General features: G+C 43.5%; 4 protein-coding genes across 7 annotated transcripts; all 4 read left to right on the top strand.

Moving 5' to 3' along the window:
• Positions 1-3,643: 3,643 nt before the first annotated feature.
• Positions 3,644-10,874, top strand: AHSG (alpha 2-HS glycoprotein). Its single transcript, XM_043594651.1, has 7 exons — positions 3,644-3,941; positions 6,228-6,338; positions 6,713-6,797; positions 7,169-7,332; positions 8,185-8,286; positions 9,418-9,501; positions 10,154-10,874. Exons 1-7 carry the CDS (start codon positions 3,729-3,731, stop codon positions 10,478-10,480), a joined length of 1,086 nt encoding a protein of 361 aa, XP_043450586.1. The 5' UTR covers positions 3,644-3,728; the 3' UTR covers positions 10,481-10,874.
• Positions 10,875-32,482: 21,608 nt separating this feature from the next.
• Positions 32,483-52,639, top strand: FETUB (fetuin B). 2 transcript variants are annotated; one of them, XM_043594650.1, is made up of 8 exons: positions 32,483-32,603; positions 41,273-41,498; positions 41,833-41,946; positions 43,729-43,816; positions 45,977-46,140; positions 46,867-46,968; positions 50,929-51,012; positions 52,160-52,639. In XM_043594650.1, the coding sequence occupies exons 2-8, from the start codon at positions 41,274-41,276 to the stop codon at positions 52,538-52,540; spliced, it is 1,158 nt and encodes a 385-aa protein (XP_043450585.1). In that variant the 5' UTR covers positions 32,483-32,603; position 41,273; the 3' UTR covers positions 52,541-52,639. The 2 variants fall into 2 exon arrangements, with proteins under 2 accessions (XP_043450585.1, XP_043450584.1); XM_043594649.1 differs by lacking the exons at positions 32,483-32,603; positions 50,929-51,012 and having other exon boundaries at positions 41,196-41,498.
• Positions 52,640-55,936: 3,297 nt separating this feature from the next.
• On the top strand, positions 55,937-65,407 carry HRG (histidine rich glycoprotein). The gene is made up of 7 exons (XM_043594648.1): positions 55,937-56,208; positions 58,120-58,236; positions 59,084-59,171; positions 59,374-59,540; positions 60,712-60,795; positions 62,803-62,904; positions 64,478-65,407. The coding sequence occupies exons 1-7, from the start codon at positions 56,017-56,019 to the stop codon at positions 65,369-65,371; spliced, it is 1,644 nt and encodes a 547-aa protein (XP_043450583.1). The 5' UTR covers positions 55,937-56,016; the 3' UTR covers positions 65,372-65,407.
• A 2,734-nt stretch (positions 65,408-68,141) lies between these two features.
• On the top strand, positions 68,142-96,462 carry KNG1 (kininogen 1). Of its 3 annotated transcripts, none has more exons than XM_043594645.1 (11): positions 68,143-68,556; positions 73,481-73,591; positions 74,617-74,701; positions 78,374-78,546; positions 79,429-79,536; positions 86,440-86,524; positions 87,390-87,562; positions 92,346-92,453; positions 92,571-92,657; positions 94,095-94,172; positions 96,020-96,217. In XM_043594645.1, the coding sequence occupies exons 1-11, from the start codon at positions 68,362-68,364 to the stop codon at positions 96,038-96,040; spliced, it is 1,224 nt and encodes a 407-aa protein (XP_043450580.1). In that variant the 5' UTR covers positions 68,143-68,361; the 3' UTR covers positions 96,041-96,217. The 3 variants fall into 3 exon arrangements, with proteins under 3 accessions (XP_043450581.1, XP_043450580.1, XP_043450579.1); XM_043594644.1 differs by lacking the exon at positions 96,020-96,217 and adding an exon at positions 96,232-96,462 and having other exon boundaries at positions 68,145-68,556; XM_043594646.1 differs by lacking the exons at positions 94,095-94,172; positions 96,020-96,217 and adding an exon at positions 96,232-96,462 and having other exon boundaries at positions 68,142-68,556.
• The last annotated feature ends 6,056 nt before the right edge of the window (positions 96,463-102,518 follow it).

Raw genomic sequence — 102,518 nt, 5'->3', positions numbered from 1 at the left:
TGAAATTTGTGCCATCAGACACAGTGAATACCTGTAGCCCTCCCTTTGACACCCTTGGCTACAAATTTCTTAGAAAACATACCAAGATATCATCTATTTTCACTTTCATTTTCATTGTCAGTAGGTAAATGGCAACACTTCTATCTAAGGAAATTGAAAAAAAAATTCAGGGACCATTTTATTCGGCTTGACTCTGAAGTATTTCAGTTTGTAAGCATTGGGGCGCCTGGGGGCCTCAGTTGGTTGAGCATCCAACTTCGGCTCAGGTCATGATCTCACAGTTCGTGGGTTCGAGCCCTGCATCAAGCTCTGTCCTGACAGCTAGGGGCCTGGAGCCTGTTTCAGATTCTGTGTCTCCCTCTCTCTCTGCCCCTCCCCCACTCACGCTCTGTCTCCCTCTGTCTCAAAAATAAATAAACGTTAAAAAAAAAAATTAAAGTATTTCAGTGTGTAAGTATTAGACATATGGAGTAGCTGCGATAAAACTAAAGATACTCATAAAACACGTTTAAAAAGGGTTCTGATGATTTTTCCCATTGCTGAGTTCCTGTAAAAGTCAGCATGGAAACAGTAGCCGAGGAAACGAGACAACACCCGCCCTGACCAAATGCTGGAGATATAAATCGGCATGGTCTTTCTAATAGGCAATTTGGGCAGAAAAACCGAGAGCTTTAAAATTGTCCAAATTATTTGAACCAGTGATTTCACTGGTTAAGAATCCATCCTGCAAAAAGAACTCGAAAGCCAAAGATTCCTAAATAAAATGTTCATTGCAGCTTTCTCTGCGATAGTAATCAACTGAGAACAAAGTAAATAAATACCCAACAATAAGCGAATGGTTACACTGTGATACACACGATAGAATCACAGGCACTCATTATGTTTTCTAAGTGTGTTTAATGACGTGGGAATATATTCAAATTGTGATGTTAAATGAAAAAATGAAGATAAAGTTTCATATGCACTATGATCTATATTGTATTATTATATATAAAATAATTACATCTAATTCTTGGCATAGAACAAAAGAGACAAGATGGAAATGCCCCGAAACATTGCCACTGTTAAAAAAGAAAGAAAGAAAAAGAAACATTGAGCTATGTATCTCTGGATGATGAGATTATGGATGAGTTTTGATAGGATTGATAGGGTGCTAGGTGAGATATTAATTGCTCTTTATTACATGCTTTCTTTTTCTACCATCAGTGAACTGAACCCATCCGTAGTGCTTTCGAAATTGTCACCCATGGAAGATCTGAGAACCAAGATACCAAAAGAAGTGCTCCTAATGCAAGAAAAAATGGTCAAACTGAACATTTTTTTTTCTCCCTCCTCCCCACCCTCAGGTTGGGATGAGAGCTGAACCACCCCCGAACAGCATGGAAATCCCAAATCAGAGACCCTGAACCTCACTTCAGGGGTGGGAGGCAGGGAAGGGGTGCATGGAGACATCACAGCATGGAAGGAGTCTCCTGCCTAGCAGGATGGCACCAGAGCAGTTGATGGGGCCATGACTGCAGTATCTAGATGGATGGGCTTAAAGGAAGCCTCGGGAAGCCCGCTACACCCTGGGTGGCCTCAATAGCCAAATTTTCCAAAGCTTAAAGAAGGCGCTAGTACTTAGCTGAAAAAAGGCCTCTGGTTTAGGAAGGGTCCCAGGGCTGAGACAAAGGGACGCCTGATCACAGGATGCAGGAGGGACATCTTGCTAAGGACGAGATGAAGCCAGCAGGACATTAGCTAGCTCGTGGGTGGACAGGCCAGCTGGCTGTGCCTGAGGACCAGATGAGATGGGTCACCTGGCCGAAGGGGCCAGCGCAGACCCTTACAGCACAGGCAAAGGCGGACACCCCTCTCTGCCCTTAACTAAAGGATATTGCCTAAGTCTCCCTCTCCCCACTCAGGCTTCCTTCTAACCCCGGGGGGCCAGAAGCAGCATAAGGGGCAAACCTAAATGGGACTGGGCTGCAACTAAGCAGCCGAGAAATAAGGCCACCTATAACTCATCAGGTTAAATTTCACGAAAGGGGGCTCAGACTCAGAAATTCCAGTGTGTGTGTGTGTGTGGGGGGGGGATACATTTAGATTTTATACACTCAAGCTTCTGACATACGAACTACGTACTCACTGCATATATTTTTCTGACTTCCCAGTTTTTAGTGATGGCCGCATTTTGTATCTTAAAAGATTATTTAAAAGAAAAGCACTGAGCCCACACAGAGGTGCTCATGAGTCAAAGCCCTGAAGGAAATAGGGCAGAAGGTGGATGAAAGGTCACCCTTGGTCCTGAGGATCAACTTGCCAGATGACCAGAGCTTGTGTTGTGTCTCTAAGAGCCAGGACGCCGCTCTTGGAGAGAACGTGGAGTCCCGACCACAGCTTCTGAGCGTTTGTCATGAAGATTCTACAGGATGGTGTGAGCACTTGGGAGGGAGTGTGCCAACAGTCCTTACGGTTGCCTTCTTGGCCATGTCATATATCCCCCTTACTTACCTCCAAGCTCCCAGAAAATTGATATGGATAAGCTTCCTTGTAGAAGGTCTCCTTCCCCCCCCTACCCCCAAGAAAATGAAGTGTTGTCCTCTGAAACACTACTCAGACAACTGGGTAAATCTGTCTACCACATAATGGTGACCTCTAAATATGTGAAGAACAGGTAGGTCTTCATGTTAGGGCTTCTTTGCTCCAGGCTAAACCCAGCCAGGTCTCTCTGTGATATTTTCCAAGCCTCTCACTGCCGTGCCCACCCTCCACTGGGATTGGCAAGGGCCACTTACGAGCAGGGCCTGGAACCCACACTGTGGCCCTGGGCTCTGGCCGTCAGGACCTTAATTCGGCTAAGGCTGTGAAGGGCATCATGGAAGTGTTTGTATTCTTAGCTGCCCCCAAAGCAGCTCAGCCTGCAGCGTGGGACTCAAGCCCAGAGCTTGGCCAAGGGAGTTTCTGTTAGACGAGGGCTCCCCTCCGCGCACTTGTGAACTGGCCGAGGCGCCAATGGCATCCAGCTACCCAGGGCCCAGGCCGTGCATTCTGAAAGGGCAGCCCACCCCGCCCTGATACAGGGAACCCTCCTCTCACCCCTGTTCCACACTTCAGGCAGAAATCTTTCCCTTCCTCCCTTCTTTTCTTCAAGGACCTTACCCAAGGTCTCAGCATCTCTCAACGCTCTCCCTGCTCACTCTGGATCACCTGTATCTTTGCTACATCTGTGGGCCTCGTTCTCCCTCCAGGAGGAGATAAGTCTCTTTCATATTAGACGACTTTATCACTTTGCTGCCAGGCCCTACTTTCCCCTCACGGGCCCCATGCCGTGCTCAGATCTCAGTAGAGGGCACTTCCTCTGCTGAACCCACAGTACTCCAGGGCTGGCTGTGCCGGCCCCTCCTCACCTTGCCTTGGTACACACCTCCTCCCCTCTGTGTTCCAAGCTGACTCTGGAGCATCTCCCCACCCCCTTCCACCTGCCCCCAGCAGCATTGACTTTGGCAGATTTCTTGGGGACCAGAAATGTCCTAACCTGTTTGCTTTTCCGGGGCTGATGTTTGCAAGGGTTTACTTGGAACCAGAACAGAAATCATCCCACGTCCTTATGCAATTTCCCCGGCAGGTTCTGACAGATAAATAAAGCCTTTGGCCCTCCATTGGTCTACTTTTCAGAGCAGAGCCCCTGGGTTGGTCCTGAGGCTTCCAGCCATCTGCCCACCTGCTAGGGTCCCTCTGGAGCAGCCATGAAGTCCCTCGCCCTGCTCCTTTGCCTTGCTCAGCTCTGGGGCTGCCATGCTGCCCCGCATATACCAGGTCTGGTTTATAGGGAACTGGACTGTGATGACCCAGAAACAGAGCAAGCAGCCCTGGTGGCCGTGGACTACATAAATAACCACGTTCTTCAGGGCTACAAGCACACCTTGAACCAGATTGACAAAGTGAAGGTGTGGCCTCGGGTAAGTAAGCCTTCCGTGTCTGAGCCGAAAGATCCCCTGTGTGGAGCTCAGCTGGGTGTCTCAAAGATCACATCTCCCAACACAATGAAACTGCAGAGGGTCAAACTCTCTGATTTCTTCTCAGGAGTGAGGGAGGGGGAAAGTGGGGGGACGAGACATTCTGAGCTGTGGTCATGGGTCTCAAGAGGGTGCTGGATGGGGGTGAGGAGGTGTGTGGGACAAGAAGGGCTTCGAGGAATATTTTGAACAGCACAGGTAGAAAGTGCGGCTTGCTAGAAAACTCTATGCACAAGATGCAGGATTCTGGCCGATTGGATTTCACTTCTCTTTCTTTGCTTCCGTTTCTCTGGATGAAGACTGAGAATGAATGAAACTAGCATTTGACAGCCATCTACTGTGCGCCAGGCCCCTTCCCATACACGATCTCCTTACTCCCTCCCAGCCCCCAGTCCTGTGTGGTAGGTATTGTCCTTGTCCTACATGAGAGAACCCCGAGCCTCTGACATTAGGGCATTTTGTTGTTGTTCAGGATCATATAACTTGTAAACATTGGGCTGGGATTTGATTCTGAACCCATGTTCCTTCCTCTACACGAGTTACCTCCCAAAGAGAGGTGCCCACCTCTCAGAAAGAAATCTTGGCACGAATGGCGTTTACCTCTTCACAAGCTAGACAAGTAATCGATGCAGTCTGAAGCCAGTGACAATAAAGATTAAGCTGGAAAATATGGCTTGTGGAACAGTCGAGAGATTTGGGGCAATGGGGAAAAGGTATATGTCTACTGCCTATTTTGAATTAGATTTTATATCTGATGAAGGGTGATTCTTGAAGCAAACAATTGAATACAAGCCTTTCACCGGCAGGAACCAGTGTCACGTGCCATGAGAGATATTAAGCTGAACCATAAGAAATTTCTACTTTTGTATATTAAAACCAGTCAAATATTGGCATTTTAATGGTTCAACCTAACATAAAAGTGAGAAAGTTTTTCTTTTGAGCTCAAACGCCAAAGATATTTACAAGATATTTACAACCCAAGATATTTACAAGGTATTTACAACCTACAAGATATTTACAACCCAAAGGAGGGAATAAGGTAAGTATCTGGATGTGGGGACTAACCTCTGATCTCACAGTGGGACAAATATTAGACATCAGGATGGATTTTAGGAGGGCTGCAACTGTACTGACGCCCAGTGGTGGTTCAGAGGAAACACCCATGAGGTCAGGGGAAATAACACACAACATAAGCATTTGAGGGAAAAGTAAGGAACGGAGGTTGCAATCTTCACTAAAGGCAGAGCTTGACAGGTGCTTTCCTAGAGAAACCCAGGAGTACCTGCTTCTATTCCTGCAGCTGTGTCTCCAGGACGTTTAATTTGGGCACATCTGCACATCATAAAACACAGCTTCTCCTTGGCAAAGAGATCCCTAGGTTTCAGGTAGTAGCGAGTCAGGCAGAACTAAATGAGAGGCAATCAGAGCTGGGCTAAAAGAAAAAAAAAAAACATACTTGTATATTCTGGATTTTCCAGCCTTTGCAGAAAGGATACAGAAACAGATGAACTGGCAAGAATAACCACAAGGAGTTTCAGGGCTCCCCTATCTGCCTTCCTTGCTATTCCTTCTAGACGGTACCAGCAACTCACAGCTTCCGCAGTCTCAGAGAGAGGCTCGCGCTTCCCCTTCGTCTCCAGCAGGGGGCAGTAGAGGGCAGCAACTAGGCAAGCCCAATGACAAACCGCCAAGGACAATTTTTCCTTTAGGAAGGAAAAGAAAATGGAGAAGGAGGGAAATTAGATGATGAGAGGGAAAGCAGAAAGAAGCAGAGGGAGGGATGGAGCAGATACAGGAGAGACCATTAAGGTAAGATATTATCCTACACCACCTTACTTTGCCACTTGATTGAGAAAAAACGAAAGCTGATTTTTTTCAAAGCGCCGATCGAAGCGTGAAATTTTCAAAGCGAAGTATCAGTGCTCACGTTAGCTTCCAAGTAGAGCTCAGGGTGATGACTGTGGTTCCATCAACCCGTCCAAGGCCACGGTCCCTTCTTCCTTGCAAACACCGTCTGAGCTCGCGCAGCCGACAGAAGTAGACCTGAGAAACCCTGGTCCCTGTCCTGCCCACAGGCCAGGTCAGAGCTCGGTGGAGGTGCAGACTAACAGTAGCAATGACCTGTCCCTCGCCTCTCCAACAGGCGTTACTTCCAGCCCGCTGGGTGCTCACGCTCTCGCCCGCGCAACGGGATCAGGCCGCTCACTGCTTCATTCTGTGTCTCCACAGCGGCCAATGGGGGAGGTGTTTGAGCTCGAAATAGACACGCTGGAAACCACGTGCTACATACGGGACCCCACCCCCGTGGCAAACTGCACCGTGAGACAACTGATGGAGCATGTGAGTGCCCCGTTTAGAGTGACTGCAGGTGGTGCCCCAGCCAGGTCCCTGGTGGTTCTGCAAAGTGCAGGCCCCGTGTTGCCCAGCTCCCCAGCCTGCCTTCATGGCTAGCCAGCGTGCAGTCGCTAAAATTACCATTGGATGCTGCCTTCCCTGGGGCTGATTTTTACAACAGTTGAGCCCTCTTGTTGTAGCCCTTGCCCCACACCAGTGAACACCGTATGTCAGTGTCACCCGGTGAAGGTGATTTCATGAGGCTCATCTTTGACAACCACGTCTGAGGGAGCGCCCCACACACCCCAGCCCCGGGATCCCAGTGGAAAATGAAAGGCCAGCCCTCCTTCTGAGGCTTCACTGTGGGTTTATTTCTCCAGGCTGTGGAAGGGGACTGTGATTTCCAGGTGCTGAAACAGGATGGCCAGTTTACCGTGTTGTTTGCAAAATGTGATTCCAGTCCAGGTAGAGATGATGATGATGATTATTGTTCTTATTTTTACCTTGTGGAGTGAGGAAAGGACCTGCGTTGTTTTCAGTGTAACTAGTTTGGGCTTCCTTGTTGGTGAGGAAAAGAAGGGGCCAAATCTCCCGGGATCTGGAATTGTAAAACTGTTTTTTTAAGGAGCTGTTGTCACTGGAGGTGGAAATTGCCCCTTGGCGAGAGGGGCTCCTGCCGAAATGTCAGCATGACAGGAGCCACCTGAAGGTTTAGTAAGAAGCAGAGAAAACACCTGAAGCCATTTGGAGCATGTCCTAGGCCTTGCAAAATAAGCAGAGCTGGGGTGAACGCTGTGGAGAATTACAACCCAGACTCGATTTCTCTCTGGGGGTAGACTCTGCGGAGGACGTGCGCAAGGTGTGCCCACAGTGCCCCCTGCTGGCCCCGCTGAACGACACCAAGGTAGTGCACGCAGTAGAGGTTGCCCTGACCGCGTTCAACACTCAGAGCAATGGCTCCTATTTTCAGCTTGTGGAAGTCTCCCGGGCTCAACTTGTGGTAAGACTGAGGCCCTCGGACAGACGGGGCGGTTTGGTGGCACTTGGGGAATGTAGGTGGTGAAACAGCGGGGAGGGACGGAGCAGGTGCAGAGGCAGTGACAGGAAGGCAAGGTGGGTGGTGAGAAAAAGGGAAGAAAGTATCCTTAGGAGTATGAGCGATATGAGGACGCCGGGTGTCCCGAGGACCCAAAGAACCCTCGGTACGTCACCCCTGCTGAGTCACTCTGACAGCCGCTGTCTGCCCTGGCTTCCTCAGTACTAGCTATAACACCAGGGCTCGCTGTGCAGCGAGTGGGAGTTTCGACATTATCCAGAAGCGCTCGCTCTAAATTCCCAGGGCGCCACGTCTTTATCACGCCTCGCCACCCATCAGCCACGGCCCTCTCCTAGTTGAGGCTTAGAAAGGTGGGCATGCAGTGGCAGGATCCCACAATGCCCTTTGAATCACTGAAACACACCGAACCGCACGGTGGACCGTTCAGCACACCGGAGCGCCACAGAATTCTGGTATTTGAGAAATGTGGCCTCCCGGCTGCCAGCGGCGGCATCCTTGGCAATACATGACAGGTATAGGTGGGGAGGCTAATTAACCGGGATCCGTGGTTCTCCCAACACCCCCACCCCAGACTACACCAAATAGCGTTATTTTAGCAGTGTGAGCGTCCCACGGTAACCGCCCTGGGTAAGCCACGGGGGCCATGTTTCCCGGCCACGCGGTGGGGTCCACGCGAATGTTGTTCCCGGGAGTGTGCAACCACACAGCCCCGGCTGCTTCCCTCCGGCCTCTGCTTCCCTGCCTTTTCCGGTTGAGTCACGTGGCCTCACATGCATTTTCATTTGTTCCCATCAGCCTCTTCCGCCTTCCACGTACGTGGAGTTTGCGGTGGCTGCCACTGACTGTGTTGCTGCAGAGGTCACGGATCCAGCTAAGTGCAACCTGCTGGCAGAAAAGGTGAGCAGGCTGGGGGCCCGGGGATGGACGAACTGGTTGTAGCACAGAGGATCCTCGGAGCAATTGGTGTTGGGGGGCTGGGGAGAAAGAGGTCACAGTGAAGAATACCCGCTCCCTGGGGGGCTGGGTCATGCCAGGCCCTCCTCTGTAACGTGGCCTTCCCCCTCACGAGCTGTCACCAAGTCATCTCACCCACTGGAGGTCCCTGAAGGTAGGAGAAAGGCAGAGGCTGTTTCCTAATGAGGCTGGGTCATGCCCTGCTGCCAGGAGTGTGTTGTAGATTTTCTAGATACACCTCTGATATGAAACCTTTCAAGTCCACAGTGCGGTAATGTCCACGTCTAGGAATTTATCCTAAAGAGATCACCAGAGATGTTCGCCAGGAATAGACCTAATAAGATGATTCATCACGGATTCAAAATGACCCCCAAAAGACTCAAATGTGCAACAGGAGGGGATCATGGAACAACATGTAAATAGAAAATTATACAGATCTTAAAAAAATACGTTTTAAAAGAATAATGAATGATAGAAGAAAATGTTATTATAGTGAGTGAAAAACGGGAGACAAAATGGCGTAGTCACAATGATCCTAATTTTTTTAAGTTTATTTATTTATTTTGAGAGAGAAAGAGAGAGAGAGTGGAGGAAGGACAGAGAGAGAGAGAGAGAGAGAGGGAGAGAGAATCCCAAGCGTTGACTGTGCAGGGCCTGACGCAGGGCTCAGTCCCAACGAACTGTGAGATCATGACCTGGGCGGAAATCAAGAGTCAGATGCTTAACCGACCGAGCCATTCAGGCGTTTCAAAATGATCCTAATTTTTAAATATATTTAAAAATAAGAAGGGAATACATATATGTTAACAGAAGTTCTCCTGGGTCACCACTCCTTCTGGGATTACGGGAGATCTCTTACAATCTCAGAGCATACCTGTATTTCCAACCTTCTGCTTAGAGTTACATACTGCCTATCTTCTAGAGACAGAAACTAGAATACTTCAGGGGAAAAAATGTTAAAGGATTAAGCATTTAGCTTTTTCCCCTCTGACTTGTTGGAGTGTCAGTGAAACTTGGGGGGAGAAAATCCGCTTTTTAAACCAATTCCAATAGCTTCTCTCTTTCTGTGGGCAGCAATATGGCTTCTGTAAGGCAACACTCACTGAGAAGGTGGGTGGGGAAGATGTTGCAGTGACCTGCACCATGTTCCAGACACAGGTAAGGGCATCATGGATGTACCTGCCCTCATCTTCAGAATACAGTGATGCCTTAACAGTTACGCAGTGTGTTAGTAATTACGGGGCATTTGCTGCCCTGCCCTTCTGAGCCCCACAGTATAAGTAGCTGTGGGGTATATGTAATCATCAACAAATGAAAGCGTGTTTTAGCCACGCCTCCCCCTCCCAGGAGCTAGCGGCTGCAGGGTAGAGCCCATCCTAGGGAGCGGTTGACAAGTGAGCCTTTCTTTTGCAGGGGGTGGGGGTGGTATTCTGAGCGGCACAGAACAGGTGGCCAGATATGCCTGGAAGCTCCCAGTGGCTGCAGGTGTAGATGATAAGGAGGGGGACACTGCTGGGAAAAGCTATAAGGCAGGATGCTTTTGCTTGTGGGGTGGATGTGTGAGTCCACCGATCCCAAGATAATTGGTGAGAAAGGGGCTACCAGAGGCCAGTTACCCCTCCCTTGTGGCTCTGATGACAATCCTTTGCACCTAGGTAGTTCTTTTTTTTTTTTTTTTTTTTTTTGCCAGATTCCTTGCAAATGAAAATTATTACTTTGAGAGAATTGGGTGGGATTCCATCCAGAAGCGTGGGGGGCCTTGCTTGGGAGGAGAAAGGTAGCTAACATGTAGAAATGGTCCTCTCTCCAGCCTGTGCTCCCGCAACCCCAACCAGATGGCACTGAAGCGTCCCCCGTGGCAGACTCAGCTGTACCTGCACCTCCTCCGGCTGACCCGCCTGCAGCTGCCCTGGTGGTGGGACCTGTGGTGGTGGCAGCCCCCCAGGCACCCCTGCCGGGACACCGGGCCCATTACGACTTGCGCCATGCCTTCATGGGTGTGGCCTCAGTGGAGTCAGCCTCAGGAGAAGCAGTCCACGTGGGCAAAGTACCCAATGTGGCGCAGCCTAGCGTTCCTGTCGCTGCTGGTCCAGTGGTCCGTCCTTGCCCAGGGAGAATCAGACACTTCAAGATCTAGATGTCAGAGATGAAAAGATTTGGCCCAGGAACATAGCCACCATTATTGTCCAAGTCTGGGTATGGGTGGGGCCTCGTTTGCTATCAAAGCAGGTGCTACACTGGTCTAGATGAATATCACGTCTTCAATCCCAACTCCTCTTCATTTTTCAGAGGATGGAAGCGGGGGCGGGGGAGGGGGTGGTGGCAGTTCTGTGTCATGGAAGGTATAAGGCTGGCAACTTGATCGTCATTGTTTTGACGCTCGGCCGCTACCATTGTGTTCTCTGTCTTCTTTGACCTCACAAAAATGATTGGAACTGTGACTTTGAGAGGTGCTCTTGTCAGCCTAATATTAGCTTATAAATAAAAGTGACTGAAGGACCTTCCTTATTAGAGAAGGTTCTAAGCTGAAATGTGGTCATAATTATTGCCTATTCCCTCCAGGCTCACATGTGTGGTCTGTCTTCAAAACAAACACATCACGAATGTCCCTAAGCAAAATCAAAATGAAAACAGAAATAAAATGGAACAAAAATCAGCCGTATTACTATGCACAAGAAAAATGGTGAGACCAGGATCTGCTCACAGGTCATAGAACATGCTCATTTCCTTATGAGAAAATCATTCTTTTCATTTCATAAGGGTCAGAAAACGTTGCTAAAGGAGGACCCAGGGCCTGAACTTTGTACAAACCAACTATTGGTTTTCCCCAATATCCAGGTAAGGGGTGATCTGCAATTAACACAGGAGCCTCACTTTAAACATATCTCTTCATTATTATTTTTTTTTGAGAGAGAGAGAGAGAGAGAGAGAGAGAGAGAGAAGGAGAAAGCACACGCAAGCAGGAGGAAGGACAGGGAGACAGAGAATCTTAAGCAGGCTCCATGCTGAGCACAGAGCTTGACATGAGGCTCAATCTCATGACTGTGAGATCATGACCTGACCCGAAATCAAGAGTCAGACGCTTAACCAACTGAGCCACCCAGGCTCCCCTATCTCTTCATTTATGTTTAAAATAACTGTTGTTGGTACTGTATCCACTTCATTCTGTGATAGAGGACTGGTCTTTCGAGCCAATCCATTCTAAGACTTCAAGTTAAAGCTCTGGTTTATAGTATGAATACAGGAGGGATACCTGGACAGGTAAATCCAGTGAATGTTTGTAGATACTATCCAAGTGCTCAGATTACATAAAGGAATTAACAGTGCGTATAATAGAATGGTGTCTAGACAATTTCAACGTTTTGTCTACCACCATTAGGTGGTTCTGCGCCACCTAAATAATCGGCCCATCCAGACAGAATTTTATTTTTTTATTTTTTTTATTTTTTATTTTTTTTTCAACGTTTATTTATTTTTGGGACAGAGAGAGACAGAGCATGAACGGGGGAGGGGCAGAGAGAGAGGGAGACACAGAATCGGAAACAGGCTCCAGGCTCTGAGCCATCAGCCCAGAGCCTGATGTGGGGCTCGAACTCACGGACCGCAAGATCGTGACCTGGCTGAAGTCGGACGCTTAACCGACTGCGCCACCCAGGCGCCCCCAGACAGAATTTTAAAGGGGAGATTATACTTCAATAAAAGGTGCTAAGGACAAAAAACCAAACAGTTGAGTTGCTTCCCTTGAACCAGGAGACTGGATCAAGGGCTGATACCGTATTACTCTTGCCTAGAGGTTTTGCTAATATTCCAGTAACCAGAAGGAATGGCCAGGAAGGCAGGAAAACCACTACGTATTTCAGAAGCCTGGGAAGATGAGGAAGGTATGGTCAACTGGGCTGAATGCTGCAGAAAGAGCAACAAGAATGAGGACTGAGAAAAATCCACAGGTTAGTTGATGATTTGGAGGTCATGGTGACCCCTGGCAGATGTGGTTTCATTAGGAGAATGAGTGTCAAAGCCTGCCTGCAGAGGGTTGACTGGTGGGATATGATCAGGAAATAGAGGGGCACGTGCATTCTCCTCTTTCAAGCAGTTTGATGGTGAAGAGTGGGAGAGATAGGATGTAATCCAAAAATATAACTGGGTCGAGGGAAGATTTCCTTTTCAGGAATGAGGATTTTTAAGCATATTTAGGGCACACTATGGGAAGACAGGGAAGAAGAAAGACAGAGGAGATGATGGGGCAGGGTGCCAGGAGAGAGATTTAGTAGAGAGCTGGGAACAGGAGGGTTTGAACAAGTCTGCCAAGGAGTCTGGTCCTTCCTTAAGGGAGCTTGCAAGAGGATCCTGAAAAGGCACCTTTCACTCAGTACCAAAAGAGACTCATGCGCTTTCCACCCTTGCTACACAGGTATTGCTCTGAGGGAGCACACAGAGAACTAGCGTTTTCCAGGGCAGGTGGTTGATACCCAACCCAGCGTAAGTGAAAGGGGAATGTTACTGTGCTGGGTGCTAGGAATTCAGATGGATGAGTCCTACCTAAGGCACGGCCGGGTCCAGTGGTTCAGAAGGTAACATCTCTCCCCCGCCTCCATGACGCTTTCAGTCATAGCTGGGATGGCCCCTGTCAGCCTCACATCTACAACAGCATCAGTGCCTAAGCCTGAAGAAAGAGGGCTAAAGGAGGAACTCTTCGGGGGAATAGTAGGCACAAAGGCCTAGAGGCAGGAAATAGGTCGATGTGGCCCTGGATGAGAAAGGAGGCTGGACTGAAGCAGTTAAGAGGAGGAAGAGGGCTTTAGAAGATGAGGGTGAAGAAGTGGATGGGGCCAGATCATGAACAGCTTTGAAGTCCCCAGAAGGAGTTGGGGTGTTGTTGTCAGTGCAGTGGGAAACCACTTAAGGTTTGAAGTAAGGCAGTGACATAATCTGATTTATGTTAAAAGATCCCCAGGCTCTGTGGACCTCAACTCGGAGATGGGTGAGGCGGAGCTGAGGGGTGTCACCTTTCCCCCAGAGGGACATTTGGAAGTCAGTGGAGGCATTCACCTGGGGTGCTACCTGACAGAGGCCAAGGATGCTACACATTCTGAAATGGACAGGTCAGCCCCAATAATGAATCATGTTGTTAGATGCTGTAGGGAAAAATAGATCATAGCTGGGACAGGGCAGCCATAGGATAGGGAAGGACTGGAGCTTTCCAGGGCAGAAATAAGTGTGTACCTTAATGTAAGGTGGTGGACAGGAGAGGTGAAACTAGGATATAATTTTCAGGTAGAAATCCTTGGAGCGCCTCATGGATTTGATGTGGGGGTAAGAAAGGGGGTGTGTGAAAGATAACTCCTGGATCTGTGGCTTTGCAAACTGGGTAGGTGGTGGTGCCATTCACTGAGGCAGAGGGAACTGGTTCATTTCATGTGAGTTACCTCCTCTCTATGCTTTCCTCTCTGTCTTGAAATTGTGCCCTTGATTTTTCTGTGTCAGGCTAATAATGCCTCAGTCTCATGGCTCTCAAGGAAGCAGTGAATCTGACAGACCTGAGTGACCTGGGCCAAGCTGCCTTACCTTTCACCCATCATTGTCCTCATCCTACAACCAGGTGTATACAGCAGCCTGGCAGGGTGCTAGGATTCAATGAGATGCTAGAAGTATATGCTTAGAGGGGCGCCTGGGTGGCGCAGTCGGTTAAGCGTCCGACTTCAGCCAGGTCACGATCTCACGGTCCGTGAGTTCGAGCCCCGTGTCAGGCTCTGGGCTGATGGCTCGGAGCCTGGAGCCTGTTTCCGATTCTGTGTCTCCCTCTCTCTCTGCCCCTCCCCCGTTCATGCTCTCTCTGTCCCCAAAATAAATAAACGTTGAAAAAAAATTTAAATAATAAAAAAAGAAGCATATGCTTAGAGCCTTCTTGACATGTTCTAGGTTCTCAGTAAGTGTCCTCCCTCTCTACTTCCTCTTGCCCGTCCTCTGAATTTGGTGGCTTCAGAAGACTATGTTCTTGACCTTCTCTTAAATGTGTACTCTCCCCTTGGCAAGTCTCATGATTTTAAACTCTCAGTCTTGCATAGGTAACATCTCACTTTACAGCTCCAGTACAGGTCTCTTTTTTGAATTCCAACATTGCACTTCCAAATGTCTCCAGGATTTCCTCACTTGAATTTATCAGGAACAATTTCCTATGTGATTTATTTTATCTAACGGATGCATACCTGAAGATTCAGCGTTACTGAAAACGTGCATATTCCAGAAAAAATTTCTTCGCAAAAATAAACATACTTTAGAGAGGATGAGTTATGGAGCTGTTAAGTCTCCTGCCCTGATAGCACATTTCTTGCATTAATGATGCTGTCTATAGTCTCTCTTTATATATCATCTTTAATAAGTTGCAGAGTGCTCACTTCTAAATTAATAGCACTACATGTGTCTCCCTTCCTTGCCTTCTTGGTGGCTTTTTAATCACATCTAACTCATGTTCCAAGGTTACTGAATTTCAGGTATACTTTTCAGTACTGTGCCACTACCACCAACTGACAATATTTGGCGAGGGTTAGGATGATAGTAAGATTGAGAGCCATAATAATGGCAAACATTAGAATAATTGACTAGCAGTCATCAAAATCACCCATCAAGGTATTGAGGAGGACACCTTTTGGGATGAGCACTGGGTGTTATATGGAAACCAATTTGACAATAAATTTCATATATTGAAAAAAAAATCACCCATCAAAATTTTGCTGCTCATGAAAAATAGGGTGCGTCCCATGATATTGACAAAGGGTGCTAGGTATCTCTTCCATGGGGCAGTCATAGGGCAATGTCATAAACAAGGTTTACCGGTACTTACTTTAAAAATACTCAATCTTTGGCTAATTTTTAAAATTTGAGGAATTCAATTTTTTCCAATTATGTGTATAAGGTGAGGCTTTATTGCTAATATCCCACTCTTTAAAATTTGCATGACTTGGGGTGCCTGGGTTACGCATCCAACTTCAGCTCAGGTCATGATCTTACAGTTCGTGGGTTCGAGCCCCGCGTCAGGCTCTGTGCTGACAGCTCAGAGCCAGGAGCCTGTTTCGGATTCTGTGTCTCCCTCTCTCTCTGCCCCTCCCCTGCTCATGCTCTGTCTCTCTCTCTCAAAAATAAATAAACATTAAAAAATTTTTTTTATTTGCATGGCTCAAGATCATACAACATGACTATCATAAAATATAACTATTTTGTATGTGCAAACCTCAACTGGCCTATTTATCTTCCAAACTGACTCCCATCCCTGAATCTTTCCCTTTTTGGTTCATAATACCTGGTCACCCAACATTTAAAATTTTATTCATCACAGGGTAAATTCTATTGTTTTAGTCTCTAAGACTTAATGCAAGAATATGTAGCCTATATAATATAGCATTTTTCCATTGCTTCTCAGTTAATTGTTTGTATAAAATATTGCTGGTACCAGCATATACTGCCCTTCCAGCCTCTAGCCCTTTCCCTACCCCCCGACCCAGGTCCCCAAACCCCCAAGCACCACTAGGAAAATGTGAAATACATGCTGATGTACTAGCATTCCTGTCACTAGAGACAGAGAGAAAACATGAAATGTCCGTTCAGTAGGTGGTGACCCTGACCCTCCTTTCATGGCCTTCCAGAGTTGAGAGTGTTTGCAGCGTTTATCACAGCATTATTTGAAAGAGCAAAAATTGGGGCGCCTGGGTGGCGCAGTCGGTTAAGCGTCCGATTTCAGCCAGGTCACGATCTCGCGGTCCGTGAGTTCCAGCCCCGCGTCAGGCTCTGGGCTGATGGCTCGGAGCCTGGAGCCTGTTTCCGATTCTGTGTCTCCCTCTCTCTCTGACCCTCCCCCGTTCATGCTCTGTCTCTCTCTGTCCCAAAAATAAATAAACGTTGAAAAAAAAAAAAAGAAAGAGCAAAAATTGTAAACAACATAAATTTTGGGGAGTGACGACTGACTAAATTTCGTTACATCCACTCCGTGGACTGCTACACAGAAATTTAAAATCACGTTACAGAAATGTAGCAATTCATATAGGAAAATATTCAGAATATATTTTCAAATGACAAGGTCCTAACTTTGTATAAGCATATTCATACACACACACACACACCCAGGCATGAAAACTACACTGCACAGAAAGGAAAATACTAAAATATTGATAGTGATTTATATCTGAGTTGTGAAATAATGAGGAGTTGTTTGTCTTTATTGTATTAATAATTTTCTGTATTTCCTAAACTTTCTATAATGCTCATGTATTAGTTTTTTATGGAAAAAGATTTTTATTTTGTTTGCTTAGAATGGGGGTTATTGGGGCGCCTGGGTGGCGCAGTCGGTTAAGCGTCCGACTTCAGCCGGGTCACGATCTTGCGGTCCGTGAGTTCGAGCCCCGCGTCGGGCTCTGGGCTGATGGCTCAGAGCCTGGAGCCTGTTTCCGATTCTGTGTTCTTCCTCTCTCTCTGCCCCTCCCCCGTTCATGCTCTGTCTCTCTCTGTCCCAAAAATAAATAAACGTTGAAAAAAAAAAAAAAAAGAATGGGGGTTATTAACAAACTTCTTCTATGGTCAGATAGTAAATGTTTTAGGCTTCGTGAGCCCATATGGTGTCTCCCTCACCTCCTTGACTCCGCTGTTGTAGCAAGAAGTAGCCATGGATGATACATAAACGCATGGGTAGGACTGTGTCCCAGTAAAGCTTTATTTACAAAGTTAACAGTGAGCTGCATCTGGCCTTCAGGTAGTAGTTTGTCAAAGTGTCCTAGAACAGTGGAAATAAGGAGAAATGGAGTTGGGAGGAAAATGGTGGTCATAGAGCAAGGTGGTTCCGTGTGGAGTTGGATACTGGTCTCTGGAGTAAGAGTGGTCAAGTAAGAAAGAAGCTAGAGTGTTGCCATAGGGATGATGCATTTGTCTGAACAACTGCAGAGGGAGGGTGGAGGGCAGATGTGTAAGCCTGGAGCGAAACACTTTACAGCTGAGAGGGAGTGACCAGAAGGTCAGAAGAGGGCAGTGACTGGAAGGGGAGGCTGATACAACCGTGTGTCATGACCCTCAAAGAAACAGGTTTTATGCAAGCATGGAGGCCTAAACGTCTTGGAAATAACACTGGCAAATGGGGAGGGAGCCAGTGTTACTAGGCGTCAGCATCTAGTCAAAAGTTCTTAGGGAGAAGTTGTATCTTGGGGGAAAGCCAAGCTTGGGTTGAGCCCAGGAAATGACTAGGTTAATAAGATGGGCAGGTTTATTAACTAGGGAAAGGGGTTTCAGAAGGCACAGCGGAAAGAAAGATTTGGGCAAAAGAGGGATGCTTGGTGGTATATCAGTTTGCAGGTGAGGACAAAGAGAACACGAAGAAGAGGAAGGACGCTGGTGAGAGAGGACAGAGCAAAAGGGGTTTTGCTGGAAGCATGTGCGGCCTGCAGGGATTTATGTAGAGAATGAGTAGGCAGAAGGCTGTGTGGATAGTAGTTTGGTGATTCAAGGGCAGCCAATGGGGTTAATTCATTCCCGGGCCCTCAATACAGGAAACAACAGTAACCTCTGCAGGATGCGAGGCCTTTTCCTAACTAGGTCTCATCACCCCCCCTTCCCCCAGTGTCACCTTACCCAAAGTCATTCAAGATGACATTGCCATTGACGTGGCGTTGGTCCCCACTTAGAAGAGCCCAGATGTAACTGCACTGGGCAGTAATGTTTTTCTCATCTCTAGCGCATCCTCCATTGTATTCCTTTTTATGTTTTTCACCTCCTCTTGGTGCATTGCCTGGAGGAAGAGTGCAATGAGTAAATAAAAAAAGAATGACTTCCTCCTAACTGATCTCTCCAGCTCTTCTCCTTCCAGCTCCCTCCTACTGGGCTGCCAGATGCACAAGGCCCAGATCATGGTACTATCCTACAAAGGGAGGATTCATACGATCACAGGTCTCCTAAGTAGGGGGTCGAACCCAGGGAGTGCACAAGATAAATCACTGGCTTGTGGGGGGAAAGCACCAGAAATCCATTTCTCCAGTTTTTAATATTTTACTATATTTGTTGGCTGCATACATCTGATCGTGTGACAATGAGTTTTCCTCTTAAAAAATAGCCTTTGGGTACCTGGGTGGCTTAGTCAGTTAAGTGTCTGACTTCGGCTCCAGTCATGAGCTCGTGGTTCATGGGTTCGAGCCCCATGTTGGACTTTATGCTGACAGCTCAGAGCCTGGAACCTGCTTCGGATTCTGTGTCTCCCTTTCTCTCTGCCCCACCCCTGCTTGTGCTCTGTCTCTGTCTGTCTCTCAAAAATGAACAAATGTTAAAAAAAATTTTTTTTAAATAAATAAATAAATAAATAAAAATAGCCTTTATGTTTTGGAGCAGTTTTAGGGTCACAGTAAGACAGAGCAGGAAGTACAGAAATTTTTCACATACCTCTGTCCTGCGCAGGCACATTATCAACACCCCTGACTAGACTGTTATGTTTGCTATCATCAATGAACCTACATCGGCACATTGGTATCACCCCAGTCCACAGTTCATAGTAGGGTTCACTCTTGGTGTCCTACATTCTGTAGGTTTGGACATATGTATAATGACAAGTGTCTACCATTATGGTATCATACAGAGAAGTCCTAAAAGTTCCTCTGTGCTCTGACTCTTCATCCCTCTCCCTACTCCATCCCCTAGCAACCACTGATCTTTTTACCATCTCCAAATGTCATATTATTGGAATCATACAGTATGTAGCCTTCTCGCATGGCCTTTCTTCACTTCATAATACGCAGGTACACTTCCTCCATGTTTTTTTTAGGCTTGGTGCCTCAGTTTCTTTTGGTGCTGAGTAACATTCCGTTTCTGGATGTATCACAGTTTATTTGTCCATTCACCAATGGAAGGACATCTTGGTTGCTTCCAAGTTCTGGAAATTGTGAAGAAAGCTGCTATAAAGATCCATGTGCAGGTTTTTGTGTGGACATAGGTTTTTCATTTCATTTGGGTAAATACCAAGGAACACAACTACTGGATTATTTGTACGGTAAGAGGATGTTGAGTTTTGTAAGAAACTGTGAAACTGTCTTCCAAAGTGACTGCCATTTTGCATTCCCACCAGGAATGAATGAACACTCCTTTTGCTCTACACTCTCACCAGCATTTGGAGTTGTCAATAGTTTGGATTTGGGCCATTCCCCGAGGGGTGTAGTAGAGTCTCATTGTTGGTTTAATTTGCTTTTCCCTGATGACATATGATGTGAAGCACCTTTTTATGTGCTTACTTGACATCTGTATCTCTTCTTTGTTGAGGTTCAGGTCTTTTATCCATTTTTAAAAAAAATTTTTTTTCAACGTTTATTTATTTTTGGGACAGAGAGAGACAGAGCATGAACGGGCGAGGGGCAGAGAGAGAGGGAGACACAGAATTGGAAATAGGCTCCAGGCTCTGAGCCATCAGCCCAGAGCCCGACACGGGGCTCGAACTCACGGACCTCGAGATCGTGACCTGGCTGAAGTCAGACGCTTAACCGGCTGCACCACCCAGGCGCCCCTTTTATCCATTTTTAAATCATGTTGCTTATTTGATTGTTGAGGGGTTTTTTTAACTTTATTTATTTTGAGAGAGAGAGAGAGAGTGGGGGAGGGGCAGAGAGAGGGAGGGAGAGAGAGAGAGGAACCCAAGCAGGCTCCACACTGTCAGTATAGAGCCTACTCGGGGCTCAATCTCATGCACCGTGAAATCATGACCTGCACCGAAACCAAGAGTCAGACACTTAACCCACTGAGCCATCCAGGCGCCCCAAAACGAAATCTATTTTTATTTTTACTTACAAAGAAAGAAATTAAGCTTTGCTAATATTTAACATATTAATTATTGATATAAACATATGTACTAAATAGTCATATGCATATTGGGGGTGCATATTCAAACCGTTTGTTACTAATAGGGTGCATGATTTAAAAATTACAAATCCCTACTACATGGAATAAAGTCTAGATTCCTTACCTTAGCATTCAAGTCCTTACAAAATCGGCTCCCACCCCTTCTATATCCTGTCTCCTATACAGACTATGCTCTAACCAGATTCAGCTACTAGATCTCGTCTGAACACGCCCTGGGATTTCTTGTTCATGTGCACCTCACGCTACTCCCTGTCTTCTCCCCAACGCCCCCAAACCATATGTGTAAGTGCTATTCCAAGACCCATCTCAAATACCCTCTTCTTCAAAAAGCCTTCCCTAAGCCCCAGCTGTAAAACCCCGCCCTTTTCTGGACCTGTTTTATGGCACAGAGCCCTTTCTATTCTATTTTGTGGCCATTCGTTTGCATGTCTCAGATTGTCTGGTTCATTTTAATTCACCCTCTTATTCTTTAGCCTGCATAGAACATTGCCTTGTTCTTAGAAAGGCTCAAATAAAATCTTTGTTGAGATGAGACATGGTAAGTGACATCACTTCCCTCCCACGTCTTGACCCTCAACACACTGAGACTCCCAGTTTCCAGATAAAATAAATGTTCCCAAGTGAAAGTTCCCTCCATTTCCCTCTGGTACATCTCCAGAGTTGCCTGTTCTTACCTCCTCTCTTGCTCAAAGTAAATGTCTTTCCCCTCTCTCAAGCTCCTCTGCCCACCCAATCCCCAGGTCCCCGTCCCTGATTACTGTCCTTCCTGGCATCTTTTCTCTCCCAACATCAGCCTCACCCTTTCCACTGACCACAAATACTTTCAGATAATCCCCATCCTAAAAACCTACTCCCTTCTCTCAAGCCACTTCCCTATCCCTCCCCTTCCCTTTTACCACCAAACCTCCTTTTAGCAAATGCTTACTTACATTTTTTTTTTTAATGTAGGGGTACCTGGGTGGCTCAGTCGGTTAAGCATCTGGCTTTGGCTCAGGTCATGATCTCACAGTGTGAGTTCGAGCCCTGTGTGGGGCTCTGTGCTGACAGCTCAGAGCCTGGAGCCTGCTTCAGATTCTATGTCTCCCTCTCTCTCTGCCCCTCCCCCACTCAAAAAAAAATATTTTTTTTCTCCCCCCCCCCAAAAAAAAATATTTAAAGTGTTACACGTTCACTAAAGAAAATTTGGAAAATACTGGGAAACTGAAAGGGTAAAAATAATGTCTCCTGTATATAGTCCTGTATCTCAGGTACAGATACTGTTAACATTTTCCTGTACTATGTTCATACTATCCACCCCACGCAGAGGTGCTTTATAAACACCATGTGATTACCCTGTAGTTGCAGTGGTCTAGCCAGTCTTTGTAATTTAACATTGTAACATAAACATTTTTCTTTGTTACCACGTTTTTTCTGTGTCATAGGGTTCACAGATGTAATTTGTAATAATAAGTCAGTAGTTCAGCAAATGGATTTACCATAATTTGCTTAATCCTTCTCTCTCCTTGAACACTTAGGTGGTTTCCACCCTTTCACAGTTATAAGCGGCCTGACAATAAACATTAGTATGCATAAGATCTTCCAATATTTATGAATCCTTTCTAAGGGTAGAGTTTTAGAAGTAGAATACTCCAAAATATGATTGTTTTAAAGTTACTGACATTTGGGGCGCCTGGGTGGCTCAGTCGGTTGAGCGGCCGACTTGGCTCAGGTCATGATCTCGCGGTCCGTGAGTTCGAGCCCCACGTCAGGCTCTGTGCCGACAGCTCGGAGCCTGGAGCCTGTTTCAGATTCTGTGTCTCCCTCTCTCTGACCCTCCCCCGTTCATGGTCTGTCTCTCTCTGTCTCAAAAATAAATAAACGTTAAAAAAAATTTAAATAAAAATAAAAATAAAGTTACTGACATTTGTTGCCGAGTTGTTTTCCAAATAAATTTTACCCATCTGCACCCCCAAGACACGAGAGCGCCCACTTACTGAACTTTTGCCATCACTCCCCATGATGGCTGTTTCTCCCACAAAGTGCTAACTTATATCTGCCTTAGTTAATAAAAGATAATTTATTATATTCCTATCAAGTCTCAATCCACTATACTTTGACTATACTATTGGTGTGAGCCAATAGAATGAAATTACTCTGGAAAAGAAGTTGCCAACATCCTCCTTATTTGCCAAAACCACTGATGCCCTGGTTTGCTTTTCCTTCTTTCACTGTTTAATCTGTGTGGGAGGTTGTCATCTGCCTCCCATTTAGAGTTTGTCTTCTGTCTCCATCTCCTCGAGCCATCTCCAAAGTGTTAGTATCCCTGGAACTTTTCTCTCAACTCTTCCTATCTTGTATGCTCTGCCTGACGAGTTCATCCACAGGGTCAAGTGACTGAGTGGCCTTATTCCAAGGTTTCCCACTTCTGCTCTCTTTCTAACCTCTCCTCTCTAATGGGCCTGTACCATCACAAACATACTCAAATCTTTCCCACTTTTTAAAAAGCTCATTCTCAATCCTGTATTCCTCTTTCTCATATGTTGCTTTTTTTTTTCTATGTACAGCCAAGCCTTTAAAGACAATGGTCCTGTCTCAACTTCTTGAACTCCCGTCTATTATTTTACTGAAAGGTGGCTTTCACCCCCATCACCCCACTGAAACTGCCATCAACAATGGGTGCCAGGGACCTCCTGGGTGCTGAATCCAGTGGACACATATTTAGCCCTTTATTTGGTTTAAGCTCTTAATGGCATCTGATCCTCTGACCCCCCTTTCTTTTCTGAATTTAATCCTCCCTTATTGATGGAATCCAGCTTTCCCCTCCGTGGCTTCTCAGTCTCAGACTTCTGTGTTATTTTTTTGTTTGTTTTGTTTTGTTTTCAGTTCATCTTCCTCTGCTCGTTCCCTAAATATTAGTGTTTCCAGAATTCCAACCCAATTCTTATCTTATTACCTTATCTGCCTTCCCAGAGTGAGCTCACCCACTCCCATGGTTTTACCTTCTATGGGGTTCTGATGATGGTACTGTTCATCCCCCACAAGCTGCAGGCACGTATCCAACACCTATTACAAATCTCTCTCTACTTAGAGACTTGTCAAGCCTTCCCAATTTAGCAGTCCCAAACGCAGGTCTCCAGTGCTCCCTCCCCAACCCCCCCCCCATCCAAAATCCCTCCACACAGTCACCTCACCTGAAACCTCTGGGCTCATTCCTGACCCCCTTCCCTCCTCCTCACTGCCATATTTGTTGGGTTGCCAACTCTTGATTTCCTACGTCTTTAATATAGCTTTGACCCATCCCTTCTCCTCTGTGTGCACTGTCACTTCTGTCTCTACAGCAGTGTCATCTCCAATAGATCTCTTTTTGTTCATGATTGTATCAGTCAGGGTTCAGCCAGAGGAGCAGAGCCAGTGGGAGGTATTACAGGGAATTGGTTTGTGCAATTATGTCCCCCCTTCTTATGGGGGCTGAATAAACAGTCCATGTAAGACTGTGTTCATATCTGCTCCTGGAGCCTGAAGTCCACAGGGCAGGTGTTCAAGAATAGATCAATTGTCAAATGGGGGGGGGGTGGAAAGCAGGATGGAACCCACAAGCATGAACCCCATTAGGATAGATGGACATCCAAGTCTATTCTTTTGCCTCTGATGGTGACACAGAAGGTGAAGAAGCTGGATCACTGCTACCTTGAATGATCTTTATGAGAACCAAGTTCTTAAAACCCTTTGAAATTAGGAAATGCCTTAATCCAGTAATTCCATTTCTAGGCATTTGTACTAAGAAAATAATTAAGGGTGTGAACAAAGATTTACTCACAAGAATGTTAATTGTAGCATGTATATAACAGCAGCAAATTGGAAACAATCTGCATATCCATCAAAGAGAATTGGTTTGAATAATAGAATCAACTGCCAATGTTAAAAATTAAGTTGTGCAAATGGGCTTATTTGTACGTTAAAATGTTCCTGATCTATTACTGGACTTCAAAAGCAAGCTACAATATAGTAACTCAGTGTTATATTATCTGTCTATAAAATGTGTATTCTATGTATATAGAAGAAAATCTAGAAAGATATCCATCAACTATTAGCATGCAATGGGATATTGTCATCTTTTTAACTTTTCGCTCTTTTGAATTCCTCTATAGCGCACATGAATTGCTTTGTTCATATTCTTTTGATGAGAAAAGGGTTTAAATAAGTTGTGAGTTCTCTAAGCCCTTGACTCAACTCCATTAAAAGGCATAAATGCATTTGGGCCAAAAAAAAAAAAAAAAAGGAAGAGGAGAAGGAGGAGGAGGAGGTGGAGGCAAAGGAGAAAGATGAGAAGGAGAGGAAAGAGAAGAAGAAGAAGAAGGAGAAGGAGAAGGAAGAGAAGGAAGAGAAGAACCAAGTATTAAGACTTAAAATTGGCAGAGCATGCATCCACATGCATGATCTCATTTAGTCTTGGAAAATGTACATGTTGTCCCCATTTTTAGTGAAGAGAGAACTTAGTATGGGAGAAAATAGATTGTACCTGTGCCCCAAATCATGCAGCTATCATGCAGCTAGTGACAGATTCCATCCAACAGACCTACCCAACTATAAGCCCTGGGCCTTTCTACCATACTGCCCAGCAGAGGCCCCACTTGGGAGCACCCATCCCTGAAGCCAGTGACCACACTGAAGGTTGAAAATGAAATTGCTCCAGAGGTCATTGTCCTTTGATAAAAGCCCATCAGAGGCCAGGGGACCTTGCATTAACGGAAGCTGGATTGAAGCTGTGGGGGTGTATATTGGTTTTTCCCTGTAGTTAATGGATTAATATTCTATCTGAGTATTTACTCAACCAGATTCATGATGAAGGAGAACAACAAACACCACCCACTCACTGAGGAAAGCACTGGGTTGGAGGGTTTGGGATTCAATTCCTGGCTGGATACATGATCTTGGGGAAAGTCATCTAATTTCTCAGGATTGTGGTATGCCATTGAAAGAGAATGGTGGGTAGCCTGCTCAATATCTGAGAATACTTCAATTCTGTGATATATATATATATATATATATATATATATATATAATTATCACACAACATGTAGGAAGGTCATCTTCTTACAGGAAGGGAGACAGGAACAAACATTTCCAGTGTGTCTTAAAGACCCCAGTTTCACCAAACAGCACATAGAGATTTTCCTATTCTTACTTTCAAGAGGAGGAAACTGGTTCTTTAAAAAAAAGTTACAGGGACAATTTCTTAAGCTTTTGAGCAGCTTCCTGCATAGAACTTCATACGCTTTCTTCCTCTCCCCACCCTTTCCTTGTTCTTTTTAAGAATCTGTGATTGTGATAGCTTCGAAGTTTTCAAGAAAAGTAGTGAAGGACAAATGAATGCTTTTGCTGCCAGAGTGGCAAAGGGCTAACACATCTTTTTCCTCTGATGGTCCCACGGAAGTCTCTGCCCAGCTCAGCTACACGTCCTTTAGCCTGGTTGAGGGCATGCAAGACAGAGCCTTGAAAGGGACATACCTCAAGGCTAATTAATTATTTACTTATTTCCCAGAAATAAACTCTGAGTTCTGCAGACTATTGTCTCCTCCCAGGGATCTCTAACATTCTCTATATTCTCTATATGCTTTGAGGACCTGGATCCTGAGAGCTCATCAGTACTGCCAGAATCCCCCAAGATTTCTCAGCTGCATTTTGGAAGAGAAGGAAACTCAACCAAGTCTTTGAACACTGCAAAATGGCAAGGTGATGCTCATAATTTTAAAAGAAAGAAAACGACTTCAGAAATGTTGTTCCCCGTTCAGTCCCTAGCTGGAAGGTATTGGTGCAGTGGAGAAGGGGTGGGAAATGTAAAAAAAAAAAAAAAAAAAAAAAAAAGTGGACCCGCTCCCTCCAGATTCAGGGTAGAAGTTTTCAGTTTCCCTCCTTCTCTGCTAACCCACCCCTGTATTCTCATCCCTCTTCCCTGCTGTCTTCTCTGCCCCCTCTCTCCCACCCACCCTTACTCTCACAGAACCAACAGGAACTGCTCAGTTGAGCGAGTTCATGGTAATTACCAGCAAGGGGCATAATTGAGGTGTTCCATCCTGGAGGACAGAACCTTCCTCCCTGCCTCCAATGTGGTGCTGAGATAGCTGGCTGCCTGTCCTCCTCTGTGCTCCCATAGCATTGTGTCATCATGTGTGAGAGACAGACAGACACACAGAGACAGACGGAGGGAGTCAGTCTTCATTAGGTGCAGATTCTGGATTTGCGAGTCCACCTACTCGCTAATCCTCATTTGTACCCCCAAATCCATACCCATCCTATTTTCAGGGTCACCCCTCGGCGTGTGCACAGTGATGAACAAGCTGGGTCTCCTGAGGCAGCTGGAGGTCCTGGCTGATGTCAGACAAGGTGACTGCTCCTTGGTGCTGCTCTCGTGCTGTAACCCAGTGTACTTTTCACCATCTATTTAGTGCCCCGTTTTTCACAATGTTGTGCTTTTTGTTGATTCTGCTGCTTGACACGGCCCCCGAGCATAGTGCCGGTGTGCTGTGTAGTGTTCCTAAGAACAAGAAGGCCAGAAATGCATGTGTTAGGTAAGCATCATGCAGGCAGGAGTCATCGTGTCCATGAGTGCAATGTTAGTGAACTAAGTGTATATGAAATAAGACGTCTTTAAACAGAAATCTGTGAAAACAAGGTTATGTATTATTGATCAGTTGATGAAAATGTTGTGACCAGAGGCTTACTGGCCCCCCCCCCACACACACAGACACACACACAGACACACACACAGACACATACACACACACACACACGAGGTACTGTATTTTCTCCTTACAAATGTCTGTTCTCCTATAGGCTATGTGCGCTTTAGGGATTGCGCCTCTCTCTTATTCACATCTCCCTCTCCCCTGCTATTTAGTACCTGGACTAAACTCCTCAGGAGGAGTTTGATGAATGAAGCATAAATGACCATCTTCTAAAGCTGTTTGAACCACACTGGAGAATCCCCAGTTCACTGGACCCCTCCCACAGGCCTGAATCCCCGTGTGGGTAGTTTCCGTAAGGTGATTCACGCGGGAGGCATCGAGATAAATTCATTTGTAACATAACCAAATGAATAAAGCCAATGCCACCTTCATTGTTTTAATTTTGTGCCCTGTATACTGCCATGGCACAGATTAATTATGGCATGAGAAAGCCTGGGTTCTCTTGGCCTCACTGGCCCTGGGAGAGTAAACACTGTCAACTTATATATACGATGGGATGGCATCGTGTAAAGAATGAGTCCTTCTTACAAAAGAATGAGTCTTTTTCCGTAGAAAATTATAGAAATGAAGTAGGACTCTGACATCCAGTCTGTAAAATCCCAACAGAGGTAGTGTGAACATTCTGTCCTTGACTCCTGCCCTAAACTCAGGCCTGGTGGTCTTATCGACCCTTGGGGCTTCTACTACCAACTCCAAGAGGCTATCTTTCAGTGCTCTCGCTCAGTTGGCAAACTCTGAGCAGTTGCCGTCTGGCAATTGTCACCTGGATATCCTGCCAGCATATTTAACCCAACATTTATTCCAAAATTCAGCTCCTCATCACTTTCCCATCTTTCCATCGAAGCTATTCTTCCTTCTGGTACATCTTGTCTTTGGCAGTCCTTCCTCATGTTCTCCCCAGATCACACCTCTGCAGCCATTTCTGGCCCTCCTTCGCCCTTGTCTCCATCGGCTGCTGGCTAAGGCCCTTCACACAGCCTGCACGTTGAATGAATGAACAAACTAAGGGAATCAGTGACTCAGTCCTAGGTTCAAACTGTTGAAACCTTTCCTCCTCGGTGGTATCAGGATCTAAAGAGCATGAGGTAGAGATTATCAGAAGCAATGGTAAGGAGGAAGGCTCAGGGCCCAAGGCTGGTCAGCACAAGCAACATCGGGCTTCTTGACCCAGGGCTCCAGAACTGGCGCAGGGATCCCTGGTGTGGCAAGTGACTTGGTAGAAAAATGCACATAAGCAAGCGTGCAGTGCTGGTGGGAGTGTGACCTGGGCACCTTGGGAATCCACGTGTAATGCTGTTGTTGGGAATGTTGTCTCGAGGTACAAGACTTCAGTTGTCTCGTTGGGAGAGCGCTCGGGTTTCCTGTTAGTGCTTAGTCAGCTATGGCTGCTCTCACAAATACCAGAGACTGAGTGGCTTAAACAGCAGGAGCTCACTTCTCACAGTTCTGCATGCCAGACGCCCAAGATCAGGGTTCCAGCGCAGTTGGATTCTTGAGGAGGACTCTCCCTGGTTTGTAGACACTCCCCTCCTGGTTGCATCCTCCCATGACTGAGAGAGTGAGAGAACTCTGGTCTCTTAAACCTCTTCGAAGGGCACCAATCCCATCTTGAAGGCTGTACCCCATGATGTCATCCAAACCCAATCACCTCCACACTCCCTACCTCCAAACACTCCTGTTGCTGCTCAAGTTGGGGATTAGGGCCTCAGTATATGGATTTTGAAGGGACACACACCTTCAGTCCACAGCCTCTGGGCATTTATGCTAAGGACAGTAACTTCCTGCTTCCTAGTCATTACTTGGTATTTGTGTAGTTAGCAAATTTTAATCTTTATTGTATTTCTTGCCTTCAAAATTGCAGAAGAATTACAAAGTACCATATGCCCTTTGTCCAGATTTACCAACTGTTGGTATTTCGTTATTTTTTTTTTTTTTTGATGTTTCTCTCTCTCTGCCCCCCACCCCGCCTCAACACAATCTAAAAACTTCAGGTCTGTTTTCTAAGAACAAGCACATTTTCTCACATAATCACAGCATAGTTCTCAAATTCAGAAAACTTAACAGATACAAACGATTATATAACTTACATTCCATATGCAAAAAATTGCTATGTCAGTGGAATTCTTTAGAGCAATCTTTCCTCCTTATCCCGAGATTCAGTCCAAGGTCACATTGGAAGCACACATTGCATTTAGTTCTAACTTTTTAAAATTATTTTTATTATATTTTATTAAATAATCTCTATACCCAACGTGGGGCTCAAACTCACAACCCCTAGATCAAGAGTTGCATGTTCCACTAACTGAGCCAGCGAGGCACACCAGCTATAAATTCTTTTTAATCTCCTTTAGTCTAGAACAGTTCTTGAGGCTTTCTTTGTGTTTCCCGAATTGTCATTTTGGAAGAGTACAAGCTAGTTGTTCTGTAGAATGCCCTCCAGGTTTGGGTTTACCTAATCTTTGCTCACAATAGAGTTAGTTTATGCTTTCCCCTTCCCCCAGGAATACCAGAGAAGGGATGTTGTGTCCTCAGTGTATCACATCAGAAAACGTGGTATCTACTGGTCCCATTATTGGGGATGTCAATTCTGATCCCTCGGTTAAGGTGATGTCTTCCACGTTTCCCTGCTATATAATTATAATTTCCCCTTATAATTAATAAGTAGCTTATTAATTAATAAGTAGTCTGTAGGGAGATACTTTAAGACTGTATGGATAATCTATTCCATGTAAAAATTTTCACTTGATAGTTTAAAATACACTGATGTTTCTCCCCTCAGTCCATTATTGCAACAATGGTTACCATGTTGATTTTCCGACCCCGTGGTTTCATCTATTTTTAGTCATTGGCATTTTATTGTAAACAAAAGTTTCACCTTTTTCCTTATTTAGTTAGTACTAGTATGGGATCTCTATTTCATTCCGTAGATTGTAATTCACTACCCTCATCATTTGTTGTAACGCTCAGGTAGTGCCAGATTTCTTGCAAGTGCCTTCTTTTCAGAGGCAGTCTGTCATTCTTGGAGGGCTTCCTTACTTTTCCACTTTCCCTGGGATCAACCATTACTTTGAGGAGCTTTGCTTGCTCCTAGTGGGGAATACTACTTAGAAAGCAAGACCCGAGCACTGCATGGGCTGAGTGCTCTCGCTTCCAGGACTTCACAGTGGATGAAGTTGCAAAGAATAGTCCTTTCATTGGGTCTTGCACTCATGCAGTGTAGCTTGCACTCATGCAGTCTACATAAAATTATGAATTTCGGGCCTCCTGGGCGGCTCAGTCAGTTAAGCGTCCAACTTCCGCTCAGGTCATGATCTTGCAGTTTGTGAGTTCAAGCCCCACGTCAAGCTCTGTGCTGACTCGAGCCTGGAGCCTGCTTCGGATTCTGTGTCTCCCTCTGTGCCCCTCCCGACTTGTGCTCTGTCTCTTTCTCTCTCTCAAAAATAAGTAAACATTAAAAAAAATTAAAAAAATAAAATTATGAAATTTGTACTGCTCCCTCTATCACGGATCCAAACTCAGAAGGTTCCTTGTCTTTCCCTATTCTCACTCTCCTCCTGGGGGTGAACCCTTGTTGCCAAAGAGCAAAACATTTGCTCAATACTGAAACACACAAAATAGTTTCAGGAACTGCTACCTCCATTCCGTTAAGGAAAACCAAACCTACTAAGTAAAGTTCAAGATTTGTCTCTGTTTCTTTTTTCTTTACACTCATGATATGTAATTAAAGAATTGTGTTCAAAAGTGACTTGGATTTCTCCACTTTTCCCCTTTCGCTGTGTCTGGTATTCATTTGAAACACAGTCGCATGTGTTTCAATTTGTACTCGTTTTTCGATGTTCGTTTTCTGCCCCCAGCTTTATTGAATCAATTTTATTGTTTGGAATAATTAAAACATTAGCATGATTCAAAAAGTCAAACTCTACAAAAAGGAATATTTAGAAACCGGTACTGGCAATTTTGAGTAATTTATTTTTTGCCTCATTATATTTAAAATTCTCTTTTAATTATTACCAGATATGTCTCTCTTCAATAGGATTTGGTGAACACCCTGGAACACTCCTCCTTCTTGTTCCACTCAACTTTAGCCACCCTATATCCCTTTTCTTTCCAGCTTCATCGAGATATAATTGACATACAGCCTTATGGTAACGTAAGGTATACAATCTGATGACTTGGTATTTGTGTATATTTAGAAATGATCACCACAATAAGGTTAGTTAGCACATCCATTGCCTCACATACTTACCTGTGGGTTTTTTTGTTTTTTCCTTTTGGTGGGGGGCATTGGGTTGGTGAGAACATTCAAGATCTACTCTCTTGGGGCGCCTGGGTGGCTCAGACAGTTAAGCGGCCAACGTCGGCTCGGGTCATGATCTCTCGGTCCGTGAGTTCGAGCCCTGCGTCAGGCTCTGTGCTGACAGCTCAGAGCCTGGAGCCTGTTTCAGATTCTGTGTCTCCCTCTCTCTGACCCTCCCCCGTTCATGCTCTGTCTCTCCCTGTCTCAAAAATAAATAAAACGTTAAAAAAAATTAAAAAAAATCTACTCTCTTAACTTTAAGCACATAATACGGTATCGTTGACTAGAGTCACCATGCTATACATTAGATCCTCAGAATTTATTCATCTTATAACTGGAAGTTCATACTCTTCGATCACCTTTGCTCGTTTTCCCCACCCTCAAACCCATATCCTTTTATTTCTTCATCAGAATCTCCTTAACCTCAACCATTCAAGCCAAATCCAGAAAACAAACAACTGAATCATAGCTGAGCTTCCACTGAAAGAAAATGTGCCAGAGCGGCCGCCCCTCCATGAGAATGTGTCCTGTGGTCAAGTTCTGGTTCTGTTAATCTGGCAGGTGTCACCACACATGGGATACCGGAAAGGGCACATGATTTGGGGTGACACAGTCATCAGATAGGGATAGAAAGATCTTCCAACAGAGTCTGAGGATGGAGTGTAAGACCTGCCCCTCAGCAGTGCGGGCATGAACCAAGCACTCAGCGGTATCAATGCCCCTTCCCTTCTTTGGTGAGAGTGTGAGTGGTCCTGGTCAGGGTGGAGTCTGCAATCAAGCCATCCACGGGGAGTGAGACCCATGAGAACCAGCACTTCTGGGTAAAGGAAGCCATCTGCAGAGTGGCCACACCCTCCAAGCTGGCTTGTAAAGGTGTTGGTGAGGTAATTTGGGAAGTCCCAGGTCCGAGCAAGGTGCTGGGCGGCTCCTCAGAGAGAAACTGTGCCTAATTAAAGATGAGCCTTCTGCCCCCAGCTCTAATTCTGGAACCAGGGTGTGTGCTTGGCAGTGGAAGCTAGCTAATGAAGGCTGCAGCTCAGCCAAGTGTATGGTTGCCTAGCATTCTGACGTGACAATGAGGTCTGTTCGCAGGATACGAAAGGGTGATCAGAGGGGAGAAACTTGTCAGTGTTGGTTCAGCCTGCTGGGGAGATGCTGGAAAGACATCCCTCTCCAGTGTAAATTAACCAGTGGGCTTCTGGTTTTTACATAAGCTGCTTGTGCGTAGGGTCAGTGTGGGTCAGCCCCTAGGTCTCAGTGACTCTGGATCCTTAGGCAAGCCTGAATGTGTGATCTGCTCTGTTGACACGTGCTTGACATCTCTTCATAAACCAGCACTGCTCCCTCCAACCTCATTCACAACCGTGAGTAGGAGATGCGGGTTTGGAGATCCTACCTGTGTTCTCTGAGGGTGCCTTCTTACCTTTTAGAATCTCCTTGGTGAGGAGCGCCTGGGTGACTCAGTTGGTTAAGCATCTGACTCTTAATTTCGGCTCCAATCGTGATCTCACACTTCATGAGATGGAACGCCAAGTTGGGCTCTGCAGTGTCAGTGCAGAGCCTGCTTGGGACTCTCTCTCTCTTCCTCTCTCTCTGCCCACCCCCGGTCTCTCTAAATACATAAATAAATTTAAAAAAAATCTCTTTGGTGAGGTGTTGAAGGAAAACTGTATGCCAGGTACTTTGTGTGTTGGAACCCACCTGACCCTCTACATCCCTCCTGTGGATTAACTGTGGCCTCAATTTATCAGTGAGGAGGTTGAGATTCAGTGAGGGGGAGGAACCCCTCTTTGGCCACACATCTGATGAATGGTAGAGCTGGGATTCTAACCCAGGCTTGTTTGGGCCCAGATGTCCTCTTGGCTACAACACCATAGGGGTTCTTAGAAGACATCTCACTCATGACACTGTAAGGCAGATTTGCCCTAAGAATATTTTTGATACTGGGAAACGTACCCCAAACATTCTGAACTTTTTTCAAACATTACCTAAATATGACTGATAAAAGTAAGGGAGAAGAAGATGCTCCCAACGTAGGGTTCTTTGGGAGCTGGACTGCTAAAAGGTAGCTCGAGGCTATTGGGTGGGGTGGTGGGGCAAATACCATTCAGTCTATGGAGGAGACGGCTGGAAAGACAAGGAAGACAAACTATGTAACTCACATTTTATTTTTATTTATTTTTTCAATATATGAAGTTAATTGTCAAATTGGTTTCCATACAACACCCAGCGCTCATCCCAAAAGGTGCCCTCCTCAGTACCCATCACCCACCCTCCCCTCCCTCCCACCCCCCATCAACCCTCAGTTTGTTCTCAGTTTTTAAGAGTCTCTTATGCTTTGGCTATCTTCCACTCTAACCTCTTTTTTTTTTTTTTTCCCTTCCCCTCCCCCATGGGTTTCTGTTAAGTTTCTCAGGATCCACATAAGAGTGAAACCATATGGTATCTGTCTTTCTCTGTATGGCTTATTGTGGTTTATATACACAATGGAGTACTACGTGGCAATGTAACTCACATTTAAAAATTTTTACTGATTCCTGCTCCCACTTTCTGGGGCTCCCTTCATGCCTTGTCTATCAGGAGTACTTTTCTTCATTCTTCCCGCCCCAGACAGAATGTTACCTCCTCCGGGAAGCCTTTCTTGACTTCCCCAGCAGAGCTAGTCTCTCCCCCTGTTGCTTTCCTAGTATCCACTCAAGAGGGCTTTCCTTTCTGAAGACATATTGGCTAGATGCAAACCCTAACCGCAAGGCTTTGGGCAACCCACTACATCTCTCTCTTCCTCAGTTTTCTTTGTCTGAATAATGAGAATAATAGTAGCACCTACCGCCCTGGGTTGGTCGTGGACTTTAAGTGACAGAAGGAATACACACTGTTTAGCACAGGGCTGGGCACATACCGAGAACTCATTAGTGTCGTCTATTATTTATAATGCTGGGCATTGGCAGGATACGGAATATGCTGGAAGGATATTCCAGGCCCTCTCAAGCCAAGACTTGGTACCTGCCTTTCTAACTCCCCAGAGACTCAATCCCATGCACCACGCCTCTCCCAGCTCTGCAGCAAATAATGTCCTGCCTGTCTGACTGCTTCCTGCACCAGAACAACAATCCTGAATCACACCTGTGTTGGGAGGCGGGCGGATGAGGAGTCCTGGTACCGGCCCCTCCTGGCTCAAGGCAAATCAGCCCTGTTTCGAACCTGACTCACCTGTTTCGAACCTGACTCACCTGTTTCTCCTAATCTGGCCTACTTGCTGGTGACTCTGTTCAGGTGGATCTGGAAAAGGCGGCCAGCAGAGTCGAGTGGGATCCGCACTGAATGAGACAAGGTGGGGACACAAGGAACTTCACGGCACTGCGAGCAGACGTTGTCCCCTGGTGCCCTATGTGCCAGTGCTTGACAGACACCTTGCTCACACTTCTCTGTCTCTTCCCAGTCCCGCCCTGAGGACAGCCTCAGGAGGTGGATGATCCAGCCGCCTTCCTTTGACAGGGAAGAGCCTGTATGGCCTCATCACGTGGCCACATCGGACCACTGGGCACCTTAAATGAGGTATGCTGCAGTGTGGAACCAAGAGGGAAATTTATCTCCTTGCTCACTGTTATATTCATTTCAGATTCAAATGATAACGTCTGGACCTCATTGGGTGAAGCAAAATATTAACATTAATTTTATCGGTTTCTTTTTACTTTTTAAACATGGCCATTAGAAAATTTAAACTGCCATGTGTGAGTGGGGTTGTGTCTGCGGAGAAGCACTGAATTAGGCGATTGCCCTAAACCAGAGCCGAGATGCAGAGCCAGGCGGAAGGTGTGCACAGCCTTGCCTTTCACTCTTAAGCTGCAACCAAACTTCTTCGCTGACACTAAACTCGTCCTCACACGCGATGGGGACCAAACACAAATATACCTGGGCGGGGAGCGGCTCCTGGGGACACCAAACACGTTCTCCTCTTTCTCCAAGTGGGTGCAACGTTGTGTGCGCGTGCGCACGCGTGCACTGGGAGTGGGGCTGTTTCGCGGAGAAAGGAACTAAATGCTACGCGCACGCAGTGTCTGCGTGTCCCGGGCCCTCCACCGTGCAAAAGGCAGAGGTGGAACTGAAGCCCAGGTCTGTCTGACTCCAAAGACTGGCCTCTTCCCCGCTGTAAAATCCTAATCTGAAAGCCTCCCTCCAGTCTTGTTTTTTTTTTTTTTTTCTCTTGCAACAAACTACCTCTGATATGTGTATGGGTTTTTCTTAACAGAAAGTTTAAGATGATATTTATGTTTTGCAGTTTCGATCAGTAGTAACTTCCTGAACCCCAAGCAGAAGCTGAAAGAAACAAAGCAAGAGTGCTGACCAGGGTATTACTGACTTTCCAGCCCACCTCCCAATCATTAGCTGTCTTTTCTTTATTGTTTTATGCATGTGCACATAAGTTTATTCTTTTAATTCTTTTAAGTTTTTATTTTAATTCCAGTTAAAATACAGTGTAATATTAGTTTCAGGTGTACAATGTAGTAATTCAACACTTCCATACGTCACCTGTGCCATCCTTAATCCCCATAACCTATTTCACCTCCCCCCTTCCCTCTGGTAACCATCTCTGTAATTAAGAGTCTGTTTCTCGGTTTGTCTCTATTTTTTTCTCTTTGCTTGCTTGTTTCTTAAATTCCATATATGAGTGTAATCATATGGCATTTGTCTTTCTCTGACTTATTTTGCTTAGCATTATATGCTTTAGCTCTATCCGTGTTGTTGCAAATGGCAAGATTCCGTGCTTTTTTAAGGCTGAGTAATATTTCACATATATGTATCTGTGTGTGTGTGTGTGTGTGTGTGTGTGTGTGTGTGTTCTGTGTGTCTGTGTGCCCCACAACTTTTTTATACATTCATCAGTTGATGGACACTTGGGCTATTGTATCTTGGCTATTGTAAATAATGCTACTATAAACATAGGTAGGGGTACATGTATTCCTTTGAATTAGTGTTCCCGTAGTCTTTGGGTAAATACCCAGTAGTGTGATTGCTGAATCACAAGGTAGTTCTATTATTAACTTTTTGAGGAACCTCCATACTGTTTTCCACAGTGGCTGTCCCAGTTTGCATTCCCAACAACAGTGCATGAGGGTTCCTTTTTCTCCACATCCTTGCCAACACCTGTTGATTCTTGTGTTGTTGATTTTAGCCATTCTGACAGGTTTGAGGTGATTTTGATTTGCATTACCCTGATGATGGGTGATGTTGAACATCTTGTCATGTGTCTTGTGGCCACCTGTATATCTTCTTTGGAGAAATGTCTATTCATGTATTCTGCCCATTTTTTAATTGGATTATTTGTTTTGGGAGTGTTGTTTTTTTAAGTTCTTTGTATATTTTGGATACTAAGCCTTTATTGGATATGTCATTTGCAAATATATTCCCCCATTCTGTAAGTTGCCTTTTAGTTTTGTTGATTGTTTCCTTTGCTGTGCAGAAGCTTTTTATTTTGATGAAGTTTCAAAAAGTTTGTTTTTGCTTTTGTTTCCCTTGTCTCAGGAGACATACCTAAAAAGGAGCTGCTACAGCCGATGTCAAAGAGGTTACTGCCTGTGTTCTCTTCTAGGATTTTTATGGTTTCAAGTCTCACATTTAGTTCTTTAATCCACTTTGAATTTATTTTTGTGTATTGTATAAGAAAGTGGCCCAGTTGCATTATTTTGCATGTAGCTGTCCAGTTTTCCCAACACCATTTGTTGAAGTCCTTTCCCCATTTGTTGACTGTCCTTTCCCCATTGGTTATTCTTTCCTGCTTTGTTGAAGATTAATTGACCGTATAATTGTGAGTTTATTTCTGGGTTTTCCATTCTGTTCCATTGACCTCTGTATATTTTATGCCAGTACCATACTATTTCAATTCCTACAGTTTTGTACTATAACTTGAAGTCCAGAATTGTGTTGCCTCCAGCTTTGCTTTTCTTTTTCAAGGTTGTTTTGGCTATTTAGGGTCTTTTGTGGTTCCATATGAATTTTAGGAGTGTTTGTTATAGCTCTGTGAAGAATGCTTTTGGTATTTTGATTGGAATTGCATGAAATGTGTAGATTGCTTTGGGTGCTATAGCCATTTTAACAATGTTTGTTCTTCCAACCCCCTGAGCATGAAATATCTTTCCATTTTTCTGTGTCTTCTTCAATTTCTTTCATCAATGCTTATAGTTTTCAGAGTATAGGTCTTTCAGCTCTTTGGTTAGGTTTATTCCTAGGTATCTTATTATTTTTGGTGCAACTGTAAATAAGATTGTTTTCTTAATTTCTCTTTCTACTGCTTCATTATTGGTATAGAAATGCAGCAGATTTCTGTACATTGATTTTGTATTCTGCAACTGTACTGAATTTAACAGTTCTAGCAGTTTTTTGGTCAAGTCTTTTGGGGTTTTCTACACAGAGTATCATGTCATCTGCAAATAGTGAAAGTTTTACCTCTTCCTTACTGATTTGGATTCCTTTTATTTCTTTTTGTTGTCTGATTGCTGTGGCTGGGACTTCCAGTATTATGTTGAATAAAAGTGCTGAGAGTAGACATCCTTGTCTTGTTCCTGACCTTAGGGAAAGAGTTCTTAGTTTTCCCCATTGAGGATGATGTTAGCTGTGGGTTTTTCATATATCACCCTTATTTTGTTGAAGTATGTTCCCTCGAAACTTACTTTCTTGAGGGTTTTTTTTTTTTATCATGAATGGATGTTGTACTTTGTCAAATGCTTTTTCTGGATCTATTGAAATGATCATATGGTTCTTCTCCTTTCCCTTCTTAATGTGATGTATCATGTTGATTCATTTGGGAATACTGAACCACTTTTGCAACTTGGGGGAAAAAATCCCATTTGATTGTGATGAATGATTTTTTTAAAATATATTGTTGAATTTAGTTTGCTAACATTTTGTTGAGGATTTTTGCATCTATGTTCATCAGGGATATTGGCTGTAGTTCTCTTTTTTTGTAGTGTTTTTATCTGGTTTTTGGTATCAGGGTAATACTGGCCTCATAGGATGAATTTGGAAGATTTCCTTCCTTTTCTATTTTTTGGAATAGTTTGGGAATAGATTTTAACTCTTCCTTAAATATGTGGTAGAATTTGCCTATGAAGTTGTCTGGTCCTAGACTTCTGTTTGCTGAGTTTTGGTTGTTGATTCAATTTCTTTGCTACTAATCAGTCTGTTCAAATTTTCTATTTCTTCCTATTTCACTTTTTGTAGATTATATGTTTCTAGGAACTTATCTATTTCTTCAAGGTTGTCAAATCTGTTGGCATACAACTCTTCATAATATTCTCTTATAATTGTTTGCATTTCTCTGATGTTGGTTGTTACTTCTCACTCTCATCTGTGATTTTATTTCTTTGGGTCCTTTCTCCTTTCTTTTTTATAAGCCTGGCTGGAGGTTTATCAATTTTATTAATTTTTTCAAAGAACCAGCTCCCGGTTTCATTGATCTCTTCTATTGTTTTCTGTGTTTTTTTTAAAAAAAGTTTATTTAAAAATTTTTTTTTAATGTTTATTTTTAAGAGAGAGAGAGGAGGAGGACAGAGGATCTGAAGTGGGCTCTGTATTGACAGTAGAGAGCCTGATGTGGGGCTCAAACTCACAAACCATGAGATCAGGACCTGAGATGAAGTCTGATACTTAACCGACTGAGCCACCCAGGCGCCCCGATCTGTTCTATTGTTTTTTTTCGTTTCCACATCATTTATTTCTGCCCTAATTCTTTATTATATATTTCCTTCCTTCTGCTGTCTTTAGGCTTTATTTGCTGTTCCTTTTCTACATCCTTTAGGTGTAAGTTTAGGTTTTTCATTTGAGATTTTTCTTGCTTCTTGATGTAAGCCTGTATTGCTGTATGCTTCCCTCTTAGGACCACTTTTGCTGCATCACAGAGGTTTTGGACCATTGTATTTTCATTTGTTTCCATATACTTTTTATTTCTTCTTTTATTTCCTGGTTGACCCACTCATTGTTTAGTAGCATGTTCTTTAACCTCCATGTATTTGTGGTCTTTCCAGATTTTTTCTTGTGGTCGAATTGAAGTTTTATAGTGTTGTGGTCAGAAAATCCTTCTTGATTGTCTCCTTCTGTTTAGATGATCTGTCCATTGATGTAAGTGGGGTATTAAAGTCTTCTATTATTATTGCATTGTTATTGATTAGTTACTTTCTATTTGTTGTTAACTGTTTTATATATTTGGGTGCTTCCATGTTACATGCATAAATATTTACAATTGTTATATTTTCTTGTTGGGTTATCCCCTTTATTATTATATAGTGTCCTTCTTTGTCTCTTTGTTTTAAAGCCTTTGTTTTAAAGTCTATTTTGTCTGATGTAAGTATTGCCACTCTGGCCTTCTTTTGACACCCATCTGCATGATAGATGTTTCTCCATCCCCTCACTTCGAATTTGCAGGTGTCTTTAGGTCTAAAATAAGTTTCTTGTAGGCAGCTTACAGACGGGTCTGTTTTTTTTTTTTTTTTTTTAATCCATTCTGTCACCCCATGTCTTTTGACTGGAGCATTTAATTCATTTATACTCAAAGTTATTATTGATAGATATGTATTTGTTGCCATTTTATTACTTGTTCGGTGGTTGTTTCTCTGATCCTTTCTTGTCTTTCTCTCATGTCTTGCTGATTTTCTCTAGTAATATATTTGGATTTCGTTCTCTTTATTCTTTGCATGTTTACTAGTGGTTTTTGGTATACAGTTACCATTATTTTGTACATAACCTCTTCTGCAAATAGAAGTCTATATTCAATTGCTGGTCATTCAAGTTTGAACCCCTTCTCTCCTCCTCACGTCTTAGGTATATGTTGTTATAGTTTATATCCTTTTTCTTGTGTGAGTCTCTTGACTGTTTTTTTTTTTTTTTTTTGCAGGAATATTCATTTTTACTGCTTCCATGTTTCTTATGTTTATACTGTCATTTTTGGTTTCTCCTTTTTACTCAAAGAGTCCCCTTTAATATTTCTTGCAGGGATGGTTTAATGGTCATGAACTCCTTTAGTTTTAGTTTGGGAAATTCTTTATCTCTCCTTCTATTCTGAATGATTACCTATCTCTTCTTTTTTTTTTTTTTTTTTTTTTTCAACGTTTATTTATTTTTGGGACAGAGAGAGACAGAGCATGAACGGGGGAGGGGCAGAGAGAGAGGGAGACACAGAATCAGAAACAGGCTCCAGGCTCTGAGCCATCAGCCCAGAGCCCGACGCGGGGCTCGAACTCACGGACCGCGAGATCGTGACCTGGCTGAAGTCGGACGCTTAACCGACTGCGCCACCCAGGCGCCCCAACCTATCTCTTCTTAACCACAGTGTGTAACGAGTTTGCTTCCATACAGATCCATATCCAGAGAGGTGGGCTTGAAATATGATGCAAGAACTATTGATGTACCATTCACTTCTTTTTTTTTTTCTTTGCTTAAATGCAGTATTTGTTTTAGAAAACTTAAATAAGGTTAAATAGAACACTTTCTAGCCACATCCCAAATTGCTTTAGGAATGTCACTGGTGCTTCATGTAGGTGATGTGATCTAACAAGAATGGTGAATATGGGAGGTCACGAGGGAAATCTGAACTCACTGAGTACCATTGAGATCAAACCCCGGGTTCCATACCGGGAATAACTATCAGTGTAGCCCAGAACATCAGCTGGAGGGCAGGTGCTAGGGGAGAAGGGGGAAGATGACAGCCCACAGGTGGACCCTGGACACAAACCAGAATTCATGCATGACGTCCTACAAGCCTTGACCTAAGTATTTATTATGGCTTCTTAGGAAAAGGTTAGGAAACAAGTTTGTTTACATGACCCATGACTGTGAGATTGCTCAGGAGTCCAAGGTTAGAAATGTTGGTAAATCCCAGGCAAAGTACTGACTCAGGGAAGTCCACACTTAGAATTCAAGGAGATAAAATGGGACACTGTGTTTCAAATCTGATTACTGGTTCAAAGTGTGATTACAAAGAGAGCACTATAAACAGCCCCGTCCCTGTAGCTCTACCCATACTGGGCCTTGTTCCCCACAGAATGGGTCTGCTCTTACCGGTGGTGCTCTGTGCACTGGCTGCATGCTGTGGGGCTACATCTCCACCCCTGCCGCCCCTCAGATTCTGGCCTCCCATCGCCCGCGGCTGCAACGATTCAGGTATTCTGGAATTGGCAGGCTTTGCCCTGCAGGACATCAACAGGGACCGAAAGGATGGCTACGTGCTGAGCCTCAACCGAGTGAGCGATGTCCGAGAACACAGACAGGCAAGTGACAGTCCCCTGTCCAGGGCATGTGCTTGCACAAGCTGAGGAGAACAACCAGAGAGGGGGGACCCAGGGACACATATTGCCAGGTACTTTCCGAATTAGAAGCCCTACTAAGAACGCTCCCCTCTCCTCTGCCAGGGTATGCTCCACACCCCTATTATTATTGTGCTAATAGTTATCGCACTCTGACCCTTCTCTACTGTCCCACGGGTTGTAAAATCTTCACAAACATCACAGACTTTGACTGTACCATAACAGAGACTCTTTGGCCAGTCTTTAGGGGTTTCTGCTTCACGTGGGACACAATGCATTTCTCAACCCCCTCCAACAGGTTAACAGCCTGGGATCTCTGTTCTATTTCACACTGGACGTGTTAGAGACTGACTGCCACGTACTCAGTAGGAAGGCATGGAAGGACTGTGGAGTGAGGACCCTTCATGAATCGGTAAGTGCTCGTGTCCAGGAGCTCTGGAGAAGCTAGGTGTCCTCTGAGCTGAATGAAGATTGCTCGCTATGTGCCACTCTTTAATGTTCTTCATTATAATCTCTTGGGCACAATGCCCATGTCGTTATTCCTGCGCTGTAGATCAAAGAGCATCTAATCGAAGCAGTTTCTGTGAGTCCCAGTGGGAGCCATAGCCCCAGAATTGATGTTGCCATCAAATTGTTTCCTACCTCCAAGACCCTCCTGTAGTCTCTGAGCTAGTGTTCAAATTGTGAGAAAAAAGATCAGAGATACAGTGCTGTGGATGTGGATCTAAGAAAGACTGTAGAAGCAATGGAGGGAGAGCTACTTTGTTGGTTTTATTTTGCTTTTGTTTCAGTGAACACTGATATGAGACATGGGGCTGGGGAGAGGGAGGGTTTACAGTATGAGAGCTCCCAGAGGTGCCATGGAAGGATTTCCTGGATTCCTAGAACCTAAAAGGCCTCAGAATCCATCCTTTCAAAGGTGACTGTTGAAGAGGCTTGAAAATAACATAGTCAGCTTTCTTTTGATTCTCAATTATCCTGAGGTTATTTCCATTAACCGATATGAAACTATATTTTGAGGGCAGGACTGTGTTTAGAAGTAAAGTACTTTTCTAATCATTTAACCAAATTTGTCAAATTGCACCTATCTGATTTTGAAGAGCAAAGAGTGTGTTTACCCTGTTATGAATTATATTTGTTAAGGTCACACTAGCTGCTGTAATACATGCCCTAAAATGAATGGGTTACCTGGGTGGCTCAGTCGGTTAAGCACCTGACTTCAGCTCAGGTTACAATCTCACAGTTTGTGGGTTCAAGCCTCGCATTCAGGCTCTGTGCTGACCGCTCAGAGCCTGGAGCCTGCTTCTGATTCTGTGTCTCCCTCTCTCTCTGCCCCTCTCCCACTCATGCTCTGTCTCTCTCTCAAAAAAAATGAATAAACGTTAAAAACACTTTTTATAATACATACCCTAAAAAGTATATACCGATTCCAACGTGATAGCGGTTTACTTCTCACTCATGTAAAGTTCAAAATAGAAATTCCTGATGAAGAGGACACCCAAGTTTCTTCCACATTGTGGCTCCAGACTCTGCCACCTTCAACTTGTGGTTTCTGTGACTGCCATGGTCATCTGGATAAGGCTATGGAAAGAGAGCATGGTGGGCAGGCCATGCACGGCAGAGCTTCATGGGCCACGTGGAAAGTGTTACAGCCACTTCTCACCTTCCTGTGGTTGCAACTCAATTATACACAGTCACACGTAATCTGGAAGGAGGCTGGGAGATGGGGTCCAGCTGCGTCTCAGAAGGAGGTTAAACTGTTGATTTGCTGGTGATTTCTCACACTCAAAACTGCCAAAATTGATCTTTGTTTTTCATTATTGAAAAATAAAGCATCCAGTCTAATTCGGGGGCTATGTTTTTATTATTATTTATTTATATATATTTTATTTTACTTTTATCTTCAAGTTAGTTAACACACAGTGTGGTCTTGACTTCAGGAGTAGAACCCAGTGATTCATCTCTTACATATCACACCCAGTGGTCATCCCGAAAAGTGCCCTCCTTAATGTCTGTCACCCATTTAAGCCACCCACCGCCTCCAGCAACCCTCAGTTTGTTCTCTGTATTTAAGAGTCTCTTACTGTTTGCCTCCCTCTCTGTTTTGATCTTATTTTTCCTTCCCTTCTGGGGGATATTTTTAGAAGTCAGAGTTTTTTTCTACGACGTCATAAAATGTGTTTGTCTGTTCCAGGTTTATGGTCAATGCAAAGCATTATTTTACGTTAACAGGCCAGGAAGAGTTCTCTATGTACTTGCTTACAACTGTACTCTTCGCCCAGGTAAGAGAGCCCTCTGAATTTGTTCATTTTAGTAAAATATGGAAAAAGAGCATGAAATGGGGCTATGCCTAGAGTATACAGGGTTCTCCCACCCTTACTTCCTATTCATACCAAGGCCACGTTCTTCTATCCAGTATTTGCCTCTCCCGTGAAGTCCAACTTGCACTGCTCCTCTTCCCACGATGAATCTTCTTAAATCACCTGCAATCACTTATTAGTGAGGGCTGCATTAAACCCTGAATTTTCAGTCTGATGTAAACGGCATAATCTCTATGCAGGTCCCCAGGCTCCCTCTCTAGCTCTCTCTGCTATTATTTCCCTGACCACACCCGCTCTGCACTTCTTGTAGCTGGATCCTTCACTATTTTCTGAACACACATTGTACTCTCCAATCTCCACATCTGCCTGTCCCTCCTCCTCCGCGGAGGATGCCCTTGCCTGATACCTTCTGCCCTTAGAACTTACACCCATTCTTTGCGGACCCCTGCCAATGCCACTTATTCTACCATGTTCTCTATTCAAGAAAAGAAAGCTTCTCTCCTGTTCTCATTCCTATAAAACTTGAGCCTGAGCGCTCCTGGAACACAACATACTGCCTTGATTTGAGTCTCCTGTCTTACATCACGTAGAACAGGTATTCCTTCTTCCTTCCTGCCAAAGCCCTCCCTGGGTTCCTATCAGGTGTAAGGAGTCCATAGTATTGTTGAATAAATGAACTGAGAATGGGGCTGAAACTAATGACGTTTCAAATATGCATATGCATTTATTCTGGATCCTTCTTTGGAAAGCAAGCATCCAAGGTATGGGAAAATAGGATATGGCTACTTGTCAAACCACTATGCGCCTGTGACTCCCCGGGTGGGTCTTGTTCAAGTGCAGATTCAGATTCTATAGATCTGGGGTATGGCCTGAAAGTCTGCATTTCTAACAAGCTCTAGGAGATAACAATGTTGCTGGTTCCTTTGGGAGATAAGACAACAGAGCAAATAGTTTCTTAGCCACGGTTTAAGCTTCCTGGTTGTGAAGATGAGTCTTTCGTAAATAAGAGAACAGCTAACAAGGCAGATGGGAACTGAAAATGGAAGTCATAGGTGCCAGAGGTATGGGAGGTCAGGAAGTGACACATGGGGGTGGTGCCAGGAGCGACAAGCTGAGGAAACTGCCTCACAATATGCCCAGATACATACAAATGAACACGCAATTGATCAAAACAATGCGTTTGCTCTACAAAAATAACTCCCAGAAAAGTTCTCTTACCTGACATTCATTCATATGAGTTTTGCCACCTCCAGGTCCTCCCAATCAGAAATTCTGGCTACACCTTTAGCCTGATTATTCTATCCAGTCCACACAGTGATTTGACCAATATTTGTTTCTGGCTCATTTGTATTTTTTAAAAATTTTTTAATGTTCTTATTTATTTTTGAGAGAGACAGACAGAACATGAGTGGGGAAGGGGCAGAGAGAGAGAGGGAGACACAGAATCCAAAGCAGATCCCAGGCTCTGAGCTGTTAGCACAGACCCCGACATGGGGCTTGAACTCACAGACTGTGAGACCATGACCTGAGCTGAAGCCGGACGCTTAACTGACTGAGCCACCCAGACTCCCCATCACTTGTATTTTCTCATCTGGGAGGGTGTGCTTCTATCTTCCATATGTCATTCACTCATCCATTCATTCAACAAGCATTTGGTAATAAGCACTTACAATGTAATAGACCTTGTGTTGGGTGTTGGGGACTTAAAGGTGGATTAGACGTGACAGTGATGAAATCCCAACATTTTAAGACACTCAGTCTGCCTGACAGAGGCAACGATGGTGGAAGATACTAAACTAACTGGGAAAAAGGTTTTACATCAAAATAAACACATATATTATGTATTTTTGAACAAAATTCCTAGGGTAAAAACCTTTGTGTGAGGTGAAAAAAAATCTTGCTTTAATTTTTTGTGAATAATGAAAGTAATACACACTCATGGCAGAAGACCCACAGTTGACAGCTTTCTTTCCAGATAATGCCTTTTCTAGTCCATCCTTGTCAAAACGATTATCTTTTTGTTTGTTTTTTTCAATCTCTGCCTCTTGCGGTCTTATGATTTGTGGGATTAAAACTCACTAAGAAATTTTATTTTTCAACTTCTCTCTTTGGCGTCAACAGTTTCTCGAAGAAGTATTCACACGATGTGCCCTGACTGCCCCAGCCCCTTTAAGTTGTCAAATCCCAAGGTTCTGGAAACTGCTGCCGAGTCCCTTGCAAAATACAACAAGGAGAGCGCGTCAAAGCAATACTCTCTCTTCCAAGTCACGCGGGCTTCTGGCCAGGTGAGGTTGAAGAGCTGTTATGCCAGCAATGTGTCTCATAACACTTGCTGTCCATGCTTAAGCTGAGACGTGGATATCAAGGCACTCCTTTTAGTTTGCACTGGAAAGCCTTTTCTTCATTCTCTACCTCAGTTGGCCTGATGCACAATTCAATCATGTGTCGGTTTCTGAAACTGCCATGGGATTTCCACCAGAGTCGTGGGACTGCATGTCACCTCATTCACCTTAAGGCTAGAAGGGAAATGGACTCCTAGTCTCCTTGGCAATTCTACGTAGGCTCACTATTGGCTGCTACGTGCGCATATTTGATTGACCACGGACCGTTTAGCAAGTCAGTTTGTGCTGCATCTTAAGGCCCCGAGTGGATTATGAGCTTCACAGAGTAGGGAAAATGGCGGCTCATTTGTATTTGGATCATGTTGAATGAATTATATAGACAAAAAACTAAAAACAAATCTCCAGTGAGGAAAAATAAGCTCACCTAAGGGAAGGTTTTTAGAGCCCTTTCAAATCCTTAAGAAGGGAAGAAAGGTATGTTATGTTTTTTAAGGAACAAAATCGCAGTACTTGCGTTGATCTTGATGGGGATACAGGGTCAACAGGAGACCTGTGTTGACAATGACGCTGAGGATGTACAGTTCCCATAAATAAAATGCTGCCAAACCCAAACCATTTCTCCATGTGGTAAGATTTCAATTTTATTTCCCAACTCTTGTCTCATACCAGTGGGTGTTTGGCTTTGCCTTCTTTGTGGAGTACTTAATCAAAGAGTCACCGTGTACCAAACACCAGGCCAGCAGCTGTGCACTTCAGCCCCCTGACTCTGTGGTAAGTATTCCTGAACATCTTCAGAAATGATTTAGGATTTGCATTCACAAGTCATCTCTATATGTACTTATTGAGCATAAATTATTGCATGAGGTGTTACAATGCATAAGATGCTTTTCTTCCCCTCAAGGAACAATTGATAATGCTGTTTAATTCTTCTTATATGTTGCTGAATTCAGTTTACCAGTGTTTCTTACAGGATTGTCCTTTTATAATCATAAGAGACATTAATTTATAGTTTTCTTGTATTGTCTTTGCCTGATTTCCTAAGAGTTTAATATTGGCTTCATAGAATGAGTTGGGCAATTTTCCCTCCTCTTTGATTTTATTTTGGAACAGTTTGTGAAGGATTGGTGTTCATTCTTCTTTAAACGTTCATTAGAATTCACCAGTGAAGCCATCTGGGCCTGAGCTTTTCTCTGTGAGAACTTCTTGTTTTTGTTTGATTAATAACTCAGTCTCTTTACTTGTTATAGGTCTATTCAGATTTTCTGTTTCTTCTTGAGTAAGTTTTGGTAGTCTGTGTCTTCCTAGGAATTTGTACATTTCCTCTATGTTACCTACTTTCTCAGCATACAGGAAGATGTTCATAGTATTTGCTTCTTATTTTTGAAATATTAGATTTAATATCCCCTATTTAATCCCAATTTTAGTAATTTGAGTCATTTTTTTTCTTGGTCTGTCTAGCTAGTTTTGTCAATTTCGTTTATCTTTTCAAAGAATCAACTTTCAGTTTTTTTTTTTTTTTTAAATCATCTAGTTCATTTATTTCCTTCCTGCTCTTTATTATGGCCTTCTTATTGCTTACTTTGGGATTAGTTATTTTTTTTTTTCTAGTTTCTTAAGATGGAAAGTTATGTAAATGAGTTGCTATCAATTTTTTTCTTTAAAAAATTTTTTTTTCATGTTTATTCATTTTTGAGAGAGAGAGAGAGAGAGAGAGAACATGAACAGGGGAGGGGCAGAGAGAGAGGGAGACACAGAATTGGAAGCAGGTTCCAGACCCTGAGCTGTTGGCACAGAGCCCGACGTGGGGCTTGAACCCACAAACCATGAGATCATGACCTAAGCAGAAGTCGGATGCCTAACTGAACCAACCAGGTGCCCCTCATTTTTTTCTTTTTTAAAAATAACATTTACATCTGCAAATTTTCTTCTACGCAGTGTTTTAGCTGCATCTAAGTTGCATATGTTTTGTTTTGGTTTCCATTCATCTTAAAGTATTTTCTAATTTTCTTTGTGATCTCTTCTTTGACCAATTGATTATATAGGAGTATGTTATCTAATATTTGCAAAACTCCTCAGTTTTTTCTGTTATCTACTTCTAATTTTATTCCATTGTATTTTGAGAGTATACTTGATTTGATTTCAATTCTTTTAAGCTTATCGAAGTTTGTTTTATAATTTAACATAAGGTATATCCTGGAAAATGTTCCTTGCACACTTGAGGAGAGTGTATACTTTGTGCTTGTTATTAGGTGGAGCATTCTGTAATGGTTGGTTTATAGTGTTTTTCAAGTCTTCTATTTCCTCGTTGATGGTCTGCATAGTTGTTCTATCCATTATTGAAAGTGAGGTTTCCAGCCATTATTGTTGACTTGTCTTTATCTCCCTCAAATTCTGTCCGTTTTTGCTTATGTTCTTTGGGGCTTTGTTGTTAGGTACATAAATATTTATAGTTGTTGTGTCTTCCTAGCATTATAAAGTGTTTTTCTTTGTCTCTACTAACAATTTTTGTCTTAAAATCAATTTTGTCTGATATTTGTATAGCCATCCTAGCTCTCTTTTTGTTATTGTTTGCATTATTTTTATTTTTTTCCATCTTTTAACTTTCAACCTATGTGTGTCTTTGAATCTAAAGTGTATGTCTCAAAAGCCTCGTGTGATCAGCCAGGTGAATTTTCTCAAGGAATAATTGGGAAAACATCTTCATCCTATTCTGTAGGGTCTGTCTTTCTCACTTGTCAATAACATCTGGGGCAGATCGCATAATTTTCTGTTCATTTTCTGTAATAAGAACACTTTCACTTAGGTAATTGAGATTCACTCTGGGGTATGAATAAAATCTGTTCAATCAGTTCTGAACTAAAACTTCTATCTTCTACCCAATGCAAAGCTTTTTTTCTCTCTCTGTAGCTTCAGCCTGACTTAGAGCTTAGGACCTGATGTGAGAAAGGGGTCAGGTCTATTCTCTCAACTTTTCTTCCCCTTTTATAATCTTTTGTTTAATTCTGGCTCATCCAAGTTCCAAGAAGAATGAGAGACAATAAGAGAAAAAAGTACAAAGTCTTTTTTATATAGCTGAAGTTGTAGTTTTCTCTTGATCTCCATAAAACAAGTTCCAGACCTGCTTCTCTCAGGCGATACAGGTGTGGGTTTGTACAGAGGTCCTTTCTTGGCAGGATGATGTATTCTCTAGCTGACCCCTTGGAACCACCCCTTCTCGAGGGGCCCCCACAGGTTTTTACTATTAAATGCCCCTTCTCTGGAAGATTGTCCCTTGAGTAGGTACTTTCAAAAGAGCCCTACCTATGACATTTGCTTAGCCCATGGAACCCTCACACATTTTTACTGTTCCAAACAGTGTGAACATCCTTCTCTTTTCTCTCTGTCTCCTTACCCTACCATAGTAGGATCTTGCTTTAGCCAAGATCCTGCCTTCATAATGCTCTGAGAGAGAAGCAGATACCAATATTCATAGCCCATATGTCCCCAAACTCTAGGGTTCACAGGTTAAGCATGCCCACAAACTCCCTCTTAGTGGTCCACTCTAGTTAGAGCACCAGATAGGCCTATGAATTAGAGTAACTCAGCAAATCTTAGAGTGGGAGTGACCAGGCTCTGCTTGGTACAGGTAACTGCAGTCTCTCCAGAAGGTTCTCATAGAGCCCATCCCCTATATGATTTGGTGATGAATTAGAGAAGGAAGAAGCTGAAGTACCATTCTCCAAGGACTTCCTACATTAATAAATTTTCCCATCTTAAGGAATTTCAAATCTTCTCTTTGCGTATTCTGGAAATGAGTGATAGAGTAATATTCAGGCAAGCCATTTAGACACATTTTAGTAAATTCCATGTGAATATTCTTAAAAGTTCTTTAGAAATCGAGGCAACATTTTATTAAAATATTCTATTTGTGCTCGAATATATGTACACTGTATGACTCTAAAATTCCTCTTCTAGGAATTTACCCAAAGGGAGTAACTAAGAATTTGTTAAATAATGCAGAGGAATATTAGGTAGCGATTATAAAGAAAATCACAGAAGACTATTCAGTGCCATGAAAGGATTTTCACAATATATTATTAAATGACAAAAGAAAGTTATAAAATAAAATATGTAACATAATCCTGTTTATCTAGAAGAAAATATGTATGCAAAGGAAAAAAGGTCAGAAGAAAACAAATCATTGTAGGAAACAGTTAACTTCCATGCAGTCACAGGTCCTTTAATTTTCTTTTTGTTTATCCATATTCTAAATAACTATTATTACATTTATATTAAAGAAATGAAATTATTTTATTTCTAAATTTTAAAAAAGTCAAAGGAACTGAGAGGAAGTTTGTGTGAGAAGAGAAAACTCGGGTGGAACCTACATAAAAGGCTACCATTACGTGAGAGACGAAAACAGGTTTTCAAAATGACCCAAGGGTAGAAGTGAGGCCAAGAGGTAGATGTTCTATAGACACAGATTTCTGCTCAATACAAAGAATTTTCTAATTGGGTTTGTTCCTCAAGAAATCCTTAGTTTCACATCACTGGAGGCGATTTAGCCTAGTTTGGGTGATTATTGGTAAAAATGATCTAGTGAGAACTGGCTCAGAGTCTGCCCATAACATGATAAGAACATAAAACTGTTGATTGCCTGTGTGTCTACACAAGCAGAAAGCTAATGGATTTCCATTTATAGTCATTGATAATCATAATACTCACAGGACATTGTGTTTTCTCTGTCTTTAGCCTGTTGGTCTTTGCAAAGGTACACTGACTGAAAGAGAATTAAAAAAGTTTGTCTCCGTGACTTGTGACTTCTTTGAACCACAGGTATTTTTCAGTCTAATTGTTTGTCTTCCTGTGAAGAGAGTGGATCATCTAAATCCTATGGGCCCCTACCCCACCCTCTCCTTTTCATTTCCTAAAATCTGTGATCACCACTGTATTCAGGCTGCCCCAAGGCCACACCCTGAGGGTGGCTAAAGACCTATCACACTATTTTTTTTTAGTCACAATGAGGTCCTATACAATAAGTAAGACTCCTTCAGAAACAGGAACATCCCAGCTCAGATGGCTCAGGCTTCTGAACACTGAAATCCAGTGGATTTCTGACACTGAAATCCAGTATCCTGAAGAGCCTTCCCCTGAACTGCAGGTAGAAGTTGTTTCACTGGAAATATCCAGTCCCTTTCCAAAAGTATTTATTGAGTGTTTACTATAAGGCAGCCAGCTGTAGTTGAGAGGATGATTGACACAGGACACCTGGTCCCTGTCCTTTCTGCCACCTGCGAGCTGTGTGACCCTGGGCAAGTTCTTACCTGTCTGAGTCTTGGTTGCCTTGTGTGTAGAAGGGGGTTGCAACACCCACCTCATTCAGATCCCTATGGGAAACCCTAAGAGGAATTGGAGGAACGGCCCTGTACCTGGCCTGGCAATGAATAAGCAATCAATAAGATGGCTGGGGCTGTACTTACTACTGAGAGCAGAGTGATGGCTCACCAGGGACTTGGAAGAGACCATTTAACCTCCCTGAACCACTGTTCAGCTCTGAATTTGTGAGGCTTGCAGTCAAGCTTCTGTTGTCTGGTTTTGCTTTTTAATCCTGAAGTTCATCCCTCTAGATGGTCTCCCTTTGTTTTTGTTTTTCTTAATTTTTTATTTTATTTTAGAGAGCTGTGGGGAGTTGGTGAGGGAGGGGCCAAGGGAGAGAGAGAGACAGAGACAGAGAAAGAGAATTTCAAGCAGGCTCCACTCTCAGCACTGAGCCCAATGCAGGGCTCATTCCATGACCCTGGGATCATGACCTGAGCCGAAATCAAGAGTTTGACACTCAACCAACTGAGCCACCCAGGCACCCCTAGCCAGTATCTCTTTGAAACGTTCCATCAGAAAGTCCCAGAACAGCTTAGTTCCGTACCAGGTATGGCAGGAGGTTTTCCAGGGAATGTTCCCTTATTTGAAAATGTTCTTATTTCAGGTTCCCACCCCTGGAGGAGAAAACCCTGCAGCTAACCAGGGACCTGCGGACCTCCCCACAGTGGAAGAGTCCCAGCAGAAAATCATAGCCCCTACTAACTCGCCCTCCAAAGCCGTGCCTAAAGGATCTGTCCAGTACCTCCCCGACTTGGATGATGAGAAGAAGCCTGAGGATGCTCAGGAAAACAGCCCTGTTGAGGCCTTCCCTGTGCAGTTGGAGCTCACCACAGATCCCCTGGGAGAAAGTCTGGATGTTTCCTTCCTCTTCTTGGACCCCGAGGAGAAGAAGGTGGTTGTCCTGCCATTCCCCAAGAAGGGACAACGCTCTGCTGAGTGCCCAGGACCAGCCCAGCAGGCCAACCCTCTTGTTCTCCCACCTTGAGAACCACGTAGAGTTCTCATGCCTCAGGTGAAGGCATGGTCCCCTGTAGGAGAAGTCAAATGTACAGAGTGACTCATAAAGTATATCTTTTTGACTCTTCTCGGTTTCATAATGTTATCTGGAAGTGGGAGTTATGAGGCTACACTCTCTACTTGTACACTGGGCTGCATCCCTTCTGAACCATCCAAGGCCTCATATCATGTTCAGATGCCACTGTGCCTCTCATGTCTTCAGCCTCTCCTTCTGCAATCTTACTGACTTTTACCTAAATCTCTGATACAGGGCCTGCTATACTTAGGTATGCCCTCTTCCATCTGGCCAAGAGCACACTGATTCTTTTGATCAAAATGAGATAAAAATTGAAGGGTATCAAGAAACTGGGATTCATCAGAGTTTCATTCTCCCTTTATTCCATAATTATTTCAGCAGCAAGTATTGGTCAGATATTGTCTGCACAGCCTTTGGCCTGAGGGTGGAATCTTGTTTCTTTCTTACCTGTTTGAATAGTCTCCACTCCCCAGAACTTGATAGACTCACTTACCTTCACTGTTGGAATACAGAGTCTGTGGCCTATGGCTGAGCCTGGAGGGAAGCAAACACTGCTCCAAAGATGGGAAGCTTTCTGATTCCATTAATAGTTTTGCTCAGAGTGGAAATCAAGGGCCCAACAACATTCATTCTCAATTTTTTCACTTAAAAAATAATACTTGTAGGGTAGGGGTTCCTGGGTGGTTCGGTTGGTTAAGCGTCCAACTTTTGACTTCAGCTCAGGTCATGATCTCACAGTTGATGAGATCGAGTCTTGCATCAGTTTCTTCACCGACAGCACCAAGCCTGCTTGGGATTCTCTCTCTCCCTCTCTGTCTGCCCCTCCCCAGCTCATTCTCTCTCTCAAAATAAATAAACTTAAAAATATGTATATAAAATATACACATATATGTATATTATGTGTGTATATACGTTTACACAAATATATGTAACACCTGCATATACATTACACACATATCTTTTGAAGTTTGACAGGCATTAATGGGTTGAATTGTTTCCCCAGTATTCATATACTGAAGTCCTAACCCCCAGTACCTCGGAACGTGATTATATTTGGATATAGATCTTTAAAAAGGTAACTTTGTTAAAATGAAATCATTAGGGCGGGCCCCAGTCCGACATGCAGGTATCCTTGTAGGAAGAGATCAGGACACAGATGAGCATACGAGCAAAACCATGTGGGGACACAGAGAAAATGTGGCCAAGGAGAGCTTGGCCTCAGAAGAGACTAACCTTGACCTTGGACTTCTAGGCTCCAGGATTGTGAGAAGATCAATTTCTGTCATTTAAACCACTCAGTTTACGGTACTTTTTTATGGAAGCTCTAGCAAAGCTAACACAACAGAGGATTTGCAGAGTAACAGTTGTCTTCCATCCCGGCAGGTGTTTCTTGGAGAGTCACCTCTGTGCCTTGACAGCATTTGTTTAAGAGCAGTAGACAATATTCACATGCTGTTACTCTTAGCTGCATCCTTTAGGAAGGAAAAACGATTAAGGAGAGGCATCATTTGGAGTCTTAGACCCTGTCTCAGTCAGGGTCTAGCAAGAAATACAATGCATCACTAGCATTGGATAACCCTTTAAGGTTCAGTGAAGGTGGGGGGAAAGGATGTCCACTGCTTTCGTGAGCATGCCTTAATCTCAGCAAAACTACTGTTAGGAAAAGCTTATCTTCATTGTGGGGGCCTTTCCACGTCCTGCCTTTCCCTCCACCAGCATTTAGCTCCCTGAGGGCACTCCATACTGGGGGTGGCCAGTACAGCAAGAATAGAAGCCTTAATGAAGGAGCTCGGCTCATTGAAACATACGTTTTTGTGTTCATCGATAGACTTCCCCCAGCCCCACCACAGGTTAGAGCCCCTTAGTAACACGTTGGCCAGATTCCAGACTATTTCTGTCATTCTACATTTCACTGAAGAGGTCCTGTTTCGGTATTCAAAAGCTAGGGTCGCTAACATTAAAGGTTCAATGTCAAGCGTAACTCACAACGTGTTTTTAGTACTTTGCTGAACCAACCTGGGACTCTGGGAAGTGAGGCCTTGCTTTTCACATACCCTCTCCCTTCCCTCTCTCTCTCTCTTTCAAGTCTTTCTCTCTATTCAGGATCTGTTTAGAGCCCAGTGGTTCTCAACCGTGAATGCACATTGGAATCACCTGGAAGTTTTCAAAGCACCAGTACCTGGGTCCGTTCCAAGAGATCCTGATTTAATTGCTCCGGGGAGAGGCGTGAACACGAGGATTTTTAAAAGCCCCTCAGGTGATTCTAGTATGAGAACTATTACTATGGCCTTTACGGACATTCCCTGCAGAGGGAGCGGAGAGTGGGGAGCTTCTGTTTAAGGCACTAGTCTCAGGAGGGAACCTCGGCTAAGTCCCTCTGGTCCTTTCTGATGTCGGTCAGCTGCTGGTAAGAAGAGTACATACAGCTACATTGTTTCTCTGGAGGGATGGGGGTGCAATATCAGCTTAAGGCCATTCTGAGTCCCTCCCAGGTATAGCCCACCCAACCCCTTCTAGAGATGGGCATCCAATTGCTTGACTACTACCCTCACGACCATTCTCTTCCACATGACCCAGTTCTCTTTAGCACGCTTAGGGGGCCACTGAGAACCGTGAATGACAAGTTGGGGCGTCCCCAACTTCCTCTCAGACACACCAGTGGTGATAATAACAAGACTACGTAGCATCATGCATTCAGTACCTGAATCTGTGCCAAGACGTGTCGTGGTTCCTTTATCTGTGTTTTCTATTTAAGTATCACACGATCCAGCCAAAAGGGATGAATCCCCATTTTGTAAATGAGAAAATTAAGAATCAGAGAGGTTTTATAGCTTACCCAGCATCACACACTAAGAGTAACAGGGCAGGTTTGAACTTCAGATCTGACTCCAAAGTAACAGCTGTTTAATCCTTCCATCTTATTCAGAATTCAGTTCCTTTTATGGTATTAGGAGTTTAACGTGTTACCTCCCTTAAATAATGCAGCTGCATTCTACTGAGGACGTTGGGGACATAATCCGAACAGGGGAGCGATGGGGAGATTTCTGGCGGCGATCGGCAGGCAGAGGAAGGAAACCTGCTTTACTTCCAATCCCACCCACACACCAAGGTAAACAGTGCCTATGCACCAAAACACACTCTGCCTCCATTACTACTAGAAAAATCCAGATTTTGTGCAGATCACAAGTCCACCCACCCACCAGTGGCATGTCTCAACTTTCTGTCCCCAGGACCCACTAATCATTTACAGCCTGTTGGCAGGTATTTTAACCAGGGGTCAAGGTGACCCTCCCCAGTTACACAACAGAAATACATAAACACTTTGTTTAATCAATCGTGTGTGCATGTGTGTGTATCTTCAGAAAGTCTGTATAAAATTCTCTGCTGGGACATACTGTAGCAAGGGATGGTTTCCACGTTTTAACAAGATGAGAGCCTTCACCGCAGCCCTGCTTCTCATCCCCTTCTTCACGCTGCAGAATTCCTGCGCTCTGCGTCCCACAGACTGCGATGCTACTGAGCCCTTGGCCAGGAAAGTGTTAGACCTGATCAATAAAGGACGGTGGAAAGGCTACCTTTTCCAGTTGCTGCGGGTCGCTGATGCCCATTTGGACAAAGTGGTGAGGAACTGCCTGTGGTAGAGCTGAGCTGGGAGACCAGGCCCCAGGGGCAAATGTGCTGTCGGGCCCCACGCTTACTGCCTTGCACAATGAAATGGCTCTGGGTAGGGTTTCTGGTTTCGTTTCTGCTGCTCCTCTACACTGTTGGGGTTTTTTTGGGGGAAGGGATGCCTTCAAACTAACATTTGCTATTAATATCTCCTTAATTATGAATCAGTCTGTAGGTACTTATAAGCATGTATGCTGAGCCAACTCAAACAGTAAGTACCAGGAGAGGCGAATTAGAATAAGGTGTCGGCAGGACCCTCAAGGAAATAATCATCAGCTCACGTACACACACAGGCAAACTGCGTTAAGACGGGACACATTCTAGCAATCAAGTGGTATAGACGCAGAAGTAACCTAATGGAAGGAGAGCTTTTAAAATTGGTTGGGAGAAGGATGTAGACAGGGAATGAGGAAGGGGAGTGTCAGGGAATAATTGAATGCAGCGGGAATGGAGTGTTCTGGAAGTTTTTTGTGGGCTTTGGAGCAGTTAGCAGGTCGGAAGACTGACTGTAGGCTTATCGTGAAGCAAAGAGAGCCTACTGTTTTCACTTAATAAGATTATATGCTTGTTTGGAGTGGATCTGAGGCCTTGAAAGAGATTAACGGAAGGAGGGCTCTCTCCCCACCCCACCCCACCCCCAAAAAACCTACCCTTTGGTGAAACCACTGAAATCTAGGAGGACAGACTATGGGGCCCCACAGAAGCAGAGAAATTTCCACTTGTTGCTGGTATGAGAGGCACCACAGGTTGCAGAGAACAAGAGGGGTTTCAGGAATTTAGGGTCCAACCGGCAATTTAGTGACCGTGAGTCCCATTCCGGGTTCTCTGTGACACATGCAGGCACAGGACAAATTGGCACAGTGCGGCCTCTGAGTGATGGCAGGAGGGTGTGTGGGTGGGTGAGGAGCGGGGGGGGGGGGGCGGTGTGCCTGGGGAGATGGACACAGGAGACATGAACTAGGAAGCCATTTGTGCTCAGGAAAGAGGCAATGAGGACCAGCCCCACGCAATGGACATCAGAGCAGGGAGAATGAAGAAAAGACACGAGACATTTCAAAGAAAGGCCGTTGAATGCCTGGCTCCTGGAAAGTAAAAGCAAAGGAAAGAAATCAAGGTCACCCTCACATTTCTAAGCCAGAGACTACGGCAATAAGTCATTAATGACGCCTCGGACAACAGGCAGGGGAAGTTGAGAGAGAGAGACAGCTTGTAGGAGAAGACAGTGCGTTTAAGCTTTGGGCAGGTTGAAATCAAGGCAAAACAATCCAAGTTCAGGAATAGAGCTGGGCAAGAGGACACAACTGCACATACAGATCGGAGGCTGTCATCACTTATAATTCTGGGCCTGCACCTTCAACACCTCCACCCAAACCCACACTGCTGCTCAGTGGTTGCTTTTTAAAGCTCGTGGGCAGAAGCAACATCATGACCAGTGAAAAAGAACATTTGGAAGTAACTCTTTGAAGCTATTTATTCAAAAGAAGTAGATCAAATGACACAAAGGTAGGACATCTGTGATGATTTGGAGAGAAGCAGGAATTCTCTTTGAGAAATAAAGAGATTGCAGGTCGCCTGGGTGGCTCAGTCCATTGAGCGTCCGACTTCAGCTCAGGTCATGATCTCGCGGTTCGTGAGTTCGAGCCCCGCGTCGGGCTCTGTGCTGACAGCTCAGAGCCTGGAACCTGCTTCGGATTCTGTGTCTCCCTCTCTCTCTGCCCCTTCCCCACTCATGCTCTGTCTCTCTCTGTCTCTCAAAGATGAATAAATGTTAAAAAATAAAAAGAAATAAAGAGATTGCTTTTATTGAAAAAGCACTAGGCTCCCACATGCTACTCACATGTTGTTCTTCCGGTATTCCTCAGGAATCTGCAGCTGTCTATTATTTAGTCTTAGATGTGAAAGAATCAGACTGCCCAGTCCTATCCAGGAAACACTGGGATGACTGTGACCCAGCTCTTTCTAAGCGTGTATCTGAGATTGTAAGTAAACAGGGTACTTTGAACTTGTATCATTCTAGACTTCTGTCTATTCTGTTTACTCAGGGCAGCAGCATGCCTGCGCTAACAGAGTGAACAAGGAAGGGCAGATCCTGCCTCTTGACTCGTGAAGACTATGTTGACCTTGAGTAAAGTCTCTTGAGAGTCATTCCTGGGATTCCCAGTTCAGGCTGAGTCACTGGGGATTGTGGTCCCTTGGGATAACATGCCCAGCTGTGAGACCTTGGGAAAATCACCTCAAGTGTCTAGACTTTTGCCTCCTCAGCTGTAAAATAACAGGAGGGGGTTGGGGTACCTGCACTTTAAGGGTTCAGGCCCTGAGAGTCCGCGTGTCTGAGAACATACGAACCTGTGACTGTGCCCTATGAAGACTGGCCTCGTTGGCAGGAATAGCCAAGGGGAGTAAGAGTAGTTGCCTTGAGGAACAGGGTCTCGTTCTCCATATTGCACGTGGGTACTCAGATGCCAGGTTCTCCGCCACAGGAAGAGAGCAAGAAGATGAATAAGCACGTATATCAAATTTCAGTTCTAGAAAATAAGACGTTTACCTACCGAGGAGTTTTAGCACTGTTTTCCCTTGAAAATGTTTGGGATATGGCCATGGTCTGTTTAAACAGTTTCTCCCTGGCTCTCGTGAGGGTTTTGGACGTATATAGCACCCAGCCCACAGAAACAGACTAAGAAAATACAGGTTTTGAGAGAGGACTTGGTGAGAGAAAACTAAGGTGGATTCTCATGGATAGTAGGAGTATGTGACATCACTTTTTGTCCCCTCACATTCAACCCGACAAAGGCAGTGTGCGATGACATAATTCCCTCTTTCTTACAGGTGATCGGACAGTGTAAGGTAATAGCTACATATTTGAATGAATCTCAGGATCTTAGACTGAATGATTTTAACTGCACCACAAGTTCTGGTATGGTCATATGTTCAAATGCTAATTAATTCTAAATTAATTCTAAAGCAATTCTAAATTGCTTCTCCAACCCTCAATGTACCCATCTGTAAAATGAAGCTATTGTTTTTCTTGCCCACGTGCTTATACATATGAAATCCCAGTATGGACATTGCCATTTCCAACCCTCTGGTAATGGAAGGCTGCCATCTTCTTTCTCCAGTCTCTTCGGCACTGGCCAATACCAAAGACAGCCCTGTACTCTTTGACTTCTTTGAGGACACTCAGCCTTATAGAGACCAAGCCAACAAAGCCTTGGAGAAGTACAAAAGAGAGAATGGAGATTTTGCCTTTTTCAGAGTGGACCGAGTGGAGAGAGTTGCCAGAGCGGTGAGTGTCCCCTCACGTCAGCTAGCGTCTGAGGGCCCAGCTCCGGCCTGGCAGGCGCAGACCCAGCGGCCCTGGCCCTCTCCACTGGCCTCACGTGTCGCGCTACTTTCAAACTGAGGTCCCTGTGGCAGCCTCCGTAGGCAAGAGATACCAAAGACACTGCTTTCCTGTGTTTTTTTTTAATTTTTGGGGTTGTGGGGAGTATGAACAGCTACTGAATGGAATGGAAGGAATGGAAGGAATATAGCACAATTAGTAAAGGGAATGTCTTGGATCCGTATGCATTGGGAAGAGTTTCTAAGGGGAAAAGCAAGTTAGAGACAACACTTAGACTCTGAGCCCATTTATGTTAATTAGATATATGGGTACATGGGCGACATATTTAGGAAAAGGCTACGAGAAACCCCTCAAGTAGGTGGTAGTGGTACCTTTGGGAAGAAGAGATCGGGTACAGGAAAGGTGATTTTTCACTATGCTTGATTATGTCTATATTATTTGCCCTTTTCAATGAAACAGTATTTTTTGAGAGAGAGAGAGAGAGAGAGAGAGAGACTGAGAGAAAGAGAGAGAGAGAGAGAAAGCAAACCCATGCTTGCTCACACTTTAGCAGGGAAGGGGCAGAGGGAGAGGGGGAGAGAGAATCTTAAGCAGGCTCCACACCCAGCTTGGAGCTCAATCTCATGAGATCATGACCTGAGCCTGAAATCAAGAGTTGGATACCCAACCAACTGAGCCACTCAGGTGCCCCTTTAAAAATATATTTTATTGGGAAGCCTGGGTGGCTCAGTCGGTTAAGTGTCTGACTTCGGCTCAGGTCATGATCTCACAGTTCGTGAGTTCGAGCCCCGCATCAGGCTCTGTGCTGACAGCTCAGAGCCTGGAGCCTGCTTCACATTCTGTGTCTCCCTCTCTCTCTGCCCCTTCCCTGCTCATGCTGTGTCTCTCTCTGTCTCAAAAATAAATAAACATTAAAAAAAAATTTTTAAATAAAAATATATTTTATTTGTGATAAATTTTTTTAAAGGCAGTGGTCATAAGAAAAATAGCACATGTTGGTGATTTTAAATCCCCACAGTGCTTTATAGCATATTGGATAGCAGGTATCTACTGCTTTTTTTTTTCTTTTTTAATTGTTATGTTCCTGAAACTGCTTTGATCCAATTTCTTCTAGAGAGGAGGGGAAAGAACCAATTACTACGTGGACTTCTCTGTGAGGAACTGCTCCAGTAGCCGCCATTTTCCCAGGCACTATAATGTGAGTATAATAAATGTCTGTGAAATACTAGGTAACATTTAGAGACCACCTACTATGTGCCAGGAACCTGTCCAAGTGCTTTACACATATGTTATTAACCCCCCAACCACTCAATAAGGTAGGTCTTATTTTTATCTCTGACTTAGAGATGGAGAAACTGAGGCACAGAGGAGTTGAGTGAATCATGAGACTGTGATTTTACAATATACACCACACTTAAACTTAACACTGAGGTTTTTTCTAACCCGTTAGGATTAAAGACTTAGCTAAAACTAATAACCGGCTTATATTAAGAGCCTACACATCAGTGGGTGCCTGTGTTCTCTTCATCTCATTTATTCCTCACAGTGGCCCCATGTGACAAATGTGGAGCTGAGGATCAGCAAAGTGTCTTGCCCAGTGTTCATAACCAAGCTGAGATTAGAATCCAGTTCTCCTAAGGCTCAATGCAGTGGGCTTTTTTCTCCTAATCACTTATAAATGGATACTCCTGTATCTGCTGAAATATCTTATTAATAATACTCAGCATTTGTGTGTAGTTTCCATGTATACTATTGCTTCATTGGATCCCTGTAACAACCCTGCTGAGGAGAAGCAAACGCCTGCCTCCATTTCCCTGGGACAGAACAGCCTAGAAGTTTAACCACTTTTTAAAAAATTTTTTTTAAAGTTTTTATTTATTTTTGACAGAGAGAGAGAGAGACAGAGCATGAATGGGGGAGGGGCAGAGAGAGAGGGAGACACAGAATCCAAAGCAGGCTCCAGGCTCCGAGCTGTCAGCACAGAGCCTGATGCGGGGCTCGAACTCACGAACCGTTGAGATCATGACTTGAGCCGAAGTCAGAGGCTCAACGGACTGAGCCACCCAGGCACCCCTAGAAGGTTAACCACTCAACCCCAGGGCACTTAGCTAGAAAATGTTAGGACATAGGATTTTAACAATGGCCTTCTGATTTCAAGGCCAGGATAATCCTGAGGTTTAACAACAGGCTCTCTAGGGTCAAAAGCAAGGAAGCATTCATTCATTAGTTCCTTTTCTGGCTGTTCAACATTCCTGCCTGAAGCAGTTCTAGAATCTTGCTTAGTGGCCACCAGAAAAGACACCTCCCTCTCCCACTCCCTTCTTCAACAAATCCTTAATAATCTTGGTGTGGGTGATGCCATGCAGAAACATGGCAGCTGGAAAAGAGGGGTCTCAATGTTAAGTGTTTTGCAGCATAATCTCATTTAATTAAGCCCTCCCACATCCCAAAGATAGTTAGTATTGTGCCCATTTTACAAAGACTGGATTTTAGAAATTTTAAGTAATTTGCCTGAACTCACACAACTAATAAATGGTGAAGCCAGAATTAACATAGGTCTGTCTGACTGCAAAACTATTCTCAGACCTCAGTGATTATCTGTCTCTTCTAGAAAAGCATTTCTTCTTGTCCTAGTCTACCTCTGACAGCTGGGTTTAGGAGACTCTGGGGCATAGGGGTGCAAGCCAGCGGTAGCCTCTGTACTCCCAGTAAGGCCCGCGGATGGTTACTTTGACAGGGTCCCGCAAGCCATTTTCATACTGGTTCCTTCCTTTCCAATACTTTCCTTCAAGGGACTGGATAAAGTTGTATACAAATCCCTCTTCTACACCACTCTTAATTCTCTCTAGGCACAGGCAATTTGGGTCTTCGGTGCAGAAGGGTTGGCCTAAAGCAGGGCATCAATGATGTGGTTTCCTCACTGACCCCCGTGGGAAAGCTCAGCACTGGTCACCACTCAGGGAAGAAAACCACAGCAACCTGAAGTGAGACACTTTGGAACCTGCACTTTCTTCTAGGAAAGATTATTAAATAATTAGTGGAGAAATTTGATAATAGTACCCTGATTGTTCTAAAGCTCTTTTGCTTTCCCAGATGTCTGAAAGTTTACAACTATAGCTGGGAACCTTCATACCAGCTGCACAGAAATAGACACTCACACGAATACACACATACACACCCTAACAGGCTTCTCTCTTCTTTATAGGCCTTTGGATTCTGCAGAGCAGATTTGTCCTATGATGTAGGAGTCTCAGACTTGGAAACCCCAAATGACATTGCCATAAACTGTGAAGTCTTCAACTTGGAGGTGGGTTGCCTAAGGAGTCCTTATCAGAAGCAGGCCAGACTAAGAAATATTTTCAGACACAGAGCGTATTTTGTTGTTATAGCTCTGGGGGTGGAGGGGAGAAAGAGAAAGAGAGAGGCAGAGAGGTGAGAGGTGGCTGAAAGGAAATACAGGGAGAATAGGTCCCTGGGGAAGGGGTACTATTGCTGGTATGACACAAAAAGCATAAAAAATTCCAAGAACTGGGGAGAGGTAAGATTCGTAAAGTAAAAATCATAACCAATTCAGTCACCCTCTAATGAATATGAAAATGGCCCTTATAGTTAAGGCACCAGTGCTGAGACTTAATAATTTCTTGGGGCGCCTGGGTGGCTCAGTCGGTTAAGCAGCTGACTTCGGCTCAGGTCATGATCTCGCAGTCCGTGAGTTCGAGCCCCGCATCGGGCTCTGTGCTGACAGCTCGGAGCCTGGAACCAGTTTCAGATTCTGTGTTTCCTTCTCTCTGACCCTCCCCCATTCATGCTCTGTCTCTCTCTGTCTCAAAAATAAATAAACGTCAAAAAAAAACCTTAAAAAAAATAAATAAATAAAAATAATTTCTAACTTTTATTATTAAGCATAGAGCCTAAGAGGAATGAATTAGCCTCAAACATATTATATAAAGATACATAAACTGAGGCACAAAGCAATATTTCACATCTGTGCCAGAAAGCTTTGTTCTATACCAAGGCATTCATTACAGTGCTTTTCACGTCAGCAAAAAACCTGAAAATAATCCAAATGTCCATATGCCAGACCAAAAAACAAAATGGGGGAGGGGCGTGACAGGTTTGTCACCGTGAACATGGCTCCACAGCTTTAAAAACAATTTTTTTTAATGTTTATTCTTTGAGAGAAAGATCACGAGCAGGGGAGGGGAAGAGAGAGGGAGACACAGAATCTGAAGCAGGCTCCAGGCTCCGAGCTGTCAGCACAGAGCCTGACGTGGGGCTCGACCTCATGAACTGTGAGATCATGACCTGAGCTGAAGTCAGATGCTTAACTGACTGAGCCATCCAGGCATCGCATCCACAGATTTTTTTTTAATTAAAATCTGAAGAAGGAGGAGAGGGAAGAGGTGAAGTACTCATCCTTTAAGACTAAGAGATGCTTATACCATAAAGCCTCAGAACTCTGTTGAGGTTATTAAGTATAAGGCACTAGTTTTCCAAATGTTGATCTACAGATGAATACCATCTAGAATATAATTTCACCATTTTATGCTGAAATGAGAAAAATGGGGATAATAAATACCGTTTCCTAATACAACATTTATTCCATCTGAAGAACCACTCTTTACTCTGAGATTATCTTTCTGACTCTTGTGTTATCAAAATATTACTATTGTGAAATAATGATGACGGTAGATGATAGTCTTTGTATTTCAAGTGTCAACTTGGGGGGATAAAAGCTTGAGAATACTGTTTTTGCTATCCTATTTTTAAAAGTGGAATTGTGGAATACAAAGTCTGCAGGCCCTAGGTCTAAATCAAGTTGTGCATCTAACTTCTTTTGTGTTCTGTAATAATATTCACTTTTCTGTATGCTTTAATAGAATGGTAGAAACATCAGTGGCATACAACAGCATTTCGGCCATCCCCTCCACCCTGGGGGGCATGAGCATTCTCCTGCTGGCAAGCCTCCATTTAAGCCTGATGAATTTAGAGATCACCACCATCCCCACAAGCCACAGGAACTTGGATGTCTTCCTCCTCTAGAAGACAAAAGTCAAACAGACAGACCACCATTTCAGGCAGAAGCCCCCCAAGTTTCGCCTGTTCCAGAGTTAAAATGTCATCATCCCCATTTTGGCACCAATAGGACCCACGGACACCCTCATAATCATAGTTCGAGTAAGCACCATCCCCACGGACCCCCTCCTCATGGGCATCACCCCCATGGACACCATCCCCACAGACGCCCTCCTCATGGACATCACCCCCATAGACATCACCCCCATGGACACCATCCCCACAGACACCCTCCTCATGGGCATCACCCCCATAGACATCACCCCCATGGACACCATCCCCATGGACACCATCCCCATGGCCATGATTTCCTTGACCATGGACCTTGTGACCCACCACCGCATAGTGAGGATCCCCAAGATCACCATCACCACCATCATGGCCCACCATCTAGGCACTCAGAACAAAGAAGTCCAGGTAAGAGACACTTTCCCTTCCACTGGAGACAAATTGGATATATTTACCGACTCTCTCCACTAAAGAAAGGTGAAGTTCTTCCTCTTCCGGAAGCCAATTTTCCTAGCTTCTCATTGCCAGACCACAGCAATGCTCTAAACCCAAAGATTCAGCCCTTCCCTCAGTCAGCCTCTGAATCATGCCCAGGGATATTCAAGAGTGAGTTTTCACAAGTCTTGAAGTTTTTTGCATATACGCTTCCAAAATCTGATTTCCTCGATGGGGAAAAATTAATGTTCTGAATTAGAACCATAAATAAAAAAAAATATGACCAACAATGAATGTGAAATTCAAGTTATTTTAATCTCACTTTCATACTCAGGGTGGGGCAAAATGTGGGTAGGGGAGGAGATAGCATGAGAAGAGAGAGACAAATGGAAAGGAAAGATCTCAGTGCTACAAGTCACTGGCCCCCAAATCCTTGTAGCAAATCTCCGATCCTCTTTCTTCCCTGGACTTAATTCTTTTAATTCTAGAGTCTTTCCTCTATGAGTACTTATGCTATAGCTGGCGTTACCATAAATTCACGTGCACAAGAAACATCACTTTATTTTCAGAACAAAGTAATTTCCATTTCATGCCACCATCCTAGTAGGCTAATTAGGAAATTTTTAAAAATGTTTATTTACTTTTGAGAGGGGTGGGGGAGGGAGGGAGAGGAGAGAGAGAGAGAGAGAGAGAGAGAGAGAGAGAGAGAGAACACAGAGGGGAGAGAGAGGGAGATACAGAATTTGAAACAGGCTCCAGGCTCTGAGCTGTCAGTGGAGAGCCTGACACGGGACTTGAACTCACAAACCATGAGATCATGACCTGAGCCGAAGTCAGATACTTAACCAACAAAGCCACCCAAGCGCCCCAAAATATCACCTTATTTTCAGAACAAATTAATTTCCGTTTCAGTCTGCCATCCTAGTAGGCTAATAGGAAACTTAACCTCAGTCCTTCTTGGACTCTCCTGACCCCACTACTCTCCACACAAAGTCATGCCACAGTTCTTGAATTTCATGTAGTGCCCAGGTGTTTGGGTGGTGGGCACAAGAAGGAGGTCTGATTCTTCATCATTGGTTCACCAGTTCTCTCCTGCTGAGGAATTCCTCCTAGCCTGTTCCCATCCCTCTCTGGGTCTAGTTTATCTCATATTACTGTATCAAACTGAGGATATAAGGGTCCCTGCAAGACTGCTAATGAACATGACTGCCAAGAGATACTGTATGGCTGTTCTCTCCCTGGAATCTTGCTGCCCTCCAGGTTGCATGCTCAGAAAGCAGGACAGAGGTGTTCTCTGCTTCAGGAATTCCAGGGTCCTCTGTTTTTCTCCTATCTTCTCCCTGGGCTAGGGAGGCTCTAGTTTCGGGTAACTTCTCTTTATTCATTTTGGTGCCGGAGGACTCTTGTTTTCCGCACTCAAGTCCTCTTTCTTTTCCTTTCTTCCCAACTCAGGGCTCAAGCATTTAGACACAGGCTAGTAAGACTTCAGGCTTGGGGCGCCTGGGTGGCTCAGTTGGTTAAGTGTCCAACGCTTGATTTCAGCTCAGGTCATGATCTCATGGTTCATGAGATCCAGCCAGCATCTGGCTCTGTGCTGACAGCATGGAGCCTGCTTGGGATTCTCTCTCTCCCTCTCTCTTTGCCCCTCTCCCCCTTAAAATAAATAAATAAACATTTAAAAAATAAATAAACATATATTTTTTTAAAGGGCTCTCTTCCTGACTTACTGAAGCAGTTTCAGCTGTGTAGTAATGGCAGAAGGCAGATTGGTGTGTGTGTGTTGGGGCAGGACGTGTATAGTAAAAAAACAAAAAACTAAGGCTGAAAGAAACATGGGTAAGTTCTTAGGTTGAGAAGAAGGAGGGGCCACAAAGATGCTGAGGTTGGGAAAGTTAGGACATTTCTAATGGTGCACAATCCAGGAGTAGTTGGAATCGGAATTTGGAGTTGATCGGAAAGTTTCCTTAGGCTTGATGAGTAGACACCCATATCCACCACATCAGAAACAAGAAGCAAGGTGGCCACCCAGGTGCCTCAGTCAGTTGGGTGACCAACTCTTGATATTTCACAGTTTGTGGGAATTATGAATTCCCACAGGTCATGAATTTCACAGTTTGTGGGATCGAGCCCCGTGTTGTCCCCTTATCCAGCTGTGTGTTGGGCTATGCTCTGCCAGTGTGGAGCCTGCTTGGGATTCTCTCCCTCCCTCTCTCTGCCCCTTTTCTGCCCACGCACTCGCTCTCTCTCAAAATAAATAAACTTTAAAAAAAGAAATAGCGGGGCGTCTGGGTGGCACGGTCCGTTGTGCGTCCTACTTTGGCTCGGGTCATGCTCTCGCAGTTCATGAGTTCGAGCCCCGCGTTGGGCTCCGCACTCACAGCTCAGAGCCTGGAGCCTGCTTCAGATCCTGTGTCTCCCTCTCTCTCTGCCCCTCCCCTGCTTGTACTCTGTCTCCCTCTCTCTCTCAAAAATAAACATTAAAATTTTTTTAAAAAACAAGGCAGGATAGGGGACACAGGACTTCACTCAATTCATCTCTTCTTCTGCTTCTCTCCTGTCTCCTCCACCCTTGGGAGCATTCTTCTTTCCGAAACCAATGTAACTGAGTGGAGACCTGACCAGAAACCAGATAGGATGCACATATTTTATTTTAAGTTTTGCCAGTGTGCTGGTATGAGACTTATCCCCATGCGCATGGGCTCCTCAGACATGCCATGTGATTGTTAGCAACATGCTTTTTGGCAGCTAGAAATCTTGCAAAGAAACTATTGAAAGGTATCTGTGCATTGTACTCACTGTTGCATTGTTGTCCCATGTAGTGACCTTCAGAAACAGCTTTGGGAAAGTCATTTGGGGCAGGGAATAACAGATGTGGTTGGTGTTTTCTCCTCCTCCTTCATTGCTTTCTGTTCTGCTTTGTAATACAACATTGTGCAATCACCTGGAAATGTGTTCTGTGCTCCCACGTGCTTCCTGAATGCAAACAAGCGGGCCAATAACCTCAGTGTTGCAATGTTTTAGCCTGAAATCTGCTTGGATAACCAACCCAACAGAGCCATTTGTCCTTTGGAAATAGGGCAGATAGTATAAGAAAGCAGGAGTTCACCAGGACACAGAGTGCTGAGGCAGAGAGAGGAAAGCACAGGGGAGATAAAGGGTTGAGAATAGCTAAAATCACCATTCAAGTTGGCGCCCGGATCTTGGTGAAACCATCCCTCAGCTCCTGGAGGGAGACTGCTAAATCATGAAATTAATTGCTGTGCTTTTCCTTTGCTCTAGGCTGCTACCAAGCTTAACCGAGGAGTCCTTCTCACAAGAAATCGATTGCGATGATGAAGACCTATTCAAGGCTGTGGACACTGCTCTGAAGAAATATAACAGTAGAAACCAAAGTGGCAACCAGTTTGTGTTGTACCGTGTAACCGAGGTCACCAGGACGGTGAGTAAGCTGTGCCTTACCTTGAGATCATTTGAGATTTGTGCTGTCACTTGGAGCCCAGCCTCCTTCCCCCACACCACACACACACACACACACACACCAACAATCGCCAAAGAACTGACAAGCAGAGGTAGAAGCTTACGACTCTTTGGCCCGGGAGTGCAGGGCAGGGTATGACTCGTCCTGGGCCACCAAGCTTGGGTCCCTGGGTGATCAGAGAAGCAGCATCCTCAGGTGAAAGGAAACAAAGGTAAATGGAGTCATTTGAAAGAAACTATGCAGACTAGGAGAATCCAGGAACTCAGTCGGATTGCAGCAAAAGAACTTCCTAAATGACTAGCTCTAGATTAAAATATAAAGACCTCCAGGGATACCAGGGTGGCTCAGTCCGTTAAGTGTCCAACTCAGGTCATGATCTCACCATTTGTGGGTTCGAGCCCCGCATTGGGTTCTGTGCCGACAGCTCAGAGCCTGAAGCCTGCTTCGGATTCTGTGTCTCCCCTCTCTGCCTCTCTGCCTCTCACACTCTGTTTCTCTCTCTCTCAAAAAAAAATAATAAACATTAAAAAAAATTTTTTTAAAGATTTAAATAAAGACCTCCAGACCTCAGGTGGGGAGGGGGTGCTTAAGGGGAGATGTATAACAAATACCATATGATCTCATTATACATGGAATCTAAAAAGGTCTAACTCACCAAAGCAGAAAGCAGAAGGGTAGTTACCAGAGGCTGCGAGGTGGGCACAATGGAGGATGCTGGTCAGAGGGTAGAAGTTTTTGGTTATAAGACGAACAAGTCCTGGGGATCTAATGTACATCATGGTGCTTATAGTTAATAATACTGTATTGCATACTTGAAATTTGCTAGAAGACTAGATTTTAAGTGTTCTCACCATACGTATATACACACAAAAGGTGAACTACATCGGATGATGTATATGTTAATCAGCTTGTTTGTAGCACTTTACAACATGTGTGTATATGTGTGTGTGTGTGTGTATATATGTATATATATATATATATACATATATAATCACATTGCACACTTGAAATATATGTAATTTTTATTTGTCAACTATACCTCAATAAAGCTAGAGGGAAGGGGAGTTATACCTAAGAGGAGGCAGAAATGAGATTAACATGCATTAGGCCAAATATCTACCATGAAGTCTGTATGGCTGAATGCGTCAAGGGTAACAGCAATGTTCTAGGTGTTTTCTAATATTTTTTATAACACATTGGTGCACTCAGGTTGAAGACGAACCTTGACAGTGTTATGATTTAAAAAAGTACAGATCTTTCAATAATTTGTCTAAACGAATTTCACTATAAAACTCTGTGCCTGTGATAGTTATGTAACTGTTTACTTTGGCAGAGGGGGGAAGGCTAGTCATTTGACATGATCAGGATAAAGAAAAAAGCCCAGTGGACAGAATTTCTTTTTTTTCCTGAAAGTAAATTTGAGCCATTCTGGTTCACAAACTAGTGTAATGCTGTAGATATGTGGTCCTGGCACTCTCAAGCAGCAGTTGATTAGTGTTATCTTCATTGGCTGACATCCACGGCAAATGTGGGTTTTTTTGTTCTAAAATGTCCATAGAGGGACGCCTGGGTGGCTCATTCACTTGAGACTTCCACTCTTGATTTCAGCTCAGGTCATGATCCCAGGGTGTGACTGAGCCCTGCATTGGGATCTGTGCTGAGTGTGGAGCTTGCTTAAGATTCTTTCTCTCTCCCTCTGCCCTTCCCCCCTTCTCTCTCATAAATAAATAAATAAATAAGCAGCCTATAGAATCCTGCTTTGCCATGTGAGCACTATCTATACCACAACAGTCTACATCTTTTTTTTTTAATTTTTGCTTAATGTTTATTTATTTTTGAGAGAGAGAGAGAGAGAGAGAGAGAGCAAGCTAGAGAGGCACAGAGAGAGAGGGAGACAGAATCTGAAGCAGGCTTCAGGCTCCAAGCTATCAGCACAGAGCCCGACGCGGGGCTCGAACTCACGGACCGCGAGATCATGACCTGAGCCAAAGTCGGACGCTTAACCGACTGAGCCACCCAGGTGCCCCCCGCCTACTTCTTTATCAAAATCTGAGATCTGGAAGGAACTTTGGAGACTATCCTCTTTGACTCAATCATCTCGGATGCACCTAACATGACTCCAGCAGGCTCTGAGAGTCAGGAGACTTGGGATCTGGGGCTGGCTCTGCCTTTCCAAGGTGTGGGGGCTGCCTCGGCCATGCCCATCTACTCAGGGCCTCCTTTCTCTCACCTGCAAAGTGTAGGGTTGGACAAAATCACCTCTCCGGTCCCTTGCTGCCTGAGATGTCAGGACTTTACATCTGGAAAACTCTCATCTAACTCAACACCTTTGCACTTTTTTCTTTTCTTTTCTTCTTTTCTTTTTTTCTTTTCTTTTTTATTGAAGTATAGTTGACACAACATTACACTAGTTTCAGGTGTACAATATAGTGATAAGTCTACACATTATGCCGTCCATGTTACACATTATTATGTATGACTACCATCTGTCACCATACAACACTATGACAATATCATTGACTGTATTCCCTATGCTGTGCTTTTCATCCCTGTGACTTATTCATTCCATAACGGGAAGCCCGTATCTTCCATCCCGTTCACCTGTATTGCACAACCTCCTCAGCTCCTCCCCTATAGCAACCATTGGTTTGTTCTCTGTATTTATGATCTGTTTCTGCTTTATGTTTGTTTATTTGTCTCAGTTTTTAAAGTCCACATTTAAGTGAAATCATATGGTATTGTCTTTCCCTATCTGACTTATTTCACTTAGCATATTACCCTCTAGCTCCATCCATGATCTCAATCTTTTGTATGGCTGAGTAATATTCCATTATATATATGCCAAATCTTTATCCAGTCATCTATCAATGGATGCTTGAGTTGTTTCCATACCTTGGCTATTGTAAATAATGCTGTATGAAACGTATAGATGTGTATATCTTTTCACATTAGTGTTTTGGGATTTTTTGGGTAAATACCTGGTAGTGAATTGCTGGATCATATGGTATTTCTATTTTTACTTTTTAAGGAAACTCCATACTGTTGTCTAGAGTGGTTGCACCAATCGACATTCCCACTGACAGTGCAAGGGATTCCTTTTTCTCTACATTCTCATCAACACTTATGATTTCTTTTTTTTTTTTTTTTTTTTAACGTTTATTTATTTTTGAGACAGAGAGACAGAGCATGAACAGGGGAGGGTCAGAGAGAGGGAGACACAGAATCTGAAACAGGCTCCAGGCTCTGATCTGTCAGCACAGAGCCCGACGCGGGGCTCGAACTCACGGACCGCGAGATCATGACCTGAGCCAAAGTCGGCCGCTTAACCGACTGAGCCACCCAGGCGCCCCAACACTTATGATTTCTTATCTTTTTGATTCTATCTATTCTGACTGGTGTAAAATAATATATCTCATTGTGGTTTTGACTTGGATTTCCCTGATGATGAGTGATGTTGAGCAACTTTTCATGTGTCTTTTGGCCATCCGTTACATTGTCTCCAGAAAAATGTCTATTCAGGTCCTCTGCTCATTTTTTAATTGGGTTATTTCTTTTTTGATTTTTCTTGTGGTGTTGGGTTGTATCAGTTCTTTATATATTTTGTATACTAACCCTTTATCAGATACGTGGTTTGCAAATATCTTCTCCCATTCAGGAGGCTGCCTTTCCATTTTGATGATGACTTCCTTCACTGTGCAGAAGCTTCTTAGTTTGGTGTATCCCCAGCGGTTTACTTCTGCTTTTGTTGCCCTTGCCTGAGAATGTCAGAGAAAGGGCAATGTCAGAGGAATTACTGCCTATGTTTTCTTCTAGGAGTTTTATGTTTTCAGGCCTCACAGGTCTTTAAAGCACCTTCACTTTAGAGGTTTTATCTATTGTGGTGCCTGGGTGGCTCAGTCGATTAAGCGTCCCACTTGGGCTCATGTCATGTTCTCACGGTCCGTGAGTTCAAGCCCCGCGTCAGGCTCTGTGCTGACAGCTCGGGGCCTGGAGCCTGCTTCAGATTCTGTGTCTCCCTCTCTCTCTGCCCCTCCTCTGTGTCTCTCTCTGTCTCAAAAATAAATAAACATTAAAAATAAATAAATAAATAAATAAATAAATAAAGGGTTTATCTATTATCTCATGACATGCCAGAAAAAAATAAAGCAAATAAAAATACTAAAGTTACCAAAAATTAACGCACCATTCAGAGAAAACCATTAACATTTTTTTTGAAAATGAAAAAAGGCTTCTTGTTTTCTTGGTGTAAAAGAAATATATGTTTACTTTTTAACAAGACAACTCATAAACGTTTGTTTAGAAAACAAAGTGAGACAGGGGTACCTGGGTGGCTCAGTTGGTTAAGCATCCGACTTCAACTCAGGTCATGATCTCCTGGTCTGTGAGTTTGAGCCCCGCATTGGGCTCTGTGCTGACAGCTCAGAGCCTGGAGCCTGCTTCAGATTCTGTGTCTACTCCTCTCTCTGTCCCTCCTATGCTTGTGCTCTGTCTCTGTCTCTCAATAATAAATAAATGTTTAAAAAAAGTTAAAAAAAAAATAAAACAAAGTGAGACAGCTGTACCTGCACCACTGAAAGACAAGCATTTTAACAGCTTTGCTTTATAACTTTCCAGACTTCTAAAAGTCCTATGTATACCTATAAATTGGTTTCCACAAAAATGGGCTAATACTATGGATAATCTTGTAACTTACAAATACATATTTCTAAATATATTATGAACATTCTTCCAAGTAAATATTTATAACTTTCAGTGTTTTTAATAAATGTTTTGTTCTTGGTGAGTTAAATCAAGATCGAATAGTCATATCTGCATTGGGTCCCACACAAAGTATTTGCTGGAGCATTTGGATGAACCCTATGTGTCTTTGGTTGCTTTTTTTCAGGATGACCCTGAGACATTTTATTCCTTCAAGTACCAAATCAGGGAGGGAGACTGTTCTGTTCAAAGTAACAAAACATGGCAGGATTGTGACTACAAAGAATCTGCACAAGCTGTAAGTAGGTTGGTTGATGGTTCCCGAGCCCCCAGTTTTCTCCACCAAGACTGTCAGATTTTTCTATTTTTAGAGTTAGAGATGGTAGTATTGTTAAGCCTCTTTGTAAGGAATGCACGTAAACCCTCCAATGTGTACAAAAGTCAGATGCTTGGTGTCTGCGTTCCCGTTCTCTGTATCAGAGCATGGAGAGGCCAGCAGTTAAACAAAGAGAAAGCCCTCCATGAGAAGGGCACTCTAATGACCAATTAGGACAGCGGGCCAGTCCCCAAAGACACAACAGATCAACATTTGGGCCAAGATCGAGGGCTGGTGAGGGGAGATCACGGGTGCTTTACTTGCATCTGCCTGAGTGTAAATCCTCCTCTGCGTCCAACTAGCTGACCACTCAGAACTGGTGTGCTGCCTCGTAAAGGGCAGCTAGCATTGCCTGCATCAGGTTGTTGGAGCATGAAATGAGATACAGTATGCAAAGAACCTTCTTTAATAGCCATGGCTGTCTTCACCAAATGCCGAAGTGCCTGGCACAGCACGGCTCGATCGTTTGACCTTAATGAGGGGGGAGTACGGACAGTGCCCAGAAGCAAGCCGTTCTCTCCACAGTCCCAGGATTCACCCCTTCATGTCACAACACTGGCGTCCTGCACATCGTTTCAATGCTGAAATTGAAAGGGAAATCAAGAGGAGAGCTTAGGCTGGTTCTAAGGCACTGTATACATTTTGGTGGAAAGGAAGCGTACTTCAAAACCTTGCCTTTATCCTGCCTCCCCTCCAACGTCTCGTGATTTCAGTGGCTTGTAAAAATAAATAAATAAATAACCGTTAGGCTACAAAAGCTCTCCTTCTGGTGCCTCAAAACTCGCTAGAAAATTTTGGGGGGCAAGTTTAAAAAAAAAAAGGGAAGTCATATTGAGCCATAGTACTAGGTGTACTTCTCCATTTGAAAGATGAAGATAAATGGTCTCTCTCTCTCTCTCTCTCTCTCTCTCTGTCTCTCTCTCTCTTTCTTTTTCTTTTCTTTTTAGGCCACAGGAGAATGCTCCGCAACTGTCGGGAAGAGAGGGAATACAAAATTCTCCGTGGCTACGCAGACCTGCCAGGTTACTCCAGGTAGCTGGCTCTCCCTGGGGGGTGCTAGCGGGAAGGAAATGAACCCTGTCAGTGTGGTGCCAGGAGCACAGCCTAGAAGAAGCCCCCTCCTGGTGGGTGGTGGCAGCCTTGGGGGTGGGGCGGGGCCAGGGAGCTGCAGAGTCCAAGGTCAGGGCCAGGATCAGGCCAGTCATCCCCTCAGCACATCCCGACTCCCCTCCCGACTGCAGCATTGTATCCTCTGTGTGCAAAGGCTCTGAGAAGGGCTGAGAAGGCACAAGGGCTGCCTTCAATTATGGGCAAAGAGGGAGGGAGAAAAACACAGGCTTTGAGGTCAAACTTGGCCAGGAATCCTTCTGAGTTCTTCACCTTCTTGGCTTTCCTCTTCCGTATCCAGTTCTTACAAGAAGTTGCTTTCAAAGAAAACCAGTCCAAAAGCAGAAAAGAACATACAAGTAATTAAAAACTTTTTTTGTTTGTTTGTTTGGAGTAGGTTTTGATTATGCAGTTTAAGGACTTTATCTCGGGGCATCTGGGTGGCTCAGTCAGTTGAGCGGTCAATTCTTGATTTTGACTCAGGTCATGATCCCAGGGTCGTGAGATCGAGCCCCCTGTTGGGCTCTGCACTGAGCAGAGAACCTGTTTCAAAATTCTCTATCTCTGTCTCTCGCCCTCCCCTGCTCTTTCTCGCTCTCCCTCTCACTCTCTCAAGAACCAAAAAACAAAAAACAAAAAAAACAAAAAAACACTTTCTCTTGTAAGCAAACTTTATCATCCAGTACACGGAAATTGTATATAGTGAGCGACAAAGCTTAGCCAAACATTCAGAATTTACTTCTAGGTCCACATCCCTCATCTGAAACCTTTGTAACCAGATGTGTTTCAGAATCAAAAGTCACAATCTTTCTTTTAATTTTAAAAACCTCTCTCTAGAAATGTTGGGGCAGGGTGGAAAATCACTGGGACATAGAGGAGACTCCACCTCTCTCCAGCCCCCCATCAGTCTCCCCTCCCCACCCCCCGTCACAGCTGCCCCAGAGGAGGCCGACCCACCTCCTCTCTTCTCTATCTCCTTCTGCCTCTTGTTCATTGTTCTCTCTTCTTCCATCAGTAGTTCCCTCCCCTTTCCCCTGTATTCCAGTTTTCTAACTTGCCCACCACTGTCACCATAACTGGGGGTCGCCATGACTACTCAGCGGGGAAGTCTTTATTGGGACACACACACTTCCAGAGAGATCAAGAAACAGTTGCAGGGACGGTTGTGTCCACCTGCTAACAATGGAGGACGGGCTGTAGAACACCACCCACCCGGCCTCCTGATTCTGTTCAGATGGCACACGCTTGGGCAGGGAGAGCCCACTGGGCGAAGGGGCCTAGGACAGCCCCATGGCTCTTCCCCTTTCTACGGTGGGAGCTTCTACTGACCCATGGGTTAGGGCTACCTGTTAGGAACATTACTTTGTAATTTAATACAAACGTACTTCTTTTTTAACATGTTACATTGGTTTATTACAATCCCCTCAGTGGTTCCCCATTCTCACAGCAGACCATTCTTAACCAAATTCAGAGGGTCTGTGAATACCCTGAAATTACGTGGAAAGCATTGTGAGTATGCACATTTTCCTGCGGAGGGGCTGGGGCTTTCATCAGGCTCACGAGGGAGCCCAGGGGACTGGGAATATGGTTAGTAACCCTTGGCCTCCAAGGTGGGGCTTGGGCCCAGTAGCAGAGGACTCTCCACTGACTGTTCTGACCTCCATCGGCCCCCACTCCCCCGCCCTCCTGCTTTAAGCCCTTGCAAGATGTATACATACCACGTCCCACTCTGCTGTCCCTGACTCAACTTGCTTTCTTGGGAGCTATCCTTCCTTCTCAGGCTTTATTGCTCATGTTGCCTGGTTGATCTTTTTTTTTTTTTTTTTTTTAAGTTTATTTATTTATTTTGAGAGAAAGAATGTGCACAAGCAGGGAAGGAGCAGAGAGAGAGAGGGAGAGAGAATCCCAAGGAGGCTCTGCACTGCCAGCGTGGAGGCTGATGTGGGGGGTCGATCCAACAAACCATGAGATCATGACCTGAGCTGAAATCGACAGTTGGGTGCTTAACTGATTGAGCCGCCCAGGCGCCCCTACCTGGTTGATCTTGGCCTCTCTTGGCTCGGGCCTGTTCTCCTCAGGAAAGTTTTACTTGAGCTCAGTCTGGGCTCCTGACTTTCCAAGTTGTTGCCAAATTATATTGAAATGGCCCATCTGCAGTTCTGACTCTCTCACTCAACTTTGCCCAACTCCTTCACAGCAGTGACCATTACTAACGAATCAACGTACTCACGGTGCCTAGCACCGCACCTGGCACTTGACAACAGGTGCAAAACAACTTCGTTGGATTGAGTTGATACAAAATGTATTATATACCCTGAGCCAGGCTTCAAGGAGTTCTAATTAATTCTAAAAAATAAATAAATAAGAATGTATCTGTAATGTTTTACTTTTTATAAGAGTATAAATTCATGTCACTCTTTTATTTTATTCTTTTTTTTACATTTATGTATTTTTTGAGAGACATAGAGAGACAGAGCACAAGTTGGGGAGGGGCAGAGAGAGAAGAAGACACAGAATCCGAAGCAGGCTCCAGGCTCCGAGCTGTCAGCACAGAGCCTGACACAGGGCTCGAACTCACAAACCGTGAGATCATGACCTGAGCTGAAGTCGGATGCTTAACCGACTGAGCCACCCAGGCGCCCCTCATGTCACTCTTTTAAAAAATGTTTATTTATTTATTTTTGAGAGAGAGAGACAGAGGGAGAGAGAGATGGAGATGGAGAGGGGGAGGGGCAGGGAGCAAGGGAGAATCCCAAGCAGGCTCTGCACAAGCAGAAGCCTGATGTGGGGCTCAAACCCACAAACTGAGATCATTATCTGAGCCCTTAACTAAGAGTCAGATGCTCAAATGACTGAGCCATCCAGGCGCCACTAAATTCATGTTACTTGTATGATTTAAAATTACTTTTAAATAAATTTAAAATAAGTGCACAATAGTATGCATGTAAGATGTTCCTAAGTAAATAATATAGGTTTATCTCTCTGACTAAAAAGCGGTCTTGCATTCTCTTTTTTTTTTTTTTTTTTAGCATTTACTTATTTATTTATTTTTTTTTTTTTGAGAGACAGAGAGAGGCAGAGCATGAGTGAGGGAGGAACAGAGAGAGACGGAGACACAGAATCTGAAGCAGGCTCCAGGCTCTGAGCTGTCAGCACAGAGCCCGACCCAGGTCTTGAACCCACGAACTGTAAGATCATGACCTGAGCCAAAGTCAGATGCTTAACCGACTGCGCCACCCAGGCGCCCCTCACTTTTTTTTTTAACTTTATTTATTTATTTTGAGAGAGAGAGAGAGAGGAAGAGAGAGCAGGGGAAGGGCAGAGAGAAAGAATACCAAACAGGGCCTGTGCTGCCAGCACAGAGCCCCACTTGAGGCTCAGTCCTACGAACCATAAGATCGTGACCTGAGCTGAAATCGAAAACCAGTTGCTTAACCGACTGAGCCACCCAGGCGCCCCTCGCCTTCTCTTTCTTTAATGTATACTACGATTTACTGGAAAGTTTACCAGGGCCTTCTAAGTTATCTTATTTAGGGCAGCGTACGTGAACGAAGGTTTCACTCATTAATGCTGCCCTTTTGCCTGCTCTTTGTCAAGCCGAGGGTCCTGTGGTGACAAGCCAGTATGACTGCCTTGGCTGTGTGCACCCCATATCGACTGCGAGCCTTGACCTGGAGCCCGTTCTCAGACACGCCATTCAACATTTTAACAACCACACCGGTCATTCCCACCTCTTTGCTCTTAGAGAAGTCAAGAGGGCCCACAGACAGGTTTGTTCTTTAATTTTTCATTCCGCACGGTAGTCAGTATTACATGTTCTTTGTAGAGACAGTGAAATGGAAAAGCTGTTCTGTCCTTAGGGTCTTAAGAAAACTTTATTAATACCTCACTACCGTGAGGCAGACTTGGCTCCAAAAATTAAATTGTATCTAAAAGGATGGCACAGCTTTCTGGGTACCCTCTAAATCATAGGTTCCGTACCATCAGGAAAAAAAGTAAATACTTGCAACTCTGGTCTTTTCGTTGCCTCCATTCGTTAAGCCTTTAGTGACGGTCGACTGGCTCCCTTGCATTTCAGCCTCTAATTACGAAGGACTCACTTTGGTCGGTAACATTCCCTGCTTTAATCGACCTTCCAATTTGCTTTCATGCAAGACATGTGCTTTGCTCAGTTATGTCCATAGCCAGCTATCAGGGTGCAACTGGGCCCAGATAAAGCAGGAGAGATCTCATTGCCTGGCATTCTGGGAACCTGAGGACCTACTGGTGAAAGTCACCCAAGTTCCAGAGTTTTCTTCATCCATCTAGAACAGCATTATGCATATTTCACAAATTCAGTGGAAGACTTTCTTCCTGCCGCCTAGCTGAGGAAATACTGCTAGGTCTTACTTAAGAAAATACAGTACCTCCGCGTGTAGATTGCATTTGGTTGTTTGATGTGTAGGAGTGTGGTGCGTGCGTGTGCATATGTGCGTGCGTGCACATGGGGAGGGAGTGAGAGTCATAAAGCGCTCAATATTTATTCAGAAATGCCTTCTGCCTAGTAATAATCATCGTTCATATTTTTGAGCCAGGCAGCATCCTACACTCGTCATAACACTGTGAGTGATGTTTAAAGTGCCTTTTAAATATTCAGTCCAAAACTGTTTCAGGTGGTGGCTGGATGGAATTATGAAATTACTTACTCAATTGTGCAGACGAATTGCTCCAAGGAACATTTTCTGTTCTTAACTCCAGACTGCAAGTCCCTTTTGAATGGTGTAAGTAGGCAAACATCTAATTATAAAGTTCTTAGCATTTTGTGTCCAGTCTTTCCAAGCGTGGAAAGTCTCAGCTGTGTGGGAAGACTCAGTCACTAAAATGTTAGGTGATCTTCACCGGTTCACATTCCCTTGGGGATTCCGAAGCTCTCAGCACTGGTCAGGCTGCCTTACCTACCCGGTCAGAGAATCTGCACACCTAGCAATAGCCCTTACAGATATAAGCGGGGAGTAGGAAGAGCCTGAGACAAAATAATGCCATGATCAAGTTTGTCTTTTCACGCCTTCGCTTTCCTATCTTCTTTTCTTCCCCATGTGCTCAATGTCCTGACTCCAAGCTCTACCCAGAGCAGTCCCTCATTTTCAACTTGTCTCTGCTTGTTTTCTCACCCTTTCTCCCCTGCTCTGATCTCTAACAAACACATCCCGAGTCTCCATCCCTTACGGACCCTTTCTGGGATGATATCTTTTGGTCTGAACCAAAATTATGTTAAAAGAGAGCATCTCAAGGTAATCGTCATTAGCACATGTTGAGATAGCTAAGTCTGCTTCCGATTCTGTGTCTCCCTCTCTCTCTGCCCCTCCCCCGTTCATGCTCTGTCTCTCTCTGTCTCAAAAATAAATAAATGTTAAAAATATATATATATATTTAAAAAAAAGAGGGGCGCCTGGCTGGCGCAGTCGGTTGAGCGTCCGACTTCAGCCAGGTCACGATCTCGCGGTCCGTGGGTTCGAGCCCCGCGTCGGGCTCTGGGCTGATGGCTCAGAGCCTGGAGCCTGTTTCCGATTCTGTGTCTCCCTCTCTCTCTCTCTGCCCCTCCCCTGTTCATGCTCTGTCTCTCTCTGTCCCAAAAATAAATAAACGTTGAAAAAAAAATTTAAAAAAAAAAAAAAAGAGATAGCTAAGGCATGAAGACCTCCCCGAGGATATTGGCATTTTAGCCAAAGACTGCTTTAAGCAATGGATGACTTAAATCCAGTAACTTGACTTTTAGGCTTCTAATCTATGGGAAGAAAATGAGGAATCCAGACAGCAAGGTGTTAATTTCAGCCTTATTATTAATAGAAAAACATTGGAAGTAACATATCTTCAGCAGTAGGGAATGGTTAAGTAAATTATAGTAGTATATCCATATAGTAGAATATGTGTGGCCATTAAGATTCTGTTTCAAGTTTTTAGTGACTTAGTGAAATGGCTGTAATATGTTAAGTAAAAAAAATAAGGTAAAGAACTATATAGACAGATTCATTCAAACGTGTAAAGTAAACATAAGTATCAATAGTGATGAGAAACAAATATGCCAAAATATAAAATATCATTAACCTTCAGGTGGGAATATAGGTGTTTTTTTCTGATTCTTCATACTTTTTGGAACTCTTCAGTCCTTCTCAGTGTTTCTGTTGAAGCGTATACTAATTTCATAATTGGAAAATTCCCAGAGTGGGAGAAAAAATTTGCAAATCACTTATCTGATAAGGGGTTAGGATGAAGACTATATTAAAAACCCCTACAATGTAACAACAAAAAGATAACCCAATTTAAAAACAGGCAGAGGGATTAAAAAGATATTACTCGGGGCGCCTGGGTGGCTCAGTCGATTGAGTGTCTGACTTCGGCTCAGGTCACGATCTCACAGTTCGTGGGTTCGAGCCCCATGTCGAGCTCTGTGCTGACAGCTTAGAGACTGGAGCCTGCTTCGGATTCTGTGTCTCCCTCTCTCTCTGCCCCTAACCCACTCGCATTCTGTCTCTGTCTCTCTCAAATATAAATAAACATTAAAAAAATATTTTTAAAGATATTTCTCTAAAAAAAACCTATAAATGGCCAATAAGCACCATCAGAAGAATGTGAATACAAGCCACAGTGAGATGCCACTTCAGACCCAGAGGATGGTTATAATTTTTAATCATTGGAAAATAGCAAGTATCGAGGCAGCTGTGGAGAAATTAGAACTTTCGCATATTCCTGCTGGGAATGCAAAATGATGCAGCCACTGTGGAAAACAGTTTAGCAGTCCCTCGAAAAGAAAAACATAGAGTTACCATATGACCCAGCAGCTGCACGCCTAGGCGTATACCCCAAAAGAGTTGAAAACGGGGACTCAAACAGTTAGTTGGATGTCAATATTCATTGTAGCATTATTCCCAATAGCCAAAAGGTGGAAATAACCCAAAGGTCCGTCAACAGATGAATGGGTAAACAAAATGTCATATATGGATAAGACAATGGAAAATGTTTAGCCATAGAAAGGAAAGAAGATCTGATACATGCTACAACGTGGATGAACCTTGAAATCATGCTAAGTGAAATAAGCTAGGCACAAAAGGACAAATGTATGATTCCACTTATATGAAATACCTAGCATAAGCACATTCATAGAGACAAAAAGTAGATTAGAGTTTATCAGAGGCTGGAGGAGGGAGAATGGGGATTTATTGTTTAATAATTGTTTGTTGAGGTGATGAAAATTTTTGGAAACAGTGGTGATGGCAGCACACGACTGAATGCAATTAATGCCACTGAATTGTACATTAAAAAAATTTTTTTTAACGTTTATTTATTATTGAGAGACAGAGAGACACAGAGCGTGAGTAGGGGAGGGGCAGAGAGAGCGGGAGACACAGAATCCGAAGCAGGCTCCAGGCTCTGAGCTGTCAGCACAGAGCCCGAGGCGAGGCTCGAACGCACAAAACGCAGGATCATGACCTAGGCCGAAGTTGGACGCTCAACCGACTGAGCCACCCAGGCGCCCCTGAATTGTACATTTTTAAATGGTTAAAATAGCTAATTTTACATTGTATCTATTTTACCATAAAAAAAAAAACAGTAAAAAGAGAGAGGAATCTTCTAAAAAGATATGTTCTCACTACTATTTAACTTTGCCAGTTTGATTCAAGTCTGACGTTCAAGCATCCATTAACACCTCCTGCTTTTACATTTAGTTAACGGCTTGAGGTTACATAAGCCTACATCCTTTCCAGCTTTAATCTTTCTGCATCTATTTGTAAGGCCTCAATTTAGTTTTCTGTTTGCAACAAGAGAGATACTCAAAGGCCAGTTGGAGCCACAAAGCCAATCAGATTTTTGGTTCAGACTCTCTGGGCCTCCACTTCCTCATTTATAAAAGCGTGAAGAACACAGTTGGTTAAGCGTCCAACTTCGGCTCAGGTCATAATCTCGCAGTTTGTGGGTTCAAGCCCCAAGTCAGGTTCTGTGCTGACAGCTCGAGCCTGGAGCCTGATTCAGATTCTGTCTCTCTCTTTCTCTCACTCTCTCTCTCTCTCTGCCCCTCCCTCATTGCACTCTCTTTCTCTCTTTCTCAAAAACAAACATTAAAATAAAATTTTTAAAAGAGTGAAGAAGAACAACACCTATCTCACAGAGGTGTTAGTATAGCTCAAGGGCATGAAATAGAAATGAAGTGTTCTGCCCACATTGGTATAGTTTAAGGCCTTGCTGTTCAAAGTGTGTTACAACGACCAGCAGCATCAGCATCACCAGGGAAGCTGTTAGAAAAGTAGCATCTCAACCGCCCCCATGCCTTCTAAATCAGAATCTGCATATTAACAAGATCCTCAGGTGATTTGTTTGCATACTAAAGCTTGAAAAGCACCACACAAGAGGTTCCATAAGTAGTTCGCAGGCCATGCTGCATATTAGAATCACTCAGCTAGCTTTAAAAAGTGCCTATTCCCAGGCCATTCCCCCAGACGTTCTGATGTAATTGGCCTGGGTGTGTCCCTGGAATCAGAATGATCTAAAATCTGCTCACGTAAACTAAATATGCCATATAATTGAGAACCTTTGGGCTACTTCCAGCTTCCTCACCCCATCCAAAATTAAGATATCGTGAATGTGGTGTTCGCTGTATCTTTAAAAAATATGACATTATATATATGTTCCTTTATTGGAATATACATATATAGAAAACTTTAAGAAATGCAGAAACATAAAAAAAAAAAAATAACACTGAATCACACATGCCCAAACATCCAAAGATATCTTAGTATATTTCCCTCTTGTCTTTTTTGTAGGGGATATGGATAATTTTTGGTAATTTTTTTGTCTGTATATATATCTAGAATATTTCTCACTAATGATAATCCTAGATTCATTTTGTTTTTTGTTGTTGGTTATTGCTATTAGGAATTAAACCCTTATGTTTTTACTTTTTCTCTTTTAAATAAGTTATTATATATACAACTGTATCAATTTTTATTTATTTTTCTTATATCCAGCAACTTCACTGAATTCTTATTAGCTCTAACAGCTTCTCATTGATTCTTTTCATCCAGGCATACAATAATGTGTTATGCAAAAAATACCTTTATTTTCTTCTTTCTGATGCTTATTTTTTTGTTCTATGTCTCAATGAATTGACCCAAATAGCCAGAGATAATTTTTGAAAAAATGGTGATTACACACTGTCATGTTTTAGGCCTGATTTTATCTGGAAAGCCTCTAGAATTTTGTCATTATTTTGCTGTGGGTTCCAGGCAGACACTCGTTGTCGTGTTAAGGAAGCCATCCTTACATTCCTGTTCTTTAAAGAGTTTTGTTCTGTTTTGGTTTGGTTTTAAATAAGAATTGGTATTGAATTTAGCTTTAGAATAGATGTTAAAATATGATATTAAATTTTTCTAATTTAATCTGTTATGTTGTTTTGACAGCTTTCCTAACAGCGATCTTTAGATTCTTAAACTGAACTCACTATGTGTTTAGTGTTAATTATTATTTAAATATGCTTCTGGATCCTATTTCTAGTTTAGAAATTCTACATCTATATTTACAAATGAAAGTGGCTTAACAGTTTCTGGGTGTGTGTTTGTATGTGTGTTCTATTTTTTTATGTTTTAATATCTTGATTACAGTTTTATAGTTTGCCACTATTATAGTTTGATTATAGTTGATTATAGTTTGCCACTATTTTCTTTTCTTTTTTTTTAAGTTTATTTATGTTATTCTAGTAATCTCTATGCCCATTGTGGGGCTTGAACCTATGACCCTGAGATCAAAAGTCATCTGCTCCACCAACTGAGCCAGCCGAGCACCTCTGCCACTATTTTCTGTATTCAGAGACAGTTTATATAACATGGGAATATATATACCTTAATTTTTGAAATTATTCATCCATAAAACATCTCTGTTATTTGGAGGTGGAAAGTAGAATGGGAGTTTAGACTAAGAATAGCATTCTCTCCTTCTTCTCCAGTCATTGGTCTATTCAAGTTTTCTTCTTGTTTTTAAGTCAATATTGGTTATTTATAGTTTTTGAGGAAAGTATCTATTTCTTTGGGATTTAAATGATCATATACTTGTTTATAATATTCTCTTATATTTTTATACTTCTCTGTATACTTTGCTATGTTGCCTTTCATATACATTTGATTTTTTTTCCTTACCCCGAGTGATCTTTTGGATTTTTTTTTTAATGTTTATTTATTTATTTTGAGAGACAGAGGGAAAGAGAGCAAGCAAGTGAGCAGGGGAGTGACAGAGAGAGAGAGAGAGAGAGAGAGAGAGAATCCTAAGCGGCTTCCTAGTTATCAGCAGGGAGCCCTATGCGGGCTCAGTCTCACAAATCATGAGGTCATGACCTGAGCCAAAATCAAGAGTCAGATGCTTAACTGACTGAGCCACTTAGGTGCCCCTGGATTTATTTTTTAATGCTAGTGCTTTCTATTTTCTAACTTATCAGTTTTGAAAAGTTTATAATCTGGCTTTATCTTGTTTTCTCCTTATTTTCCTTGAGCCTATTTATTATTCTGTTTCCTTTTTGAATTTCTTGAGAGAAACACCTACATTTGGAGTTGTTTTGTTTGTTTCTCATCTCCCTTTTTAAATTACAAAAGCGTATAAAGCCACAAGTTAATTCTAAATGATGCTCTGGCAATATGATGTTGAATTCTCATTTTTCTTCTTTCGTCTCTCACTTTTTTCCTTATCCAAGGAACCCTGCCTATTTAGGCAAATGTGTTTATATTTCCAAGTTGTTTACTTGTTTAAATTTACGTCATTAATTTTCAGGGAGTTTTTTTTTTTTTCTTTTTGGTGCTGAGGCCAAAGAACATGGCCTGTATTGTTTTTGATTTGCTAAATTTATTGAGCCATTTTTGTGACCTAGAATGGAAGCGATTAAAAATTTTGCATCATACTTATGAAAGTGTCACTTTGAATCATGTGTATTGTATGAAATTATGATTTAAATAAATCTTTATTATGTTACTCAAGTCTTCTGTGACCTTATTTATTTATTTATTTATTCCATTTGGCCTGTCTTAGGTTTATACTTGTACATTAAATTTTCCCACCACAATGATTTTTATCCATTTCTATTCCTATACATGTTTTGCTTTATGTATCTTGATCCCATGCTTCTAGACTGTATCTTTTACAAAAATAAAATAATCTTTTTTACTACATTTGTGAGGTTTTTTGTTACCTTGAATTTTACTTTTTCCAATATTAATTATATTTTAGCTCCTTTTTTTGTCATACTTGCCTCCTACAGCTTTGCTCATTCATTATATTTAACCTTTCTTTTTTTATGATCAGAACTGATACTTGAAGATGCAATACATTACTTTTGTTTTTAACTTAATCTAAAAACCTTTGCCTTTCTAAAAGAAAATTTTATCCATTCATTTATATGGTTATTATTTCTATACTAGGTATTCCTGTCATCTCGTTTCATGTTTCTGTGGGTTTGTGTCTACTGTTCATTGTTGATGCTGTTAACTAATTGTTTTTTATTCTCCCTTTGTGATCAGACTGTGTTTCCTTTTGGTTCTCTATGTGATGATTTGTAAAGTCAATATACTATTTTTAGTATACTAGCTGTTTATTTAAAGCTTCTTAAACATGTGTTAACTTTATGTACCTATGTCCTTTTTAAAAACCAGGATATCGGTGAATGTACAGATCATGCACACGTGGATCTGCAGCTAAGAATTGCTTCTTTGTCGCAGAAGTGTGAACTCTATCCAGGTAGGAGCTGATGCGTGCTAGTGCTCTATGCTGCATGTTGGTCGCGGACAACTAGCTAGGTCTTTTCACAGAACTCGTGCTTTGGTGTCTGTCTTTGGCACAAAGTCTATATGACCAGCAGGTTTACTGAGAACAACTTAGCCCATCTCTGCCCAGCAGTATGGCGGTAGGCATAGGGGAGACTGCTCTGGAAGTAGCCGGAAGGGAATGTCGTGGCAAAAGGGGAAATTGCTGCCCTCTGGGTACAAACAACGCCAGCCAGTTTCCTTGTACAAGATGTCCCTAAAATCAGGTGCTGTAAATGGGGAAAGCTGCATCTCATTTTTGACCACTCAGAGTAAAAATAAGCCTTTCAAATTAAAGATTTTCCCCCCTACATGTTATAATGGAGGGAAAGGGAAATACTGCAAGATTATGGTCAAGTCCTTATTTCTTATGTCAAGAGTCAGCTTTTCTCATCCTCGGAAGATAGTTGTATACATGTCCTGATGAGAAGCATGACTGAAGCTGACTGCTCCCCGGAAAAATAGGACTTACCTTTTTCCCACTAGAGAATCTTTCCTTTAAGTTAAGCATTGCTTTTTGCAGTTTCGATGACAAATGCAAAAACTTAGGAAAAGTACAGCATATCAATTGAGCCACTAGTGTCTCCTGATTGAATGTTTCCCTAAACACACTTGGCTCTGAGAAGAGGAAAAGAGGAGAGGCAGTAAGGTGAAGGTCAGACAGACAACCTCCACTCACTCCTGGGCCTTGGGCTGTCATGTGATCCTCTATAAATGACCCTGCAGGTCATGTGCAGGGGAGATAGTAGGCTATGCTTCTCCTTCAGTGACACGCTGACTTAAAAGCTGATTTTTTTCAGGAGAGGATTTTATAGAACCGCCTCCCAGTATTTGCCCTGGCTGTCCCAAAGAGATACCTGTCAACAGCCCAGAGCTGGAGGTGGCTCTGAATCATTCCACTGCAAAGCTTAATGCGGAGAATAATGGAACGTTCTATTTCAAGATTGACCACGTGAAAAGTGCAACAGTACAGGTCTGTAAATTATGCTACAAAAATAGTGATCTTATAGCCGATGTGTGAATTGCTTACTAATTTTACCACTGTCCTTGGCTCTGCATTGAGAACCAGTGTCACGGTGAACAGGATTTGGGAGATTTGAATTTCAAGTCCCAACCTCGCTGCATTCTTTGTGAGTGATCTTGGAAGAGTCACTTAGAACATTTTCTCCATTTTCTCTCTGTAAACGATAGGGGTGAAGATCAAATAAGAACATATATGTCAGTCACTTTTCAAACTCTCAATCGCTCTCTAAATACTAGCAACTGTTCTATAATTAACAAAATTCAGTGCTAGGAGAAGCAAGAGTCATTCTTTGCCTTTCTGGACTCATCTCTCACTGTGGCATCACTTTGTGCCTTGGGCTCAGCCCCATCATCTGTCACTGCCCAGACTGTCTTCACCCTCTCACCTCCAAGTCATTTCTCCCCTACCTGGGGGACGCTTCCCTCCTACAAATGTACCCTCTGGGGATTCATCTCTCTTTCCATGCCCTGTCAATAGAGGCTAAGGAGTGTCCTGGTCCAGGGGTTAAGAGACCCAGCTTTACCACAGCACCACCAATGTCCTCAGCAACCCCACAGCCAGCCACTCAGACTCACTCAGCCCTTGTGGCCCCATCTGAAAATTGAGTGGCTGGATTAATAGATCCCAAATTCCTTCCACTCCAGCAACCTATGACCAATGTATTCATGAACAGAGTCCTATAGTAGACCTCAAAACTGGCTTCCGTAAATACCAGCTAAAGAAAAGTCATCAAAATAAAACCAAACTGTTACAGCAAGCCAACATGATCTTTATAATCTGGTGAAAGAAATATCACTAAAAACGAGTTCATACTTTTGACTTAGTAATTGAATTTCTAGAAATAGAAACTAGAAGTCGTCTTTATGGACAGTGATATTCGTTGCAGCTTTAACAATAAAAGCCAAAAAGAAAAGGTAAACTGTCAAAATGATCAATAATACAGAGGTGATGAAATACGTCCGGCATGCCCTTCAAATGGAGCAAATAAGCAGCAGCTTAAAGTATCTTTCTGACGCGCTCTTGGCGTGTGGGCAATGACCCGTGTTAAAATATGCAGTGGAAAACAAGAAGCCATAAAACTGAACACACATACATCTTTGAAAAAGTACAGAAAACAGGGGTGCCTGGGTGGCTCAGTTGATAATGTGTCCGACTTCGGCTCAGGTCATGATCTCACGGTCTGTGAGTTTGAGCCCCGCATCAGGCTCTGTGCTGACAGCTCGGAGCCTGGAGCCTGCTTCAGATTCTGTGCCTCCCTCTCTCTCTGCTCCTCCCCTGCTCACACTCTGTCTCTGTTTCTGTCTCTCTCTCTCTCTCTCTCAAAAATAAACATTAAAACAATTTTTTTTAAAGTACAGAAAACAATGCTGAAAAGAAACAGGTGCCTCACGCTATTCACAGTGGTGGTTTTTAGGCGACAGCCCAATGAGCTATTTATTTCCATCCTTCTAATTTCCTGTTTTAGTTTTTTTTATAACCAAAGAAAACCCCTAAATGAATGGTATTAAAGTGAATCAAACCTGACCCTTTGATCTGTCTCCTACTCAGGCACTTATTCCTGCCCCCCCACCCCCCTCCATGTCATTACCCTCTCCCTGGTCTCGCTGGCACGTGACCCACACCAGATTCACTTGGGGAAGATATCAATCTGTGCTACTGCTGTTTGTCACCTTTCCTTTGCAACTTGCATCTCTGCTTCCCTGTGAATGTCCCTTATTCGTAATGTTGCCGTAGTAGCACCGTCCTCTGCCCTTTATTACATGCCAGAGGTCTGCTGTCAGGGAGAGAACCACTAATTCCCAAGCGCGAATATATAGCCGTCTTAGTTGTTACAATTCTCTCTGTAAATTAGCACATCAACGTTCTAGCGTGTATGCACTAGATGTATGCAAGGATGCCAGGGAACACCACCAGGTAATGCTGTGAATTGAAGGGATCCCACATCCCTTCTTTTGCCAGATCAATCGGGAATGTTGTGAAAATTTCAAACTTACTTGTAAGAAATTAATCTTTGTTGCTGTTTGCCTTGAAAGAGAAGAATTTGCTCGTAGATCTTCGAGGCACAGCCTTGATGGAAGCAGCCAATTTACTAAAACCCAGTTTATCATTAAGATGACGTTGCTAAGAGCCAACCTCCAAATGACCAACCTGCCAAGTTGCTAGAGATTTATTTTACGGTTTTAGTCTCGCCTTGGCTTTGCATGTTTAGTCCTGTTTGAATGCATGTCCATTTCAAGCTGGGGTCATATTTCAGAAACCGAGAACTTCTTAAATCCTCTATTTTTCACACGTGAATGGCTGTGGTTTCTGTCACGTGCTGTTTGTTTCTGCCTCACCCCTGCTGCCGCTGCCATCAGTGTTCCTCCCTGCCTCTGCTCAAACGAATATACGTCAAGGATCTGTGTGTGCACGTTAAGGAACTTCTCCTTTGACAAAGTCCTAGAAATGTCAAGGGATACGTATACGTCTAAGACGATGCAAATTGCCAAATTACAAAAACATTGGCAGTTATGCCAATTTACATTCGCGTCAACTGGGTATTTAGACACTGATTAATGGTCTTGAATTCTACTCCTACTAGCAGTCATCGAGGCTGCATGTTCCCCACACCTGGCCAACACCAGGCATCATCGCTGGTTTTCATCTTTGCCAACATGGGAGATTAAAAACGATGTTGCATTGCTTTTTTAAGGTGCATATCCTTGGTTACTAATCAAGTAAATGTTTTTTTTCCAGGACAAACGACCATTTTAACTTCTTTTCTGACATATCTATTCATGTCCTTTGCACATTGGTTTTGGCGCTGGGCTTTATATTGATCCTACATCATATTTTTCCCAGTTTGCCTTCTACTTTGCTTACTGTGATTTTTGAGAATCAGTTTTCATTTCTGTATAGTCAAATTTAGACAGTTTTTTCCTTCCTTTAGGTTTCCTTCCTCTGCTTTTCACCTAGGAAAGACCTTCCTCATCCTGAGATCTGATGAACATTTACTTATATCTTTCTAGCTTGTTAATTTAATTTTTAAAATGCATATGGAACTTATATTGCTATATAGCGTTCTCCACTTTAAGAGCAAAACTTGGGCAGGATGGATTTAAGCAGGAAGACTTCTGATAAGAATGATACTTGATGATGATGGCAATATGGATGTGACCTTGAGGCCCTCAAACAGAAGGTCCTCCCCTCTGGACCCTGAATAAAGTTGGGTCTACAACTGTGGTTTGCAACTTTCTAAGGCAACATCACATTGACCAACCCTAAGGCCAAAAAATTGGATCAAAGTATACTCTGAAATGAGCAAGAAAATTAATGACCACCAAAGCATAGACTCTAACACTCTCTTAGAACCTTCCTCACCACTTACACATACACTTGGAGTTTTAGAAGTTAAATATTATATTCGTCTTAAGATTTTAACCATGCTTACCCAGCAAGACCATGGCAGGAAAGAGGGAGGAGGAGCTTTAGTTCTTCCTACAATTCTGCTTTCCTCACCTGCCTCCCATCATGCTTTCCCCATGTTTTCACAAAGTATAAGGAGACAGGGAAGCTGTTGACGTTTGCTTTTATAAAAATTGGATTGTACTATCAGTCCATAACTTCATTTTTTTCACTAAGGGTCATCCCTCCAGGTCAACAGATATGCATGATGTATTCTCTTGATGGCTACATAATCTCTCTCTCTCTCTCTCTCTCTCTCTCTCTCTCTCTCACACACACACACACACACACACACACTTAAATACTAGAATTAAATACCAAATACCTTGGTCTAGAAACCACACCAACTTTTCAATACCTAATAAAAACATTTTTATGCCGTGTATTTTTCAAGGGTAGAATAAGTATAGGATATGACATTTTAAAATGACTTAAAAAGCCACACTTGGGACTTGGTTAAAGTCAGAGTGGTTTAAAAACATGATTTTATTTTGTAAATAAATTGTGCCTCTCCTAGACTGAAAAAAAATTGGGGCCATAAATTGCTTAATGGAAGACAGCATTGTGTAATGACTAATGCTGTTGATAGAGATTAAAACAAATTCTTGGGGGTGCCTGGGTGGCCTCAGGCGGTTGAACATCTGTCTCTTGGTTTTGGGTCAGGTCATGATCTCATGGTTCGTGGGTTCAAGCCCTGCAATGGGCTCAACATTGACAGCATGGAGCCTGCTTGGGATTCTCTCTCTCTCTCTCTCTCTCTCTCTCTCTCTCTCTCACTGCCTCTCTCTCAACATAAATAAATAAACAAACAAAACCCCAAATTCTTAATATCAAAAAGGAAGAGAAGGAAGCTCAAAAATGCAAATAATTTTTCTAATTCCATAATTTCTATGGTGGTACTAACTCAGTATTTCTCAGTATTTTCAAAGAAAATGTTTAAGTTTTTCTTCCTATTTTTCTTAGATTCCATTACAACTTGCACCCTTGAGTCATTCATGAATTTTGCAGTGGTTGAACAATAAAGCTCAGAAAAATATAAAAATAGAAATTACAGTTTGCTTCCACCCCTCACTTAGAAAAGGAAATGAGACTAGCCATTAGCCAAATATTTTTCACATGCATACAGATTGAAAGTTTTGTTGTCAAACATTTGTACTTTTCTGTGCAACTCTCATTTGGTCAGTATATAATTCAAATGGCAATATTCTTCCCTAAAAGTCCTTAGGGTAAAAACATATGATTTATTATACAATATTAATCAGGCTCCTCCCTTGTGCTAATCTTCCAGGTGGTGGCTGGAAAGAAATTTTCTATTGAATTCACAGCCAGGGAAACCACGTGCTCCAAGGAAAGTAATGAAGAGTTGACAGAAAGTTGCAATACCAATAAATTTGGAGTGAGTAGTAACACAACTGTATACTTGTTCCTTGGAAACCTTTTTGATGTGTTATACTTGTTTAAGCATCTCATGAATAACACTGTTCTCTCTTTTGACTTCCGTTTTCATGGATAGAAAATTCTAGACTGTAAAGCTGAAGTTCATGTGATACCTTGGGAGAAGAAAATTTACCCTACTGTCCACTGTCAATCACGGGGAGAGGTATGATTCTCATTACAGTCAGCTTGGGTCAATGTTGCTCATTCTAAAGTCCTATTTGGGGGTTGGAAATAAACCATTATTTAAGTGAATTGGGAGACTATCTTCTGAAAATGGGGAGAACTCTCACATTTCTGTGCTGATCTCTTTATGGCTAGAAGTGAGAGCAGCAGCCCTCTTAACTACTTGTCATGCATTGTCAGCATCCCATTGTCAGTGCGTACTCTCTTGGCAAAGTGCACACCCTGCTGGGAGAGTTGACACAAGCTGTGTACCTTCGAGGCGTGCCTGAGACGAGGCACAGCTCTCCAGTGCCCACTGCTAATGTCCAAGGAGCTCTGGAGAAATGCAGATCTCAGCCCCACTCCACATCTACTGACTCAAAATCTGCATTTAATGTGATCGCTATAGGATTCATACCCATGTTCAAGTTTGGGAAGCACTGGTTTGCATCGTTTTTTTAATTTGTGAAAGATCCCTGGGAGGTAAGTGAGACTTTCCCCGTTGTCAATGTTATGATACTAAATATTACAAAGATGCTGAGGTCCTAGGGTGACTAATAACAGTATCAAGTGCATCTCTGTCCCAGGCTCTGTAGTGAGAGCTTCACACATATTTTCCTCCTGACACCTCTATGAGGCAAGTGCTATTATCATCCTATTTACAGATGGGAGAAGTGAAGCCAGCGATGCTTGGATTCAAATCTAGATCAAATAAGAACCCACCCTATTCACTGTCATGCTGATAACTAGTAGGGTCTGACTGGTGTGACGCCCAAAACCATGCTCTTTGCACCGCCAGACATTGCCTCCAACCATCACATTCTCACAGGTAGTGAAATTGTAGGTAGAAATAACCCACAAGTCCGTATCTTCAATGCATTCGGCCTCTTCTCACTTTTTTTCTGACTTAGGTTTTTTGCCATGTGTATGTACGTATATAGCCTAACACAAACATTATACAAAGACTGCATTTCAAGCTTGTGAACATGTCCTAATGTGTTTCAGTCCAACAAAGGAATTGTGGATATACGCTCCCTAGATATTCAGCTCATAAAAGCCCACATAGGACCTTTTAGGATAAAGACAGTAATTGTGCTGAAGGAAACAGTATTGATGAGTAAATAATGTGTTGTGGCTTATATAATCATAGACTTAGAAGGTACGCTAGAGATCATGTAGTTCAACCACCCAACTTTTCCAGATGAAGAAAAAACTCTCCAGCTTAGATTATTAAGAACAATACCCACAAATTATAAAATCAATCAAAAGAGGAAAAAATATTCATTTCAACCTCTTTTCAATATTAATATAGTGTTTAAAGTCTGGTAGACTTGCCCCATTGTAAACCAAGATAGCATTGCCAAGATTCAGTCCCTTCTGTCTTCATTGATAGTATGGTTTTCGCAGTAATGCATTCATCTTAATATTTCCTGTTTAGACCACATTGATGAAAAGGCCTCCAGGTTTTTCACCTTTCCGATCAGTACAAGTGGAGAAAACAAAAGAAGGAACAACTGTAAGTCCACCCCACACTTCCATGGCCTCTGTACAAGATGAAGAGCAGGATTCAGGAAAAGAACAAGGACCCACTCGTGGGCATGGCTGGGGTCATGGAAAGCAAATAAAACATGGCTTTGGCCATGGCCATAAACATGAGCATGACCAAGGCCATAGGCACAATAGGGGACGTGGCCTTGGCCATGGACATCAAAAACAACATGGCTTTGCCCATGGACATCAAAAGCAACATGGCTTTGGCCATGGACATCAACAGCAACATGGCCTTGGTCATGGACATCAACAGGAACTTGACTATGATCTTGAACACCAAGGGAGACATGGCCTTGGCCATGGACATCAAAGGGGACGTGGCCTAGCCCATGGACATACCCATGAGCATGGTCATGGCCATGGAAAATATAAAAAGAAAAGAAAAGACAATGAAAAGGACAATGGTTGGAGAATAGAGCATTTGGCAAGTTCTTCTGAAGATAGTACTACCTCTTCTGCACAGACACAAGAGAAGACAGAAGGGCCAACACCCCTCCCTCCCCTAGCCCAGCCAGGTATAGCAGTTACCTTGCCTGACTTTCAGGACTCAGATCTCATTGCAGCTGTGATGTCTAACACACCACCAACTCCCACAGAGAGTGATGATGATTGGATCCCTGACATCCAGATAGAAAAAAATAGCCTTTCATTTAACCTGATACCTGACTTTCCAGAAAAAACCTCCCCCAAATGTCCCGGACGCCCCTGGAAGCCAGTTAATGGAATGAATCCAACTGTGGAAATCAAAGAATTTCATGATTTTGATCTCTCTGATGCTTTGTATTAATTTATGCAGCCATGAGTCTTTCCTTAGCATGTCAGCATTCCTTCCCCCCACTGTCTAAATATCCTGATACAATGCACTGAGAGCCACGAAGCTTCAGAACAGCCTAGAAAGAAGGGGTGAGACTCCCAGTGGGGACACCGTCAATCTCTGGATGACATAAAACTTTGTGCAGAATCCTAAATCCTCTCTGGGACTTCCTCAGAAGTTTTCTTAACTAGCACAGAAAATGGACAAACTGATGTGCCTTATGGCCTGTGGCAATTTGCTTTTCTGATGACGAATGTGTACCTTAAAATGCATGCCATCGATTTTCATACAAAGATTCGTGACATTCTGAATAAAGTGTGGCATCTGATCCCTGAGCACAAGTGCAAATAAGGGAAGTCAAGAGACTGAATGCTGAATTTCTTAATGGGAAAAAAATAAAAATAATAAAACCTCCAGAGGTTATAAAGAGGGACAACAAGAAAGAAAGCCAGTGTGGCCAAAGAGAGGATAGGGCGGAAGTAGATGAACTGACTTTCTGTTTCCAAAAGGGCTAGTTACATTACTCCCACATGAAAAAGCTGTCCTGATAATTCTCTTTCTGGGTGACAGTGTTTCCTGTAAGTCCATAATCTCCGTTTAGTCATTAAGGAGCCTTTGCAACAAGGCTTTCAAATAGGAGTTTTCTGCCTGTTTATTTGTTGTCCAGACCACATCGAGTAATCCTTAGTTTTTAGCAGCTCTGAGTTTAATGATAAGGATGGAAAGCAGAAGAAGTAATATAGAGGCAGGCTTGCCAAGGAAAACCTTTTTTTAATCATTGACAAGGGAATATCATAAGATGTGATGCAAATTTCATTCAGAAATTTTATGAGGAAATTCCTCTCTGGCCTCCCTTTATGATCATATCATCTTTTTGCTGTGACATTGAAGGTACTGATTTTTGCAAAGGAGAACAGTATGATCAATGTGATTGTCTCCAAGTGCCTTATACCACGAGGAGGCATTTATTTTCTAAGCCTTGCTATGCTTTTGCCTAGGGAGACAAGATAGGGGTTTAAACGGCTGCGCTTACTGTGGATGAATGTGTCCCTGCTACTTCGATTCATTGGATGCATTTGAACCTCCGAGTTTTTATTTCATTTCAAATATCATCGATGATGTCAGGAAAAAGTCTCGTCTTGTCAACTGGTGGCTTCACCTTTCTTTTACCGAATGATAGCAGATTAACAGAGTTTTACTATACTTACAGAGGCACCTAAGGCCCTGCGAATACATGGGCCGACCTCGGGAGGCAGGGGCCGAGCCAGCAGCTGGGAGTGAGGTCTCTTGACCAGTGGGCAGAACCTTCACGCCTGGCCCAGTAGCCCCAACAACCCCTATCACCAGCCCTGCGTGGAAGGACAAGAAGATGGGATACAATTTACAGAGAAGAATGCCATTTTACTGTTCTGTTGCTGGGTGAAATAAAGTTCAGTCTTGATGCTCTCGTTCCTGGTGGTCTTCTTTTGGCCACACCATCCTCAGCAAAGCCCAGTGGGTGGGAGAGCCAGTGCTACGGCTCTGCCATGGAAACTCATAGTCCAACTCTAGAGCGTCCTTGCTAACCGGGGCAGGAATCCTTTAAGTGAGGCTTTGCTAACCAAGACCTCCTGATGGGTGCTCAATACAGGGTTAGCGGGTCAGGTTTCTACCAGCAATCTGAGGACTCTCTCTCAGCCTCCCCTTCCTCCTCCTCCTGATTCCCAGCCTAAACCTAAAGGTAATTTCATTTTATTATTGGTTTTTATGATCCAGATAATTATCAAAAAAGAAAGAAAAATCTTTTGTTAATAGGCTACCAACTTCTTATCAGAAAATACCTAATTTCAAAAACCTTTTGAAGAAAGGTAAAATTATCATTTTGGTCTGAGGAAAGGAGAAAATAGGAAGCCAGTAGAATAAAAAGTGATAAAGGGGCACCTGGGTGGCTCAGTCGGTTACGCGTCCGACTCTTGATTTTGGCTCCGGTCACGATCTCATGGTTTGTGGGATCGAGCCCTGCATCGGGCTCTGTACTGACGTTGAGGAGCCTGCTTGGGATTCCCTCTCTCTCCCCTCCCTTTCCTGCCCCTCCCCCACTCATGTGCGCATGCTCTCTCTCTCTCAAAATAAACAAACATCTTTTTAAAAAGCAATAGAGATTTTAAATTTTCTGTACTGAATGGATCGAATGCCTGTTATAGCCATTTACTGTGCTAGACCATTTCCTTTTGGTGTGTGACTTAATCCTCATGACCACTCTGAGGTCCCCGTGATCACCTTTCTTTCACAAGGAGGAAACTGTAGCTCTCAGTGCCCTGCCCGGGGTCACACAGTCAATATGTGACGGAACTGGCATTCAGACTCGGAGCTTTTGAACTGTGCTACACCATGTTATCAGGAGGCCTTATTATCAACATTGTCATTATAAAAAACCACACGAAGATAGCTTCTGACTCCAGGATGATCATTATCTCAATTCCAAGCCCCTTTTTAACTACTTCACCTTGGCAGGTGCCGTTTGGAGTCAGGCGGCCGGCCTTGGCCGTTTTCCACATGTTTAGCATGAGGTCCCAAGAAGAGAAGTTTTAAAAGACAAATCCTTTCCCTCAGAGAGCGTACAATCACGTTGGGCAGTCAAGACTAACGCACATAGAACAGACATTTAATCCAAGCCACGATTACTTGGGGAGCAAGGCAGGAGCTTGACTAATGTGATAGGAAGCCATGCGGAGGTGGAGAGGCCAACGTGGGCAGAGAAAAATGAAGCCCTGGTGGGAGTTTCAGCGAGGTCAGCCATGGAGTGCCTTTTACATCTCTTGAGCTGAGATGGGCCGAAGAGTGTTTAAGACCCATTATTCGGAAGATTCTGGAGTGCACAGATCAGAGCGAGACCAACTGGACTCAAGGCAGTCCCCCAGCCATCTCTAGTCCGCCATATGCCGTAATGCAAGAATGACCACTCCGGGCTGTCACGTAACGCCTACAGTTCTCACTTTACTCAGCCACATCAAGTAGGTCCACTTTGGACATTTTTAAAGATAAAATATTCATGAGTCTCCTGTGACCCAGCACCGACCTTTTACGCTTTTTGAAATTTCTGCGCCTTCCTCCCACTCCTGAGCCAAAGGCACACCCACGTTTTTGACTTCGGCTCTGGAACCACATACTCTTTGGCGTGGGAACTTCCTCTCGCCCAGTCCGCCTTCCTCACGCTGTCTAGGCCTAGCAGCTCAGGCAGGATGCCCTTGTTGGCTTTTTACCCCATCCTCCATTTCCTGCTTCTCAGCCTCGTTCCAAAAGACTTAAGGCTGGCTGGTCTCATCCCGGGATGTCCTGCACACATGCTCCAGCCCCTGTGCTGCTGCTCTGTGCCCTCGCCTCGTGGGGACGGCCAGACCTCCCCAAGGCCCCTGCGAGGAAACGTGAGAGGATCCAGTAGACATGATGCCAACCCACCCTTTGAAAAGTCCCGGTGTCTTTCCCTGGAGTAAGTCCCTCCAAAAGCAAAATAGTATGTCAACACCTTCTGTTAGGTTATTTTCCTTCAGCCTTCATTTTCCAAGAATCACCATTTGAGCACCATTCTGTCTTTTGCAAAACTTTAACTGGAGGGATTGCCCAGTGTATTCACATGGGAGGCAGTATGCAAAGTGGTTAAGAATCAGAGTCACGGGGCGCCTGGGTGGCGCAGTCGGTTAAGCGTCCGACTTCAGCCAGGTCACGATCTCGAGGTCTGTGAGTTCGAGCCCCGCGTCGGGCTCTGGGCTGATGGCTCAGAGCCTGGAGCCTGTTTCCGATTCTGTGTCTCCCTCTCTCTCTGCCCCTCCCCCGTTCATGCTCTGTCTCTCTCTGTCCCAAAAATAAATAAACGTTGAAAAAAAAATTAAAAAAAAAAAAAAGAATCAGAGTCACGCAGTTAGACGGCCTTAGTCCAAAAGCTGCAATGTATTCAATTTCTCAAGACCCCAGTTTCCTTATCTGAAATATGATGTTAATAATACCCTCACATCATAGATGTGTGGTGAGACTTAAAGCAGCTCATTCCTTTAATTGGCATAATGCTCAGCACTTGGCAAGCACTCAATAATGGGCAGCTCTCGGGGGCACCTGGCTGGCTCAGTCAGCAGAGCCTGCTGCTCTTGATCTCAGGGTTGTGAGTTCGAAACCCACGTTGGGTACAGAGATTACTATAAAAACAAAGGGTAACTGGGGCGCCTGGGTGGCTCAGTCAGTTAAGCGTCCGATTGCGGCTCAGGTCATGATCTCACAGTGGGTGAGTTCGAGCCCCGCGTCGCGCTCTGAGCTGACAGCTCAGAGCCTGGAGCCTGCTTCAGATTCTGTGTCTCCCTCTCTCTCTGACCCTCCCCCGTTCATGTTCCGTCTCTCTCTGTCTCAAAAATAAATAAACATTAAAAAAATTTTTTTTTAATTAAAAATAAAGGGTAACTATTATTGCATTACTAGGGCATACACAATATATTATTTTTAGAGCTTCCCTATGGGGGAAAATGTTTTGTCAGACAATGAGGGGTGTTGAACACAGCATACATCCCTTTCTACTTTTGCAGCCATAGCCAGGATGCCAAAGTTGTAATCGACTCGTATCAGGTGGCTGGTAATATCTAGTCTTTCATGTCAGATTCCCCAGGTTCTGAACCTCGACTTCATGTTAGAGTCACCTGGGGAGCTCTAGACAATATAAGCCCAAATCTCCTGAGTATCACCATTTCTCATAAGTTTTCCATTGATTATAATGCATCCAACAGTAAGGACAATTGATTTAGGCCCTCTCTGTTCTCTTTTTAATCTTAATTATCCAGTTTTACATTGGTCTACTTTATTAAGTCTTTTAAATCTTTTTGAAAACAGCAGGGTTATGAAACCTACAAGGGATGGATGGATGGATGGACTGATAGATGACTGTAAGTATTATATACGCTAGGATTGTCACAATAAGAACAGACAGTTCAAGATGGGTATAAGTGGCATTTCAAAAACTGACAAACAAATTACTTACTAAGTATGAAGAATGAAGGACAAGAATAACTAAAAATGACAAAAAGTTTTCCAGTCTAGCATGCCTAAGGGGATGGTAATGTCACTGAGAGAAGTAAGGAAATGGGGAACTGGTCTGTGGTTTCCAGTAACTCACAAAGAAATGGACTGACCCAAAAGGCACATAATTTAAGATATTTCGATCGCTGAATAAAGATATGAAATCAAGGGGTGCCTGGGTGGCTCAGTCAGTCGAGCGTCTGACTTCCGCTCAGGTCATGATCTCACCGTTCGTGAGTTCAAGCCCCGCGTCGGGCTCTGTGCTGACAGCTCGGAGCCTGGAGCCTGCTTCGGATTCGGTGTCTCCCTCTCTCTCTGCCCCTTCCCCACTCATGCTCTATCTGTCTCTCAAAGCTGAGTAAATGTTAAAAAAAATTTTTTTTAAATAAAAAAATAAAAAAGATATGAAATCAATACACAAGTGGAGTGTAGAGCACTTCTAAGTCCCACCTCAGATTACCTCATTTACTCTGATATCTGTGGCCCCTGCCATATACACAGGGGAGTATCATTAGCTACTCCTGGACGAAGCTTGTGGAGACTGTAATCACAGGACTCCTTCTAGCAAAAAGAAATAAAAGAAAGAAATTATTCTCTGAAAGCAATCTCAGCTTCTATTTCTACTAGTGAACCGGAAGCCCAAATCTAGCAAAAGCCCTTTGATACAACAGCTTTCCTGTCTTTTATCTGGCATGTGCGGATGGTATCATATTGAGTGTGTGGAAATCACACTATTTTATCATGGCTATTAAAATATAGATAAGGGACGCCTGGGTGGCTCAGTCGGTTGAGCGTCTGACTCTTGATTTCGGCTCAGGTCATGATTTCATGGTTTGTAGGAGCAAGCCCTGCGTCGGGCTCAGCGCTGACCGTGTGGAGCCTTCTTGGGATTCTGTCTCCCTCTCTGCACGACCCCGCTCAAGCGTGTGCACTCCACCCCCACCCCACTCAAGCGTGTGCACTCTCTCTCTCTTTCAAAATAAATAAATAAACTTCAAAAAAATCGATGAAATAGGTACACTTATGATGAACACCGGTGTAGAATTGTTGAATCACCAGATTGTATACCTGAAACTAATATAACACTGTATGCTAACTATCCTGGAATTAAAATTTAATAAAAAAAATAGGGGCTCCTGGGTGGCTCAGTCGGTTAAGCGTCCGACTTCGGCTCAGGTCATGATCTCATGGTTTCGTGAGTTCGAGCCCTGCGTCAGGCTCTGTGCTGACAGCTCAGAACCTGGAGCCTGCTTCGGATTCTGTGTCTCCCTCTCTCTCTGTCCCTCCCCTGCTCCTGCTCTGTCTCTCTCTGTCTCAAAAATAAATAATTTTTTAAAAAGCTAAAAAAATTTTTAAAAAGTAAAAATATTAAAGAAGTAAAAATTTAATAAAAAAATAAAACTTAATTAAAAAAAAAAAAACAAGATCCTGCCACTCCCACACTTAAAACTTTACGCCGGTTTTAGTTTACAAAAAATAATACTAAAACCCCATATTGTTGTCTCCAAGAACCCCTGTAACCACCTCTCATATTTCAAGCCACTCCCTTCTTCATTCACAGTGCTCTAGTGACAAAGGTCTTCCAACAATTCTCAGAATTGAACACACTTTCACGCATTAGATCCTTTATACTTTCTAGTCCCTTTTGACTTCATGAGTTTCCCCTGCTCTAAGCAAGGCAGCTGCCTTCCCATGCTTTAAGTCTTAGTTATAATTTCAGAGAGACTTTTCTCTGACAGTCCTATTCACCAGCCCCACACTCATTTTGTCTTTAAACACAACACCCCCCACTATTTTTCCCTTCAGAGCATCTGGGACTATCTGTTAAGATTTTGTGTCTTTATTTCAAATAACTATTTGTTAGTGTTTGATTGATTGATTGATTGATTTTATTGTTCAAAAATGTCAAATGCCTGCTATGTTGCTTTGCTCTAGGTCCTAGAACAATAGCAGTGCATGTCCTCATGAGCCTTACTTTCTAGCAGGAGAGATGGCAAATAAGGGAAATATAGCAGAGTTAGAGAACGTACAGTTGGGAGAAGGTTTGACTGGGTGAGTAGGATGGGGTTTTCTAAAGAAAAGATACTTAAGCGTAGACTTGAATGACACAAAGGAAAAGTTCGGAAGCCCTGAAGGAAAACCAGCCCATGCCGTAGATTAAGGGCTTGGGTCCTGTATCTGTGATTTGCCTATAAACACCAGGCAGAACTATTAGTAAGTAGCTGGGCATACGTGTAATGCCTAATGGGAGATATGGAGAAGGTGTGGCAGTCAAGTGTAGAAGCAATGTGGTCACTGAAACTGAGTGTAACTTGCCCAAGATAATGTTTTAGTGGGGGGGGGGGGGGTCAGGGAGGGATCTAGCTGAGGGTTTTTGTTTGTTTGTTGCAGAAATGTTAGAGACCAAGTGGCCATACAAAAAGTATCAATCGGTAACTTCCTTTGTGTTTTGACTTCAAG

This window comes from Prionailurus bengalensis, chromosome C2, assembly GCF_016509475.1.
Source record: "Prionailurus bengalensis isolate Pbe53 chromosome C2, Fcat_Pben_1.1_paternal_pri, whole genome shotgun sequence".
Lineage (NCBI taxonomy): Eukaryota > Metazoa > Chordata > Mammalia > Carnivora > Felidae > Prionailurus > Prionailurus bengalensis.
Note: the sequence above shows the minus strand (reverse complement) of the source record. Positions and strands in the feature narration are given on the sequence as shown.

Coding starts and splice junctions, on each gene's coding strand:
- AHSG (XM_043594651.1), top strand. CDS start 3,729: ATGAAGTCCCTCGCCCTGCTCCTTTGCCTTGCTCAGCTCTGGGGCTGC. Junction 3,942..6,227: donor AAGTGAAGGTGTGGCCTCGG/GTAAGTAAGCCT, acceptor GTGTCTCCACAG/CGGCCAATGGGGGAGGTGTT. Junction 9,502..10,153: donor GCACCATGTTCCAGACACAG/GTAAGGGCATCA, acceptor TCCTCTCTCCAG/CCTGTGCTCCCGCAACCCCA.
- FETUB (XM_043594650.1), top strand. CDS start 41,274: ATGGGTCTGCTCTTACCGGTGGTGCTCTGTGCACTGGCTGCATGCTGT. Junction 43,817..45,976: donor CAACTGTACTCTTCGCCCAG/GTAAGAGAGCCC, acceptor TGGCGTCAACAG/TTTCTCGAAGAAGTATTCAC. Junction 46,141..46,866: donor TCACGCGGGCTTCTGGCCAG/GTGAGGTTGAAG, acceptor GTCTCATACCAG/TGGGTGTTTGGCTTTGCCTT.
- HRG (XM_043594648.1), top strand. CDS start 56,017: ATGAGAGCCTTCACCGCAGCCCTGCTTCTCATCCCCTTCTTCACGCTG. Junction 58,237..59,083: donor CTAAGCGTGTATCTGAGATT/GTAAGTAAACAG, acceptor TCTTTCTTACAG/GTGATCGGACAGTGTAAGGT. Junction 59,172..59,373: donor TAACTGCACCACAAGTTCTG/GTATGGTCATAT, acceptor TTCTTTCTCCAG/TCTCTTCGGCACTGGCCAAT.
- KNG1 (XM_043594644.1), top strand. CDS start 68,362: ATGAAATTAATTGCTGTGCTTTTCCTTTGCTCTAGGCTGCTACCAAGC. Junction 73,592..74,616: donor ACAAAGAATCTGCACAAGCT/GTAAGTAGGTTG, acceptor TTTTCTTTTTAG/GCCACAGGAGAATGCTCCGC. Junction 79,537..86,439: donor GCAAGTCCCTTTTGAATGGT/GTAAGTAGGCAA, acceptor TTTAAAAACCAG/GATATCGGTGAATGTACAGA.